At 45.0% G+C, this 144,179-nt stretch overlaps 6 protein-coding genes across 7 annotated transcripts in view; 2 read left to right on the top strand and 4 right to left on the bottom strand.

Moving 5' to 3' along the window:
- The window catches only part of LOC306782875 (solute carrier family 23 member 2), a gene marked incomplete at both ends in the record, with an annotated part of 24,398 nt that extends 19,522 nt beyond the window's left edge, over window positions 1-4,876 (bottom strand). The window contains one exon of the mRNA XM_079276356.1: window positions 4,805-4,876. Within this exon, the coding sequence (XP_079132482.1) occupies window positions 4,805-4,876 (72 nt within the window). The remainder of the gene's footprint in view (window positions 1-4,804) is intronic.
- A 37,882-nt stretch (window positions 4,877-42,758) lies between these two features.
- On the bottom strand, window positions 42,759-47,611 carry dusp6 (dual specificity phosphatase 6). Its single transcript, XM_079268762.1, has 3 exons — window positions 46,884-47,611; window positions 46,135-46,572; window positions 42,759-44,396 (listed from the first exon to the last, which is right to left on the bottom strand). The coding sequence occupies exons 1-3, from the start codon at window positions 47,284-47,286 to the stop codon at window positions 44,083-44,085; spliced, it is 1,155 nt and encodes a 384-aa protein (XP_079124888.1). The 5' UTR covers window positions 47,287-47,611; the 3' UTR covers window positions 42,759-44,082.
- Window positions 47,612-68,719: 21,108 nt separating this feature from the next.
- poc1b (POC1 centriolar protein B) lies at window positions 68,720-106,227 on the bottom strand. The gene is made up of 12 exons (XM_079267663.1): window positions 106,141-106,227; window positions 105,448-105,532; window positions 104,912-105,083; window positions 104,000-104,179; window positions 102,755-102,862; window positions 102,260-102,375; window positions 101,986-102,119; window positions 101,297-101,365; window positions 101,049-101,201; window positions 100,488-100,565; window positions 70,516-70,821; window positions 68,720-69,472 (listed from the first exon to the last, which is right to left on the bottom strand). Exons 1-12 carry the CDS (start codon window positions 106,162-106,164, stop codon window positions 69,308-69,310), a joined length of 1,590 nt encoding a protein of 529 aa, XP_079123789.1. The 5' UTR covers window positions 106,165-106,227; the 3' UTR covers window positions 68,720-69,307.
- Window positions 106,228-106,705: 478 nt separating this feature from the next.
- cep41 (centrosomal protein 41) lies at window positions 106,706-112,653 on the top strand. Of its 2 annotated transcripts, none has more exons than XM_079280892.1 (11): window positions 106,706-106,739; window positions 107,044-107,107; window positions 107,206-107,253; window positions 108,079-108,140; window positions 108,455-108,524; window positions 108,655-108,799; window positions 110,566-110,732; window positions 110,825-110,892; window positions 110,998-111,112; window positions 111,202-111,405; window positions 111,639-112,653. In XM_079280892.1, exons 1-11 carry the CDS (start codon window positions 106,707-106,709, stop codon window positions 111,776-111,778), a joined length of 1,116 nt encoding a protein of 371 aa, XP_079137018.1. In that variant the 5' UTR covers window position 106,706; the 3' UTR covers window positions 111,779-112,653. The 2 variants fall into 2 exon arrangements, with proteins under 2 accessions (XP_079137018.1, XP_079137017.1); XM_079280891.1 differs by having other exon boundaries at window positions 108,652-108,799.
- Window positions 112,654-113,136: 483 nt separating this feature from the next.
- On the bottom strand, window positions 113,137-119,421 carry cpa5 (carboxypeptidase A5). The gene is made up of 12 exons (XM_079269147.1): window positions 119,374-119,421; window positions 117,772-117,856; window positions 116,641-116,722; window positions 116,408-116,542; window positions 116,171-116,275; window positions 115,246-115,347; window positions 114,964-115,065; window positions 114,754-114,864; window positions 114,471-114,561; window positions 114,010-114,209; window positions 113,716-113,800; window positions 113,137-113,429 (listed from the first exon to the last, which is right to left on the bottom strand). Exons 2-12 carry the CDS (start codon window positions 117,834-117,836, stop codon window positions 113,242-113,244), a joined length of 1,266 nt encoding a protein of 421 aa, XP_079125273.1. The 5' UTR covers window positions 117,837-117,856; window positions 119,374-119,421; the 3' UTR covers window positions 113,137-113,241.
- Window positions 119,422-121,752: 2,331 nt separating this feature from the next.
- tes (testis derived transcript (3 LIM domains)) lies at window positions 121,753-129,839 on the top strand. Its single transcript, XM_079267563.1, has 7 exons — window positions 121,753-121,926; window positions 123,833-123,918; window positions 125,368-125,902; window positions 126,468-127,106; window positions 127,984-128,199; window positions 128,411-128,569; window positions 129,108-129,839. The coding sequence occupies exons 1-7, from the start codon at window positions 121,900-121,902 to the stop codon at window positions 129,297-129,299; spliced, it is 1,854 nt and encodes a 617-aa protein (XP_079123689.1). The 5' UTR covers window positions 121,753-121,899; the 3' UTR covers window positions 129,300-129,839.
- The last annotated feature ends 14,340 nt before the right edge of the window (window positions 129,840-144,179 follow it).

Raw genomic sequence — 144,179 nt, 5'->3', positions numbered from 1 at the left:
TGAGCAATGATGTGCGGATTGGAACATCTATCCGTATGCTGATGGGAGGTGAGGTGAACTACATACCTTCTCCCAAATCCTATCAAGATGGGGGTGATGAAGCTGTAGAAAGCTGAATTACAGCCAACTTCATGTTTTTAAAGGTGCTAAATCAAGATGTGAGGATTTGACGAATAAATTGTACGTACTACTATTCACTAGGGCCTTCCTCGCCCAAAGAACCTTTTCTCGATAAGCTGTAGAAAGCTGAATTACAGCCAACTTCTTGTTTTTAAAGGTGCTTAATCAAGATGTGAGGATTTGACGAATAAATCGTACGTACTACTATTCACTAGGGCCGGCCTCGTCCAAAGAACCTTTTCTCGATAAGCTGTAGAAAGCTGAATTACAGCCAACTTCTTGTTTTTTAAACTACTTTAAAAAAGACTTCACCGGTTAAAGATGTTGTTCATCTCAACACCATGTACCCATGGTCTTACATTGGTCAACCTGTCACTACAATAGGATGTTTAATGTATTTCTTATGTTCATCCTTCTCACGGGATGCAGCAATTATTACACTTAAGAGCTGCCACACAAGATAATATCCAACCTAGTGAATGTAAGCATACAACACACCCGGGTCCCACAACCAGAAACAAAGCCCCATGCTGCATGTCTCAGAGGTTAGATCTGACATTCAATGGGCACTAAACTCCTTGTTCTACACATCCGCTGCATCTGTCCCCCCGGAGAGTCACATGACAGATGTGCACCCGTCTGCACTGCTTTTCTTCTCCGTCTTTGATTTACTCGTTCTCAGCAGGTGGTGTATGTTGTCGGTTGCTCCAGTAATTACATGGCGAAGTGCTTCCATCTAGTGGTAACTACTCGTTCATATAAAGTTCATATCACTCTGCATTTATTTGTGCATTGTGTTTTACGAGTTACGTAACTTGACATTTGTTTGTGAAATACAGTTTTAACACCAAAGTAAATATAAAAAACAAACTAATTACTCTGAGGGACTAACAGTTTCAAGTATATTGTAGATTTCTTTTTGGATAGTCTAGCTGGAGGTCTGATTGTTTCAATATACTTCAAGTGAATTATACTGTAGGCGGCTATGGTGGATGGTCAGTGTAAAAAGTGGACTACTTTCCGGGGACCGAGTTTCACGTCCTGAGTCCTGTCTGTGTTTCGGTGTCGACAAACAAAAGCACAACAGAGAACACCTTTGCTTCAGGTCACACTTAACTTTTTCAGGATTAAACCAAGACCACAATCTTCCCCTCACCTTAACCTAAGTGCTGTGACTGACTAAACATGACTACGAAACATTAACAATGCTATAAGCATCTTGTGACATCTTGTGGCAGGCACATTCATAAACAATGACTTATTATCATTGGTAATCATCTCATTTCTCTATTTGCAAAGAAGTCACCACAGCACAACACCAATCACAACACTATTTCCGACTAAAATGAAGCCAAATCAATCCATAAAAGGTACTCAAGTGGAGTACTACTACCTCAGTAGATACATGTGGAGTTAAAAGTGGCAGCAGAGTGATTATTCAGGGCACAACGTCATGTGCTGAGATGTGTGCCCTCCACGACACTGCTGTGACGATATGGATGGATAAATTGAGCGTGGGAGGACCAATCGGTTTGCTGGCTGCATGGATGATCTTCAAGAGCCTCTTAGAGTCAGTGAAGTATACAGAAGGTTACTAAAGACCCGGTTCAATGGCGCTGTGATGCAGCAGGAAGCAGGAAGTGTTTTAGTTTCCGGATCACTGATCGTCTCTGTTGGCAGCATCTGTGAATTGTTATGCTGATTCAAACTGGGATTGCTGTTTAATCGAATGGCGAGATATTTGAAAGCCTTAAACCACCTCAACCCTCTTCATACAGTGTTTTTATGTGTGTTATGTTTTATGAGCCATGAAACATTCGAATGTAATGATTATGCAAAGCAACACAGCAATGTCATGTATATTTGAAATAGAGAGAAAAGGAAAAAGGGGAAACTATACTTATTTACTTCCTATGTTTTCACCCTTTAACCTGGAGGCCAAAGTAGGTGGGTTATTCCACCTCCAGGCCGTTATCTTGTTTTTAAAAATTTTAAGTTTAAACCGGTTATAATACAGTTTCAATTTCATATTGATAATATTGATTATCACCTCCATAAGTAGCGGGTCAGATTCTACGCAAAATCTGACAAAATCATGCAGGTCCACCACGAACTCCTTCAGCTCAGTCTCCAGCGGGGCCTCACCGGGAAGTGGAGAGCTCCTCCTTCCAGCCAGGAGCCTCGCTGGGGGCCAACACCGACACCATACTGCTGGGGACCCAGGCTGTATTGCTGGGCCCACTGAAGGGAAGGGAGGCACGGTAGAACCAGAACCAGGGCTGTGCAAGGCAGAGAGGCAGACCCTGCTGCAGTATAACGAGAGGTTTCCTGAAGGTCCTCGTCGTAACTTATTTACTATAGTTGACACTAGTTGATTATTGATGAATGTGACTGGTTCCTAGCCTGTAACTGAAGTGTTTTTTCTTGAGGCAGGAGGAGCACTTTGTCCAGAACAACAACCAAGTTCACACCCGAACAGCATCTAACCAGCCATCGAGGTCAAGCCTACTCAGGCGCTGATGAAGCCGATCGCAACTAGGTATTTTACCTGTTAAAACAAGCCACCAAACTTCCACACGAACTGTGATGTAGACACCTACAGTACAAGAAATGCTGTTCATTAGCCGAATCTCCATTTAAAACTGTGAACTTTTGATTTTGGCAAAATTCTCTACATCTTTACAAACTGCCTGAGGAGACAAGATCAGCAATCTGAGCAGTTCTGTCCGTGTCCCTGTCTCTGTGAGACGGACAGTCTATAGCAGGTGACTGAGTTTGTGTTGTATTGATTTCCACACTTCCATACAACCATGCATGCAACAAATATGTGTACAGTTCTTGCCATATTCAGTCACACCAACTACTTTCCACTGTAAGACACATTCCCTGAGCTTGTTTTAAATGCTGCTACATATTGGCCATTAGTTTCAGTTCGTGGGGGGCAACATACTTGTGTTTGCACAATGGCGTTGCTGTTTGGTTCCCTCCCCATGAATGCATTCCTTTCTATTAATTAATCTATTTTGCAACAACATTGTTTGAGACTATAAGTGCTACTTCCAGCACGGTTTCTCACAAACATGTCAAATTTTCTCAATTGTGTCAATTATTTGCAGAATCATTCACAATGAGTGAAAAACCAAGGGTCAGAGTTACTGTCCTGTGACAGTGTTCACCAAAAAGAGATGTGAGCCCCGCAGAGACTTTGGGGTTTTGCTTCACCTGAAGCCGGCCATTGTTCTTGGGGTTTAACCTCCATCCTACGTTGATACCTGAAACCGTAAATTAGCTTCCACTGGACTGCACTGGCGAACAAAAGCTCACTTGTGAAAACGGCAAGAAGAATGCCCAAAACACATTTGCTTTCCCGTTCCATTGCTTTGCACTGGTGAGTCCGAAACGTAGTCCTGGTAGAAAGGACATTCTGTACCAGGTTGCTGCATTTGTTGCAATTGTTTGATCTCATCATGCATCCTCATCTGCTTCCATTGTATCATGGTTATCTGCTATATGAGCCTTAAGAAGTGACTGTTGGGATTTCTCACATGCTATATGCGATTGATGTTTTTAGCTCAAACACTGGAAAAAATCTTAAAGGCACTAAATAACGTGTCCTCTACAGAGTGAAGTGACTCCATTACCTCATCACCTTTTGGTTTTGTGCTGTACATTCCTGTAATTCAGTGTACTTTTGTCCCAAATAGCCTAAAAACATCCGGGCAACTTCAAGAAGTAGACTTAGTTTCAATTAATCTTAAGTGTGACTCAAAAAAATGTAAAGAAGGAAGGAAAAGCAGGGCCCAATGTTCTAAAGGGGTTATTGTGAAATATTATTACAAACTCAAAGCCTAGAAATGAATTATAGAAACTTAATCTGGACGTCAAAGTTGGCAAGCTCGATCGATTTATTAAATGTATAAATCCTAGATCAACATCTTTGACTTCATTGTATGGTAGAAGTCTCATGTTGGGCCTTTGTTTGGGACTGTCAGGTAGTACACAATACAAGGATATTAATAATAAATGACGACTCCGTTCCTTTGCCGTCATTATTTTACAGATGTTGACAGACTGACGTGTTCGGCCATCTGCAGACGAAGCTACGCTGTTTGTTTGGTGTTCCCATTTTTACAAATTCTTCAGTTGATTTGGGATTTTGGGAGAAAAACAAGGGGAAACATCAACCCTGGGCTCAGCTGTGTACACTTGCGCGCCCCATGACGCCTGACCTTTTCACCGTACTCGCACACAAACCACACATCCCCGCTTCAACATCCTTTATCCAGTTTCTGTTTCGTGGTTAGCGATTCATAAAAGAACATTTCTAGTTCAAGCTCGGAGCTCTTTGATCCGCCACTCGACTGCACTCAAGACCGATATTTGCCACATACTTTGAAACCACGCAATCGATTCCTCTGAAATATCTCGTCTTTCGTGAAACACATTCACACTTTGGTCGTTTCACATTCCACAGTGGCTTGCATTTAGCTCTTACTGCTGTAATGTAAGTAAGTAAATACCAAAACTGTAGGAATAAAAAAACAGCTTTCATATCATATATAATGATAATAAAGATATTTGCCTGACTGATCTATCTCAAACCCTCAACAAGTGTTTGACACTTTGATTTATTGGGTGTCACAAAGCCGAACTGAGGAGAGAATAAAGATGACACGTCACTTACCCCAAATGCAGGATTGACTGTCCCCTGCTCCTTGAGCCCCAGCTCGATTTTCTCCTCTGTAGCGAGACGCATTCTGATAAAATGAGGCAAAGTGGTGTATAGTTGCTTCTGGGCCCAAGTTGCCTCTGCACAGATCAACAAACGCACACGGTGGGAGTAAAACCCTGAGTGACCGCGGTCCACAACGTGAGCGACCGCCTCACGTCACCAGGGAAACAGAGTATCACGGTCAGAAAGTGAGAGGCTCAGTTATTTTGTAATCTCCTCTCCGGCTCGGAAACATTTCTGCTCTGCCGCTAAGCCACTGTGGGCTGTAGTTCCTCTGAACACGGTCGTGTGCCTACTGTTGTGTGACGGTGAGTCCTGTGAGTGGAGACGAGCACGTTTTGTCACATGAATCTTTCCTTTGTCACGCTCATGAAGAAGCTCCTCTCAAAGGTTTGGTGTGAAGACATTGTGGTCGATGTGTAGCGTTCCACTGCCTCTACCTTCTGTGTTTCATTTGACTGTTGGCTGTTTCACCATTTCTATTAGGACACAGTAGTTCACCTGGAATATGGACATCTTCACGCGTAACGTTACAATACTTGACATTTAGGTAGGATGACATCGTCATTAGTGTCAGTTCATATCTCGAACAGATCATTGCGCTCCACGCCACAACTTAAGACTGCAGCGATGCTGTTTAATATATTCCCCTCCAGCCTACTCCACATTTGATATTGTGTACCCTTTGAGGTGGCACCTTGCATGGTAGCCTCTGTCATCAGTGTATGAACGGGTGCGAATGGCTGAATGATGACACGTAGTGTAAAAGTGCTTTAAGTGTCGCTATACAGTATACAAGTCCATCTATCATAGCCAATAGCTGTTTGTATTAATATTCAGAATGTTAAATACAGCTCCTTCCTAACCTTTAATTCAATCTTTTTGAATTAAAATTGGAACCATTGAAACCTCATCTGACCCGATATGCACTTCAGCTCCCTTGTTATTATTATTTCCACACATCCTGAGGAATTGGACACACTGTGGGTGTGTGAGAAAAAAAGACGATGCACTGTACACACACACGATGAATACCATGTTTAACGCCACTGTCCCGCATGCCAAATGGATACCCGTTTGTTTGCTAAAGGACGGACAAATCAATCCAGTCCTTCGTCAAGCCATATTTAGACTTGTCACGAGAGTCATTGAGAAAAGGTTCTGCTGCGCTCGGAGCAGCTGAGGATTCTTACAAACTTTACCCAGATCAGATGGAACCACGAGTAACGCAAGTCAGCAAGTTACAATGTCAGCCTACCTCCTCATCATTTACTTTTCTTTGAGAAACTGAGCCCGACATTCTGGCTGGAGGACGTTTTATTCCCTCTTCTTTAGCTCAGTCATTCCCAAAGACTGGATTGGGACCCATAGGTGGATCACAGGGGAATTTATTACAGTCCAAATAACTTTGCAGAATTTCTTCCATAGTCTTTTATTTGACATTTGTCTGAATGTTTGTACTGTTATAATAATTGTAGCCTACTTTTAACATTGAGTCTGATATGAAAGGCTACCGTTGTTTTAAGGCTGAGGGGACATTAAAATAATGAGATCGCCGGTTAAATCTACCTGTCATGCATTTATTTGGTATCATTTGTACATCTCTTGTACATATTTCTTGAAATGGTTAGTTTACCTACTCGAGATAATATGAAGTGGTGCGTAAATGGCAGTAGAAATGGTAGGGATGTCATTTACACACAGATTCGCTCTTCTGATGATTTATAGGAAAGGTCTTTTCTGAATTGGGTCGTGATAGTCATTCATAAAAAAACGTTTTAGCTGTTGACTTCCCCAACATGTCTAACATAACCGTTAAAATATTTCAGGTCAAGCATGTTCACAGAAAAAGTCACAGGTGTTGAAAGTAGTTTAGTTGTTAAATTTGCATTTGGACTCTTTTACAGCTGATGTCATCAAAAACACGGAAGCAGAGTTTTTCCCCGAGTCATCCAGACGAGTTAGCAAGCTTCATAATAATATATTCCATATATTCCAACAGCGGACTCGAGTACGAATGAATTCCGACAGCATCACGACCAGTCGAGAGTCACCAGTGAATAAACACTCCCGCTGGAGTGATGAAACGATGGAAAACACTCGTTTGTAGAGTTTATTTTAAAACTCAATCAACTCAAAAGTCGGAGTCTTTGTCTGAGTATTTGCTGTTCTGTTCATGAGGATGAACGTAGTCGTGAGCATCGAGTGACTCGCATACTCGTCATGTCTCACCAGTGCAACGTTAGACACTAGTTTGTCCAAATACCTGTGTATATATATATATATATATATATATATATATATATATATATATATATATATATATATATATATATATATATATAATGTGTCTACAAATTCTTAATTTACTTTACACACCGTGCATTGTCTTAAATGCTGTGCTAGCTCTGATGAGGGCAAATAGTTATATTTTGAAATGTATTATTACCCCTGTTTGCTGTGATGTTTTTATTATAGGCCACAGTAAGTATAGGAATGTCTACGTATGAACTTAGAAAGGTGATATATCACTACACGAGATAAATATCAGACAATACTAAATACATGCAAAATGTTTATACCACTCTTGTCCCTCCATCATTTCGAAGTTCTAAGAAGATTTTAGACAAATGTCAGACAGTGTGTCTTACGCAGAGCCAAGAAGTCTGTGCTTGAAGAAGAAACCGTGCAGCTTTTGGGATTGAAGAGACGCTGAATGAAGAACTGTGTTTGGCTCGATGCACCACTGAGACTTGTGTGTATTGTGTGTCACGGCACCATGTAGAGCTGGAACTGTTGTCAAAGGAGAGACAGCAATTCATGATTGCTGGCTTTTGAAATGCTGCCTCGCTGTGAGCCTGGATCTCTGAGCCAACTTGCCGAAAGTCAAAGCCTTCCGACGTTCGGCCCTGAAGAGTCACCCTTTGATTTTCTTATTTATCACTTTCTTCTCGTAGCTACCTACATCAGCGCCACAAAGAGGCCCCTTTGCAACTGTACATAGTATTTCACAGTACGTTGTCTCTGCTTACATGCGGCATTGTCATTTTGTGTGTGTTTTTAAACGACACTGTAAATATCAGCAGTCACGGACTCTGAGAACTCAAACTGCTTTTGTGTTTTGTAAATGGCTTTTACACACCTCCGTGCTCAGGGTAGTTTACCTCCCTTGATGACTGGTTCCCTCTGGCCTTTAAAGTGCAGCTAACAGACTTCTTTTCCCAATACGTTGCTGCTGAGAGTCTATGCAGCAAGTGTCTGAAGGGATTTGACATGGAACTCCTTGCACTGAAAAGATTCTTTGTACCTTCAGCCTCTCACAGAGAGTCTTCCACGTGATGAAACCAAAGAGGTGGGAATACTTCCAACCTGACAAAGTAAACCTTGGTTTTGTTTTGTAGCTGTGTTGACTGAAAGCACGGTGCCAGATACTTTATATACAGTATATTCAAAATAAAAGATCTTTCTGATACTTCACACCTTTAAAACAAAAAGCATTTAGAGGAGCTGGCACAACTGTTAGCAGCATACAGTGTTACCAACCACTTCAAACAATAGGACAGATATGGTAGACGGTGACTAATAAAACATGTGAGTAGATGTCCGTCCAAAATAATTGATCAGAGCTTCGTGTCCGGGCTCTGATGAACCGTGGACCCTTGTGACGGTGTGACGCTCTGAGTCAGAGCAGCAGCTGTTGACCCGTGTGCAAGCACTTTGTATCCACCCGCCAGGATCAGTCTTGTCTCCAAACCAATTTTCAATTATATGGGTTTAGTTTTCATCAGAATGTGTATTTCCCGTACTACATACAGCGAGCTGAGAACAGGCCCACTGTAAAAGGCTGTAGTGTTTCGTCCACAAGATGGCAGCATATCCAAAGGAGGAGACAGCTCTCTGCTGCACTGCCTGAACACACAAGGAAACACTATGCTGATTAGGAAAAATAAAGGTTCAGCATCGCATCTGAACAAGTTGGGACCACCTGAAGAGAACGGAAGCACCAGGTGGTACTGAACCCCGATAGACAAGATATCACCTGTGGGATCTGTGCAAGTGCAAGGGTCTAAAGAATGTGAAATGAGTCAGAAATCGTATACGTCTTTTAATAATAACTTCGATTCCTGCATAACGTTTATATGGCTGTTAGAGAAGTGGAAACGGACCGTGGTCGTAGAACAAAGAGCTAAACACGGCTCTTGATGTCATGTCTAATGTTAGCTTCACAGGTTTTAACGTAGAAAAGCAACATTTTAGAGCCATTTAGAGAAAACTTGAATTCCGAGACAGTCTAAATGAGAAGCAGTTGAAATTTCAGCGAGCGGTCAAAGGGAGTGGTGGTGGAGCCAAACGCAGACATGACCAGGGATGCAGAGTGAAAACAAAAGGTTTTATTGTGAGGTGAACACAAAGGGAAACTTGACAGGGAACAACAGGGGAATTGTGAAATGTAATGAGGAGCCAGTAGGTCGGCAATTCAAAATATTTATACCGCTTTGATGAGATCAGTCCTTGATTATGGTCGTGTAGTATTTGGATCAGCTGCAAAAACTTCAATACAGAAGCTGGAAGTGTTCCAATCCCAAGCTCTGAGACTGTGTTGTGGTCCCGTGGCTGCTCTTCAGGTGGACGTGGGTGAAATGCCGCTGCATTTGAGACGCAAGCTCTTAGAACTACTGGGCCAATCCGCAAGGACATTCTGGAGATAAGCATCCAACCACTAAGGTGCTTCTGCCATGCTGGGAAAGAGAAAGGGCCAAACAGGAATGTTTTGCATGGAGCAGTGGACAATTAGCAAGAGATACGTCATTGGATCAGATAGCATTCACTCCTACAGCACCTACACCACCGCGGCTATTTCCCTCACTGTCAGTTGATAATTCTTTTTTGGACAAAGCCCAGGCATTTAAAGATATTGATAACATGGCGTGGTGGAGGATAGACTACAGACAACATATCAATCATTTACCCCGGCATACACAGATGGGTCTAAAGATACCAACCTTGCAATATGAAGTTAAAAGGAGAACATCAGATCATCTGTCCGTTTATACAGTTGAGACGTCGGCCATTATAACAGCACTGCAGTGGTTCCAGTTCAGTATTATCCTCATTACAATCATTCACATCTCATAGCAGGCAGGATTTAATGAATGAAATATATGAAACACTGTTCCAACTGAAGAATATGGGTATTTTAGTCTCATTTATGTGGGTACCAGCACACAGAGGGGTGAAAGGAAGCCAAAGAGCAGATACATCAGCAAAACAAGCTTTAGGAAGTCAGCACACGACAGACATTTCACTCAGCAAAGCAGAAGCTAAATCAATAATCAAAATAAATATGATGAAGGTCTGGCAGCACAGTTGGGATGTAGGAGACACAGGAAGACATCGTTATGCTGTTCAGAGAGACGTTTGCAAAGGGAGGCCATCCAGAAGAAACACCACAGAAGAAAACACATGAACCAGACTGAGGATTGGACACAAGGCTGAAACAATGCAACTCATAAATAAACACCCAGCAGGACGATGTGAGCACTGCCAAATACCAGAATCTGTAGACCATATCAGATGTCACTGCCAGAAATTCACACTTGAGCGAGACTGAAGAGGAGGAACTAAATCTAAGAGATGCATTAACCTTGGGGGCAGGAAACATACTGCAATACGTGAAAGACACAGGATTGAGCAAAATAATTTAAGTCTCTGAAATGGAGAACTCCTTTTTTGGTTTTGTTTGTTTTTAATTTTATTAAGTTGAGTTTTTTGGTTTAGGTTTTTTAAGGGGATAGGTTACTCGGGTCCACACTCCACTGTGGTAATGCACCTTTCACTGGATGTCACCCGCCATGAAACTAAAAAGAAGAAGAAGAAGAAGTGAGCAGGTGAGAGTGATAGAGCTGATGAGGAGGGTGTGACTAACAGCTGCACTGAATGAGCTGATGAGTGTGACATTTTTATAAATATGTATATAACATATATATGTATATATATAAATATACATATATATATATATATATACATATATATATATGTATATATATGTATATATATATAAATATACATATATATATATATATATGTATATATATATGTGTGTATATATATATATATATATATATATATATACATATATATATATATATGTATATATATATAAATATACATATATATATATACATATATATATATATATATATATATGTATATATATATTGTGTCCTCAGCTCTCTTATCTTTGAGCAATAATCAACAACACACTATTAGATGAATTGTATGATCTTAGTCCCGTAACAGCGTATGGACTCATGTCCCATGTCAACAAAGAATGTGATGTTTTGCCTGAGGGTGGCACAGAAAGAGAAACAAAGGGCCATATTGGAAAGCAGGTCATTGTTTGTAACATTGTTTTCACATCTCAAAAGGATAAACCCGACATATTGTCTCCGTTATTCTGTTGCTGAGGCTTTGCAACTGCAACACGACACTGTTTCCTCTCGTTTTTCAACCTCTGTCTTCCCATAACAACATCACACCCTGTTCCTTTCATCACGGCACATGTGCAACGCAAGATGTTGCTTTAAAACAGTCTCTCCCTTCTCCTCTCTCTCTCTCTCTCTCTCTCTCTCTCTCTCTCTCTCTCTCTCTCAGCCAGTTTTTCTGAATGGGTTTAATTCCTCCGATGACGGCATGCTTTCCCCTCCCGCTCAGGCTCTCCTCTCTCCCTTCCCCCTCTTTCATCCAGCTGCTGTTTTCCTGAATGAGCACTGAAACCCATGCCATGACCTCATCGTTGGCTCAGCTGTGCTCCCCCCCCCCCCCTCTCCAAACATGAGCGATGATGATACGGATGGCGGTCCTGATGATGATGGAAAGGGGTGTGTGGGATGGAGAGGCGGCCATAAACCGCTGCTGAAACATCCGGTGCTCTGCAGACAATCGTGCGTGCTCGCGGCGCACGCGCTGCATCCCTGCGCTTCAGGATTACAGCACTTAATCTGCACGGCAACAGCCCCGGTGCTGCTACAACGATGAGCTGATGGGTGTGAGAAAAGAGGAGAGAGAAACAGAGGAAATGCAAGACAGAGGGACACAGGGAGACACAGATCACAGAGCGAGAGAGAGAGAGAGACTTGAAGAATGGAGGATGTGAAGGCAGCGGGGAAAGAGAGACACAATGAGGAATGGCTGCTCATTCATTCATAATTTCGTCTTCATTCAGATCGTCCGACGGCCGTGCTCGGCCTGTTACGTAAGCGGGAGAGTGGGAGGGGCAACGGGAGGTGAGGTCAGGTGAAGCAGGGAGGAGATAGATGGAACAAAAACACAAGCAACACGGCCGGCTGCACTAATCCCACTCTGCTACTGCTGGATCTTAGCGTCTATCAGGATGTGATTTGTGAAGTTTGGGGATTTTAATTGATGATGTCACAATGGTAGCAAAGCTGCAGTTTTGTATTTATCGACATTAATCTGACTTTTCCCCCCAAACAGAAAGTGCAAGGACTCCTCAGTGACTACTGTAAATTGCATGAAGTGCACCACACCTTGTTTTAGGTGAGAGGGAGAAAAAAACAAGCAAGAGGTGCAGAAGATCGTGTGCACTCCCATGAGGTGGCTTTCAGTAGACCTGCACACTGTTCCCACACATTCATCAACTGTCTCAGCACCTCCCCAACCGCTACAGACGACTAAGCCAGGACACAATGTGCATCGTCCTGCAGCCTCTGCTTTTAAAAGCCATTGAGGGCAGAGTACTGAAGAAGAAGGACCTAAACCATCGACTGCATGTCAGAAGTGGACGTAGTGATCGTGACATCAGCCATTGGTTTGTTATGAAGCCTCGAGTTCGGAGATTTTGCCATCGCCATCTTGGCTTTTTTGCAACCAATAAACTGAAGTTACCATATTTGCATAAACGGAGGAGTGACGAAGAGACACGGTATACGGCTCTGGTAGCGGCAACGACCTGTCAATCACTGTGTAGCCCCGCCCTAAAGCATCCCCTGCTTTATGGTCTGTGTGACTCTAAATGGACCATAATGTACTAAATGAACATCATGCTGTATTGAAGAAGACTTGAAACTAGAGATTGAGACATAAACTCATGTTTACAATGTTTACTGAGGGAATAAATCAAGAGAGAAGTAGAGTCATTTTCTATAGACTTCTATACAACCAGAGGAGTCGCCCCCTGGTGGACACTAGAGAGAATGCAGGTTGCACTCTGCAGAAGCGGAGGTTGCCGCCTGGTTGGTGCTAACACATCTGTCTTAAGTGTGGTCAGACTGAATATTACGGCAATTTTAGAGGAAGCCCGACTGAATGCAAAGTCATGGAGAGACACGAGCTAACGCGTGTCTACGTGCACATCCCAGGCTGTTTGATGTATGAATCATGAATGTATCAAAGAAAAAAAGAAAAACAATAGGTAAACAACAAAACATTTCATTCATAGTGCTTTTCATATCTGTTTGCGTAACACACAATGGTAAATTCAATCGGCGAATGGCATCCAACCTCAAACCACACTTCTGACTTATTATGTTTTTTCTAACGTAAGAGTTTAGGAGTGGTGAAAGGGATGAGAGAATAAAAGAGAGGACCAAGAGAGTGAGCCAGTAGATGAATCATGCCATGATGACTAACGTCTTGCATAACTCGGTCTGAGAATCCTTCGTATTGCTTAACCATGTTTTGTAGGCCTCCCACTGTGCCCTCCTCTCAATCCAGCGCTAGCAGACACACCAATGCTGCGTTCACACCAAACGTGAACCGGGAGTTTACTCGCTGGATCCTTTGTGGAAACAGCGCCACGCCATTGACGCCGCCCGGCACGAATTTGCGTTTACCCGCGTCTATTCGCGTCTTCGCATTGACTTTGTATGTAATTTACTGGCGTGAATAATTCGTGCCGCGTTTGGTGTGAAAACAGCATAGCACCCTTTGTTACCTCATAGGTAAACATTGGAAGATCTAAAGCTCGCTCACGGTGCTGGATTCTTACGAGGACGGACGCCTGGCCAATCGTAGCGCTTGAATGCTGCACAGGTCTTGCCAAGAAGATCAGTGGGATTCAAAATTACGCGGAAAGTCTGACTGCAAATGCAAAAAGAAATTGTTTAAAAGCTTTTGTCAAATCTGATGAAGTTGCTGAACCGACGTCACTTGAGTGAGTTTCGGCTAGACTTGAAGACTACGTGTCAGCGCTTTTCTTTCTTCTGTGGGAGTTATCACACCTCTGTAGCGGCTCGAAGCTACATTAGCCGCTAATTAGCCGCTAACAACACACCTGGAACTGACGGACCAGTCGGTGGTCGAGTTGCATTGTGTCGAAGACTACATCAGTCAAACTATTCCCTTCAAAATAAACACATTGCATTCAAGTTGAATTGACTAATCCTTTGAAATGAAGTAAACATATACAATTACAGACCCCACTCGGAAATATCCCGCGAGTCTCATAGCCGTCTTTTGTGCCAAACAGATTACGTGAAAGAGGAGACATTTGAGTAATTACAGGAGCTCCCGGCACTGTGTGCTCATATTATCTGACAAAAGCAGGAAGTTTGAGGCCACTAATTGTCCTTAAATTGCTCCTCAAAGACGACATGATGACAGCAGGAAAACACCCGACGCTTGAGGCCGACACGCGCGTCAACACGCAGAACAGATCACCGAGTCGGATGCACTCGATGGGCTGCACAGAAGATGAAGCACATCAGTCTCGCTGTTGACTTTGGGTGCATCAAAGCAGCTCGAGAGATTTCAAGCATTCTTACACACACACACACACACACACACACACACACACACACCAGCATGTTACCTCAGCACCTTGGCTCTGACCAAAGCACCAGATCATTAAAAACCTATGAAACGGGGGAAACGGGGCGTAAACCAAAAAGGGTAATTAATAAGAAAAATATGGTTTCACAAAAAGTTTTCCTGGAATAGATCTTGGCTGACTGTGGCTCCAGACGGGGTGCACGGTGGTCATTCCACTGGAAATCATGTCTCATCACTCTGAAGAGCTCATCCATGTGTGTGTGTGTGTGTGTGTGTGTGTGTGTGTGTGTCTGCAGTGCATCAAGGCGTACGTGTAATTAAAACCTTTACAACTATCTGTACACTCCCCCGAGATCGCGAGCAGCTTCCAGTTTTCCCAAAGTTGTTAAAGAGAAAAATGAAAACTCCTAAAACTTAACGCTGCATCGCCTCATGGTTTATGGATTCTACTGCAACATATCTCCATGTGTGGTGTTCGATTCACCGCACATGTCAAAACAGCTTCAATGACAAAATCGAACATTTGATGAATAAATATCTTCTGATTTCATGTTTATTTTTTGGTCCATCTTTGACCCGTAATGTTTCTGAGTAAATTGACAATGACATTGCAATGATTTGGCCTCTGAAAGGTCTATTAAATTAAATGAAAACACTCCACATTTGTTGGGGGGGGGGGGGACTCAGTCTATGGTAGTTGGTGTGCATGTAGGAGCTCATTTGTGCCCGTGTGAAAGGTGTTGTGTCAGTACTCACTGGTCCTTGGAGAATCAGAACATCCTGTTCAATGGCTGCTGTGGAGAAACGCTCCTGAAGCTCTGTCCACGTGCATGTAGCCGGCTGACTGTTCCGTGTCATGTTAAGGCAGCATCCGAAAGCACACTATCCAAATACACACACACACACACACACACCAATAAATTCTCCACTCGCACTTTGTGCTTCTAACTTCATCAACAGTAATTTAACAGACGGTGCTTTTAAGTTCGGTAGTTTGTGGATTAGCTTCTCTCGCTCGTCCCCGATGAACTCATGCCGGCACTCTCTTGCTCACTTTGACCTCAGCGACCCACAAAGCTGCTGCGCAGAAGATTGATTAACGAGTGAACCATGAGAGGATCAAAGGCCTCTCTAAACTATTTCAGTTGCTTCAGAATCAGCTTCATTGACCAAGCCCATATAAGGACCTGGACCCCCCCCCCCCCCCCCTTTTGCATTGCTCACAATGTACTTACACATAAATGGATACTGTAACAACTGAGTACAAGTACAGGAAAGTTGGACGAGAATCAAACATTATTGAGCCAGTCCATATTTAGAAATATTCACAACTGAGATGCATGCCAAATGAAAATGCAAGGCAATAAACATTAGAGCAAGGTACTAAATGTACTTGTAGTTTTGAGTCATACCGTGTGTTATTGTCTCATCGGGCTCCTCAGCTGCCAAGTGCTCCACTACATACACAAGCAGGAATTAGTTTCTCTACAGTTATTCTCAGTGCTTTTCATCAGTGTCATCATGTCTGATTCCACACAAAATCAAACAAAATCATGCAGGGTCCAGAAATGCCTGGTAAATCCTCATTTGAAATCACGTTTTCAAGATATTGATCATATAAGGCTGCGTGTTTCCCTCCTTGCTGCTAGAGAGCAGGTATACTGTATGCTGTGCACTGACTCACAGCAGAGTCCATTCGAGTGGTGTTGGCGGGTGTAACTTCTCCACCGTGACTCACCAGATTGAGCAATGTCACAACCTGCAGGCCACAGAAGGTGTTTGCACAACAGACCTTTGTAATGATGGTGGTCACGGGCACGTTGTAAAGGAAGTGACTCACCTGACATGTTTACAGCTGCGCGTGCAGTGATTCACAGGTTTCCCATCGTTAAATTGTGTTTTTTTCCATCATGCTGCTTTATAAATCCGATATGATTCATTGTCCCAAAGCTCCCTAAGATCACAGTCAAATCCACATTTACATGCACTGTTGTTAGAGGAGTGCAGGAGACTGCTGGGTGCGGTGGGTGGACTCTGGCAGGAAGACCCATCGCAGCCGATGTACAGTGGGTTGGTTGTTGTCAACATTTGTGCTCGCTACTCAAGATGTTTCAGTTTTCTGTCATCTAGACGTTACAGTCTGTGTCCTACACAAATACCAGAGCTGATAGAAAAGGCACGAGGAATGAATTATGTTTTTAAAGTCATGATGATTCACCTTCATCGGATGCAACTACATCCCAAACATTCCGTGTACGTCTCCAGCTCTCTGCTGCTGATATTGCTGTTTTTTTGAATGTTGCAGAACTCGCTGCCACAGCTTCAGGTTCCATTTGATCCGACTGACAACGTGTATCCTTGGCTGCAGGTTGCTGCTATCCTCTGCTGCTATCCTCTGCTGCTGGCTTCTTCTTCTTTCTTCTTCTTCTTCTTCTTCTCATCCATCTTCGTCCTTCTTCGTCGCATCGCAGATTCAAACAGCATCTTGAAATAGAGAGGCCTCGGCCGTTTGGTTGGAGCTACCTGTTGCAAAATGCGAAGACCTCTGCGGCAGTGAGAACACGGATGGACAGAGGCAACATGTATGTGACAGCTGAAGGAGGCGGGGCTTTGCATTAGTTATGAACCATGAAGTAACTGCGTGGAAGCTGCGTGAGAGGACACGAGACTTGCTGCCTCTCATGAGCCAATTTTCCATCCATATTCTCTCTGTTTCACATACTTGCACAACTCACTCCAACCCATACATCCAACTGTGTGTATGTGTGTGTGTGTGTGTGTGTGTGTGTGTGTGTGTGTGTGTGTGTGTGTGTGTGTGTGTGTGTGTGTGTGTGTGTGTGTGTGCAAGCTGTTTATCAACCCTTTCTCCAAAGCCACTCTGACTCATCCGGTGTATTACGCAACTTCCCATCAGTGAATGATCTCCTAGAAAGGCTTAAATATAATTGTATTCCAGCCCTGTGTGAACGGATCTACTTGTTTTTTTCATTCGTTCCTCGAGAACAAAAAGCACACGTTAAACTGCCGACGTATGTCTGTAGAACAGTTGCAGACTGCAGCCACATGGTGTCATGAGTCGAGTGGTCGGTTTCCTCAGCCCAGTCAGGCATCGAGCACTCGCTTTACCGGACTCAGGGTGCAATGGACTGAACAAGTTCTCAGAATGATCCTGGTCCACTACCAAAGGGTTTTTGCAGTATTACGAACTGGGACTGTGGAGATGTTCTCAGGATAAAAAAAGCTCTATTACAGTGTTTCTCCGTCGTGTACACAACAATTCTGTAAAATAGCATGAGTATTCAACCAAAATCAAAATTCTAATCCAACCAGGACCGACTTCTGAGGGATTGGCACTTCAGGCTGAAGTTGGTCATCTTAAAACACAATGTTTTTGTTATATTTAATGACATCACATCCCGACAGCGATCAATAAATTAAAAAAGAAAAATATTCCTGAATCTGCGTTTGTCGCAGGATTGCGATGTGCCTGTCTTGTCATTTCGTTTGGTCCGACTAAAACGATCATCTAACCCCAAAAAATAAAAAAATAAAGTTTTAGATTTGAACCCCATCTACTGAATCGCCAAGTCTCACCGAGCCGGATTGTAGGAAATGCATCGCGTCCCTGAGCTCACGCCTCCTTTCACAGCATCAATATTTGAGTCCCACTCAAGCCTCTGCTTCCGCTCAGTGGCGATGCTACGTTGAGTCAGACGTTTGACTTTGCTTGTCTTAGATCATTTTGCAAGAGGTGGGTTAAAATAGGTCAGTGAAGGCAGCACAGAAATAGGTCACATGGGCCTACTCATGTTCACAAGGTTATTTTTCTCACCACGTTCTTTGCAAAAAATGTGTGAGTGTGAAGGTTCAGCGTGGCTCGAGGGTCAAACCTTTAGTCAGCCAAGCGACAAAATCCCTCCTGTGATTTACGACGGTCCTATTTACAGGAAGCAGTTTAGCGTTACGGCCTCGAAGGACAGTTTTCCACTGTGACCATTCATCGCCCAGGTGTTCAGAGCGAGCCTGTTTTACGATCAGTCACCGTATTCATGGCGCCGTGGCAGCCAGTTCCATTTACCACGGGGGAAAGTCGTGATCATTTGCATGCAAGAATCAATAATTTACACCCTCAAATTACTTAACATGATTAACTGAATGACTTAAATTATTAATTCAGGGGGCCGAATGATTCATTTGTGCACATGAGTGAACAGCATCATTATCTTCCATTCTTTTCTTGCTGTGTGGTCGCTGATCTGTCTCAAAAGAGTTCACAGGTCACTGAGGACATTCCCAGTGGGTCGGCCTGTAATCTGCTGTTTATCAGGTGTGTGTGAGAAGCCCCCCCCCCCCCACTCCACGGTGACCTTTTCAACTTCCTGTTAGGACGAGGTCACGCTCCTCGTTTACCGGGATACACTGGAGTTTCTACAACATGAAAGGTCTGCTGGGAACTCCCACAAGTGGCCCACTTCAACCGAGAGCAGCTCTGCCTTCAAAAGGGCCAAGCATGTGACCCGCCGGCTCAGAGGTCAAGTAAATAAAGCTGAAGAAGAAGAACGTCGGCTTCAAGGCACTTTGTGAAACGCAGTTTAGCAGACGGACTTTGTTATTTTGCAGCATTTGTTTGTTTTTCTCTCTTTGGTGGCAAACGTCTGCAAGGTGCTGATTTCTCTGTTCTCTGCTTTCATTGATATTGTCTGTGGGGAAAGTGATCATGTCAAAAATAAGTGCAGCGCTTCACATGAAGAGGTTTGTGATCGAGGGCAAACTGAGAACAACATCATGCGTGGTGCTGGGCTGAAGGCAGGGATCACACATCCGGAGGCGGATCCATATATTGACACCCGTGAGTGTCAGGATGTGGCGGCTGCCTGCTCACGATCCTCTGAGTCAACATGCAAAGTGCTCTCGTAGCACCGCGAACGCTCAGCCGCTCAGCCCGGCTCAGCTGTGAGGGGCTCTACTTTCTTCTAATTTCTCAATTGTGTGCCACCTCACTCATCTGACCCGGCAATCAATCCAAGCGCTCCATCTCGAAAGATGTCCCAATTCCTAAAGGCAAATGTGTCTCATTTTGTGAAATCCCAGTTGAACCACCAACTATCCATTCACAAACTCTCTCCACCCCCCCGTGAGCTAAATCCTCCTCTTCACTTTTCTCAGCTTGCTGATCGTAATCACAGCACAATTTCAAACGCTCCATTGTTGCCGTGCTGCCGGTGTCGGGTCCCCGGTGGGGTTACGCAACCCGCGTACGGCCCGACTCCGGTGACCCGGCGGCGAGGCGGATGTGGCAGCTCCTCTTAGCCGGCCCTTGGCATTCTCGGGTTACTGAGTGTGCAGGCGGACAGGTCCTTGTGTGGATCCCTTACACTTGCTCGGGCAGGAAGTTCCTGTTGACATGAATGAGCTGGCCTTTCAATAATGCAGGAGCAGCTCAGGGGAGAACGGCTGCCTCTCCCCGAGGAACATTACTTCAGTAACTGTCCTGCTTAGGCTGGAGGCCCTCTGTGTGTGTGTGTGTGTGTGTGTGCGTGTGTGTGTGTGTGTGTGTGTGTGTGTGTGTGTGTCAGGAAGAAAGAGTAAGAAGAGAAGGAAGCAGAGTGTTTGTTTTATGTTAAGTGGATGCATTAGAGTGTGGCTTCCTGCCTGCCTGCCTGTGTGTGTGTGTGTGTGTGTGTGTGTGTGTGTGTGTGTGTGTGTGTGTGTGTGTGTGTGTGTGTGTGTGTGTGTGTGTGCGTGTGTGTGCGTGCGCTCATTCTTACTCACTATGCTCCAGCGGACCACATAAACTTGGGAAGAGGGAAATATAAAAGGAGTTATCCACTGCTTCTCCGAGGTAATACTTCAGGTTGGGGTTCAAATTAAGATTAATATTATGAATAATAATTGATTTGAGTTTAATGTTACGTTTTTAACAAAACAGCTGCGTACTGCAGCTGAAGAGACGGATATGTAACTCATGTCTGCGCACTGTAACTCGATTCGAGTCAATTCGAGTCAATTCGAGTCATTATTTGAAGGATTTCAAACTGAACGCTATGACGTCATGTGGTCTATTGTGACTGTGTTCATGTCCCAAAGTGTTGTTGAGTTATTTTGAAGTGAGGTTGGTGATGTTTGTGACGACGTTTTCCGTACGCATTGTTTACGTTTACGTACTTTTGTTCAGCCCGACGACAGAGTTTTTTCTGAACCTAACTCGGGGATTGTGTGGTCATTGCACGGTTCATCCTCATCATGACACGTGTGATGTTTGATTGTACTCTTCCTCACACTATCCAGCCATTGGGCGATAGTTCGATTGGTGTCTACATTCCAAGCGTCCTTGAACAAGACAATAAACACGTAAATTGCTTCTGCTTTCGACGGTGATTTGTAAATCTCCTCTTCGTAAACCGCATCACAACGACGACACGTATGAGTTTTCAAAGCTCCGGCGCAATCCACGGCTTTCACCTGAGATTGGGGTCGATGTTATTGTGGGTTGGAGAATGAATGGAAGGTTCTCCGAACACAGAAACAATCCTTGTCCTGCTACATTTTGGAGCGACTTAAACCATCAACACGCATGTTTTTATCTCCCTAAAATATGGCCTTCATCCAACAGACCTCTTCCCAACAGCGACATCAATGTGACAGAAGCAAAAACATCAAAATACTTTGACGATTAGAAAAACAACTTTTTGTATTTGGAGTTATGCGTCACGTGAATGTACCTTCTGTATGTCTTTCTATGTGATTTATTTCTTCCCCATGACCTTTATGAATCGTCTTATCATATATATATGTAGAACAAAAGATGCCCAAAACATTCGACTGAAGTTACAGAAGATGCCTCTGCGTGTTTAGCCATCAACCTCCTGAACATCTGTGCAAAAGCTGACATGTTTGTTGTTCATTAACACTTTTGTTCGAACAAGAATCAGCATGTTTCTACCAGTGGGGGCTCTTTCTCAAAAAGTCAGACTTTGTAGCGTGTGACCCCCGCTGCAGTCATGTAGTTTGAAAACCACAGACCACAAGACAGCAAGCTGCGTCAACGGATCAGCAATCTGACCATTTTTGATGATCTTCGAATTCGAATTGAATTGATGTATGTTTGATGTCGTTGAACTGCGCGTTAAAACCTCTGACGCTTGTGTTAACCACAGACCTTGTTGAAAGCATCAAACCAAAAACACATTCAAAAAACCCGTTGACTTCTAGACAAGGAAACCAGAAGTGCAAAAGATGTGTGTCGCATGTGATTTTGGCTGAACAGAAAAATATTTGTCTCGACTCCTTTAAGTGTCCAGTTACAGACACTGACATACATGTTACATACATGTACCCTTGCTGATAGGTTTGTTGTGCCGTCGTGGAATTTTACCCCAACGTGACCAAAGACCAGCGTTTCTTTGAGGCTTTGCAGTCTGGCAGTAAAAAGAGCTTTTTCCCTCATTATTCCTCTGGCTGGTTGGAGCTCCAGACAGCGGGATCAAGTTGAGGTCAGCAGGTTGTTGTGTGCACGTGAGAGTGGGGTTATTGTGTACCGGTGTCTGCTGCCGCTGCTCCAGACCTCTTCACATTTGACACAGATGTCGGCTGATTAGAGAGATCTGTGATGTTTGGTTTGATCACCCAACCAAAAAAAACCAGTGTTGGCAATGATAATTCCTAAATACACCCTGAAATGAATTAAAGTAAATATGAAAAAGACAGTGGAGTAGTCACAAAATATCGGTAAAATGAGGAGTCTTTTCAACACACACATGCATACCCAGGTTGACTCTTCCTCACCTGTCACGTGTGCCACGTCCCACCTCAGTGCTGAGCATGTGGTTCATTTGTGACGCCATTCCAGCGTCCCCTAAATCCACTAAGTAGTGTTTTTAAATCGCATTTATTCAACAGTTTGCAGTAAAGACAAGACAGAACTTGATCTTTTCTTGGCCGTACATCAACTGACAAGTGTACTCATCTCAAAGACAGGAGGACACTGTTGACACCTGAGTCGAATTCTTGTTTTGTCCTTGACAAAGGCATTCGGAATGAAGCATGAAAAGACCAGAGGAGGCGTGAAGAGAAGCCTCACACGTGACGAAGTGGGAGTGCACGCCAAGTGTTCATCAGCGCCAGCCACCGTCCAGACCCTCTCGCTCGGGCCTGGATCCAGAGACCTTCAGTATCCTGTTTCACAGTGTGTGTGTGTGTGTGTGTGTGTGTGTTTCATTGTGTTCACTTTGTTTCACAGTGTGGGGTTTTTTGGAGCCATTCTGCAGAGGATGGAGCTATGATGAAGAGCTGCTGTACATGTCTACTTGACTTTGAACCGGTTTAGGTGTGGGAGTTTTTTTGTTTTCAAAAGTGAATGTGAACAAAAGTTCATATTCCTGCAAAAAGTCAAACAATGGATCTGCTGTTTTAGCTAATTGGAATGGGAGGTGTGATCAAGTATGTGGATATAAGAGAGAGAGAGAGCGAGCGAGAGAGCGAGCGAGAGCGCAACGGGGGATTGATCTACTTTTTGGGTGCAGAAAAATCCTGGTTTGGTTGTTTTTCTCCCGACTAGCTTTGGTAAGAGATAGATTGACAGATGGTTCATCCAATCACCTGCCAGGTATTGTTTTGGTTTTCCAATGACGTCTTCTCAGATGGTTTAGATCTGGCGGGTTAGGTTTAGTGTTGATGGAGGGCTTAACTTGAGGGGGGGAAAAAGCTACATTTTCAGCTGTAGTTGCTTAGCGTGGACGCGAGGGAGCAGGCGTGCGTGCTGCTCTCCCCTCACTGCCCGTGAACCTCTCGAAGACGTGTGAAATGGCAGCTGGCAGGCCTCTCAGCGGCACGTCACCAACCCATCCACCTGCACTCCACACATCCCTCCTCCCAGAACCTCCCTGTCCTCCTCAACCCTGCGCCTCCTCCTCTAAGCCCGGACTCTGCTGACGTGACCTGTGCATGTTTGTTGTTATTCTGACAGGTACATCTTGTACCCGCCGTCTTTGTAATTCACCAGCTCACCTGGACGACCTGTTCTGTCCTCAATCTTAAGTGAAAGCAGATGAAAGAGCTGCTGACTTGTGTCGGCTCTCTGACGTCGGCATTCAGTCTTTCGCGGTGAGAAGCAGAAAATTATTAATTTATTCATTCAACTTTGAACAAGCCTCATTTTAGCCTTCGAGATTTCATGTATTTTATTCGAACAATAAAAAAAATATCTATGCATGTCAATACAGAAAAGCACTATTATTGATGATGGAAACTTCTCTTCCCGACTGAGAACAAATTGTTCTTGCTTTGTGACGGTGCAAAGAAGTACATGGAGTACAACCTTTCTCCACTGCAGGCCAGTTGTCTGTGTTGACACTCTTTTACTCGTCTTTCTCCTCCATGTTACACAACGGGGAGGCTGTGGCCTGCGGCTAATCTGGGAAAGGATGCAGACAGATGTATTATCGGCAGCAGGGAATGTACTTGCTGTCATGATATACAAGCTTTAAGAACAGAGGTTGTGCCGGCTTTATTCAGTCACGGCGGCCTTCGAGCACCGCAGTTGAACCGAGTCAAACCGACGGTCGGGCGTGACCAGGCCTGACTGATAAATGCACAAATTGCTCAGATAGAAAGACAGATTATGAAATCTGTAGTTGTTTTGATTAAAAAAAAGATGGGTTAGGGTTTATAGTTAGGGCTGGTTTAGGTTTATAGTTAGGGCTGGTTTATGTTTATAGTTAGGGCTGGTTTAGGTTTATAGTTAGGGCTGGTTTATGTTCATAGTTAGGGCTGGTTTATGTTTATAGTTAGGGCTGGTTTATGTTTATAGTTAGGGCTGGTTTAGGTTTATAGTTAGGGCTGGTTTATGTTTATAGTTAGGGCTGGTTTATGTTTATAGTTAGGGCTGGTTTAGGTTCATAGTTAGGGCTGGTTTATGTTCATAGTTAGGGCTGGTTTATGTTCATAGTTAGGGCTGGTTTAGGTTCATAGTTAGGGCTGGTTTATGTTCATAGTTAGGGCTGGTTTATGTTTATAGTTAGGGCTGGTTTATGTTTATAGTTAGGGCTGGTTTATGTTTATAGTTAGGGCTGGTTTAGGTTCATAGTTAGGGCTGGTTTATGTTCATAGTTAGGGCTGGTTTATGTTTATAGTTAGGGCTGGTTTATGTTTATAGTTAGGGCTGGTTTAGGTTTATAGTTAGGGCTGGTTTATGTTTATAGTTAGGGCTGGTTTATGTTTATAGTTAGGGCTGGTTTATGTTTATAGTTAGGGCTGGTTCAGGTTCATAGTTAGAGCTGGTTTATGTTTATAGTTAGGGCTGGTTTATGTTCATAGTTAGGGCTGGTTTATGTTTATAGTTAGGGCTGGTTTATGTTTATAGTTAGGGCTGGTTTAGGTTTATAGTTAGGGCTGGTTTAGGTTTATAGTTAGGGCTGGTTCAGGTTCATAGTTAGAGCTGGTTTATGTTTATAGTTAGGGCTGGTTTATGTTTATAGTTAGGGCTGGTTCAGGTTCATAGTTAGAGCTGGTTTATGTTTATAGTTAGGGCTGGTTTATGTTTATAGTTAGGGCTGGTTCAGGTTCATAGTTAGAGCTGGTTTATGTTTATAGTTAGGGCTGGTTTATGTTTATAGTTAGGGCTGGTTTATGTTTATAGTTAGGGCTGGTTTATGTTTATAGTTAGGGCTGGTTCAGGTTCATAGTTAGAGCTGGTTTATGTTTATAGTTAGGGCTGGTTTATGTTTATAGTTAGGGCTGGTTTATGTTTATAGTTAGGGCTGGTTTATGTTCATAGTTAGGGCTGGTTTAGGTTTATAGTTAGGGCTGGTTTATGTTTATAGTTAGGGCTGGTTTATGTTCATAGTTAGGGCTGGTTTAGGTTTATAGTTAGGGCTGGTTTATGTTCATAGTTAGGGCTGGTTCATAATTATAATTAGTTTATAATTAGACATCAACATGTATTTTTATCTTACATGCATTTTGCAGAGTTCAAGTTAAATATGAGATGGTTTCTTTTGCAGTGATTTTAAAAATGTGTCCACTTGCGTTGATCTGAACAGAACCCAGCTGTCTTATGTACTGGCGGCTAGCATGCTATAGCTTACAAGATAAAGCTTGTAAATCACAACATGTTGCAGCAGTTGGAAGCCATATTTCTTGAATGGAGGGCAGCAGTCTCCATCTGCTTCCAGCCTTACTCCGAGCTCAGCCAAAACGCCTCTTTAAATAAATCCTGCACTGAATTCACAGTCGAAATTTATATATATATTTTTTGAACCGATGTTTCTTTAAGAATAAGCTCACGATCAATGAGCATTCTTGCATGTGCCGATTAGATTCTATTTACTTAAATCCTTATAAGCGGGAGAGCATTTATAACCCTGTCACATAAACTAAAGCAGCCCAGACTCCATTCAGCTCCTCAGCCTTGACAAAGCAGCCACCACCTTTATCTTTTCATGTCCCGGTCTGATTCTTTTCTCTCTGTCAACTCAAACGCCGATCTCTTGACCCCTGCCACCCCCCACCAGCAGCACACTGAATGGACCACAGGGGAAGGAAAACGCCGCCTCACAGCCTGCAGGCCCCTGACCTTTAACCACAAACACCCCCATCTTAGGTTATCTGTTTTTTCACACTGTGAGGTGATGCTTTTTCCACACCATTTGCTCCGGTGCGCTCATCAACACGCTGCGTTATCTTTCTGCTAACACAAGACCACCTCAACTGCTTCACCGCCCGTTTCACCAGGGTGTAACTTCCCTTATTCTTATCCTAAAATAAACATTTTTACTGTGAATGTTTATATCATAAATTAGCTGAATGTGTTTACAGTGACTCCCCGCCTTGCATGAGTAAGTGAGTTTTGGTTCGGTTGACCACATAATCCCAAGGGTTTGCAGTGAAATTCCAAGTGAGGCCGTTCGTCACAATGCAACACTGAACCCCAACTGTTCCAGGGTCAGCCTTCATCAAATCAGTGTCAAATTGCCCCCAAGACCTGAAAGAAAAGCCCCAAAAATAGTGAGATGTCCAGGCGTCTTTGAATTGTTTTCTTTTGGGGCAGGGGGGGGGGGGGTTCTGTCCAATCAATGACACAAAACCTAAAGGTCTTAAATTTGAAATCAAGCCAACTTTTTGGATTGTCTGCAGTCTTGTTTTCTCAAAGCTTAAAACTTGTAATTTGGTAATTATTTTTTTCAATTAATATTCTTTATTTCATTGATTTCATAATTAATGTTAGGATGCATATTATTTTTTTTAACACATCTCACTGCCCAATGTTTTGTTGTGTTTAAAGAACAAAAAAAATAGACAACGATAAAGGCAACAAAATTCTCACATTTGAGAACGGTGTGGCTATTTCAAAAGAATCTGAATCAAATAAAAGTTGCATGGTCGGTCTGTTGTCTCCGCCATCAGTGGGTTAAATTATGGATGTGGTAGATTAAATAACTAGTTGTTTTTCTTTGACTGTGTGCTTCTGATTGATCATAAACGAACGTCTTAACGGACACCGACTGGTATCAATGGTGCCAAGTGAGAGTGGTTCCAGTCGGTCCATATAATGGCCGAGCATCTTGTCGTCTTTTCATATTCACAAATGCCCCTTGTACTCTCCGATAACCCTCCTTCAATCGAGGTCAGTTTTCTCCCTCATTGTGATTCAACTTTCTCTCACAGTTGAAAATCCAAAAGCAACCGCGGAAAGCAAAAGGAGCCTCAGGAGGAGGAGGAGGAGGAGGAGGAGGAGGAGGAAGGAATGGGGAAAACAAGGATTACTGCCCTGCATTGTCCTGCAGCTAATCCCTCCTCTACATCACACACACACACACACACACACACACACACAGAAAAAAACAACATTTGACACCTTTCAGTGGCTCAGCTCAACACTTCCAGTCCCTCCCACACACTCAGGGTTACACAAACTCTCTCACACACACACACACACACACACACACACACACACACACACACACACATTCAGAGTGTTTCCTCGCTCTGTCCACTTCTGCTTCTCAGACAGCATGAAATCCTCCCTGCATTGGTGGTTGGGGCTCTTGTCCCCCCCCCCCCCCTTGCTTTCATCCATTTTCCATGGCTCCGCCTTCCTTCGGGGGCCCCATAAGGCCTTTGTGCAGATCGATGGCCCGTGGCTAGCCTGGAAGAAGGGGTTATACAGAGTGCAACGTACTCACTGATGCAGGAGTTTCGGGATTTTATGAAAGGGGGGATATTTAAATCTCTCATCCAGGACTTTTCATCTTCTGTGTGGCTTCCTGTTTGGCTAAGCAGCCAATAACCCTCGAGTCATTTCTGATTTATAAAAAACAGATAATCCCCGTCTTGGATGAAAGATTCAGATCGTTTACTGAAGTAAAAGGTTAAATTCTTCTTAAGTCATGTAAAAACACCTTCAAAATGTTACTTTAGTAGAAGTATTCGCAGCAGTGTGGACTAAAAAGGTAAGCGTTGGTATAAATCCAGTAAAATGACAAAAAAATGAACTGATCCAACAAACAAGCCACGTGTGTCTCCGGGCCTGATATGTCTCCTTCCTCCGTGCCAAAGAGCTCCACTGTTGTCCAACAACGAATAAAAACACATAAATGAGCCACATTGTTGCACACTCATTACCGCCAACAAGAGCGCTGGCGTGTCTTTTGAGTGACAGTTATTTTGAATTGGTTTATTTCTTCCTGTTTGAGTAACATTCTGATAGAAAAACAATGCTCAGCTGTTGGAACTCACAGAACGTAAGAAAAGGAGAAGAAAGAAAGTAGTTTGTGAAAATGAATGTTTCCAGTGTGGAGCGAATGGCGCTTGGGGCTGAGTGCCACAGACAAGGTTCTGTTGAGAGACGGACGATAAGGAAACGATGGAAGAACAGGAACCTCCTTTAAAGCAAGACACAAACAAAAAACATGTCTTTCAGAAAAAAATACACATTTAGGAGTTTATTTTACTACTTTGTCTCTTTGCATCTGTAGATTTCTCTTAAATTCACCTGAAGTTACACTGAGATAATGCCTCATTTGCATATTTAAACATAACATGAAAGAAAACTTATCTCAAGTAATCAATTGGGGAAGTTTCAAGGTGATATCTATTAGTTAAGTTAAAGTACTCATCATGCAGTACTTTACTTTAGTGAAGGTACAGTACTGCATGTTGTATTTCATATTTAGTAAAGTTGTTCTTACACGTTACTGCTGACATTACAGTTGTGGTTTCACAATGAGAATGTTAAAAGTTATCTCGGAGACAAACATTTTGCCAACGGATGTCAAAGGAAGAAAACAGAAAAGCAATGAACTTGCCAAACAAGAAGCGGCTATATTTCACAACCACAATACTAATGTAAGACATTTTTATCGGCTGATGTAAATGTTTCCCAAAAAGCCCCCGTGTGGTTAACGCCACCCGGCTCCTCTCACGCCGTCCTCTTTGGGCCGGGTGACTTCGCAGGTGAGGTGCAAGCTCGGTGACCTTTTGACCTTTTGGCTTTCCCCTCCTTTTCATTTGGAAAGCATTTGTTCTCAGTTCCTTATTCCCTTTTCATTGCCTCCTTCTTTTCTAGAGGTCCTGCCCCCCCCCCCCCCCTCTCCTGGGGCAGTTAAAGTGCAGCTGTCGCTCTCAGCTCTCTATTATCCAGCATCAGGGGCAAAGGACGAGGGGAGTGGAAAAGAGGAGAGTACGGGATGATATTTTAGCATTTCTGGGAAGCCGTGGGTGTAGATTGCTCAAACAGGTGTTACTCCAGTTTCTTTTCTGCCGGAGTCCTAAACTTTTACTGTGAAAAAAACCCAAAACCAGGCACTGCGCTCACAGGGTTAGACACAACATCAGTGGAGCTTTCATGACGTTTTAATTGTAAATCCTCCACAAAGACGTGACAAGACTTCCTTGACCACTTAAAACAGGTATTGGTGAAATACTTTGTGTTTCTTAAATGACCAATTTTAAAAATCTTTTCTTCTTCTCTGAGCTTCCACGATGGTCTGCAGGATCACGACCCTCTGACTTAAGAGTCAGTGGGATCACATTAACGAAGGAAGGAATATTACTCTGGATTCGGGAATGAGTGCATTTTACAACTTTTAATGATTTGATTCAGAGCTATGAATGTGATCGCTCTGGGTACGAACACCGGTTACAGTCTAGTTTCCCGTTTCTCTTCTTGAGTGAGAAATACAGACTACCGCCACCTGCTGGTACGGAGAGTTATTTCTCTCACGTAGAAGCAGGACATCTCTGCTCATTGGCCGTCGTCTGTTGGTGCGTTCAAGTGCAACTTTTTGGCCAAGACAAAGGCAACGTGAGCCGGCCTTCGTTACCGCAAGTTCATCAATGTTGCTTTTTGTGTGTCTGGGCCTTAGTGGTCTCTCACTGTCTAACGACATAAATAAAGTCACATTGTGGAAGTGATGCTCCCATTTCATGCACTCTCTAAGCTCAAAGAAGTAGCATATCTTTTACCCTATTTTAAGCACATGTGACTATGTGGAACAAAGTGGTCATTTAGGTGAACTAATGGAGAAGTGGTTATGTTGATTATGGATGTTTTGATGCTTCTTTAATACTCAACATGAACTTCCTGTGAAGAAGAGAAAACTAAGCAGCCACCTGTTTGCCTGTTTGATACTGCAAAGATCAACTGTGGGTGGAGTGTCACTTCAAAGACATAAAACAGCCGTTCGCTTTCTGGTCTTTTATTTTCCTCTGCTATAAAACAAAAAGGTGGTGACAGCCGGCTAGCGTGGCCGATATTCACTCCTCTAACCGTTTCTTTCCCCCCCCCCCCCCCCCCTCGACCAGAAGGAAAGCACACTGTTCGCTGAACTCTGCTCGGCCGTCAGCCTGCCACCCTATCCATCTCACTCCTCGGGATCAATTTGGCCGAGTTGAACAAGGGGTCAATGCAATTTAACGCTCGTCCTGCATTGTAAAACAGGAGAGGAAGGGTCAGGGGTCAGGGCCAGGCAGGTGGCGCTCAATTTTGTGGGGGCCGTCTGCATTCCTGTGTGTGTGTGTGTGGGGGGGGGGGGGGGGGTTGACAGGAGACTGCCACTGGTAAACATCATCATTAAAAGGATTGTTTTGGTGTGCGTGTGTGTGTGTGTGTGTGTGTGTGGTGCTGTTGAAGCTGTTGAATAAGCATAAATATGGTGCCGTTCTATATTTCTTCTTATTGCCAACAGACCTACTGATATAAAGTATGCTTTGTTGTTTGGCACAGAGCTAATTAAGGATAAACCACACCTAAGAGACATGTTCGTTGCCGTGAAAAGACACTTTCATCTTTTTGTATTTTCTAACAATCTCACATTCACCTTCCTGCTGCCAAAACACTGAACACTGAGTACCACAGCTGCAAACAGTCTCCAATAAAAGCATATTTACTTCTCTTTTTAACGGAAATTGCCTTTACAAAAAACAACAACAATATATTTTTGACAATGTTTTTAAAGGCTTTGGTCTTCATGAAGGAACAAATGGGTTTGGGGCTGAGAGACACTGACAGGGAACAGCAGCCTCGTCCTGCAGGACTCGCTTTAACATTTGAGGTTAGAGGCCAGAGAAGCGTTGCGCCATCGAGTCCTCACACGATTGGAAGTATCAATATCAACCCAGTCGTCGGGAAAATGGTTGGCATCGTTGGTTTCTGCAAACAGGATGCGTTGAAGGTCGACCTTTCCAAACCAAAAACACGTTCCATAAACACGTTTCATCGCCAGGCTGACAGAAATGACACTACATTGTGAAACGCTGCGATTTAGGCAACAAAACTACTTTGTCAGAAAAACGTTCATGGTTTGTGTTTTAATAATAATGTAACAAGCGTAAAGAAATAACTGCCCTGAGCAGACTTTGTCACGACGTATCTTCACACGATGCTTCTTATATCTTACAAAAGGTTACTTCTCGTTTTTTGTGCGTTTTCCTACGAAAGCCTGCAACGCGTTCAAATTCTGCTCTTTCCGTGCAAACAGTCTTCTCTAAATAAACTTCCGTTTTCACAGTCAACAACTCCGCTGCCTTTTTGCAGTCTTCATACTTCCTCGTTCATGATTACAAGCTCAGCATACTGATACAATCACAGATTTCGTGGGATGCACTATTTTTCACATGTACAGCTTGGAATCCTGGATGAGACCAGCCTGGGTTGCGTAACGTTCCATTAAAAGGCCGCTAAGTCGAGGCAACGTTGGAGTCCTGTATTTGTTTGACCCCCCTATCCCACCCGAGTGGACTTCTTTACTTGTTATACTCATCATTATACCACGTAACTTTCAATAACTATTACCATACTACACTTGTTCTGACCGGATGAAAGAACGTCCACATCCAACGTATCCATTTGTTCTGGTCTTTTCATTTGAAACCTTCACAGGTTTACAAAGTGTGCATTCCTGTGTGTGCACAATTTGCATGTCCACAAAAGAGTGTGTGTGTTTGCGTAATTGAGTCAGTAAATGCTGGTGTTGGTCTCCAGGAACAGAGAAGGAAGAAAGTATAGTGCAGCAACCAGCCTCTGGAGGGTTTCGTGGTAATCACCAGGGCGATTATGAGCAAGTATGAACACACACAAGCACACCCGACCAGCATCGAGCCCAATTATGGCTCATTACCTCGTCTGTTGTCATGGCGCTTCCTTTCTGTGTTTGCAGTTTTCCTCCCACGGTGTCACCGGATGAAGCGTTTCATCGAGGAAACTGCAGACAGAGCTCACCTGGGTGCTGTACGCATACTTTGATGCCACTTTATTAGTTTGCCTCGAGGGACGCTGGTAATGTGGATGACTTTGAGGAGAGACGGGCAGAGCAATAGATGGCCGTCACTTCCCCATGCATCTCGGTCGCATTCCCACCTGTGCCTAAGAGCTGTCCTCTTGTGCTCCGATCACCCAAGACTCACTTAATCACAGGTGTGAACCAATGGCTTTATGCGTGGTTTAAATCATTCATTAACAGCTTAAAAGTCCGTTAGAATCCATTTGAAATGGGTCTAAAATTGAAAAATGAAAAATGAAGTTGGCTTGGCTCTCGGATCTGAAAGGTTTAACATCCATACAGCCTGTTACAATTCATGAATGCCGGCTGAAGCATGAGAATGGTCGTGACGATAACCACTGATAACGCACATTCAATCGGCTAACATGTAAACAGGTCACGTATAAACTACATATATCCTACAAGCCTGAACTATCAGGACACACTGAGCTATCCTGTGGCTCAAGGAAGCAGAAATTCATGTTTCATGCTTTTGAGACGCATGTTACCAGAAGCCTCTTCCCGTCAGCATCATATAGCATCAGCTCGCTGAATCCGCTGAAGTCGCTCTTTTCTCGAAGGTCTAACACGTCTGGATTCCGGAGGAAGAGGCGAGCCGTTGACACAAAGGCGATATTGATTTCAGGACGCTTCCTCTTCTTACCTTTCACCCGAGTGTCAGGCCGGGCTCGGTGTCGGAGCTCGGCGTCAGACGTCGCCGCGGTTACAAAGAGAACCGGTGGGTCAGAGGTTTCTTTCCCACTGAAACCCTGGAGCCTGCATGTCTGGCTGATGTGGACTCAGCTCAGGGATTTCTTTAACAAGGTGCGCTGTGGAAAGAAAAGCATGCGTGTGTCGGTCTGTAACTACTTCAAAGTCCAGCATCTTTTCACATCCTTGCAGTCGTCTTCTCCGCTGCGTGTGTTGGCACATTGCAGCATATCTTGACTTTTTACCGCCCGTAGCAACGCAGACACAAGGCCTTCTTGGTTCGGAGTCTCCATGTTGCTGTTTCACGAATAAATGTTCTGCATTTTATGAATGAATATTGTGCCATCGTCCACTAAGAAGTAAATATTTTCAGTTACAACACTAAATATATCTATGTCTACATTATTTAATGTGGATGACCCTGAAAAAAAGAGCTTTTCATTGACTGAACATAAACTTTCTCCATGTGTTGGTCGGTGCTTTCAAGCTACAAGTAGTTGTCTTCCCTTCTGCTCGAGTATCTCTCTCTTACAGTCCAGAGAAAAGATGAGGTCGAGCAGGGAAGCGAAGGAGGAGGAAAGGAGCTGGAGCATCGAGCGAGGATCATCCCTCAAACCGGTCGACGTCTGGTGTTTAAAGTCCAGCCAAGTACATTAGAGGCTTTCCTGCCATAAATAAGGACGTGTCTTATCTTCAGTATGTGGATGCGTTAATGAATGTAATGGTTACACAGGAAAGTACCTGCCATTTTTCCTACATCCTAAAAGCCAGCGGCTGACCTTCCGGAGTCAATCGTCAGACATTATGTCATGAGGAAGGAGTAACGCTGAGTGTCGAGCGTCTCTTGAGAGGAAAAAAAACATCACATTAGACACACTGAAATATTTACAAGCCTCCAGCCTTGAACGGGTGCCAGGGCTCTGCCGTCCGGTGCGGCCCCCGCTGTTGCGTTAATGGACTTCCTCCGCTGTACGCTAGCAGAGGGGTGGCTGCTGTGTTTACGAGCGAGAGGCCTTTCTTAAGAGAGAGAGTGTACGGGGAGGAGTAACAGGTCGGAGGTGCTTCATTGAAGGCCGGTTTAGGAAAATAAAGGAAGAAGTGCCTCTTTGTTTCATTAAATCACAATCTTCTTGTGTGCAGACTTGTTTGCAACAACTGGAAGAATTCTCTGAAGTCGAGTCGCGTTGTCACCCATTGGTTTGTGAAGTGCCGTTTTGAAGTTTGGCATTTTGGCCGTCGCCATCTTGGGTTTCTAAAGGCACATGAGAGGGTGGAGCTAAGTACAACCGAAAGCTGAATAAGACATTTAAAAAGGCGACAAAAATATTCCAATTCACTTTCATGAAGTGAAAACAAACGATGAAAAGGTTGAATTTCGTCTTTTTGCAACCGGAGGAGTCGCCCCCTGATGGCCATGAGATAGAATGCACGTTTAATACATTTGCGCATTGGCTATTCTTTAGAATCGGAGTTTTATATTTGATTTGCAGATGTTTGCAAAACAAAAGCACATTGAAAACAAATAAACCACATTGGGGGGGAAAGGAGAAGCGGGTGAAGTCACTTCTGTGATGAAGCCGTGTGGCCAAACATGATTGGAGGAATAAACATGGTGTATTTTCATGTTTCTCGTACATCTCAAAAGGTTTTGCAGAGGAGGAGGAGTCGGCAGCTCTGTATTTAGAGCAATAAAAACTTGCACATCGTTGCCTCGAGATGCAGCGGACTTCATGCAGCTCCTCAAGCATGTTTCTGAAAAGGACGATCTGCTAACAGCTCATTCACCTCCTCCCTCCACTCACAGGCAGCAGCGAGGGTTCATTCAGACCAGGGACCTCTGTCTGCTGGTGAATACGATGAGTGTTTACTTATCTCGCTGCCGTTGGCCTGACAACAGAGATGTGATTGAAAGGCAATACACAAGGCTGTCTATATTTACCCATTCGTCCTCTGAACGAGGATAATGAGGAGGAGAAGATGTTACAGAAGTTGAAGAACCGGTCTGGAGTTCTCCCGAAAATCCAGTTTTTGCAAGTTTTATTTGAGATAATGATTTTGTTATTTCCCTGAATGCCTCGTGGTCGTCCTCCTCAGAGAATAAACAGTTGTATATTGGGAGGATAGGACCACTGACAGAGGTACCCAGGACTACACAATTGAGAGTTTTTTTCATTTGAGAAAAGATTAAATATGCGGAAAAGTCGGAAAGTCACAATGGCTTGTAGCAGAATTGCATTCTGGTCTACTACGGATGCTTTTTCTCCGGTGGATTTCTTCCGTTATAATTTTTGGATACCACTGATGTGAGGGGAGACACAATCGATGAATGGAGTAAAAATAAACAATGTACATACCACAGTTGAGCTTCCCAAGCTGATTCAAAGTTCAAATGGTCTTCATGATGAAATCGATCAAAGTTCATCACTTGAAAATTCACTGCGCGATGTTATGAATTAAACCTTCCTGTATTTGTGAGCGTTGGAAATTAGAAAATCAAACCCTGAAGATACACAATTCAACGACCAAATCAACTGAACTTTGTTCTAATAATCTCCTGAAGAAGAATCTGTTAAAAGTATTTGTTGTTCAGCAGCCTTCAGTCTCAGGAGCTTCCAGCAGACACCTGTCTGCAGCAGCTTGCATCAGTTACTCCGTGACAAAGAGAAGACCAATAAAAGCTGCCTGGATGTTTTATTGTGATCAATTATCATCTTATGCTAAAGGTCAGTCTGCATACCCTCCTGACAATAACGACCCAAGTTGTGATGAACCAGAAATAGTGCAGTTAGCGCCGCAGTATGACATGCACAGCAGCATCGTGTGTGAGTTACATATTGTGTCTATTTGTGTCTGTGAAGTATTCTGTTGATCATCCAATAGTCGGTGAAGTGTTCTGGGGGATGATGAAGTGCCATTTCCTCCCACTGTCTCCCTTATTAGCTCTCTCCCCCCCCCCCCCCCCCCCCCCCATGCTCTGTCGCTGAAGTGGCTGAGTTGTGTCAGCAGCATTACTCATACCTGGGCTGGACTCACGCTGGGCAGGCAGGCAGGCCTGGGTCCGCCTTAATCACCCACTTCCACTTCCTGTTCCTCGACGTGCCAACAGCCCACCGTGGGCGGACACTGATGACGGGAAACGGCACAGCCGCACCGGCGAGAGAGGCAGGAGGGAGCGCTCGACTGGGATGTTGTTGTAGTTTCACTGATACAAGGCAGACTGGGAAGAAGCCGACACACATTCAAAAAGGAATAAAGTTTTACTGATTCACAGAAAACATCTTTTGCACCTCTTGAATGAAAGCTTTCGGGGACTAGAGCATCGGAAAGGACAAGCAGACAAGACAGCATCCAATGTTCCAACAAGTTGTTTCTTTAGTTTGGTAATAAAGCCTTAATCCACTGAGATGTGAAATGAAAGCCATTATGTGCGCTTCTCAAAGCCACCAGACTATTGACAGAAACCGCTGATCGTAATATATCTTTCCACGGTTCCAACAGCACCCACCGTTTGAACAGTTTGAAAGAGACACTAAATAAGTAACATTTATATCATTTTCACTGTTGACAAACCATGTTTTCCGGTGAGTTCTTTATGTCGAACGTGACAAGCCAGGAAAGAAAAGGCATCGTGGGAAAGAAGTCGAATCGGCTGGTTTTAGCGTGTTTTCACGTGTTTAAAAAAAACTCGCAGTACTTTTGGTGGAAACGGGGAACAATGAGGGTTGTAGTCAACTACAAGATTATTCTTGATATATTCGCATCACAGTAAGAGTCCAGACAGGTGTCGGACACTACCGACGCTTTGCTGAAAGTGTTAATGAGAAATGGAGGCCAAGAGACAACAATGTGAAAAAAAATAGAAAAATAAATCAGCATCAGTGAAGAGGGCTTGACAGCAGGTCTGTCTGTGTGGGCGGGATGTGAGGTTTTTAAATGACAACGACTATTTATACTCATCTTGAGTTTGCTGCGTGGGCTCCAAGGATGATTCACAGCCTTTTGTCAACCACAGCGTCTCTTTCCCGTGGCGCTCCCTCTCTTTCGGGCTTCGTCTCCCTCTCGGTATCTCTCTCGCTCCGTCCATCTCGGTTCTCCGGCAGAGCAACGATAGAGAGGTCGCTGTCGTCACTTCTGTGTGGGCGGAAGGACGCGTTGATTCGAGGCTCACCAAGGAGCCAACGATAGCTTCTGAAGGGAAGGTTTCACGAGTCTCCGGTTTGATTCAGAATCAATTGAAAAAGGAAAGCGGGTGAAGTTGCAGCATTCAGGTCGCAGAATTCATTCAAAACGATGTCGAAAAACTTATTCTCAAATGTATTTTCAGGCTTTTTAGAATTGAAAAGGCGGATGAAAGATCATCTTAAGACCTCAGTTAAAATGACATTAACCTATGAAAAGCATTTTCATTTTCACATTGTACAACTAACCTATCATAACCTATCATATATTTGATATGATCATCATTTTTGTAGTTTTTCTTTTAAGAATATGTAACCATGGAAGAAATGCCGGAGAAACTTTGTGGGAAACACGTTTGTCTGAAACACGTTGCAGCTTTACCGCGAGTGAAAATGTCATTCCTTGGTGTCAGATTCAAACTTATATTGCAAAAGGTTAAATATTGAGCAGAAATGTCAGACTGTTCCGGAGCAAAGTCGGGTTGTGATCACGCTGGGAACATTGCTGTGGAAATTGCGTGGGCAGCAATAGAGAACACTGTATTACAATGGATGTGCACACACACACACACACACACAGGGAGAGCAAAACACTGCCAAAACAAAGCTCTTCTTTCTGACTTCACCCCCCCCCCCCCCAGACATTCCTTCCCAGCATTCCGGAGGGCGTGGGTGGTGTCAGAGGTCTCACCGACACAAGTGGTGATCTTCACAGTGGGAAAGCACGTTAATGAAACCTTCATGCATGTTTGTCCTCCGTCTATACTCGTGAGGACCTGACAGCTCCTGACCCTGAACTGAATCCAACCTTCACGTGTGAGGTAGTGAAGGTAACAAAGAGCACGACGGACAGAAAAGTCATGTCAAGCAACTAATTAGAGCTGGAACGGTAACTGAAATATATGTTGTACATCTGAAATGATTAATAATTGAAGCATTATGTCTTCTGGGTTACGAGATTTATGCTGATAGCATGAATTTAATTAGAACTTTGGCCGCTACTGTCACCAGTAGCAGCTGTGGTAACATCTGGAGTGCTGCAGGGACGACGTATGTTTGCGGGCCAACTCGGAAGTGAGCATCGCAATGGTTCCCTCCACAAAATGCCAAGAGGACATTTCCATTGGATTTTGGATTATTGTAGAAAATAAACTCAGTGGCAAACAGACATTTATGATACTTTATGATACAGCAAGATGATCTTCACAGATGAACCACTTTCATGATTTGTGAAGCTTGAATGCAATCGGCAGATGTGAAAAGCTAACGTTGGTCTACGTTGGCGTGATGGGGTTTTGTAGTCTCATTAACCCTTTAAAGACGTGTAAAAGCTTCAAAAGTGGGGTATTTACTGGCGTATTTGATATCGTAGAGCAAAAGTAAATATTTCGTAAGCTTGAGACTTTATTTCAGCCATCTAACGGAAAACCGGTTTTGGACTCAAAATCACATTTCCCTTCCACACACATTTGTTTTTATTTATTATAAAAAGCCAAATACAAGCAGGATCCAGACATCAGCATGCTGCACATTGGAACAATAACAGCTCAACTGCTATTTTGGCTGGAGAGTTGTTTGGTAGCAGAAATGGCTCAGGACTCGGTGATCACGCCGTCCTCCAGTCGGAGCAGCGAAGTTGCCGGTGCGTGGGGAGTTTTTTGTTCCAGAACAGGAGCCAAGAAAAAGCCAAAGAAAAAGAGAGTAACTTTTAAAAGTCTGACAACAGCACCTGGACAAAGTCGTTCCTGAAGTTTCTGGCAACTTCTGTTCCTTTGTGTTCCGGAGCTTCAACAAAAAGCCTGCGTGCTCATTTCTCCGAACACGTGCTGCAAAGTCACACTTTGCGGTGTTGAAAATGCCACATCCGCTCTGTGATTGAGTTCGGACACGACGTCCAGCTGTGGGCTCGCTGTGGAGCGTGGCTGCCCCCCCCCCCCCCCTCATACCGGCGTTCTTGGCCATGAAAATAAAGGCAAGAGGTCGCCTGGCTAAACTTGGTGCGCCTGCTAATCCTCTGCTAACGGTTCCTGTCCCTCTTACCCTCCAGCGACAGCGTGTTGACAGCAGCCTCCACCCCCCCAAATGTCTCCCTCCTCCATCCATCCCTCCATCAGCCCCCCCTCCCCCCGCCCACCTGTCTCATGTCACATTGCATCCCCCTCATCCACTCCAGCAATTTCCTGTTGCTCTCGCAGATCGTGTTACAAGTTCCAAAATTGCAAAGGCACACGCGCACACACACACACACACACACACACCTACACACACACACACACACCTACACACACACATACACCTACACACACACCTACACACACACACACTCTTGCATGCCAGCCGTGCTATCATTTTCACTGCCAACCCTCACAATCTCCTCGCTACACCATCACACTTTCCAACACTCTCTCTCTCTCTCTCACTCACACTCACACACACACACCTACACACACACACACATACCTACACATACACACACACACACACACACACACACACACACTCCAACCAGATTATTAATCCCGTTCAGGGAACAGGCTGTGACCAGAATCTCTTCGGAAGCAACAGATGGACCAGCTCCCAAAAAACAAACCCCAAAACACTTCCTGTGGGAGGATTTGCACACAGACACGTTCATGTTTACTTGTAAGTCACTTTTATGGACATTACATTCATTTCCTGGAGACGTCCTTTGACCTGAAACATGAATAAAGCTCTCCTCACCCTAACCCTCAACCAACAATGTGTTCAGGTGTTTGGAGAAAATCATTGAGAGAAATACACTTTTATTCTTAAATTCTAATTTTAATTTAGTATTTTGCAACACTGTTATTGATATGGTGTTTCTTCCATACAGTTATAATTCGTGCTTTTTTTCTTTCCAGAATCTCAAAGACAGTTTCTGTGTGAGAGTGTGAACACAGTGATCGGTGGGAGAATTGTCAGCGATACAAGGAACAATCTCGCCTCCTTTTCTCCCCCCAACCATCGACACAGCTGCTGCTGCTTCCCTGCGTGGCCTCTTCCTCCCCCCACCTCTTCACCTGCATCTCATCAGCTCATCAGCCTCTCACTACATCAACCAGCTCCATTCCTTCCCGACCACACACCGTCAGAGCTGCGATGTGGTTTTCTGTCGGTGCTCTCGAGCGTCTGCACGTCTCGTTTGTCCCACACGAGCCTCAAAACTCACCAAGAAATCCAGTTCTGTATTTCTCCTCTGACTGTTATGAAGCTTTGAATAAGTTTGAATAAGTTTTCTCCAGTTGAAACATTTTCATCACTTGTTTTGCATTCTGTCTGAATTGAACATCAGCTGGGACACTTTAGACCAACATGACCAACTCCTCAGGAAGCCGGTTTATTTGCTTGAACACAGCTGATGTAAATGTCTACTTTGGGTTTTCTTTTCTGCTTTTGTACCAGTCATCACAGCGGACGTTTTGATTCGTAGTAGCAGGACAAACGCAGGTGCTATGAGTAACATGAAGCCTCACCTATACCTGTAGCAGCCCACCAAAGCAGACCCTCGCCTTTTTATTTTTAATGCAGAGCTGTTTCAGTCTGAACGCACGCCCATCTCCTCACCACTGTACATTCTGTCTTCTGACCATATGTCCGCATGCCAATCCTCTTGACAGCCCTCGCCGTGACCCGGACATCCGTGTTTCCAGGTCCCTGTACGGCCTGTCCTGTCGATGGGGGGGGTCTAAAATTAGCGCCGGTAGTTTTCTGTGGCCTTTTTAATCCTGAGCTTTAAAAACCAGGAAAGGCCAAGCCGCAGACAGGAAGAATGGCCCCGGGGCCCTCGGCGTGCCACGCATACCCCCCCGACCCTTCCCGTCAGTCACCGGTCCTGCCATGACATCACGGCCGCCCACGCTAAGAATAAGAGCTCGGCCACAGTCGGGTTCAGGTTTGATGGACGACACCCGTCCACACCAGAGACCTGTCCCTTCACCTGTTTCACAGCTTTGATCCCCTGCAGCAGCCAGAGGGTCCAAACCTGCCGTAGTGCCCTTGAGCAAGACATTGAATTCACCCGGCTGGCTGAACCTCTCAAACACCATTATGTGGTCTGACTGGGTGCAGTGAATGCCACTGTACACAGTAGAATTTGCAAATGTATACAGGGTGTACACACATTTTTCACAATCAATTTCCACGTCTTTTCATACCTGTGAGGCAAATGTGTCTGTATACACGACTAACAACACAATATATTGTTACTAAAATGCTTACGAACTGAAAAAGCTGGCTTGTGTTTGCATACTACTTGTAGGCATGAACTTTTCCGCTCCGGTCGATTCCCAAAATGACCAGCCACTCAGCATGTTCACCAGCCACAAGTTGGTTGTTGGGAAATGATGTTTTATTTGATTAAAGTTGTCCAGTGTACTAAAATGACCTTCAAGAACTGGATTTACAACCGTTTGAATGGAAATGATCACTGTACACCCAAACATAAAATATATATATTTTATAATGTTATATGATCTAATATTCCGCTTTGATGAGGTTGCATGTGCAAAGCTTTCCCAGTATGAACCCTGTATGTATAAATCGGGGAAACTACTGTTGGATTTCTGTATTTTGCATTTTGTTGTGCAAACTCTTGCAAAACTCTCCATAAATCCACAACAAGAAGTTGTGTGTATTTTGCGGTTCCAGCTCGTTTGTAGCTGTCACATTATGATGACATGATGATCCAGGAATCGGAGAATGTTTCAACTGGACAGTGGGCAAAAGGAGGAGCGCTGACGCGTCGCCGATGATTGACTGGCTTTGTTCAGCAGCGTGCCCGGTTGCATTTCCAGTTTAAACCTAAAAAAGAGACTTTTACAATTTAGGTTGTCTTATCTGTCACATTTCACTGCCAATTAATGTCATTTTTTTAATCTTGCTTTGAGCTTTAAAAGAAGTACAAGACTTCCTACCTATTTCTCTCCAAATAGATATGATCTCTTTATATGTTCTGTATTCTGATGTGCATATTTAGGACACAGCGCTCCTCCTCCCTCTCGTGGTGCGGATGCTTTTCTCCTGGGCCTCCGGGTCTTTGCAGGTACACGCCACCGCACTTGCTATGAGATGACACCACATCTGGGTGCTTTTCAGCTCCCTCTGATGGCTGCAGGCAGAGGCCCTGCCCTCAGGAGTGTTTGTGTGAACCCGACGGCCTCGCCGCAAGAGCAGCACCTGGAAAAAGCAGTCGGGCTGTTGTTTTGTTTCCGGTGCGACTGGAATCACTTTGTTCGTGAACGATTGCCACAGAGGACAGAGTGTGCGCGGCACTTTGCTACACAAGCGTCGAGTGCTGCTGTAGTTAATGAGCAGCCGCACGATTCACGGCGACTGTGTTTGCGCTCGTGACTCCGGCCGGCTGGTTTCAACACTCGACTGTGTCACCGAGGAAACAGACAAACAACAATCAATGGAAAAACAGGCATGGAAAGGTTGAAGTGTAGACAAAATAGCAATTTATTAATAATAACTTATCTTTTCTTTACATTCGTAAGAGAGGAAAGTGGGGGGGGGGGGCAAGGATGGCTTCCTCTGGAGAAATGTCCTTCTCTGTAGAGGGGCGTTACTTTTTCTCTCTTCTTGACGAGTAAAAACTGCATTTCCCTGAAGAGGCGATGGCGAGCAAAGCCTCCGAACTGTCCACATGTCCGAGACTTTTACCGCTTGTGCACAGATCAGGATGACTCACATCAGCCTTCAGAGATCCAGACAACCCGTGTGTGCTGTGTGGTGCCAGCTTTTAGAAAAAATTTAATTAAAAAAAAGACGGTTTGGTTGACTTTTTTTGTGTGAAAATAATAAGAAATTTGAAAATCTCTCTGAAGGCTGATGCGGAAATAAAAACCACCCATCTGAGCGCAAAAGTAAGGCAACCCACCACGGTGATTCGTGAGAGGGTGCAAAGACAAGGCCCGGCGGCGGAATTCACACGTAAAGCGATCATCAAATATATTACACCTGTACACATTATTCTTGGAAAATCCTACTTGATTTTTTTCCTTTTTTGGCATAATCAACTTAAAACATACGGATCAAAATGCAGTTTGTTTGCTGACATAAAAGTAGAATATGAAACAAAGAGTACCCACGTGTTGCAACGGGTATATACTAGAGCAAGGCTTTTTACGATGTATTGTTTTTTATATTATATAAGATATATATACACAACGTAGAAATGTTTGAAAAGACTCCACAAATGCAAAATCGAGTCCAGTATATCTTGTGCCGGCCGAAGCCGGGGTGCTTCTACCCCACACAGGCAAGTCTTCACGGAAGACGAAGGAGACAACGCACCCTGGTGTCTTGGGAACCAGTGCTGGATCCCAAAACTAACATTTAGAAAAAGAGTGTCATCGTTAGATCTGTCCAGTTTGAACAGTCCGTCTCTTTGGCACACCAGCCCAGGAGCTTTGAAGCATGAGCTGTCCAACAAATCACTTTAAGTTTCCTCAAGATACAATGACAAAAAGAGATAGAAGACCTCAGGAGTCCTGACAGTGCTGGAAGATTGAAGAAGGTATCTGCACTCTTCCTCGTTTTCTTTGTCTCTTTTACCGTCGCTCCTCATCTAGTCAGCAAGCGGCTGCGTGTCGGCCAGACGGCTTCGGCCCTCCGGTCACCACGCTCGGCAGCGGTCGCCCCGCATCAATAAGGTCAGGGCGCCCGGTCCCCCGGCAGACGGCGGAAACAAGAGAAAACTTTTTGCAGCTTTTTCAAAAAGGGGAGGCCCACGAAACCTCCGGCGAGGAGCGGTGGTCGCGATGGGCCGGCCTCACGTGGACTCCAGGGGGTCCAGCTGGAAGACGTTGTGGTTGGTCGGCGTGGTGAAGTAGAGCTGCTGGCTTGCCGCCGCGATGCGGTTGTCGCACGGGCTCTTGAGGCCCAGCGTGCGCTCAAAGTCCAAGAGCTGGCCCATGAAGTTGAAGTTGGGCGAGATGTTGGACTTCTTCATCTTGACGATGTCGTAGGCGTCGTTCATGGACAGGTTGTTCTTCTGCATCAGGTAGGCCACCGTCACCGTCACGGATCGGCTGATGCCCGCCAGGCAGTGGACCAGGACGCCGCACTTCTGCCCTCGAGCTTCATCTGGTCGGAAGAGAAGAAGAAAAAAGGGTGGAAATGTTATCGACCTCTTCCAGAGCAGCACAGCAGATTTAGAGCAACACGCGGTTCAAAACTGGTTTTAGTCAATAAAAGGTTCCCGGTGGCATCTTCCATTTGTTTGCTTTGTTTTAAAAAAAAGGAGCAGCGTGTAGGATCCGGTGCCATCCAGCGGTGAGGTTGCAGATTGCAACCAACTGAAAACAGCTCAACTCTCCCCCCACAAGTGTGTTGGAGAACTACGGTGGCCTACAGGGAATGTAGAAACACTTGTGGGCCCAATCTAGTGTCTAGAGCCTGTGTTTGTTTTGACCGCTCTGGGCTACTGTAGAAACATGGCGGACTCCGTGAGGACAAGCCGCTCCCTGTGCGCATATGAAAGGCTCATTCCAAGCCGATGGAAACACAACAATTTCTAATTTCAAGCGATGAAACACCAATGAAAACTATAAATTATAGAATCAGTTTCTGCCAAAAGATCCCTCTAAGGCCACACTGGCCCTTTAAGTTGGGATCTGTTTCGGGCACACTGGCCCTTTAAGTTGGGATCTGTTTCGGGGGGCATTACTGAGACGCACTAGTCCTCCTCAGTGATGAAAAGTGCTGCCCCCTTTCCACACAGACAGAACAAAGCTTGTGATAAACATCTGTGACATTTAAGTCAAGCTGTGCTGGAAGCTGGAGGGAGAGCAGCGGAAGTTATTATCCTCGCTATCTCCCAGGCGTGTCAGTCAACAAACAAGGGGGGGGGGGGGCACACAAAACACAGAGGACATTCTTTTGTTTTCGGTTTTTGGGGGAAATTGACTATTACGGTCCATTAAGCCATTCTTCTGCTGGCCGGGGCCACTCTGACAATGGGGCCATTTGGGCGTGTAAACGTAGGAGTCATGAGGGCCCCTGTCAGGGCGAACAGGATGTCAACAGGGTCTGTAAATGGCTCCTTTTGTAATGTGGAGGGGGGAGGAGGGAGGGCAATGCCATGTCCTAGATTACTTTCAATGCCACTTCCTTCCTGTTGCGCTCGAATTACCGCCCTCCCCTCGTTCGCTCTCCCCCCTCCCTCCCGTTCTCCTCTTTCAATGCTGCCCTTTGTGCCTGCAATTACACAAGCGCCCCGGGGACGAGAGACGGGCCCAGGACGTCTCCCGTCGAAGTCAAACCGCTTGTGCAACGGTGCGTTTCGGGCCTGCGCGCCATTAGAGGCCGACTCGCGCTCCTCCGCACAATGGCCTCGATCTGCCCGCTCTGCGTGTCGCTGATTGATAAGATCACAGCCGGGGACACCTCATCTAATCTCTGCTGCACAATGGGGACCTCGAGAACTTCCTGCCGGTTATAAAACCGGGTCCCATGAATGAGATTATGACTATCTGCTGCCCATTTCACTTTGTCTGCACTCATTCAAAACAATCACACGTTGTCTTCCCGGTTGAGGGATTAAGCGATGGAATGATTAGTTGAATAAATCGCTTCCTGCTCCTCAAATGTGAGGATTGTGCGTCCTGGTTGTGTCACTGTAATCACATGACTTTTTAACTGCTGGTCAGACAAAACAAGCAAACTGACTTCTTTTTTTTTTTACACACTTTTCTGGCATCTCACAACTTAAAAACATGCTTTTTTCAGTTCAATCAGTAATGGAGATAGTCGAGCATGTGGTCTAAACAGCCCAGAGACCTGGGGGGGGGGGGGGGTGTTCCAGCTCTGCTGGATTACTCACCAATGAAGCTGATGGCCTCGGGGAAGAACTGCGAGAGATTCTGGCTCCAGTGGTCCGAGATGGGGATCTGCTTGTACTTGAACTCCCCGGCGTTCTCGAAGAGGTTGGGCAGGTTGGGGGTCACGTTGAGGATGTACTTGATGCCGTACTCCTCCAGCACGTCCAGGTTGGTGGAGTCCTTGGCGCAGCCCAGGTAGAGGTACGGAAGGATCTCCACCGGGAAGGAGGGCAGCGGGTTGGACAGCGGGCTTCCGTCCGAGTCCGTGGCGCTGCTCGGCTCGCGGTCGATGTCCGACTCGATGTCGGAGGAGGAGTCGGAGCTGATCCGCAGCCCGCCGAGGCCCAGCACCTGCGCGGTGGGGGAGCTGGTGTTGGAGGTGCCGTCCAGGTTGGTTTCACACAGACCCGGATACTCGCCCTGGAATTTGCTGAAGCCACCTAGAAAAAAATGCAAAACAGAAAATCCGATTAATACAAGGCTGCTGCGGGAGCGCGTGTTCTGCAAAAATAATATGCATTCAACTTATAATTCAAAAGCATTCAGCTGCATGATGAATGTCTGCAAAGAGTTTACATCATTATGTTTAAATACACATTCACTCTTCTTAAGATGTAAACAAGGTGAAACTCAAATGACAACAAATTAAGATTCCACATTGAAGCGCGCGCCTCCGTCTCTGCGCAGTAATCTGCGGCTGTGAATGAACAGCCCGCTTATGAAACAGAGAACGTGAATGAACCGCACTCACCCTCCAGATAATAGGCCTTGTAGCCCTCGTCCTTCATCCTCCTCAGCAGCAGACCCAGCACCGAGCCCCCGTCCACGTTCTCGTTCCACTCCCGGCTGTACTCGTCGTACAGTACGATGGTGTCCGTCTTGCAGCGGCGCACGAACTTCTCCCGGTCCTCGCCGTCAGAGAGCAGCGAGCGCACGGGCAGGTTGCCCTTCTTGAGCCGGCGGAGCATGAGGCTCGGAATGGCCACGTTGATGGCCGTGTCGACGTGCGACGACTCGTACAGCTCCTGGGCCCGGCAGTCCATCACCAGCAGGCCGTCCCTGCGCGTCTCCAGCAGCTCCCGCAGCCAGCCCACCGTCTTGCTGATCGCCATTACGGAGTCGAGCTGGATGACGGGTCTGAGCTTGTCGAGCATTTATAAGCAGGAGTTGGTAGGGACAAGATTTGAAGAAGCGAGGGTTACTGGCTGCAGAAAAAATATCAAAGTGCAGAATGAAATCTCAGTCCAGATCCTTCTATGCGCTCCGTGCGCTTTTGGGTAGGACGCGGGGTTTCCTTCACAGATTCCTGCCTCGCTGGCAATCATTCATGCGTCTGTCCGGAGAGAGCGTGTTATTTATCAATGAGTCGCACCGGTCCTCGCGACGACGCGTCCTCTGCTCTTATATAACTCCACGGCTCAGCGCGCGACTGCTCCTCTTTCCTGTTTTGGGAAAAATCCGCAGTAGAACGTCGGAGTGAGCTGGTGCCTCTGGATGTGAACCGTGCGGGTTAAGCTCGGCTTTATTAGTGCGTGCAGGACAAGTTTCTCCTCCCCTCTCTCTCCTGAATCGGTGCTCTCTCTCTCTCTCTCTCGCTCTCTCGCTCTCTCTCTCTCTCTCTCTCTCTCTCTCTCTCTCTCTCTCTCTCTATCTCTCTCTGTCTCTCTGTCTCTCTGTCTCTCTCTCTCTGTCTCTCTGTCTCTCTCTCTCTCTCTCTCTCTCTCTCTCTGCGGCTGCAAACTGGGGAGGCGTTACCATCGGATACATTATGTCGGCCCCGACCAATCAGAGGAGCTCCCAGCGGCGGTCGTCTTGGAAACGGGGGCCGGATGGAGAGGCCCCCGTGTCGATGAATTGTTAATGAGTTTGTCATTCACAAAAACGGAGAGGAATTTCCGCTCCGGATCAAGTGAGTGCAAACAAACAGAAGAGCTGCGGGGAGAAGGAAGGAGGAGGGGGGGGGGGGGGGGAACCTTTACTCAGATTGAGAGAGAGAGGAGGTATCACATAAGAGTGCTATGACTGTGTAATCATATACTTTACATTATTTAGTTTGACTGAACTAAATAATGCAACTTTTAGAAACATTTCAGTTCACAGTTCAGTTACAGTGTTAAACAAGTATACATGCGTATATTCTAATATTTTATTTTATTCTTGTTGTGTTAAAGAGTTTACTGCTCGTTCTCTTATTTTATCAAACAGTATCTGAAGCTTCTTTGAGAACTCTGAAAAACCACAACAACTTTATAAATCTGCTGTGTTATTATATCATAATTATTATTAGTATTATAATTATTAGTTATAAGATATGATAATCCTTTATTAAAATGTGTAGTGATACAGCAGCAATAAACAAAACAATATATTATAAATAAGTGAACAAAATATGAAATATAGTTATTGTATGTGACTGATTTCCTGCTGAAAAACAAGGCCAAAGAACAACAGGTGCCTGATCAGTGCCTTGCTCAGAGGAAAGTTCAGCTTCAACCAGAATCAATCCGTGCGAGTATTATGATAAAACAATAAATACCAGAAGTGTCAAGACGCTAATCAAGTTTGATTTCATATCCCTGTGTGCAGAGCAGACCTCAGTGGGCGGCATGTGAAATAAACACGGTGGAATAATAACACTGCTCTGTGACATTGTGAGCACACAACAGCGCTGGAGCTATTTCTGTCCGCGCAGCCTTCAGCGGACTGAAGAAGCTCGGCTGTGTGGCTGCTGGTGCATCAACGACGCTAACTAGACTCATACACTCACCAGAGTCACTCTGATCCCTGGCTGTAAGAAAGCCGTTGTGGAATATACATTCATCCATGTGGAATTACTGTTGCAATGACGTCACTATAAACTTTTCGTATTTATGTATTCTTTTTTCCGGTTCGGACTTGAAGCAACAGTCAGTGTCGGTGGTGTTCACATCAATCAAATGACGTCTCCACGTCCTTCACGCCTGGTCCATCCAGAGCCATCGGCCCGCTGACGGCCTTCACTCCAAACTAAATGCATCTTTGCACAGGAAACAAAAGAAGCATTTCTACCGTTTGAGTTTTTTAAAGTATTGGCTGTGAACTGTGAACCCATAACAATTGTTTTTTGTTTTTTTATTGATGACCTGTCACCTGTCCAGACTCAAGAGGTCTGCTTGCGACTCTGAGTCCTTGAGCGTGCAGCCATGACTGACCACCCAAAAAGTGTTGTGAAGTTTGGTGCAGCAGACACACAGGTGCACTCTCACTCATGCGACGGAGCTCATTATCTCCTGGCGGAGGAATAAAGAAAGAGTGGATTAATGAATACGGCACCAACACATTCACGAGACAAAACAAAGGGAATACGTTTCCTACCTCAGGTACCAACATATGAAGTTTGCATTACAATGTGAAACGTGACGGCAAAGTTGATTCTTCCTGGAAACAATAACCCACAGACCGGCATGACTGCGTGTGGATTTCTCTCAAAAAGCCTCTTTTGTGATAGTTTCTGTCCAAATATGGACGTGTTGGTTTTGACTGCGGCCTTATCTCTCCACACCTCTGACACCAGACAGCTCTGTGACGGGACAGCATCGGAGTTCATCAATCAACTGACAACGCCCTCTGAACGGTACGGTGCAGACTCATCATGGAGCAGTAGGAGCACCGGGGGTGCCCTGGAACAACGTGGTGTTCAGGGACAGAACCGCGGTTGGCGGTTTATTGACACTCCGCACCAGTCGGATGTGTTGGACGACAGGCCGAGCTAATGCAACCAAAAATACAACAGACAGACAGCAGCCTGTCTCTTCACCTATAGCCTGCATGTCTGCGTGTGTGTGTGTGTGTGTGTGTGTGTGTGTGTGTGTGTGTGTGCATGTCTGCGTGTGTGTGTGTGTGTGTGTGTGTGTGCGTGTGTGTGTGCGTGCGTGTGTGTTGTTGCATCCCTGCCAGTGTCTCCGTGGTGTGTTAGCATATGAAGTGTGTTGCGGGCCCCGGCGTTAACACTGGCCCTTCGGCCGCTGCAGCACCCTCCCCTCTCTCCCTCTCTCTCCCCTCTCTCTCTCCCCTCTCCCCTCTCCCCTCTCTCCCCCCTCTCTCCCCTCTCCCCCCTCTCTCCCCCCTCACCTCCTCCCAGCGTGACAGGAGTCCCTCTGAATGGAGGCAAGCTGTTTCTATTCACCTTCAAATGAATTCTGCTCTCTTTCACCAGCAAACTCCCTCCCTCACTACCTCCTCCTCCCTGCTGCTCGCCCTATTATTCTGCCTCTGCCCCCCTCTCTCCCCCTTTTTTCCCCCTTCTTCCCCTTCCTCTCTCACCCGTTGTTTCAATGTCGCCCCCTCTCTTTGTCCCTGTCATCTGCCATCGCCCTCTGTACACGTACCACACTAAATGTCAGAAAAGCCTTTATTTTTGATCATTTCCTAGACATACTGGATTGCGTGTCCAATTTGTTGTCTTTATTTCTTTTCTGTATTCTTGTGTGTCTCTCCCCTGAACATGTGACAGGTGTGTCAGAGGACAGCACAGAGTGTCTGTCCTTTAAAGCCTCTGTTTCTTAAGAGTTTCTCTCCCTTCTTTCCAGACATTTACACATCTTCCCTCGGCTCACATTTCCATACTGACTGACTCACTGATTGAAGATGAGTGAGTGGAATGAGCCTCTATCACCAGGTGAATGAAGAAACAAAGCAGGGAGCTTAGAGGTCAGTGACACTCCTCCATTATCTCTGATTAATACCTGCTGGGTAACAGACTGCAGTCTGTAAGTGTGGCTTCATTGGGCCACAAAACAATTGACTTCCAGTTTAAACTACACAGGTAGTCAAACAGTCCAAACAGAAAGGCTTTTTCTCCAAATCTTCGGATCAGAGTGGTTTCATACCATTAACTTCCATCTTTTCCAAACTGCCCTCGTACCCTTTCCACCCCACCCTCCCTTCAGCAGATAATCTTTGTCCTCCTCGTTCCTTTGCCACCGGCTGCTCGTCTCAGACGGGGAAATCCTTTGTCCTCAAACAAAGACTCGCCACGTGCTCCAATCGGGTCCGGAGCTCGACCTGTCTGCGTGTTTGTGACACATACTCAGGAAGTGAGCGCGGCCTGTCGGGGACATGATGGCGTGAGAGCGACAGAAAGACACCGCTGTGTTGCACAACATCGGAAAGTTAGCGAACGACGCACAGCACGGCGGTTTGTGCTAGAAAGAGGAACTGGGTGTGAGAAGTGACAGATACCACGACGACACAAACAAAGAGGAAAAACAAACAGTTGGGAACAACCAAGTACCTCAACAACAACTTATTTTATCGCCCATTCACACCTCAACCTGTGATCTCTATTCGCTGTCAATGCAGGTGGAGGTGAACGCAAAAAAGATCTGGCATGCGATGTGATTGGATCTCCGCCCGGTGTGATTGGCATCTGTAGACCACGTTCTTAAGAAAACATCAGGCCAACAAGTTAACTCTGCCTCTCTCTGCAGACAATGGGCATGTGTGCGTCTGATCACCAGGCTATCATCCAGATGAGACCCGACCGACACATTGGCAAGCCAAATATTATCAACCGACTTTGACAAATATCTTTGAGACAGTTTAGGCAGTGTTTCCACTCCGTAGTTTGTCTAAATAGGTTGCAAACTCAATAACCAAATTTCTGGGATCTTTAACAAAAATATTTGCTTAAACTATGTGTTTGTATGAAAAAAGGAAAAACTTTGCTCATATATTGTTGTCTCAAAAGTCAGCATGCAGTCTCAGTCAGGCTCCAATGCAGAGGCAGATCGTAAGCTGTTATTGGGTGTAACTGGGCTCTAAGTGCACCACAATCAACATCATGGGGAGGTGAGAGGAAGTTGCATCTAGAGACCCATTCACACTTGTATTTATTTCCAGGACAACTTACTCTGCAGTAGTCTCGGGTATTTATCGGCTCCAGCTCCGATCAGCAGTCATGGAAACATGACACGCGGGTGGACACACATTATTTCCCCTGTTCCTATGTGACGAAGTAAATATACAGCATAAAATCAACAGGGGTTCAGACTATTATTATAATTGATCAACGTACAAAACATACAATTAATACGCTCTCCTCAAAGCCACAAGACTCCAAAGACCTCAATGATCAACACACTTCATTCAAACTCCACAGAAACAAAATCATCAAAACAAACTTATTTGGTCTTTCAAAGTTCGACCAATCACCAACTCTGGTTTGAGAGTTTGGAAGAGAGACTGAAAAAACGCTCTTTTGGTAGTTACAAAGTGTGTCAGGGTGAAAAGTGTGCGTCAGTCATCGAGACTTCAGAGGCGTTCACTGGTGTGTGACGCAGAACGCAACACAGCAAAGACAGATTTGTTGGAAGAGCTCTCGGCTGCAGCAGAGTTCCAGATGAACAGAGTAGAAACAGGAGGAGCTGCAAGGCTCCTGCTCGCAGATAACAACCACATGCTTCCTTCTCTTATCTGCACAGGGGCACGCCAGAGCGGAGCGCAAACACACGCACACGCACTCGCAGCACGCCATGCCTTTGACAACTCGGTCACTACACGCTGTACCCTGGTTTGTACCGGCACACGGATGACGGCGGTGGCTTATCGGGGCTGACTCGCTTTCAGGAAGCTTTGGCTTCGTGTTGACCTTTAGAAAACCTCTCATTTTACTCCAGCAGGGTCTGACAGTCTGCTTCTGCTTGTCCCGTGCCGCCCTTCCCTCCCGCTGGTCTGTCCGTGGTGGACCGGTCTCTGCTGGAGGCCCTGCTGGAGTCTGACCTGAAGGTGTTTCTGGTCAACCTGCAGGATTTTATCTGGTTTCACCAGAAGCCGACTCAGTGGCACCGATGACAAGTGTTTCGATGATTTCTATAGAAATAGCCTCTCGTTTCCTTCTGTGGGTCATATAGAGCTACAAAATTGAAACAAAACAACGAAACAAAAGCACTGAAAGCACCTGGTTCACATGTGACTCAAACCACAGTATCCGGGGTGAAGGCCTTTGTGTTCGGACCCATGTGCCACCACAGCGTCCGCCCACGCAGACATCCGCACTTCTATTTGAAACTTGTTCTGTGATACAAAAGCAAACGTAATCCACAAGAAAATACGTTTCCCTCTGAACGTTATCCACGATGCAGTTCTGTTCTGTGTGAACTCACGCTCACCCATAACTGTCTGTTATTAGTTCTATTCATTTCTTCATTGTCAGAGTCATACAGAAACTGATCAGCAGGGAGGTTCCCTCCAGCTGCTGCGTGACAGCCCAGACACGCACACAGACACACACCCTGGTCTGAGCTGGGAAGAGACAATGGCGGCTCCAGTGTTATCAACAGCTCCATCACTCTGTCTCTGCTCTGCAGCGACCTCACTGCTGTCCTGCTGCTGTGCCTGTCTGCGTGTGTGTGTGTGTGTGCGTGTGTTACAGCAGACATGAGGGGATTGTGGAGAGGGGCTCGGTCAGCTTCAATGAAGACTCCCGATCACATGCTGTGTGTGTGTGTGACGCCCACAGAGAGGATTTCCCTTCACTGGGAGCACACTTCCTTCTTCTGCCTTTGGCCCATTTCTGCCTGTCACTCTGCATTCACACGGATACAAACAGGCCTCTTTCCCTTCACTCTGCAGCTGTCGGGAGTGTTGAGCACTCAGCATGTTTACACAGCAGCTCGGATTGAGCCGTTGTTTTCTGAAGCTGCCTCCGTGAGGAAGTGACAGTCGGCCCATCATTTAGTTTGCTGGCATTGACGCCTTCACCGGTGCTTTCTTTGTCTTCTCTGGATTTAAATGTGCACGCAGCTCCAGCCTCAGGCAGCCAACCCTAAGAAGAGGCAAAGCATCAAGGGAGACACAAATGTAACAAACGTTAGCCTATCGTAGTATTACAATGTTTTTCCATATGTTCTCATCTATGAACAGACCCAAAATGACTTGATTACCAGAAGTAAATGATTTATGTCCTTATGAACGGTAACTGTGAGGTCTTTGTTCAAATGCAATAGAAAAGGTTTTTGAATGAATGTCTTTTGTGTAGATCTTTTGCTGATGAGGTGAGATTTATTTTCAACGTGTGTTTATAACACAGTATCACACATATTACAGGTGAATGCCAATTTCGAGCCACAACACAAGCTGTTGTCCAAACGTGCAGACTGGCACCGTTCCGTCTTATTTTGGAAACAAAAGCCGATCTACTGTTGTTATTGAAAAACAGAGGCCGATGTGTACAATGTGAAAAATGATCCTTCTGAATTACGAAACATCATCGGGAGGAATGAAATTTCACACTTTCATTGCAGCCAATAATCTTGATTTACAGCAGCAAAAATCTTGCAATGTCACGTGTGCACTGTTGTGTTTTCCACGAGCGGGTGACGGAAAAGTCAGCAAGATGTCCTGCCGCCGCCGTGCACTTTTGACTTCTGTGGTCGAGTGAAAACAGGAAGCGGCGCGCTGAAGGGCGTCCTTCGAGAGCGGGTTTGCAAACAAACAGACGAGGACAAGCATGAAGAAAACAGGAAACCCGGAGGGGGAGGGGGAGGTTCTTCAGTGGTGACCTGTGAATGCGTGTTGTGTCGTATGTTGTGCCTTTGGTGCCATTTCTAATCACACAGACAGAAGAAGACGAAGAGGGAAAAGGTTGTCAGAGAGTAACAATTTGTCCAAAAAAGTCTCTCGCTCTCTCTCTCTCTCTCTCTCTCTCTCTCTCACACTCTCTCTCTCTCGCTCTCTCTAAGCTAACTACATTTAATTCCTTTGGTTTTCTGATCAGCTCTCAGTTTGATTGGCTGCTAATTTAAACTTGGCACGCCCTCCTTGTGTCTTGATACATTCGGGATGATTTGCATTCATTTGCATCAGTCCACCAGCATTATCTTATCCCGCTCACCAACGTGTTCTCTTTGTAACTGTCCTCACTTTGTCCTTTTCCTCGGAGGCTTTCAGTGTGAAACGTCTTCAGGAAGTATTCAGTCCCATTAGCCGTGTGTCCATCGCCCTCAGGCACAGCTCAGAAAGGACACGGCCCACTGAGAGTCACTTCCTTGTATCTGTGTCATGTCGGGTTCACCGCCCCATCAGGAAATATACAGTATTTGCAAAAAAACATTTTTGCATACCAGCCTTTATTTGATACTTTATTTGGTAAATGTCATCAGCATGAGCACGAGGCAGAAAGTTCGAGGGAAACATAGACACACGACATCCACACAACCCACTTTTCTATCATATCCGTCTGCTATCTTGCGTCTGTGAGTGTTTATCTACAACAGTGTCCTTCGATTCCTGTGGTAACGCTAGCATTAGCAGGCTGTCTTGATATGACTTAATCAGACAACAGCTGCTACTGAGACAACAAGTGCAGATGTGCAGATGTTGATGCTTAGCAGCCCGACAACAGGGTGCGTCCACTCCTCGAGTCCTCAGCCGACACAAAGGGTCATTGTGTCGCTGCAACCCAACCTGCAGCATGAACAAGGCAGACGAAGCCACGCTCGGCGTCTAAACACAGGAATGTTGGCGTTTAATGGCATGTCGCTGATGCACCGCGCCATCCTGTTCTTTTCAATTACTGCATATCGTGTTTTTATGACTTCCTGTTTATATTTTATGACTTTGTTTCAGGGGACAAGACAATGAATCCAAAACAAAAGGTCCAAACGTCCAATTACACCCGTTGTTGTTGTTTTTCTGTGTCAGAGATTCCTCTTTCTAACTTTGTGTGTGACAGGAGCACTGCCAAAGCCTTATGGGGGATGTAGCTGTGTCATGCTAACAACACAAAGGCTCTTTTATCTGTTCAAATGATGACGCGTCCAGTACAGAAGCCCACAGTTAAGCTCAGAATGTAGACACAGAAACACCGTGTCTTTGAAAATACATGAAGGAATGAAAGCTGGTGAGACAGAAGCTAAAGTGGAACGACACACGTTTGAAATGAGCTCCCGTTTACTTGTAAACCAGCAGCTTAAGTACGTCGAGCTCAAACTATTGTCAAGAGGTAACTCTGAGGATAAACCCGGAGCTTGTATTGAGAGACAAAACAAAAGACAACAAACGTCCCCGTGACAGCAGATGATGAGGTCTGAGCTTGTTGCATTCCAGCGACGCATGGCCTCCGTCAGACCTCCTTCACATCCCACAAAAAAAACCAGCAACCACACGTCAGGAAATGAGTCGAGACGAACAAGTTAAGACGAGGATCCCTCGCTCCTCGACAGCTGTTTCCGTTCCACGCACACACGTTGACGCACATACATCCTCGCATGGTCTCCAGCTTCCCATTCCAGCACGGCTAAAGTATGGGAGGAATGCGGTAACATTCGGTAACAACGGCACATTGTTTTAGGCGACCAAAATGTTTCAATTAACTTTCATGTCGCGAAAACTCCCAGAACAACGCTGTGGCAGCAACCTGTCAATCACACTAAACCCGCCCTGAAGCATACTCCACTTTATGGTCTATTTTACTCGAACTGGACCATAGTTTACTAAATGAACATCATGCTGTGTTGAAGAAGACTTGAAACTAGAGATTGAGACATAAACTCATGTTTACAATGTTTACTGAGGGAATAAATCAAGAGAGAAGTAGAGTCATTTTCTCACAGACATTAAAAACACGACATTCAGAGCGTTAATGTAGCAGCAAACAACGATTCACGATGTAAAGATAGAGCGCAGTAATGTCTACCTGAGCAGAGAATGAACTCTGTGTGTCGAGCTTCTCCTTGTTTTGTTAGCCAGGCCAGCTGCGCATGCTTTTAGTGCATGTTCATGCACGTAAACAGGCAAATCCTATTTTAATCCTACGATTTAGTTTTCCAAGACATTCACAGCAAGGTGGAAATAAGATAGTCTGCAGCTTGTTAAGTCAAACTTTGCACATAAACTACATCGCCAAAAGTGTGTGGACACAGACTTTGTCCACAGCAACCAGATGTCGCTTCGTGATTATATTGCTCGTAGATGTGATCTCTGGAAAGCTGATCAAAGCTTCCATAAAGAAAAACACTGTTGACGTCTCCAGTCTAGAAGGTTCCACATTCTATGTCCAGGAAAGGTAGGGGGTCTGCTCTCGACAGCAAAACCACAACAGACTCTGCTTGACTTCACCACCACCACCACCACCACCCCAATGTAGCGTAGCTGTGGGCCACCCAGGCTGTCACTCACACACACACACACACACACACACACACACACACACACACACACACACACACACACACACACACACACACACAGAGGGTCACCATTGTTCAGCTGTCTGCAGTCGGTCCAGGGGAACCGGCCTCGCTGCACTCCATCCCCTTCGAAACAATTAGCACAAGGGACGACCTTTGACCCACTGAGCGTCTGGGACGAAATGAGCTCCGGGGAACTCCAGAGGACACAAAGCCAGGAGTCGTACACGCTCCTGAAGATAAACAATAACTGGTTTTTTTGCGGTGGTTCATTTGCGTCAGCTAAGAGGATGTGCTCTCTCCGTTTAACTGCTCCAAAGACACAAAGGTAATCCAACATCTTCAGTCGGGAGCCGCTGAACTCTGGAACAACGTGCTCGAGGAATTCCTTTCACAAAGATCGCAAGTCCGCTGAACACTCGTGTTTGATGAACTGTCAGTTGAAGCGTGGCCTTCTGTTCCGCGTCACTTTGCTGGGGGAGCGTTGTTACTGTGCTCGCTGGGAGTTCATTACTGGTGGCTCAAGTAACTGGAACACATATCGTACCGATGGAGTTGTGGAACTCGAAGATTTGTTTATACTCGCGCGTGACATTCGTTGCATTATTCTCCGAAACGCCAGAGGGTTCACAAACAAAATGAACTGTGAAGAAGCAAGAAGACGACGAGTGTAACCGGAACAAACGGCATAAACTAACCGAGGAGGAACTGTAATTCAATGTAAACTCATATCTCATATTCATGGACTACTTTCTTTCCTTTATACAAGTCAAGTATTAAATGCATCATAAAGAAACAAAGGTTGAATGTCCTGTAAAAAATAGATTTGACTGCAAAATAGAATGTAGATGTAAAAACAAATTGAATTGCGTTGAAATCCACCAACATCGGATCTTCTTCCAGCGCTCCAGCAGCTGTGACAGTGACACACAGCGGCACCGAGCAGACGGACGCCGCGCACTGACACCCGACAGCCGTCAGCCAAACGAGGCGAGATGCAGCGATTACCGCCGTCCCCGCTCGGCAACCTGGGCCAACACCTGCCAGCGCACTGAGCCGGCACGTGCAATCCAACAACATAAAGCCGCCGTCATTATCATGACGTGGATTTAGTTCATAGTGCTCCGAAGCGTTCATTCCACTCCACAAACAGTCGTCGTTATAGTCAGTCAGACTACATATTCACTAATCCCCCCCCAACACGTCTTCCAACACATATATTTCTGTTCCCGCTGCGACTTAAAAGCCACAAACACACCCCCCCCCCCCCCCTGCACCGGTTGTATGAGATTTGAACAAGGCCAGAGTTGGCGGCGCTCCCATATCAAGTCTTGCCAGCCACCCCCCACCCCCCTCATACGTCCTTCCATGCCTCCCTCTCCCCTTTTCCTTATCCCCCTTCGACCTGACTCCCAGCGTAACCGGCACTCCGTGGCCCCTTCAATCCCATCAGCCCCAGCGGCGGGCCAGCTGTCCGCAGGTCTCGTGCGCGGCTGCGGCGTCTTACAGGATCGCCGTGCCGCTAATGCCACTTAAGCACAAAGCGCTTCAGCCGAGGAAGGGCCCCCCCCCCCGAAGATCAAACGTCACTGTCCCACGGCCGGCTGCTCGCTGGCTGGCGCTTCGCCCGCTCGGCACACTACGGCGAGCTGCCAGGACAGGAGGGGTAGAGGGTTACTGTACCACAGCCAGAGAAGACTGTGCGCTATAGGCTGCCAGGAGGGGAGAGAGAAGAGAGAGAGAGAGCAAAGCAAGACTGAGGGCTGATGGGATGTGATGCTGAGGAGATCAGAGGTCCTGCTGCGTGTGCTTTTGTTTATTTTTACCTGACCTAGGTCGGCTTCTTAGTAAAGGTCAAAAGTTGTTGATTCGTTCTTGGATTACTGGTGTATCTCTAAGGGAAACAGTGATGCATCACTGACTTTTCTCTCCAAAGATGTAATTGAGATTGGCTGTACCTTAACATGTGTGCAAACACAGATAGTACAATCCAAACACGGCGCTGCCAGGGACCGAACCCTGGCCTCAACTCCTCAAAGACTTGGTCTCGTCTCGCCCCTGACCTGGTCTCAGTTGAGACCAGGAGAACACTGTGAGAGAGAACACTGTGTCACTCTCACTGGAACCCTTGGGAAGAACAGCGCCATCGTTCGTGTTATGAGTAACACCTTAGAGAAAGGCCCGTTGGTGAGAGGGAGGTTCATTCAGTGGACCTCGGAGTTTCCTCAGAGACTCTCTGTGTGCTGCCTTTTGGTTTCTTTACATCACCACTGAATGACTGACGCAACTTTCAAGATAATGCTTGCTTAGGGAACTCCCAGTGCTGATGTGTTTGTCACTGTTACATGCTTATCGTTATTATTTTGTCTGTTTATGTGCTTCATGCAAACAAACAGTTCTGTGTCCCGCTTAAAAGTGCTGAATCTTCAGTGTTTATGTGAACAAATCCACTTCCTGCTTTGCTGGCACCTGATCGTGAGTTAGCCACAACACGGGCCTCCATTGCCATTTCCACCCTCTGTTCAGGAAGACCGTGCGCGAGGTCATGAGGTCACAGCCTGTTGAGCATGGTGAGACATGGCCTGGCTCTCAGGGTATGAAAATAGCAGGTCTTTCATTCGACACAGGGTGGACGGTGGTTCTGTACTAAAAGCTCACCAAACTAATCCTCCTGGACACAACAACAACAATCTGTCTCTGAGCTGTATGCTTTTGCTGGTTGTATAACTTTGAAAAGGTTTTGTATGACGGCACAGAAAATCTCCTGCTGCTTCACAACACATAGAGACAGATGTTCATGGAACAAGTTACCGAAGACAAAATACGTTCCTGGCAAACCAGAACAATGTGGAAACATCCGTGGTTTCACGAAGGATGAATACAAATGAGACATCCTGGTAAGGAAATCTCGGCGTGGATGACCAGTGAAAGAATTCGGTTGTCTTGGGAGACACCTAATCAATCACTCAGTTCTCTGAAGAGGGATTCCCCTCCTTTGGTCACGGTATTGATGGCTTTCCAAATGGGTGGAATCCGCTTTGCGCTATCAATCGCTGATTGATGTCTGGTCCGGTGGGACCTCTTTGATGTAAAGAACAAAGGGCTCTCATTGGGTTACACAGGTCAGGATTGATGATGCGTGAAATCAAGGCCTCGGAGGGGGAAACAGGGGAAGACACTCTCCTCTCCCGATGGGGAGATCACTGTTTCACCAAAAACATGCTTTCATTCAAAAGCTCGTTGGAAAACCGTTTACCTCGACAAAGGCTGGCCAACCATCAGATACAAAGTGAACTTCAAAGCAGGACTTAAGGTTCAGCGTAGTCTGTTGTTGGCAAAGCAGGGGCCGAGGTGCTTGGGTCATTTCCTTCAATAAAGTCACCTGACATGGGGCGTTCACATCGACAGCGAATAAAAATGAATGTTTATCATTTCAGGGGGAAGATAGGAGCCACTTATGAGAGATAATCTGAGGCCTTTGGCTGCTCCTCTCGCTTTCTCTCATCTGTCGGCTCCTTGTCATCCCTCCCCTCCCTTTCGCCAGTCTGGAGATAGACGCGCTGACAGATGGACCGAGGACATCCGGGAGAGAAGAGAGAGAAGAGGGGGAGGAGGGTGGACCTGGATAAGAAGGAAGCCAGAAGAGACGGAACAACAACAGCAGTTGCCAGATACAAAGTGTTTCTCATTGCGAGCGAAGCCGAGGTGTTTGATTCCAGAAACGGAGGGATGATGAGGTGGCCGAAGTAGGACAGGGCTGAGAGGTGGAGGGTGGAGGGTGGAGGGTGGGGGGGACAGTGTGTGGGCTGGAGCACACCTGGTGCGGATTATAGGGAGTAGGATGGGTGGGAGTTTGGGGGGGATCTCTGTTGTGTTCTGGAGGAAAGATTTTATTTTTTGGATTTTAGATTAGAGGCTTGGAGTGGATGTTGAGGAAGCGGGGCTTAAAGGTGATTTAGTGCCGTAAAAGGCTATTGTTGTCGTTGCCTTGAGGGATTTAATTATAAGTATAAAGAATGAGAATTCTAAAATCCCACGAAAAGCCAAAAAGCAACAATTAGTGAGCACCGATCCGTTCTGTGCCACTCAGCAGCAAAACCGCCATGTTCTAGATTATTTAAAAAACAGGTGCCAACAAAGAAATCGTTTTTTTAAAAGGTCACCATTTGCTGGCTACACCATTTTAGGAAAGCTATTAATCAAAAATGATCTTAATTCTCAACTGAAGAGAAACATTTTCCTTCAGTGTCTTTGGCACTTGAGAGTGAAATTGTCTCCATCTTACTGCCCTTAAACCTTTGACGTCATGGAGTTTGTATGACGAGGTAAAATTGCCAGTATGTCTCATTTTCTGCACATTTGTTGCACTTGAGCCCACATTGTTTCCAGCAATGCTGATCCTTCAACATGCAGCATAGAGCCAAGGAGACATATTTCAAGATGTGTGATGCCGTGCCACCTCACCTCAGAGGAGGACCACCCAGGGACAGGCTGTGACAGCAGGCTTTAAAATAAAAGATAAAACCCATGAACCAGGAGAGTCTGGAGCCGAACACAAGACGGAACAGACACATGGAGGCCTGATGAGAGAGGGAGGAGGGGAGGGAGGGAGGAGGTGAGGGAGGGAGGGAAGAGACAGAGGGACGGAGATGATTCAAGTGACACAGTTACTCACAGGAAGAAGAGAGAGTGTCTCACGCTCTCAGGATCTATCAGGCCGGCTGTCAATCACACGGCTGAAGACGACGTGTGAGAGGTTCGGATACAGCTGAGACAAACTGCTTGAGATCAGATCATGTTAACTTAGACATGGTTATCTGTGTAGTTTATCAAAACGATGACCCTTTCAGTGAATACGTCTGCATTCTCTTCTGCTGCTGGCACAGGGCCTACATGTACCAGCATGCATTGTGTTTAGTATTAGCATGTTTACCCGACAGGTTAAGCTTCTTGTCATCTGTCAGCGGAAGGAAAGTCTGACCTTCTGTGAGTCACTCGTCTAGAGCTGCAGCTCTGTTGTTTTTACGATCGCTACGTCCACGTTGATTCATTATCTCAGGCAAGCGTATATAAGCCTGGTTTACATGTTTGCAATATTTTACCATATGAATGTCTGAATATCTGATGTTGTTGATTATTGGCTCAATATATTTGGGATTGCACAGATGAACTTATCAACTGACATTTGCCTACGCAAGTGTAAGTAAAGCAAGACAGACTGTAAAATAAAAGAGACCCAACAAAGTGAATAACATGGTCAGAAAAGAGAAGGAAGGGATGAGTATGATGTTGAGTGTGTGTGTGTGTGAGTGTGTGTGTGTGTGTGTGAGTGGGTGTGTGTGGGTGTGTGTGTGTGAGTGGGTGGGTGGGTGAATTAGGGATGGTGAGTGAGTGTGTGTGAAGGGTAAATAGGATATGCCCATCAGAGCTGCCACACACATCCCAGAGGGCACTTCCCGTAAAACACACACACACACACACACACACACACACACACGCGCGCACACACACACACACACACACACGCACGTTAGGGGAAGTAGGTTGATGTCAGCTGGTCCAACTTTCTTAAGCTGCAGTTCCTCTAATGGCCACTAGATGTTGCCTCCAAAAAAAACATGTTTACACGATTGAAGAAATTTCTCTCCAGAAATACAAAGTATACACACTTACGACATACAAAAGTCTAATTATTAATAGATAGTGGCTATAAAAAGTCTGATGAATATATATATATGTACACATTGGAGGCCATGATAATAGTCCGCCTCACCAAACAGGTCGTGGACGGCCAGGAAGGAAGGATGTGTGATACACTGGAGTGACCTGTGACCCACATGGCTCCGGACCAAAGCCATGCCAAGATGCCGGGAAGTCCGCCACTTCCTTATCTGAGGGACGGAGACGGGCTGTTCCCACGTTCCCCTTGTTCCAGAGAGAAAAATAACCAGATAAAACAACTGAAAACCGAGCCATGGCGGAAGCCCGGCAGCGTTTGTGGGACTGGGACAGATTTGCGTTGTTTTTTTTCTCTTTCCTTGAAACAAGTCAAAGCGAGCAGAGCCCGAGCTCTGTAGTCGTCTTTGGTGTCGTCTTTTGTACTGCTACCAGTTCCTAAAATGCATATGCTCATAACAAGTGTGCAGCTTTGCAAGCTTTTATTGTTGCAGTTGTGGTATCAAGCCAAGTTTTTCATCTGAAGTGTTCGGGTGTAACTTAAGTCTGACTCAGGTCCCAGTCTCGAGTCTAACATTCTGACTCAGGTCCCAGTCTGGAGTCTAACATTCTGACTCAGGTCCCAGTCTGGAGTCTAACATTGTGATTCTGGTAGTTTGTGTCCTCTCACCATCGTGATGTTAATGTGTGTACTACGCCTCCCCCTCCAAGTGGTTGTGGTTGATTTGAAACGAGTGTTTGGTATTTTATTTTGAAGTTTTTATGGTGTAGAGTTAAAGCTTCAAACAGAGTGAGCATGCACCTATTTCCAAATCTCTCCAGTTCTTCACAATAAAACCAGTGAAACTGTAAATATAAACATCTTGTGAGCTTTAAATAAAGTGTGTGTGTTTAATCCAGGCTAGTTTTGTCAGTGACACAAAGATGAAAACAAATTCAGCCAATTCACATACAAGTCTTTGACCGATGCAAATGAAACGCTCTGAGGAAATGTAGATCGCTGTTTGCTCCCTGTGGTGGCACAAACTGCTGACTGGGCAGACTGCAAACAGTGCACAGGAAACTGGACCTGTTATGTCAATAACTTAAACAAAGGTATGCACGTACACGTCCAGTGCTTAACACAGTTAATTCGTTTTTCCGAGAAAAATGATTGGTATTCCTGGTGTTACTAAAACGCACCCTATCGCCTTTTTGTGGCTTATTGGTAAGGCGGTTATGAACTCGAGCTGCTTTTATGTCGTGGAAGTAGAACTATTTAGGGTTCAGTACACTGTGTGTCCAGGATGCAGGAAGTTTGAGGAGAAACAAATAACATTTTATTGGCCCCCAAAGGAAGGGAACAGGGTGAACCTGTTGTCAGAGGCCTTGTGTACATGCATCCCCGTTTCCTGTGAGTGAAAGAGAGGAACAGGAAGCCAGAAAAAGAGAGAGAGAGAGAGAGAGAGAGAGAGAGAGAGAGAGAGAGATAGAGAGAGAGAGAGAGAAAGAATCAACTCAGGGATCAAATGACAACAAACAGATCACACAGGAGCGGAGGTCGCTTTGAACCTTCTCCCCGTGTGGAAGTCAGCTTTTTATTTTTTCGTCCTGTGCTCTCTCTCTCTCTCTCTCTCTCTCTCTTTCCCTCACTTTTTTTAAATATCCACCGCTCCCCCCCTTTTCACCGGAGATAAGCTTTCAACACGCTAAGCCTTGTAAAAACAGCCCACGAGTGTTTAAGCGGAGACCAGTCGGCAAAGATGTCCCAGCATGCTTCACTGCTTCACTGCTTCACTGCTGACTTTCAGTTTTTAAAATGATCTACCGGGACAATAGGTTGCTGTAGCCAAACAATGACCTACACATTAAAATAGCATAATATTATTTCCTCCCCAGCATAAAATGACAGAGATGACATCATTCCAGCAATAACGCTTCTCCCAGGGGAACATATTCTGACTCTTATAGACATTTATGCTTCACATAATTGTGAATTAACTGAATTATTTAGAGGCCTCTAAAATATTTGATCTAACATGGAATCACTCTGTGGTTGAACTGGCATCAACCTAGCATAACAAATGTTGGCATATGATTTCTTCAATCCACGAGTACGATGAATGTCAACGTTTCTGAACCAATAGTACAGATATGTTTCATATCAGCCTCGTATCAGACTCGCAGAAATGCACAATGAAACGAGGTCAACGCGGAACGAGTGGCCAGGCAACAAAACGACTTGGTTAAGGTGAAAAAAAGAGAATAATACCGTGACAATGTAATCGTGTAAATAAATAGCGACCGCCCTCAGCAGACTTTCTATCGTAACACTCGATAACAAGCGTAACGTTTACTTTTGGTCTCACACGGGACGAGAACACTGGTCTCCTGGGTGAAAGTCATGTGTTGTTATTTGACCCGCCCAGCATAATTAGTACCCTTACTGGACTTCACTGCTTGCTGTACACATTAATATACTGTGTCACGTTGAATGACGTTCAAATGATAGACTACATCACCTGCTCTGACCGAATGCAAAAACGTGAACATTCAACAAATCTGTTTGTAAAAAACCTACAATGTCAACAACTTGTCCTGCTGGCTCGGAGGAAACACATTTCTTTGAATGCAGGAAGTAGAACATAGACGATAGCTGAATGTCTTACTGTTGCACGAGCTATTTTGCAGTGTAATTGACCCTTTTAGAGTCCATCCTGTACTGTGTTGTTCCTACATTTTCCAGAATACTTAATCTGAATCAAGCAACAGTCCATGAAATTGAGCTTTAAAGCTGCCAAGAAGATCTTTTATGTACGACAAAAGCTCTCATGTTACTGCAGCAGGTCCGACAGTCTGCCCGACGCAGCCCTGCTTCTCCCGACCCTCCCTTCCTGCGTCTCGTGTGTCTTCTGTTAGGAAAACAGGGATTTTATTTCAACCACATCAGCAGCAAGAACTTTAACTGCCAATCATGTAAAAACAAAATCCTGTTTGTTTTTCTGTTTTTTTTTAACGAGAGAGGCAACGGAAGCAGGTCGTTCAACCCTTCTGGCAAACAGGCGGCATTTTTCCGGCCGAGGAAAAGTCAAACACAAAAAACAAACAGGGGAGCCATTAGTTGGGCAGTGTGCAGGTTTCACTGTTTACCTTTCCCCTTCTGCAACCTATTTGAACAGGTGTCACTGTGTGTGTGTGTGTGTGTACATTACATAAACTACAATCAATTATTGTTAAGGCCATATCCTGAGTTGAGAGTGAGACTGAGTGTAACTCAATAAGCGTGGGTCTTCCTCTCCTCCGCTCTCCTGGCTCTTTCCACTCCCTCCTCCTTTTGTCCCTGGCCTCCGTTTATCGTCCCCTGAAGGAGGTTGAGGGGGAATTTTCTGAAACGATGATCCTGCTGTTTTTTCAGAGACGGGCAGGAAGCGGCACAGAAGGGAAGAGGAGGAGAAAAATGCGGTCTGTTGATTGAGTTGGGTAGCTAAAGATGATGTTTGGCTTCCATCTCGTGCCGGCAATGAGACAACAACTTTACCATTTGGGGTGAAACGATTGCACACGCAGAAAGGTTGTGTTGTATTTTTGTAAAGAAGCAATCAGGAACCAGAATTGTTTACTTGTCAGGATGAGAAAAAAACTGTGAAAAAAGCATCTAGGACCCTTGAGGACATGTTCAATGCTGTGAACACCACAAACCAATTTCCAATCACCTCCATCGTGTTGGGTCAAGGCTGACTGCTCAAATCCTGAACAAATAGAACTAAAAATAGATATCAGCATCAACTCAAGAGATTTATTTTGTGATTTGGGTGAACTGATCATTTAATGAACAAACAATCTGAAGGAGATTCGAGCTCATTGTGAGTTTCATGTTTACACATCGATCGCATCAGCAGCAGACAAAGGCATCGATATCTGATGAACTGATATCGGATTAAAAGTCAATACCATAGCCTGACAAATCAATATATTTCTGTGGAAACCGATCAGAGTTGCTCTCACAAATACTTCCACGAACAGACAAACACAAACACACGCAGTTCAGCAGTAAACTGGGAGCGTGCGCTCGTCTGGTGGCAAGTCAACAGCCCCGGAGCTCCTTCCTCAATATCAACAGGAAGCTCCTCCCCCAGGAAGCTATTAACAAGTTATTGGATCATGTTCACAAAGCACTGAAGACACACACACACACACACACACACACACACACTACGCTGGTGTGTGTGTGTGAACTGTAAAACAAGGCCTGTGTGCACTAAATGAGATCGAAGTGGAAGTGGAGGTGGAGAGTGGTTGTGAGCCGTGTGGAGAAAATAGAATTTCAAATTTAGCACCTTTAAGGACTTTTCATCCATTTTGGTTCAAACGTTAAGCTTGTAAGTCGGGGCTTGAGCTTCTAAAAGGTTGGCAAAACCATCTCAGCTCAAGGTCCACTTAGTGGCTCTTTCTGGAGCTTTTCAAGACCATGCGATCTGGTCAAAAGCTCCAGAAGAAATGAGTAAGTGGACCTTGAGTCACGGTCAATTCCAAAGTGTATTTTGTCATATCAATAGCTGCCCGTTCGTCAGCTTTAACGTAAGATATTAGTGGAAACGTGGGTCCGTACTTCACACATTTCTTGTCTTTTTAATGGTGCATGAAACCCCAGGCCTTCCACTGTTCCACGGTCTCCTCTCTGATGTGGGGAACTGGATTTGGTCCCGCATCTCTGCAGGCCGCACCACTTTATGTAACCAGGAGAGAGCAAAGGATGCAGGAGGAGGATGAGAAGCCGTGAAGCCAGAGAGGAAGCGAAGGATGTGGTGGCGAGAGCCAACAGCAGCCAGCGGAGAGAGAGAGAGCTCTCCCTTTGTGCGGCTTCTTTTTTTTCTTTTACTGCTTCCTCTCGACCCGGTCGCATCGCTCGCCACATCTCCGCCGCAGGAAAAACCATAAACAGCTAAAGTCTCCACGTTGGGCGAGGGCAAGCCGAAACATTTCACAGGCGCTGGTGGAGGCAAGAGGCAGTGTGACACCAATCACGTGGACAAGCTGCACCAGACAGCAAGAGTTACACGGCGGCATGGAAGCCCGCTACCGCAGCTAAACCAAATGATTATGAGTTTGTTTTGATGAAAATCTTCATATTTAGGGTAAATTGCAAGTCAAGAGAACCTTTAGATAGCGAGTTACAATGTCGTTTTTGACTTTCTGTGTCAATTATTATTTACTTATATATTAATTATAAGTAAAAACATTTCCAATTATTATTCACAACTTTTCACATTATTTCTAATTTCGCTGGGATTCCATATGGGACCTTTTTTCTTGTATGAACTGTCAGAACAAAAGTCTGTTGCAGCAGCAACTTCTCAATCAAATTCAGAGCACAAAAACTATTTCTGACCCATGAAGATAAGATGGCATTGAAATGATTTAGAAGTGTTTCATTTCACTTTCCTCAAACTTGAAATGGCCGAAATTCAGATTCATATTCAAGTCTTGCAGACGCGTGCGAACGTCAGCTCCTATCAAATAAAATAAGTGTAAAGCAGGTTTTTATCAGCTTTTGTCTCGACTTATACACAGACGATACGAATAACATTAGTGCAATATAGTTTATCATTTATTCATATAAGTTATATTTTGAGGCAATTGAGACGTTTTAAAATTACAAAAACAATATGCAAAAAAGATTACAATCAAAGATGTAATTGCAGACGCTACCAACTGCTAAAATGTGCGAATGCACAAATATACACGTGTAAACACACACACACACACACACACACACACAAAGAGAGGTCATACAACCGTCTGTTCTTATAGCTGCAGCTGTCCCGATTGGACGTAACATCCATATCAACACACAAACACACACATAACCTTGTACTTCTATCTTTGTGAGGACACTTGACATTGCGTTCCCTTGCCCCTTACCCGAACCATCACAACTAAATGCCTGAGCCCATCCAAGTGTGAACCCTCAAACAGGCCTTTTGCAGGTCCGTCCCAAAGTGAAGACCGACCAAAATGTCGTCACTCTCAAGGTCTACAACGCACATTGGTCCTCACAAAGATAGCTGTACAAGTACATTCACACACACACACACACACACACACACACAAATGGAATGTCCCAGCCAGACTGTGATTGGCTGTAGAGCTCGATGTCCTTAAGAGGTGAAGGACATTGAGAACGTATCACACACACACACACACACACACACCCTGATAAACCCACTGACCCGAGAGAGACCACCAAGGTGGACGTTTTTAATGAAACGCAGACACACATATGTATATAGACACACACACACACCCATGTCCAGCAGTCTTGGGGTCAAGCATCAGCCTGTGTGTTTGTGCTTCAGTCGGTGTGTTGGTCCTCAGGGGAAGTGGACGTCTCCTCGCTTGCCGTCCTCCTCCGTCCTCCCGACGATCGCACTCCCTTGAGGATCTGGGATTGGTTGAGGAGACACTCTTTCAGCTTGTCCTCAGTCAGGGTGAGACGCTCCTCCAGCACTGAAACAGTCTGTTTGAGGAGGTGGGAGGAGGAGGAGGAGGAGGAGAGGGAGGAGGAGGAGGACGAGGAGGAGAGGGAGGGTACAATAATTATAAAGCAGTCATATAATTATAGAACTTGAAAATATGAAAATCGGAGATCAGAGCTTTAAAATCAACCCTGTTACAGTTATGGAAAAACAACATGAGAGCTAAAGAGAGACAGAAGAGGGTTTTTAGTTCTTGTGACACATCAGTGTCTCGGCTTTTGGACTTGATGCTGAAAGTTAATACCAAAAGTTTAAAAGCCTCTTTTTTCAATAAAATATGTACGATGACTAGAATGTTCTACAGTTCCTTACGCTTCATTTTTCATGAATTATCACTTCATTTTTAAAGACGGGAAGCAGAAGACGGACCGCATCTTATTCTGGAGGTGATCTTCTGGTAACAAATGCAGCGCAAACCTTAAAATGTGGACATACTCGTCTGATGGGTTTCATTTGCATGCATGCATTTTATGTTTCCTGTTGATTAGTACATGAGATGTGCAATTGGAAAACATTACGACGCATCAGGACTTCTTTTTTGGATACATGTCAAACTCACTGCCAGGATAGCTGCTCTTCAATGTGTAAACAAGATAGTTTGCATTGTTCATTCATTTCCCCCCAAATCATGATTTGTGTTGCACCTTTCAAACTTGTTGTGTATGGATATTCAAAGCCACGATGAGGAATGTTCATTTTGTGTTGATTTTGGCGGTCCCTGTGGACAACAGCGGTAGTATTTCAGGAGCACTAGAGTCCCTTTAAAAGGACAAATAAAAACTTCTGTTTCATTTTATGCCTTTTTTATTCGACTTGGCCTCAGATGGATGCTGTGAGTTTTTAACGGAGGGGATTAAAAACCTTTCTTATTAAGAAAAACATATCAGATTGCGATCTAGATCTTGCACCAAAGACATTTGGAAAGATTTTAAATTTCAACATTCGCCCGTTAGCCTGCCTCCCACACTTTCACATTCATTTCGCTGTCTTGATTTGACAGTTTGGACCTTTACTAACAACTGACCTGCGTGAGAATATCCAACTGTTGAACAATGTGTCGCAGGATAGAGTCCAGACTCGATGGATGACCGGAGAGAACTTCTAATGGCTGCGTCTGCCCTCTCTCCTCCTCCTCCTCTTGTCTCCTTCCTCTTCCTCCCCCGCCGTCCCCAGTCTGGCTCCAAACAGGCGCATCTGCCCTGCTGGTACTTTCGTCTCCCATCCATCCTCCCACTCTTGAACCGGTCACGTGACGCGCCGCCAATCGGTTGGAGTGGTGACTGTTGGCGGCGGCCTGCGAGGGCGTCAAGTGTGTTCGCCCGTTGAAGAGCTGGAGATGAAAACGAGAGAGAAAGAAAGACTTTGACTTTCGGCGCATTGTGCCGTTCTCAGGTCCGCCATGAATGTTTTCTCACATCAAATGCATTGCAGCCCAGAAGAAACCCGCATTATATCAAATCATTGTTGTAACACCTTGACATTTAATTGAGGACATGCCACTAAAAACCATGATCGATGAATCGCACGAGAAATGGACATGACCTCAATCATTTTAAGTTCATTGACGTATTGCATGATAAATGGATATAACCATGAGCAACGTTATTGACTCATCGTACGATATATGGACAGGACCGCCATCATTTTTACGTTATCGCCCAATCGTACGATATTATGGCTATAACCTCAATTTTCCCGTTATTGACTCATCGTACGACATATGGAGATGAGCTCAATCATTTTTGCTGAACTCGATACCGTTGTGTTAACGTGCCTGTTTGTTTACAGAAGAATGTCACCAACATTGAAACCAACATGACGGCAGAATAAACAGCGAGGTTAACCATGACTAGACTTCGGCATTGCAAAGACATTACGCAGAGCCCGAGAGTCCATTTTATTCATTTTTTGATTTTATATCTTTAACAATGAAAACCTATTATTAGAATTTATCGCAATTATTTCTGGGGCAATATATCGTCCAACTAAAGGAGTTATCGTGACGGAACTAAGTGTGAGCAGTTAAAGCAGTTAAAGCGAAGGTAAGAATGTAATCGCTCAGACAAATTGAAAGCTCAGTCAAAGTGTGAGCACAATATCAACTTAAAATTGAATAAGACTGTCTGAAATGTGCAGCAACCAGACGACCAATTCACCTGGCTAACGTGTGTCGTGATACATAATGCTGTGCAGGTTCAGCCAACATCCTTCCTGCTTCTTCGTTCCGTCAGTGGAGCAGACCTTGAGCTTGTTGTAACTTGGCAGACTGAAGGAGGTGGATGACTCACACTGCTGGAGTACTGACGGAACGACAGACGGTGACCGACTGACTAACTTGCTGGCAAAAGACAAGTCCACGAGGTTATTAGCACTCTAAAGCAGGAAGAGAATATCTCGTGTTTTATTTGACCTCCACTTTTATTGAGAGAGGACAAAATGAGATTTCTTTTCATGAGTGAAGAAAAACACATGGTGGGAGAAGGAACAAAGAGAGAGAACATTATGTTAAGTTTAAGCTCATCACTTCTCTGGGCAGAGACGACTGAGAATGACTTCACATTTAAACGGTTTCACACAGAAGCTGCACAGGACAGGCACTTTGTTCTGCTGGTGGTTTGCAATTCAAACCAGTATCGTTCGAGTCATTTTGACCGGGCAAGAGAAAAAAGAACTCAGAGGAGGACGTGGTCTTTTTTTTGCATTTTGAGAAGGAAGATGAAACACCATTTCTAGATAGTAGTTGTAATAGTTGTTGAACTTTTCGCAATTTCGAGCTCTCTGCATTCAGATCAGCACTCACACACTCTGTCAAAAACAGCACAAACTGTGACACTTTGAGCCGCTGTCCTCAGATCAGTGTCTGGTCTCAAACAGCCACCAAGGGAAGAAAGGTCAGGCCGAAGTGATAGTAGGGTCTTGTGTGAAAGGTGGAGGTGGGGGGGGGGCAGGTTGTGTCTGGACTGCATGAAGACGAGCAGAGGGGGGATAATTGAGGGATGTGTCGGGAGGACGGAGGAGGAAGGAAGAGGAGCGTGAAGAGGAGGAGGGTGTCACACATTCCTGGCCCGATGCACGGGGCAATCGATTCCGGCTCGCTTCCTGCGCACTGTCCTCACTTCAAAGAGAGCGTGGAGGGAGGCAGGAGGAGAGGAGGGAGGAGAGGAGGGAGGAGAGGAGCAGTGTGAGTGTGTGAGGAAAGGAGGAGGGAGAGTTACTCTTAACTCCGGAGTGAACAAAGCTGTCAGTGTGCGGATGGTGAGTCTCTCTTTCTATCTCCGTTCATTTCTCTTTATCCCTCCCCTCTTCCCTCTTCCCTGGCCACATCTGGCCAACATCTGCTCAGCTCAGTTGCGCTCGGCAGACGCAGACCTCCATGTGCACCGTCCCCCTCCCCTCCGCCAGGAAGTTTGGGTGCAATCAAACATTTAACAGGCAGGGTACCCTGGCTGGCCTGAGTATCAAATCAGTGCACACACACACACACACACACACACACACACACACACACACACACACACACACACACACACACACACACACACACACACACACACACACACACACACACACACACACACACACACACACACACACACACACACACACACACACGATTTTATGAAACTAATGATCCCTACAGGAGCAACAGCAGAGAACTCGTCAAATAAAAAGTTTTCAGAAGAAGGGTAACATGTGATCATGTAACAAATATATAAAAAAAAAACATTTTGCAAGATACTCAAAAGTTAGAGGCGCGTAAACGTGTTAATTGGTGGCTATTTACACGATCAGATAGACAGGAGAGTGTGCGAAATGATGTGAACAAGCAGATCTACAGTCACACTACTTCACTTCATCCAATGTACTGACTGACGGCCCATTACGTCCAGACAGAATCTCCATCAGGACACGGTGCTAGAAATGCATAGATACGATTGACTATAGTGCTTATAAGGCACAGAGTGCTAAAACAAGACATATAGAACAATAAACTTCATCATTTTAACGGTCATCTTTCTTCTCTGATCTCTACTAAGCTCTGTGGAATGTCAGGGGTCATGGCTCACCGTGACCGCGGCCAGCAGTGGCGGGAATATGGTGATGGCGTGACGCCAGCCAGGGTTTTTTTCGTGCGATGGGAGATGAGTGGGTGTTTGGGGCAGAGCAGAGAACTAGCTGCTGTGATAATAAGGGGGGGGGGGGGGGGTCAGTGGTGACAGTGAGGCAACAATGTCCACGTTGTCTCTACGTGGCGTCGCGAATGGAGGGACGATTGCGCAACACTGGACTCTGTGGGGATAAAGGGGCTCGGTGCAGAACGTTTGGTGAAAGACTCATAGTTCAGTGATAACGCTGGCGACGCTTTGGGTCAGATGTAACAAACACGGCAGCGTTGTCAGAAGAGGAGCCCGCATTTAAAATGTCAACATTACCGGCCATTGTTTTACGAACAAAAGGGATCCTCAAGAGGAAAACCCTCCCTGATCACTGATGTCTGATCAAAAACACAATGAGCAGCAGAAGTAGCTGCGCTCTCTTTGTGCGGGCAGGAAACCTCAGACACCGTGACCTCTTACATTTAGAAAAGCTGTTTGATCTTAATTGAAGGGCCTCTCTGATGTTGTGGCGCCTCCCCCGCTCTACCCGAAGCCACATACTCGTCTTCAAAAAAAGTGAAGTGAGCAAAAATTATAATAACTTGACCCACATTGTTTATCAACAATTATTCTGTCAGATGACATTGACATAACTTTGTGACATAATTGACTTTGTGGGTGAATCTAAATGAGCAGGGTGAGCGTGCCTCGTGAAGTGGTCCACTGGAGAGGACACAGATGGGCCCTCGAGCCTCGTGATGTTAGTGTTCACACTGAGCTGCCAGCCCGAGCGCTGGCTGGGTTTACACGCTGACCACAAACAAATATCGTAAGCACGACTTAAGGTGCGATAAGCAACGTGATATAAGGGGTTATCGAACAAAACACATAAACAGTATTCTGTATGAGAGAGGTAGATACACCACTGCCTGGGCCTTTTCATCCAGTACGTCGTGATGACACAACAGCCCGGCTGGATGGGAGGCTATGAGCGGTGAGAGAGGAAGAACTTTTATTCCATTCTAAAAGATGCAAAAAGAGATGTGTTCTCAACCAGCATGTTGGCGAGTCAGCGCTGTGACTGAGCACTATTTTGATAAAAGAAATCTGAAATTGGCCGCTCTGCGTCACTGACATTTGATATGACGGAGTTTGATTGATTGCATACTCATTGTATTGTATTATGTCTTGAATTAATCAAAATGGAACAATTTTATGACAAGAAATACTTATAAAACCATTTAGGAGAGACGCCTTTCCAGCCTACGCAAAAAAAAAGGAAGAAGCAGAAATAATTTTAGGAATATTTTGACAAACTGGAACATGATGGTCAAAGGATATATTGACACTTTCATCTGTTTAAGGCTACATGTACACTACTACGCTTTCATTTTAAAACATTTACGCTTCCTGATTGGTTCTCATCAGTCATCACCTGTCCCTCCCCGATTCTTCACTTGATACGACATCAGCCTCGACTACTGTTGGTGCATTTCAACATTGATCACGAATTACAAGTTTTGCCGATTTCGTTGTCTATGTTAGCAACTGTTGCGCAGTTAAATGATGTAGCCCAAGTCTAGCGCGTACCCATCAAGTGACCTCGCCACTCCTTTCCTGTATTAGACGGTTGGTGTGGAGCTGAAATTGGTCCTGTGATGGTGAGAGCAGCGCTTCCTGGTCACAGGACGCCATGTAATGCCGCAAATGAAGCAGGCTCCATGGAGGCAGGAAGTCCTTGTTTTAAAAAAAAGAAGAATCAAAAGGAGGCATTAGCCGGCCCTGACCCTCCGCCCTGGTTTCACTTTTCTATTTCTGCAGACCAACACACTCGCACATGGTTGCCCTCTGGACACAAATGCATTCCAAGCAAACATCAATGGTGTTGGTACACACAACTACTGTTGGCTGCCATCCGGACCAAACGGTGGACACACGCGTACATACACAAACACACACATACACGCACACACAATTACTCGCTCAACAACTAGCACCGCACACCCAAACACAACCGCACACAGCTGGAGTCACTCTGCAGAATTCTTCCCTTGATTACTAACAGCGTTCTGGGCCCTGCTCTCCTCGACGCTCTTTTAGTGCCTTTTAGTGTTCAATACAAATTGATGTAACGTTTTAAACACTACAAACATTACAGATGTGGAACAAAAAACTAAAATGGCAGCAACTCCTTTGATGCCAAGACAGTCCCTGCTTAAAGAAACGCAGGGTTGTCTGCTAAAAGGAAAAGTGGACCCACGCTCAAATTTCCTGCAAGTCAATGATTGTATCAATGATCACTGTGTCAATGATTACTTGCATCTGATAAGCTTCAAACTCATGGATTTAATGGCCAAACCGGACTTCCTGGATCATATTTCATTGCCTCACCGGTACGTGAAACAACACACCGTTAAAACAATAGTTTTTGGTCTGAATGCCCATTTAATCATAGTATAAATATTAGTAAAAGAACCACTGGATGTAACAGTTTTAGTTGCAGTACTAGAAAGAGAAGAAGTGTTAAGGCACAACTGTATACTGGAAGCGATAAACAAAATGCCTCCTTTAATGCTCGTCCATTGATGCTCCTATCCTGTAGGGAGACATTCTTAGCTTTTTATTCCTTTCAACTCGCTCCAATCAAACCGCTTTGGTCGCTGGGTCCTCATTTGACGCTCTAATATCAGAACACGGTCGGAGTAGAGGCAGTTTGACGTGTGTCATAACAGTTTTGGTGCATAGACTGTATAAGAAGTGGACGTAGTTGTCAAGACGCCGCCCATTGGTTTGTTTACGATTGGTTTTCAACCTCACGTTTGCCATTTTGGCCGTCGCCATCTTGGATTGTTATAGCCAGTGAACAGAAGTGACCATATTTGGACTGAGGAGGAGTGACATGACCTGTCAATCACAAGGTAGCCCCGCCCTAAAGCATACCCTGCTTTATCGTCTATTTTAATCTAAGTGGGACAATAACTTACCAAATGCTGCTGTATTGAAGAAGACTTGAAACTAGCAATTAAGACCATAAACTCAAACAAACAGGAGTACTTAAAAAACGTGTGTCAAAACCTTCAGTGGGTTTGGGCATTTAGTAGCAGAAGGAGCAGAAACAACGGTACGTGCAGTACTAGCAGAAGAGGGAACATTGGCGTTTGTACTCGTGGTACTAATAGTAGCAGCAGCATCAGTACAGACTGAATCAACCTGCCTCCTGTGTGGTAATATCTTCTGCCGACCTTTAACCTTTAACAGGAAGTCAGCCGGCAGGTAAAACTGGCAAGAGATCTGAAGCCACTGACGGCTCCGCTTCCTGTCTGTATTGCCAAAACGCCACATCAGAGGATTCATTTTCCTTAATTGTCATGTACCCCGGTGCTCCATCAACACCTGCATTGTAGCGCTTCAAACAAAACACACGCACACAGCACAGGTAAGGATGTTTCTCACTCACACGTGGACACGCAAAGCAACACACCAAAACATGTGCAGACAAGGCAACTGTCACATGTAACTATAACTTAGCTGGAACCACTAATTGGATCTTTTGTCGGAGGTTTTCAAAACGCTGAGAGACGAGCTGATGGTTCATGTGGATTTGAGGAAGTGGATACATCCTCTCTACTCCTGTTATTTCAGTGCATTAAATAGATTTAATGAAGATTTAGGTAACCCTCCAATATTAAATGACTCAAAAAGACTGGGTCGGGACATCCCTGGTGGAAAGTAATGCAAACAGATACTTAGCCACTCGAGGAGGTTTTGCAGCAGCACATGTGTCTTGCTTTATAAAAGTCCAAGTAACTTTGTACGAATAAATCTCATGGATCAGCTGTGGTTAACGTGCTGCTGATCAATGTCCAATCACCGCGGCCCTTTCTAATGCACCTGAGATGCAGAATTGAACTGCAATCCATCTCCAGTTTGTTTTATTGGTGATTTATTGGGATGTAAGATAGTGAGACATACAGAGAGAGAGAGGAAAGCTGTATATTGGCGAGAAGACAAACTCGGCACTCTGACCCACTTCTGCAGGATAAATGAGCGAGAAACTGTTGCTGAATCCCACCGAGAACAAAGATGACTCATCGTCAGGCACTGAGAGAACGAGGTGGAGAGAGAGGGGGGTGCAACATCTACCCAAGAGCAAGATGTTCATTGTTTTATCAGAGGAAATGATCATCTCAATCCTGACAAAACACCCACCAGAACCAGTATGTTGTCATTAGAACAGCGTGGATCACTGACCCACAGAGCTCGACAGATTTCAAGGTTGAAGGTAAAATGTATTGCCATAATCAAACACAGGGTTACATATCAAAATGCAGTAAACATGACAAAACAAAGAAAAACAGGAGTTGGTGCACCAAACCAGAGCCAAAGGGAGAATATGAATTACAGAATCTGTTTGTAGAGATTAGTTCGATGATAACTTCCTGTTCGGCCGGCAAAAATATGTCATTCCTGCAGCACTTTATGTAACATAAGGTAGCACTGGGAAAAAACAAACCAAAATGAGATGCTCACGGTGTTGTAGAAAGAACTGCTCACACAACAGGAGGAGAGAGTATTTGTGAGGGTTTATGCGGACATGTAGAAAGACCACATTGTGGCTTTTCTTATCGCTAGTTTAGTGACAGGATGAGGTCTATCAGGAACAAAACCTCACACCACAAAAACAGTTTCTTCCCGACTGCAGTCGGCCTCATCAACAAGGACGCCCAACACACCGCTGCACAACTGTAACTTATTATAGTGTACAGACACTACAAACAAAGTCTAATTATATGTGCAAATATACTTGGCAAAAGACTTTCTGGTTCTGAGTGTACCTGAAGCCAAAGCCTTGAAAGAAGCAAGCTCGTGAGCTCACCTGCTCAAATAATGAAACATTATTAATAATAAATACTGCAAACCTCCTGCCATTTAGAAGTTGTAGATAATGAATCCACAGCTTTATATAATGTGTAAGGATGAAATATTTCGGTGTTCTCAATCCGGTGTGCCAATGGATGTAGAACACAGCACTTCTGTTGATGGGGTTACAGGTCCCCATGCTAAAAATGGAGCCAGTGGAGGACTTTGGTTGAAAGCATCCTCCAAAAGGTTGCTCAGTGTTCATTCGATTTGGACGAGCACTCGCAGCGTTGGTGTGGAAACCGGCTCTGTTGGCTGTGAAATGGATTGTTTTGGGACCACGCGGCAGCGACAGATATCTCACCCTCTCTTCATTTCCCCGCCACGGGTCTGAAGACGCCCTCAATTTACCTCCTTCCTGTTAAGAGTGAGTCACACCGGAGAGCGAGTCGTGATCTGGACCGTTGCCGGGTGAAAAAGCACTCATTATCACCAGTGTGTCTCGAAAAAACAACAGACTATTGCTCATGATGAATGGACTACAAACCCTTATTAGTTCGATTCAAGACACAAACTAAAGGAAAAGGTTTAGTTTCACAGATGGAGAGCAGACTTTTGAAAATGTGTGCAAATCATAAACTCATGGGAGTCAAAGGCACGATGTAAAACAACAACTGTAATCGTAATAGTTTGTAGTGCAGATTGCAACTGCTATAAGATCCACTCCAAACACGTGCAGGTGGTGTAGGTAATCTGTACAGCCAGCCATGTGTTAATACAGGTAGTCCAGTTCGCCTGCCTTCGTAACAAAAAGCCTCTGCCTGTGATCCGGTATCCCTGTGCCCGGTTTTAAGAGGACACGCCAACCCGCTTATATAATAGCATCATGCCAAAGATGAGTCATCGTCATGGGACACAGAGTTAAGCTTCCTGCAGCTCCCTTGAACGCAGCAATGCTTTCATGTTTCGGGATGTAACAGAGAACATACACAGGTACAAGAACACAGAACCACCTACAGACACACCAGCACAGACGAGCACGTAAACAGAGAAAAGAAACGCCAACAAGTCAGATGAGAAGCAGCGGTAACGTCAAACACACATTTTCATTTTCTCATAGACTTCTATACAATCTGAGGAGTCGCATTTGCAAAATGCTCTTTGATTGATAACTTAATGTTCAGCTTTATTTTTACCTAAATTCACCCAAAGGCTGGATAAGTGTGAACCCCACAAGCGTTTGAGCAGTTTAGCGTGATGTCGTCAATTATTATAACCGAATCATATTAATTGTGCGTGCTTGTGTCCATTTCGGCGCTGAGAACGTGCGACAGTGAGCTTAGGCAGGCAGGCTGTGGCGGAAATCGACAAGCACGTGTGGCTGTAATGCATGAGGGCAGGAAGCTATTAACATGGCATTACCAGACCAACAAGGGGCAGGAAATTAAATTTGGCTGCCTCTGAGAAGTGTATGTCCCAGCCCTCGCTCGTGGTGGGTAATTGATTATTATGGCTTTCCACAGCTCCTGTGCTTCTAGATATATACTTTTCACTCATATTCCATGTGTTCTACATTTCTAGAGAGCACAGACTCATCATCAGCTTTGAGGGCTGGTTGTTTTTGTCTTAGCATGCTTGACTGACCAGGACAAACACTGCGACCAGAGCATTTTGTTGTTTGCCCACAAGAACAGTTTGGAAACACGGTGACCATTGGTATGAAATGTAATCTAAGTTGGAGCGTTTGACACGTGTGGCTTTAACCCTTGGACCTCATGCAAGAACAGTTTCTTATCTTGACTTACTTTTCTTTGTTCAGTGGGCTCGTACTAGTCGGCCTTGTCCGATTCAGCAAACTCTGGTAACATCAGAAAACTGTGTATTTTTGGCAAAACTTAACCTAATCGCACGTAATATAGAAAGCCTTCCTTCTTAAAGAGTCTTACGGTCTTAAAAAGGGTCAGAATTCCAGCAACACATTCCTCTTTCTATCAGTTTGTCACTTTTTCGCTCTTATTGAAAGCCAAAGGTTGAAACTTATGACTTTATACTTAATGCTACAAGTGTTGCTGGAGTTTTGACCCTATAAGTCAAAATGACGGCGGTGGTAACATGCAGAGAAACGCTGCAATGTGCCAGCAAAAGTAAAGAAAGAAGTTAGCCAATGTTATACAGCCGCTGCTTTCATGAGAATTGTAAATTACCATCAACAACACTCCAATAACACCTGAAACACAGGAGAGATGGTTCCATGGACCAACGTCTCGCTAGGACTGCAACGGAATCATTTAAGATGTCCATATTGGTATTGTAGTGTTATCCAAACGCCTCTATATCCAATTTAAATCAATGCTGAGATCATTAAGCTATATGAATACATTTAAAATTATAACTGCCTATAATTTGAATTGCATAGTTGAACGAGATAATATGAACTTAATTACGAAGTGTAATTATGAATCAGACTAATTGAACTCGTACGACAAGTCTGGACGTCTCGTAAAGTTCTCCTGAATCACTCACACACGCCACTTAAGAAGGAATCTGTTTGTTCGAGCGGTTCGTGCACGAGGCCCATTGTTTCCTGCTTCAGATAACTGCACGAGATCATTTTTATGACTCAACTACCTTTTAAAATACAGGTATATCAGCAATATTGGACACTTGTGTTTTACTTTGCATATTTTGTGAAAACAGAACATGCTGAAGACATAATACATATCTGAGACCAGTAAAATAACTTTGCTCCCAAAATCATAAAGATATACATGATAATGATCACTTTGAAGATGTGTTAAGCCACAATTACGTAGCTCCAGCAAAGGTGAGACGTACTTCACAGAAGTTCTCCTGACATTCAACACTTCCTGACACAAATCTCGTTGATCATTGACGTTAAACACCACTCGGGTCCTGTCGTGACTTTCTTTACACCACAGATAAGAGCACAAAGCAAACATGGCCTACATTCACCGGAATTATGATAACTAAAGGGCACTCCAATGTCTTCACCAAACAAGGTGTTGAGTTTACATAAGATTAAATGTACCGAGTCGAGGTCGAAGCGGGACAAGATATGGCAGGTCAGTTCTGGCTCTGCAGTTCTTTACTTTGATCTGGCATCCAGATGATAAGTTCACGACAAGTCAGTAAGTGCCCCCTCCACCACCAGAGACAGATGGATGGAAGATAGAGACAAAAAAGCAAAAGGCGAGGGAGAGAGACAGAGAAAAAGAAAGACAGACATTTAACACGAGCATGGCTGAGGTGGCAGGAAGATGTTTGTCCTGACTCGGCCATATTTCACTCAGCAAACACCCACAGAGCAAATAAGCTCATCTGAACGTGAACGTGTGCTTTGGAGGCCTTAACCCATACACTGTCACACACATTCACATCTGGGACAACACAAGTACACACTCATACATGATCACACCAAAGCAAATACACCCACAATACTCCCCTTTGTCCCAATGCGGCTAATTGTGTTTCCCGCGAGGTACAGAGCTACTGTTTAATGTGTTTAACCGAAGCCAGGTTGTTTTTTTACCTTTGGGCTGTTGCTATAGCCAAGAGGAATCGTGGCTGTCCTCAAAATCTCTTTATTTCCGAGTCTGGAGTCCTGTTTAGACTCTGGTAGTCTGGATACTCCGTCAAACCAGCTAATTTAATCTCAGCTGTAGATTTAGTACCAGGCAACCTGAATTATAACCCATATCCTCTTGTAATAGGGCACTGACATACCAAACTAACCTCAAAGAAGTAGCGCTGCAAAGGCAGACCCATCACGTCACGTCCCATCTTTACCTAAAAGTTGCATGTGAACTACAAAGATACCGCCAGCATCCAGCTGACAAGCACATACTGAACGCCGTGTCCCTGAATGACCAGTTGATAGTCTGTGTTTGTGAGCTACACATGACACCTGAAGGGCCACCGGCGCGAAGAAGAACCTACAATTTGAATGCACAGTTGCAACTGAAAAAAAATAGTTCCGGGTTCCAGTTTAGGGGCCACAGGAACTAAACTCAGGACCTTAATCAAGAACTTGATTACACATTACCGTTTGTGTTTCCACTGTATCTGAAGCAGTCTCGTAAATACACGAGGGCAAAGGGCAAAAATGCCGCTAAGATATATCATTTTGCCCCCGATATCACTAGGAGAGGGGCAAACAATGCCCCCGAACTTTCTAAACAAATAAAAAAACGGAGCGCTTCTTAATCAGACCTACTGCGACTGTAATCAAGGCATCGTTGACTTAATAATTGTTAACAGTTGTTTAAAAAAAATTTAATAATAACAATAAATAACCACAAAGAAATAAGAATAAAATTGAATATGATTGTCTGAGTTATGTTTGTTTTTTGTTCAAAAATCTAAGAAAACACTTTGAATCTGTAGACTACTGCCTAATAGTCTTATTGCCATTTGATGACAATTGCTCATATACTGTAAGCCTAAATAAGTACATTTATTATTTTGAACAAAGGTTAAATGTTATTTCACAAGTTTCAAAAAGTGCTCCCAATTTTTTGAAAATGCCCCTGGATTTCAGTCAGTGGGGGCAAAGATTCTCTCAGCCAGACTTTATAACGTCAACAAACATTACATGATATATTTGGCACCCAGTGCTTACTTAAGGTGTGAATGAAGCACCACCCAAGTAGTAAAAGCCTGAAGCTTGTGTTTGACCAGTCAAAGATGTTCTGCACGATAAAGCCCGAGTGCAGGGACTTTGTGGGGACCAGGAAATGTAGCGGAAAAACTAAAGTTAGATTCTGATTCGTCCACTGGCAATGCAGGTGAGATTCCAGACAGAGGTCGCGGAATATTTTCTGTTATTGACTCAATTCGTTTTTTAACAATGACTGAAATAATTGCAGGCTGTTCCTCCCGGTGAAGTTAGTGCTTGCTGGATTGGGAAATCCCACGTTCAGAGAGTCTGCTTAGTCCAGTCTGCAGTGCGGTTGCAGAGCCCGGGTTCAGCCTTCAGAACCAAATAAAAACGGCCATAAGAAGTTATCTGCTTTGTGTGTCTTGACATGTAAAGTGGACATACGGACCGGACAGCTAGCGTACTGTCAGGAGCTTTTTGCTTAATTTGACGAAAAGTGTATTGGATAGAATCACAAGCTAATGCGGAAGTATCTTAAACTTGCATTCTTTCTAATGGCCATTCAGGGGGCGACTCCACTGGTCGATAAAATAAGTCTGATAAAGACAACAGCTGATGGTCAGCCACAGATGATCAAAGACAGCAAAACATCCATCAATGGCCTTGGTGTGTCAGGGCCTTAACGTCCTCCAGTCTCTTAAAAGGTCAGTCAATAATAAGTAAATCATTTCTATTCAGCTCGTTCCTATTGGTGTATTATTCACTAGTTACGTTATGATTTTAAAAGAGAAAATCCTCTTTCTTGTTCCCGCTTCCCAGGGAGGTCAGAGGTCAGCAGCAGAGCAGTCCCCCTGTAATCAGTGTTTTTCTCAAGGGCACATCTGCAGGATGTTTCCTGTCATGGGGGCTCGAACGTGAAACCGGGCTGTGCAAGTTCGCTTGTTGGTGGATAGTAGGGCTGGGCGATAAATCGATTTAATCGATTAATTCGAATGTGTGCTTTAAGGCGATGTGTTTTATTGAAAATCGAGAAAATCGCCCCCACCCCTCCCCCCCGTTGGGTTCCCGTAGTAGAGTGCGCGCGCATTGTTTACAAACTAAAACAATGGCGGCCAGCAGCTTCACTGCTGGCCGCCGCCGCCGCCACCTCACAACGACAACCCAGCATTTTGGAGACATTCACCAACTGTACTCCGCATGAGAAGAAGAGTGCCCGGTGGAAAGCCATCACGGATGCAGTCGCGATGTATATCGCAAAAGATATGGTGCCCATATACACCGTGGAAAAGCCGGGGTTTATTCACCGTCTCAAAGCTTTGGACCCCAGGTACGTGCTACCAAGCCGTAAACATTTTTCTGACGTTGCCTTGCCTCGGCTGTACAATAGTACACGCCAAAGGATCTCTGCGGAGCTGGAGGGGATGTCATTCTACTCCGCAACAACTGACCTGTGGTCCAGCAGGTTGACCCAGACACCGATCCACTTGACTGGTGGAAGCGTCACCAACTTAACTTTCCAAGGCTAAGTACTTTAGCAAAGAAATACCTCTCTGTGCCAGCTACAAGTGCCCCCTCTGAGAGGCTTTTCAGTGTGTGGGGGGGGCATTGTTACATGCCACCGTGCATGCCTGAAGCCAGAGGTAGTAGACAGGCTTGTCTTCCTGGCAAAAAATATTTAGAAAAAACATGCACTACTGTTTAATACTGTTGGTTATGTTGTGAATGCACTTGATTTTGTTTACATGCACTTATTTACTGTGCAAAATATGTTATGTTGATGTTAGATCAGATGTTGCACTTTTGAAAATGTGAATGTTAAAGGGTCATATACATTTTATTTCATGCTGTGTTTGTATCAGTGTATTCAGTTAGAAAAGCTTACTGTAAAAAGTTACATTTGCACAGTTGTTTACAATGGAAGGCTACTATTTAATGCCATTTAATGTTATGTTTAATTAAATTTTATATTTAAATGATTCAGGCAAACAAAAGAGTGACCAAATACTTTTTGTATACTACAGGCACCTTTCTACAATGTTCAGGTTTTGTTTGCACTTTATTTTTATCAACCTACTTGGGAAAATCATCACAAAATAAAAGAAAAAATTGTTTTCAACAGCTTCTGTCATCTGCAAAAAATTTTGGGGGAAAAAAATCGATTTAAATCGTGAATCGGATTTTTTGTAAAAAAATCGGAGATTTTTTTTTTAGGCCATATCGCCCAGCCCTAGTGGATAGGTTTAATCAATGTTGCACATGTGGATAAGATTTAACCAACAACCTTACACAGAGCAAGGGATTGGCCTCGGGCGCACACTTGAAACAAAAAGTAAATGCAGACCACCAATTTAGGTCGTCAACCCAGACACGCACCGGAGAACAGGGTTATTTTGTTTCCCTTAGCTGGAACTTTCGGTTCTTTCTTTCTTTGGCTCCGTCTTCTGTTGTTTTTACATCCTATGAGTCAGTCAGCAACTCTGGTTCCTCTTGTTTCATCACTCCCTCATGTTTACTCCCTCTCCGTTCTACTACACTTCCACTTTTCACTCCGTTACGTGCCAAGTGGCAGTGCCTCCTCGTGTTATCCGATTCCCTGTGTCTTTGGGTTCACCCGACAGTAACCGTCTGCTAATCATCCACATAGGACGTCTGACTGAACCCAGACACAAATAGGGAAGACGGTGTTTGTGATTAATGTCTCCTGTTTGGTCATTGCCAAGGCAACAAAGACAAACAGATTTAGAAAGTTGCAAAATCCTTGTGTGCTATGATTCATTTTGCTGAAGTTAAAGTTTTGAGTCGTGTTAAGATCCTTGCCACTGCAAACATTTTCTCTTCCTCATGTTGGGTTAACAAGTCAGGATTACTCAAATTCTACACGAGGCATGAGCCAACAGTAAAGGACAGACACGAGAAAACCACTATGTATTTAACCAACCTGAACAGTTGGTGATTTACGCTTTACAGCTTTAGGATAACATTCTAAATGAGCTTTGAATGGATTGGCATCACACAGCAGAGGTTCCTGAGAAAAGTCTCTTGTTAGCGAGGAAATGAGGCTTTCGCTGAGAAGTTCAGGAACTCATATTCCAACCAGAGGTTTGTTTCTTCGGTTTCTTTCCCACCAAAGTCTCAAGTGGAGGCGAATCCTTTCACAGCGAGGAAGTGAATGAGCGTCATTGTGGCTTTGCATGGGATTAGCCCATTTTAAAGCCCCTGAGTAAGATTTACCCACATTATTCACATTTTAATGGACTTCCCACCCACACATGCTGGCTAAAATCGAAATCCGTGGCAATGTAATAAGGCTGCAGCAGGCTTAATGCCACGGAAGAAATTTCAAGGTTCATTGACCTCACTCAAATGTGAGTATTGTGCGAATACAATGAGGAGTATTGACATTATTGAAATCGGGATTTGTACCTGTTTGGATGAGTGAGCATGGACACATACGGACAAGTATATGACAAGCAAATGTGACTGTTAAAGGCCAACACAATCACTCAGGGGAAGCAGGTTCATAGAAGGGACCAGCCAAAACACACAGGTGTCTAAGAACGGCTCTTCATGGTCATATTGATGGCTTTCAACAATAATAGACATACTGTAATATTGTTAATAATAACAATGCAGCAACATTCTCTTAAATGTCTGCTCTGTTTCTGTTAAAGAAAAGCGAAGTCAACTCCAGATGCACCACATGTTCTTAACCATGCAAATCTGCTCATACCCATGGTGTGCTTGATGATGAATTCCCTCTTGATCATAAACTGGAGGCATGTGGCCGATTGTTTATTATTAGCATATGTCACGCCACCTAAACACAATATCGGGGCAGGTGTTGTGCCGTGTGCAAATACTCTGGTACATGCCCAAGAAATAGGGAGATGCCACCAAATAAAGGCTGTAAGAAGAACAACTTAAGCAGCAGTGGAATTGAGGTGCTGTTGAACAAACTTAAGGTCGACATGTGATTTTCCAGAGCATCAGTGCAGGCTTTCCAGGAAAATCAAAAAGAACAGTATGTAAACCATTTAGAAGCTGAACGCACGCAACAAGGGTTTCTATAGTTTCTATAGTACCCACAAATTGTGGGTATGAACAAAATTAAGAGTTCTTATATGGCTTCCTGTATGCTATATGCAATCCTGACGGGTTATTTCTGTGCTGTATTAAACCCATAACTGTATGCCAAAATCATCAGAGCACACACGTAACGTAGCATTTAAAAGGTTGGGTTTTTTTAAACGGAGTCCGGCGCAGTGCTCTCTCCACATCACTTCCAGCAAACGTCAAGGAGAACAATGAGGGCAAAACCATGCGAGCGATCTCTTTTAACCAACTGCCGAGCCTGTTTGTAGGTTCATGGGGAGTTCGAAAAGCAGCTGGTAAATATTGAAGTAGACTTCAAAGTGTTAAAATTGAGAACGGACTTTGGTGTGGTGTAATTGTGTTCGCCCGGCCAAAGCAGTCAACCTCTGCTCTGCAATCATTTCGACAAATTACGTTAGCCACCCTGCCCACACAAGCATTTGTGTAAACGCTATGTAGAGGAAGTATCCTGATTTAATTAGCGGCCAGATCCACTTCACTAAATCAGAAGCAGCACTGGATGAGAGAATAATAAACAAATGGCAATTAACTGAAAGCTATCTGTATCTATCATGGCTGAGGATGACATATCGGGCTGGCGAACAGAAATGTCAACAACGATCCACAGACAACACGAACGCTCTCCAGCCCCACTCCAAAATGCCAACCTGTGGGAGACGCTCACACTGTGGCAGGTGGCTAAATGAATGACGAGGAAGGCCAGCTGATCGGGCCGGAGAGGAAGCAGCGAGCCCGGCCACCATTGAGTAGCATCACAGGGAGGGAGCCCTGGAAGGAGGGGGGGGGGGGCTTTGGGGACTGCTTGATTGGCAGCTGGCGCAGCGGGGGGGGTTAGAGGTCATGCTGCGTCTCTGCCCTTCACAGTACAGGCAGGAGGGAGCAGACCGAGCTGCCCAGGGCCCCGACAGCCACAGGTGGGCTTTGTGGTCTGTCATCATGGGTCCTGTAGCACCAAGCCTCCTCTCACTCTTCTATCAGAGAGACAAACAACAAGCAGGCTTATCTGTCCATGTGGGTGTCTGCATATTTCCATATCGGTGTGCACCTTCACAGCTCTGCTCCTGTTAATATTTTACTTTGTTAGGGCTGAAACGATTGCTCGAGAAGTTTGAGGAACTCAATTACGGTACAAAGTTTGTTAGAATAGTACAAAGAATAGTACAAAGAATCAAAGAAACAGCACTTGTACAAGTGTGTTCATAATTTAGATAGTTTGAGATATTTTTATAGAGAATAGCAATTATTCAGTCCATGAGAAAAACCTTGAACGCATTATTCTGGTAATAGATTAAGACATTGGGGGCTAAAACTTTGCGATTCAGGGAAAACCAGAAAACAGCTGATTTTACAGAAAGCTGGTGGTGTTCGTGTCATATCTCACCTGTTCTCAGTCTGTTTTTGAAGGCGTTATGTTAACATGTGAAATCAGACACAACGTGACCCACAATCAATTCCTGCAAACCTTTAGGCTGCAGATCTTGCTTTGAACAAATTTCCTCTGATGTTTAAAACATTTAAGGAATTGTTCCTGATTATTTTGTCTGCAGTTTTAACGGAAGCTGCAAACTGGTAAGCCTGCATACTATGTGCTTTTGCCAAAAACAAAGAGATTAACAATGGAGTGTTGTGCCCAAAACTGATTCATCCAAATGGCAAAAGCCATGTTCAGCCCACTTTTCTGAGCAGAACATTGTCACCACCCAGACTGGGACACAGGAATTGACAATACACTGTAAATATGAGTTCTGTACGAATCAGTCAGAAGTAGAGGCAGTGTCAGGGTTGTGTAGACGATTGTAAAGGTGAGCTCAGAGTCGAGCAGAGCTGGAAGTGGGTGGTGTAGGTGGGTGCTTCTGAGAAAGAGAATCTACATTTTATATTCCTGGGGATGTGATGAGATAAGCTGGCAGAGGAGATGCTTTCTTGTTTTGTTTTTTTGTTAACCCCTGCACTCACCCACCTCGACCATCAAAACCAGGTCTTTATGTAGGCGTTCAATCTAAATACCACAAGGGATGGTTACATCAGATTCTGTGTGTATTGCTAAAATATCTTGTTGAACAGGTTGTCCAGGTTCCTGCCCGGGCTCTGTCTGGTTTTGTCCATACCTCAGCCTTGGCGGTTGTAAAATGACCCTTTGTCGGCTAAATTGCTCCTGTGAAGAGTCCTAAGAATGAAAATAGTTCTCAGCAGGTCCAAAAATGTGATTTGTGTTCAAACAAACATGATGCAGCATTTGACCTATACTACTGGGTCCATACAGTCTTAATTTACAATCATCAGTTATATAAAAAAACATCAGCTAATTATTAACTCACGGTGAAAATAAAACTTCTTTCTTATAATCTCCACGCATGGCTTCGACAATAGTTTACGTTACTCATCTTTGTGTTTACAGTGCTGCTACACAGTCCGTCTATGCTTTAATTGTTGTTTTTTGGAATAAATCCAAAGAGTCAGGAACAAGAAAAAGAGTTGAAGTCATTTTTGTTTTGACATCTCTACCACCAGAAAGACTACTTCCCCGAGAGGAAAACGTGCAGTAGCTTCAGGAGACGGGCCTTCAGCCAGCAAAGAGCTAGCTGTAGCAACTGGATTTAGCCGGCGAAAAACTACAGTGCCGAAGACTCTGATCCCAGGGGACTGGCCATATCATACACATTGCCCTTCCAACTGTCACTGCAGGACTACAACGGGATCAAGTTCATTTCTCGTTGTCTTTCCGGTCCATTTCTGAATACTGGAGCCACGCTGAGTTACTTTACAGGCTGAAAAAACAATGTCAGCCGCGTTGGAGTATTTGTGATGGCGGTTGCAGAGCGGTATTCTATGGCATATTGTATTCATGTGTTGTTTTAAGGAGGGAGAAATGCATACCGCAGCGTTAAAGAAGACTTTGCAGAGGAGGGAAAATACTCCAGAGGTAGGAGAGGTCCTACTGGGGAAACTTCTCAGAACCAGAGGACAACTTTGAGAGACGAGGAAAACATTTCAAACAGTGGAGCCCTTCTTGTCATTTTCATGGTACCACCTCCACAAGGTCCAGGGACCAAACAGGCCAAGCCTACAAGCCCACTCTGTCCTGAAACAGGTGGATCAACAGACTGTCAAGTGTTTCCTCCTGGGCACTTCCAAACACCAAGGCTTTTGTGTTCGACAATAAGTGGTGGGGGAAAAAAGGAAATGTGGTCTATCATCAAGTAGAACTGCTTCAGAACATAGACACCGGGAGAGAGTTTGGGAGGTGTGACTGGAAGCAAAGAATAAATGGAGTAGAAGTGGCAGCAGGAAGATTACTGGATTGGGAAATCATATTGTAACCGGAAGGTCACTTGTATTCAGGTGGTTCTGTCAAAGTTTTCCTGAGCAAGACATCAGAATCCTTACCTGCTGGTTGTACATTTTGGATCAAGGCCTCCAATAAAGTGCTCAAGAAATGTTTGTGGAAAGCAGGAAGGTATCTCTTGTATCAGCAATAGTTCCTGACCCAACCCAAGCTCTTGAAAGGTGCATTCACCCTGTATGCAAAATCTATTATTTCACTACCAGTCATACAAATTCTACTGCTGATAAGAATATCCAGTAAGACGTCATTTGAATTGAAGTGGAACAATTGGAGTAATTGGATTCCTGAGACCTAATCCAATCGATCCATGAGGGACATGGGTTGAGGGACATCAATGTGTCCGACCATCCCTCTTCTCAATTGCCCTCACATGAGCCATTCCAAACATAGCTCCTGGTGTGTGACACAAGATTACCGGATGTTTCTTGACAAGGGCCATGGCTGTTGGTTCAGACTGAGGCCTCGGATTCATCAGAGCACCAAAGGGACTTTCTAAGAATAACTAATTGTACAGAGGGAAATGAAAAGGGTGACTTCCTTTCATTCGGCTCACTTAAGTGCTTAAATATAGCCGGTCACAAGGGGACCTGCTGCACAAAAAGGTGGCATGTGGACATATACAGGAAATGAACTATGGTGGGTCAGCGGGAGGGCATTTATGCTCAGTTTGATCCATTTACACAGTTAAATCTCCATCCAATATGCTCTTAAATACAACATTCTGTCAATGTATTCATAGTTCAATGTTAATGATGAGAAACTAAATTAATTAATTTAAGGATGTCCGAGATCAGGGGTATTCAACTAAAATTCCAAAAGGTCCAGATCGAGAAAATCTCCTCGGGCAAAGGTCCGAAACATTACAATAATATCTAGCTCGCGCTATTTACTGCCATATATAGGAATAAAAGGAATATAAAAGGAAACCAAATGAAACCAAAATGCGTTGAAATAAAAAAGAAAAAGATTTACTGATTCAAACTGCAGCGGCCCCTTATTCTTTGGTACTTGCAGTCAGTTCTCTGTTCCCAACTCTTTTAGCTGACCGTCACAATTCCCCTGAGTTAATTGGAGGGTTATTCAGATCACCTGTTGTGCAGGGTGTGAGGACCAGTTCCTAATTAAGAATTGAGGGCAGCTTGGTGCACTTCCCCTCTTGGCCAATCAGTGTCAGGCGACGCCCTTTCTTTAGACGCCTTTTCTTGAAGACTTCACACCCAAAGCATTCTGATTCTTCCTCCACTTAAAGCAAACAGCTGAAAAACCAGATATGTTCAGGCAGGAACTCTGGTATTTAGCCCCTTTGGAGATTTCTTTGCTATCCTAACTTTTTTGATTGAGGGTGATTTTGAGCCCATAGGCTTTACTTAGTTAATTTATTCCAGTTTAAACCCAGTATATACATACATTTCCTTTCCGCAAAGGCATTTCCATGATTAAATACGGAGATATTTTTTACTTGTGAGATTTTTTCCTCGAAATAAACATTTCGGTACTATGTGGTTGGAAACTGGTTTCAGGCTTGTTCCTAATCAGCTGAAATCAGTGCTACCACAAACAGTAATTTGTTGTTAATAAAAAGTGATTTAGAGCTTTTTGGTTATGCTAACATGAATATTCTCCAGCTTGCCTTGCACAAGCATGATGGGTGTTTTACACTACAACCTCAAACAATGCTGTATTATCCCATGCTGCAGGAAATGCATTGACAAATTTCCTCCCACAGTAAGACCAAACTTTAACTTTCATTAATCAATACAATGAATCGAATGGCCAACCCCAGCATTGATGCCCTCTAGTTCTGGTGAATTAAATTCCACTCAGATGGGACAAAACAAAAATCATTCAATCATTGTACAAAGTCTGCTAACTGACACCTTACGCATCTTTCTGTCCCAGAAACATCAGTCATGTGTGAACTTTCGAGCAATACTGTAGTCACAAGCAGCCTACTGTGACACGGACCATTCACGAGTTGTTCTGGATGGCAGTTACATAATGCTGTGCAGCTCGACAGACAGTTAATACTTAAGCTACTGTGTCACCAAGAACAATAAACATGGCTGGAAGACGAAAGAGGTCTGGTGCTCTGAAACATATGTTTCTTTTTTTCATTGACATTAAAGCTGAACTCAAAGACACTCGAGATTTGTATTGGAGAAAGGAATGTGTCGCCATATGGAGGGCTGAGGTGTATGTAGGACAGCAGGAGGCTAATCTCTCTGTGTAATCTTTACACACCAGAAGCATGACTCTCATCCTTTTATCCCTGAGAAAGCCAACCTGGAGATTAGTGGACAGGTAAACAACTCGCAGAGAAGACGTAAACAGAGAGGATGGACAAACAGCAGACGTGGTGACTTGAAAGAGGCACGGGGAATCCTGTGCAGTACTTTGGAGCTCATCTGATGCCAATTCAGAGTGTGACGGATACAAAAAGAGTGCACAAAAACATCAGAAACTCTAAATGCAATAAAGCCAGCGACGTCTTCACACACGTACTACACCTACCGTTTCAAAGGCGGTGGCTCTCACAGGAATACTGCCAGAACAGGCGGGTGTCCACAGGGGAAATTGGATTGAGCTGCATTGCCACACAAATGCCTGCTAATCTGCTTTAGCAATTAAGCTAATACCAAAAGGACTGCAAAGCACCTGTGGGAAACTCATTTGCCATTGAGAATAACCCCACTGCTAATTTCTAATTGTCCCACTGTAAGACAATGCGAGCTGAAGGCTAATCCCCCTCTCAGACTATGCCAGCGACCTAACGCTTTCCCATGTTCCCACACATACCGGGCTCACGGCCAACGCAAAACACTTAAGCGTCTTTAAACAAGGAGCTTACGTCCGAACCTTGACAAACAATCAAACGGAAAACAATATCAATGCAACAAAATGCTGTTCGGACTTTGAATCAACATAATATATTATGGAGACCACAATGCACTCTTTTTGCATTTCAAAAAAATGCATTTCTTTGGTCTACAAGTCTACATTGGATATTTAAGACGGGGCCGTCTTAAAACATCAAAAATGTATCAGTGCAGCCCAGAAACAAAGAGGCAAGCTGTGTGCACAGTGACTCAGTGTAGAATCCTCAGCAATGTTATGAAAAATAACTGATGCATAAGCTGAACTTCTTGTTGTAAATTCAAAGGTTTAGAGGGTCAATTAATGGAAATAGGTGGTTATTGTAGAGCTGGTGTGTACGATCTAGCGGTGAGGTTGCAGATTGCAGCTGGCTGTAAATGATGAATTCAACCTGTTTGTGCGTCGGGTTATCGTTGCAGCTGAGCGGCTTGTTAGACAGTAAACTTGTCGGTAAGCGATGGTTGGCTACTGGTGAGAAAAAAAAAAAAAAAAACTAAATTTGCAAACCTAGATCTCCAAACTCAGATTCTCCTCCGAGAATCAGTCACTGGTAAAGTCATTGTTATTCACTTCCCATTGGTTCATTCTGTACTCTCTGGATTGCAGCACTTCTTAGTTTCGTGCCTGTATTACGGGGTGATCAAATCATTTTTGCTCTTTGAGTTTTGGGGATTGGATAGCAGTCAGAAAAATGGAAATTTATGCGTGGAAGGGACATAAAACTTTAGAATACGTTGTTGATTGGCCTACAGGTCAGAGGCCATCATTGATGCAACAGTCACATTGTAAAGCTGCATACGCCAAGAGGAAATGGAAGAAACACAAAAGAGAAAATGAAGTAAAAGGCTCAGTCATGAGCAGTAAAGAGATATAAAGAAGAGCTGATTAGATTTAAGAAAGAGGGAGAGGATACATCATACAATAAAAGCCCATTAAAGCCATCCATCAGTGCAGCTGTGGTCAGAGGTGGGGGATCCAGTTATCCCTTTCCGGGGATCGGAGAGATGAACGACTTCCTAACAGGTGGACTATGAGTTTAACAGGAGGGGGGGGGGGGGTTAACCTGGGACCGAGGCAGTGTTGAGTTACAGCTGCACCTCCGGAGAGAGACCATGACCTCATGGCTTTCTCAGCACGCAGGAAATGGATTTGTTTTCCGAGCCCTTTCCCAGTAATCCTCCCTTCACCGACACACGTATGAGATGTATATATATGCACGCGCACGCACACCAATTAAAATGCTCAAACATTCATATTAGCAGCTCTGGCAGTATAATCTAGAAGCTCTTTTCCACAGACAGAGATGAGCCAGTGCTTCTACCTCGAGCAAAAAGACGAGACGGACACGAATATTCTCAACCCACCACCCAACTAAAAATAGCATTCAAGAAAATCCATTCCTAAACGAACTGATAGTCAACCAAAAGTATAGATCTGCCTTCGCTATTCTTCCCCTTTAATCTCTAAAGATTTGCAGGAAGATGCTTTCTAAAAAGAGGAATAAAATAGTTCAGGAAAATCAACAACTCAAGATGCTCAGAAATAAGCCTGGCCGGCAACAGAGCCGCGAGGCGTCTGATCTGCCTACGCGGTTCACAGGGCGACATCCTCTCTGCCTCCACTCGGGGAGGAAATAGCATCAGCGAGCAACACTGCCAGATATTTAGGTAGCTTGTTATTTCACTGGTGTTATATACCGGCTGCAGTCGTCCGCCACAGTTAGACAAACGTGAAACAGTGAATACCATTATTTGTCCTGTCGGCAGATCCACAGCTATGTATGAAGTCTGGCTATAAGGCATCGGAATATACATCATCAGTACACGGCGCACCGACTGGAGCTGCGACTCAAAAGATATTCTCAAACTAAACAGCCGTGGATGGATTTTGATGCACACGTTGGGAAAGGCGATCAACAAGCAAAACACGGGTATCATCCACAGGACAGAGCGGTAACAAAAAATGCCAAACATCTTTTAATATAAGGTTGCCTAACTGGCAGATATAGAGATCCCAGAAAATAATGCAAGGTGGTTTTTATTTCCTGTTTTGGCACATTTGAAGACTTAATAGTGAGCAAAGTCAATTCAGCATAAACGACGTGTTTTTACCTGAGCAGAGAAAGAAGAAGTCTCTCCCTCTGCGTATCGTACAAGTAAAATAATGATGATGATAAATGTAAAATGATATTCTATACAATTCTTTCCAGGGTCTTTCAGGCAAGATGACATCTTAATCAAATCTGGTGTCTGCTCTTTTATTTATTTATTTTTCTCCCATCCAGTTCTATTTTCATCTCTTGTCCCAGCCTCCTGTCATTCCTCCAGGCAGGGATAACACCACATCATCGTTTGCCTTGCAGGTGTCCCCGGTACCTATTTTTAGCCTCGTGCACAGAGCGACTGTCGGCACGTTCCCCGAGGATATGAGCTGTACCACTGAGCTCCTCCTGTATTTTTGATGAGGAAGCTCTACCTTTTGGACACTTTGCATGCCAGCGGCAGGGAGACCGGAGACGCCACGGGGAGTCTCGCAGCATTACGGAGGCCTGCGCGGCGTCACGATGACGGGCTTCCGCTCTGGCTGGTCAGGAGGCGTCGTGTAATATTCCACAAGGCCTCATCAAACACTTCCAGCTGCAGTAACGGGGCTTTCTGCCCACGAGAAGAATATCCCCGAGGTCAATTGCAATACAAAGTAGGTCTAAAATAACAATAGGGTGCAAATCCAAAATACATACAACGCCAAAATCAGGTTCACAGTTTGGATCATAGAAATATAAAACGGGCGAACGTAGAAATCAGTCAGATCTGGAAATAAGTTAAAGTTTCTTTTGCTGGCTCAACTTTTGCAACAATGCAATATCATGTGGCGATACAGCATGAATACTTATATGAATGATCGTGTTGGATTGGGCTTTGACTAAAGTAAAACAGTGTGTGTGAGTGTGTTATGCAGCCTCTGAAGGCCCCCCCCGGAGCAGTGCTACTATCTTTAGCTCATTTCCGTCATGTCTTGTCACTCGTGTTCTCCTCTGCAGCACTTAAACCTGGTATCTAAACCTCCGGGCCATCCAATATCCTGTACTTCCACTGCACAGGAAGCTAGAGGGGGGAGAGGGGAGGGGGGTGTAACTGTAGACACACAGTAAACACTGCAACTACACAAACATACTCGGCCTTTTTATTTTTTTATCTATATATATATATATATATATATATATATCCCTACAACTGATGGAAGAGCTCGCTAAAATGACTTCACACGTGATAAGGATTACATCTCAATGGAAGGTTGGCGGGACGGGGACACACACACACCGGAGCCCCGTCACCGTAGAGGACACCATGTCTGGTCAGACTGGCGTCACAGCGAACGTCCGGAGGGACACGCGAGACGACTCAAGTAACCAAAGCTAACCTCCTGCTATCTAATCGCCTCTTCAAACACACATCTGGTCCTCTCAAGCTTCGACCGCTCATCAGCAGCGTCATTGAAAACATTCAGCGTCGACACGGTGACGCTCACTTTAAATAACCGGACGCTTCACCTCAACCCGATCCTAACTTCCAACGGAACCAACCCAAACTGATGCAACCGGCTCTCCTTTTTGGAGAACTTACCCATGTGGACATTTCAGTCCTTATGAAACACACACACACACACACACACCCGCACGCACGCACGCACGCACACACACGACTTGGGCGCAAACTTGCACACGTACACACTGCATTAACACACACACACGTACATGCGCTAGGCTCGTTCCCTCACATGCCCAACTGCACACACACACGTGTGTGTGTGTGTGTGTGTGTGTGTGTGTGTGACTACAGGGTGCAGCGAGTTAAACAGGCAGCCGGAACTCCAGCTAGTCTATTATTAGGGAGGCTGCTGCGGCCCCCGCGTGCCGGATTCCTGCTCTCTCCCCATGTCTCTGATCTCTACTTCACCCGCTCTCTCTCTGTGTGATCTCTCTGATCTCTACTTCACCCGCTCTCTCTCTGTGTGATCTCTCTGATCTCTACTTCACCCGCTCTCTCTCTGTGTGATCTCTCTGATCTCTACTTCACCCGCTCTCTCTCTGTGTGATCTCTCTGATCTCTACTTCACCCGCTCTCTCTCTGTGTGATCTCTCTGATCTCTACTTCACCCGCTCTCTCTCTGTGTGATCTCTCTGATCTCTACTTCACCCGCTCTCTCTCTGTGTGATCTCTCTGATCTCTACTTCACCCGCTCTCTCTCTGTGTGATCTCTCTGATCTCTACTTCACCCGCTCTCTCTCTGTGTGATCTCTCTGATCTCTACTTCACCCGCTCTCTCTCTGTGTGATCTCTCTGATCTCTACTTCACCCGCTCTCTCTCTGTGTGATCTCTCTGATCTCTACTTCACCCGCTCTCTCTCTATGTGATCTCTCTGATCTCTACTTCACCCGCTCTCTCTCTATGTGATCTCTCTGATCTCTACTTCACCCGCTCTCTCTCTATGTGATCTCTCTGATCTCTACTTCACCCGCTCTCTCTCTATGTGATCTCTCTGATCTCTACTTCACCCGCTCTCTCTCTATGTGATCTCTCTGATCTCTACTTCACCCGCTCTCTCTCTGTGTGATCTCTCTGATCTCTACTTCACCCGCTCTCTCTCTATGTGATCTCTCTGATCTCTACTTCACCCGCTCTCTCTCTGTGTGATCTCTCTGATCTCTACTTCACCCGCTCTCTCTCTGTGTGATCTCTCTGATCTCTACTTCACCCGCTCTCTCTCAGTGTGATCTCTCTGATCTCTACTTCACCCGCTCTCTCTGTGTGATCTCTCTGATCTCTACTTCACCCGCTCTCTCTCTGTGTGATCTCTCTGATCTCTACTTCACCCGCTCTCTCTCTGTGTGATCTCTCTGATCTCTACTTCACCCGCTCTCTCTCTGTGTGATCTCTCTGATCTCTACTTCACCCGCTCTCTCTCTGTGTGATCTCTCTGATCTCTACTTCACCCGCTCTCTCTCTGTGTGATCTCTCTGATCTCTACTTCACCCGCTCTCTCTCTGTGTGATCTCTCTGATCTCTACTTCACCCGCTCTCTCTCTGTGTGATCTCTCTGATCTCTACTTCACCCGCTCTCTCTCTATGTGATCTCTCTGATCTCTACTTCACCCGCTCTCTCTCTATGTGATCTCTCTGATCTCTACTTCACCCGCTCTCTCTCTATGTGATCTCTCTGATCTCTACTTCACCCGCTCTCTCTCTATGTGATCTCTCTGATCTCTACTTCACCCGCTCTCTCTCTGTGTGATCTCTCTGATCTCTACTTCACCCGCTCTCTCTCTGTGTGATCTCTCTGATCTCTACTTCACCCGCTCTCTCTCTGTGTGATCTCTCTGATCTCTACTTCACCCGCTCTCTCTCTGTGTGATCTCTCTGATCTCTACTTCACCCGCTCTCTCTCTGTGTGATCTCTCTGATCTCTACTTCACCCGCTCTCTCTCTGTGTGATCTCTCTGATCTCTACTTCACCCGCTCTCTCTCAGTGTGATCTCTCTGATCTCTGCTTCACCCGCTCTCTCTCCGTGTGATCTCTCTGATCTCTCTGATCTCTCTCTGGTATTTTCATTCAGGCACGTTTGGGCGATTCATGCAGGGAGCGAAGCTTCTTCAGGCTATCCAGAGAGGGAAGAGGAAGAGGAGGCAAGGAGACAAATCTGATGTCGGGCTGCACAGCAGTCTTTGGTCACTGTTGAGGTTCTCAATGAATGATTAATGCACGCAAGATAAGAACAATGAACGGCTGCTGCAAGTTATAAAACGTGTCTTTTGTAGGAACATAGCAAGAGATCAGGGGATTATTAAAAGCTAATGTTTTCATAGAATAAAGTGGCCTTTTTTTTCTAAGAGCATAACATGACATCAATAGAAGCGACATCTTCCCGTATTAACTGTGCACACAAAGGCCGTCACGCTACTTTACTTTAGTCACAGCTCTGAAGGAGAACTCTGCACCATTTCACTTTCGAGACCACATCCTTATCCAAATGCATTAAACAAACTCAAACCAATGAATGATGTCCGGTCTGTCACATTAAACCAGCCATCCTCACCTCTGAGAGCGTGTTCTCATTCAAGCTGTGCATGAACACCCACCTCCATCAATCTCAGGTTTCTGCCCGTTTATCCAGGATCAGCGTTTGTGGAGTAAGCGGATAGCAAAAAAAATTATACAAAAGGAGAGCTGAAAAGTTTAAGCTCACATTTTTATCCATAAATCCAACATGTCATCAATGGAATCACTGATTTGTGGTTGTGCAAAGGTGCGGCATTTTATAATTGGAGTAGTTTTTTTTTTTTTAAAGACAAAATTAAAGAGCAAAGACGGACGGCAACGTGTCTCTCTCTGCTGAAATCACCTGGTGTCTGTCGAGTGAATGAACAGTTTGAACTGAATGAAAAGGCCTCAGTGCTGCAGCAGGACCGCAGAACTATAGACTGGTCTGCACTGCCCCCTGGTGGCCATGGGGGGAAACACCCCCCTCTCAAATGCACACAACCTCAAATCTGTTGATCTGTCCCGTTATCGATCATGATGACGAGGTCAATCTTTCAGACTCGCACTTTAAATTTCAACCTGTAAAAAGAAAACTGTCATTATTTTTGACATGACGAGTAGCTGCTGGATATTTCTGCTTCTGTGTAAGTTAATTATTTTACGTTTTAAGTGGTGTCTATATTTTGAAATGTCTAAAGGGAAATATACAAGTCGATGGGCATCGCTCGCTAGTCTCTCAAAAACAGATCCAATTTCATCAGATACTGAACAACTTCTTTGCACCATCATCCATTTTCCCACTAGTTTTATTAGTTATTCTTTCATTTGTCGATTTTCTTACGGTTTTATGTTGCTGTGTTGTTTTACGGTGTTGTTTTTTGATTGTACAGTCGGTCAACTGTTTTTAAAATGTTCTCTATGAATACATTTGAACTGGATTTCTTGTGCCGTTGCTCAAGAAACTGAGTAATGTTCTTTTTATTCCAGTTAAGTAACACGCTGTGTGATTTGCGATGCGTCTGTGTGTGGCGTTGCTACGCCGGCTTACCGTGGTGCTGTGAACGGACTGGCCCAACTCCACCACGTGCGGATGAGTGGACTGAGTGTCTGCCAGCGTGGGACTGATCTGTGTGCAGAGAGAGAGCGAGTCACATGAAGCTGCTCCCCTTTCTCTTGATTTCCCACCTGTAGCAGTTACTGAACACAAACATGTTATGTGTGGAACGTGGACCTGGCCGCTGTCACTACATACGTCTTTGTCTGTGGCGGAAAGGACGTGAACAGTAAAATGCGTGAACACTGGTCCGTTATGATAAAACAGGATGCTGATGGTTTGTAGCCCACGGAGCTGCTATCTGGCCCTCTGACCTCTGACCTCGGCCTAATGTGGTGACACTGCTTTTGTTTTCTATGATTTTGTGATTTCATTCCTGGTCTTGTGGAGTCGTACCTTCTTCATGTTGGTTTGTATGGTAGATGGTAGTAGAAGTACACCAGTTATTTATGTTACTCTGATTTCAGAGAAGTTGAACGAGCACCTAATCATTTGAAGTAGAAGTCAGAATTTGCAGAACTTGATATATGACGTTCAGGGTGAAGCTGAACTGACCTGAATGGCTGTGGGCTTTGGGAGGTGGAGGTGGGGTCCTCTGGGGTGGATGTCAGTGAGGTGGGGTGGGGGGTCCGGGGTGGACCTCCGGCTGTGTTTTTGCAGGACGTCCTGGTAGGATTTGGTGTCAAAGTTTGTCCTCCACATCAGCACCTGGGGGATCGAGGGGACCAGCACAACTTCCCTGAACAGAGTTCAGCAGATTTTCGAGTTCCTAGAAGTACTGGTAAACGTCATAAAACACCAACCTGACCATCAGCTCCCCCCGATGCAAAGAGGTCTCCGGCCCTGGAAAACGCGACTGTGATTACAGCACCCTGGAAAAAATAGTAATCAAGCTTAGTGACAAAAACCCTGAGCAAACAAACACCTCAAGGACTAATCCAGGGAACTATAAACCCTTTCACAGCCAGCGTCATCAAAAAAAAGTAGCGTTTTGTTCCAGCCATCCAGACGAGATAGAAACATTGAATGAAAACTGTTCGCGGCGTCAGAATTTGTTACGTGTTCAATTGTCAGAATCGTTATTCCAACAGCAGACTCAAGTTCTACAGTATTCAGACAGCAACAGGTGTTCCAGATTAAGGTGTGACCGCGTTAACTGGTGACTTTCAGCCGAATGCGGCCGTGGTTTGTCCTAGTAACTTATGGAAATGGCTGGCGCAGATAATATACACAGATGAGTGTATTTAAAAGGACACCTAAATGTTCTGTTGGTGTTTTCAACAGCTGCCATCACTTTCGGCGTGGAGTCACCAGTTAACACGTTCACTCGTTAAACCGAAACACCGGTGGCATCGGTCTGCAAGCTATGAACACACTTCCGTACGTCATCATTGTTTACAGACTGTAAAAGAGTCCATCAGTCCGAGAATAACGCTGCTCAGAGCGCTCGGAGCGTCTGATGTCTGATGGGTGAACTGAGCCGTTGCCTCACCTTGTGCCCATGCAGGGTGTAGATGAGGCGGCCCTCCACCAGGTCCAGGATCTTAACAGTGCCGTCACTGGAGCCACTGATCAGGTAGTCGTCGGACGGGTGGAAGGAAAAGCTGTTGATTCCTGCACGGTGGACTGATCCAAGAAATAAGCCACACACAGAGACAAAAAAACACATTTACAGCGGTCTTGGTACACAGATATGAGCAAGGATGTTTCAGGTGGTTCCTTTATTTTCCAAACTGTATATGCTGCATTGTTTCATGAGGACAGACCTTGATAATGCTGAATCAGCTTGTTGGTCCGTAGATCCCACATTTTCAGGGAACTGTCGGCTCCCGAGGACGCGATGCAGGTGCCGCTTGAGTTGAAACCGACAAACGTTTCTGATCTGGAAGATCAAAAGAAACACTCTGACCGGCTGCAGTTTATGTGTGTTCATAACAGACAACAACGCCATCTATGGGACAGAAAAAGTGATGACTCCACTAAATCAATTCAGATTCATTTTTTAACGCATCTTTTCATTATATTCAGCGATGATTTGGCCTTCTGAAATCAGAAAATACATTATCTACCTCCTCCTTGTAAATGTATTGGTTGTTTAAATACAAAAAGGGTAAAAAATATAATCTCCAGAGGCTGTGCCGAGTACAATAACTTGCATAGAAATATACAATTTGAAGAGACCAAATCTAACTAACTACAATTAACAAAAACCAGCGTGATAACCAAAGCTGAGGAGAATGACGGAGACTTTGAGGACGTACGCTCCGTAGTCAGTGAAACAGTTGATGCAGTGTTTGGTGGACGTGTCCCACAGCCGGACCGTGCGGTCGTCTCCACAGGACGCGATCAGACGGCCATCTGGAGAAAACCTGCAGCGACCAAAAGACAAACCATTACACCCACAGCAGCAAATCTAGACCACTGAAGTTGATCTACGTGTCTCATTCAGATGTTTCACAGAGTGCCTCAATCAAAATATTTAAAAAAGGACTGTGCTTGCCTGATAGACAGGATTTTCAATTTAAACTCAGTGGAGTGGGCGGATTCAAAGGCAAGTAAGGCAAGGCAAGTTTATTTGTGTAGCACATTTCAACAACAAGGTAATTCAAAGTGCTTCACATGAAACCATTAAAAGCATAAAGGCAAAAGTAAAGGAGATTTAAAACATACATTGAAACAATAATCGACGTCTCCCTGAGACATTACGCTGCACGCAATCAACCATACACTGCCGCAATTCTGCAATTACTCGCACACAAACCACGTCTGGAAAAGATCTCTGCCGATCTGCGTTTTATAGTGTACGCCTTGCACGAACTCTGTCCCGGAGGAAATGGCGATATATTGTGCAGTCCTTTTAAAAGCATCAAAACATAAGGCAAAAGAAAAGGAGATTTAACAGCAATTAAGAACAGTGTAAGAAATAAAATGCAGTAGTGAAATGCAGGAAATTGATGAATATATGAATTGAATGTGGTTCAATTAAAGGCAGCAGCAAACAGAAAAGTCTTCAATCTTGATTTAAATGAGCTGAGGGTCTCAGCAGACCTGCAGCTTTCTGGGACTTTGTTCCAGATATGTGGAGCAGAAAAACTGAACGCTGCTTCTCCATGTTTAGTTCTGACTCTGGGAACAGAAAGTAGACCGGTCCCAGACGACCTGAGGGGTCGGGATGGTTCATAAGGTAGCAGCAGATCAGAGATGTATTTTGGCCCTAAACCATTCAGTGCTTTGTAAACCAACAGCAGGATTTTAAAGTCAATTCTTTGTTGGACAGGAAGCCAGTGCAAAGACCTCAGAACTGGAGTGATGTGATCCACCCTCCTGGTCTAGTAGAGTGCCAAATACTTAGAAAAGAGTGTATAACTATTGGTTTGTAAAGCGTATTCCTGTTGTTTATCCTCGGACCAATCCTTGGCTCATGGGACCAAAAGGTCATTTCAGAAAGCAGCTGAAGGATAAAGATATCCTCCGTTGCACTGGAGGTTACTGGTGCTGCTGGGTACCTGGCACAGCGCACCCAGTTGGTGTGCTGGTTGAGGGAGTAGACGAAGCACTGCCGGTGAACGCTCCACACTTTGACGGACTTGTCGTCGGACGCCGTCACTAGTCTCTGGCCGTCGTGGGAGAAGGCGACGCTGCGCACGGCGGCCGTGTGGGCTTTGAACACCGTGGACTCTCCTTTCCTGTGACACAGAATAACACATAGAACGCCACGGGACGTCTCTTCTACCAGTGGCTATCAAACTATACAACTCCTCCCCCTATCTATCTATCTATCTATCTATCTATCTATCTATCTATCTATCTATCTATCTATCTATCTATCTATCTATCTATCTATATATATATATATATATATATATATATATATATATATATATATATATTAGAGCTTCTTTTTTAACATCGTGGAATATTATTTTCAACATATTATGTGCAATGTAACGCTTTATTTTCAATATCGCCAATATTACTCAAATCATGCACATCAGTATAAGTTTTCTATTTGGCAATGGTGTCAGTATTACGTCTTTTAAACCGTATATTGTTACTCTTTGTTTATAATCTTATGTTATTTACTTTTTTTTAGCTCACTGTAATTGTTCTATTTTGCACTGGCGTTAGAATAATAATTATAAAGTGTAAAAGATGTAACACTATTGTTCATATGTTTTTATTTGTATTATATTGTTTTTTCTTATTCTTCAGTTGTAATCTTTGATCAAAGACTTTGCTTTATGATTAATACAGTTCTGTTTTTCTTATCTTATCTTAAATACAACTGATTGAATATCCAGCTTCTTCCTGTAAAACATCCCGTGCAGCCTCAGCTTGTAGGGTTTGTGTTATTACGGCCCACTGATCTTAGTCAGAGAGGCCCTGATCTAAAGCAGAAAGAAGAGACTTGAGCCTACATGGAAGGGGTCCACAGTCGGACCGTTCTGTCCTTGGAGGAAGTGGCCACCAGGGTACCGGAGGGGGAGAACTGCGCCCCAGTGATGACGTCTTGGTGGCCAACGTAGCGGAAAGCCCTCGCCTTCGGAGCCAGATTCCAGATCATCAGGCTCTTATCCACTGACCCCGAGGCTAGAGGGACACAAGAGAAAGATACATGATGAAGACTTACACAAAAAAACTGTATTACTGGTATTTAAAGAGGCTATTACAGGGAACAAAGTGGGCTAAGTTTATACTGTTAACCTTTTTAATGTCTCATACGACAGAAGAACTGTCAAAAACGAACAAAAAGTGACCTGACCTGACACAACATTTAAGAGTCACTTACATGTCACTGAAGATGTGACAGTGATTGTTTTAATACAACGGTCCTGATTACTGTGATGTTCACAGGTGTGGTAAACAAATACGTTGATCTTTGGGAGCCAAAAGGGTGACATATGATGACAGGCAGCTATCGACTGCCAAACAGCATCTGTAGCAAAAACATTACCCAGTTGTTTGCAGTTTGGATTGAAGTCTGCACAGGTGACAGCATCTTTGTGGCCCTTGAAGTGTCTCTCCAGGGCCGGGTCCTCCTGCAACGACAATGCAGTCAGTGAGGGGAAACTCTGCCTTCCCTCTGCAGTTTCAGATAAGGAATGGTTTGCGAAGAGACATTTATTTCACGAGAAGTTTGGGGAAAAAGGTGTGGTGAAGGGCACTGTTAAGACTAGGGGTGTGTGTGTGTGTGTGTGTGTGTGTGTGTGTGTGTGTGTGTGTGTGTTTAATGTAAACTCATGCACCATGTTCATTTCACTTCACTCTGTCTCAAAATCACTTGCATTATGTTCGGGAAAGAGCTGTAAACACGTGCTGCTAGTGTTGCTTAGTGGTGGAGGGCTGTGCAGGAAACTCTCTATGGGATGACGTCACTGCTTGGTTTGCGTTTAGGCAAAAGCATTAAAGAGACATAACAACTTCAAGCACTAAAACAAACTGTTACAAAAAGCGAGTTTACTATGTTTGTAACGATGTAATAGCGAAGAAGACCAGAGGTGTGTTTCACAGCCCCACTCAGCAAATCCTCTTAGTAGCTTTGGAAAGTCGCCGACTAAGCTACTTATTAGCACAAGTGTAACGTTGTCAGAGTAAAACGCACTTTTGCTTCTTAAACATTTCAGAAAGTATTGGCAAATCCACTTACCATAACAGACGCCATAGCGGGCATTTGAGAGCTAATGTTGTCAGAGGGAAACTTCCATGGCTGTCAAACAGGGCGCCTTTAGCAACCGCCTCAGACCTGACCTGTCAAACTCAGATAACGCCGATGTTCTGCTCGATCTTGCAGCAACCGAAGAGAGTGATGCTGCATTCCCTAAAACTACTGAATAGGTCAAGACACGACAATCCTATATAAAAGAAAATCCATTCACAAATTAAAAAAATACCATTCAGGCTGTAAGCACAGTAACCTAACTTAATTGTGAAACTCTGAGTTTGGCTGTACATCTATTTAATTTAACTCTGTTTTGTGAACTTAAAAATATATATCATCCTAATTCGTTTTGGTTATTCCTATGTGACTTTGAACGCGGCATGTCGTGAAAGCTGGAGCGTCTATCGCTGCTAAGCAACTAGCCATCTCATATCATATGATGCTCCAGAGTATCAGCCCCTCTGATTGGTCGGTGGGAACAGCACCGACCAATCAGCAGCGAGATTGTTATTAACCTGTTGGAAGTTGATGTTTGGGTATTTCGGTGTGAAAAGATGTCGCTCAATCGGGGCATCGGTAGTGTACAGGTAATGTTTTTTAGCATTACTTATTTTATTTACCCGCTATCTGGTAGTATTGCACTATCGACATATTAGCATGTACTGTCAGTAAAGCGCGGGCCAACAAATGTAACTATCATAGCAAGCTAACGTTAGCTGGTTAGCTGCGGTCAGTGTTGAGTTACCATATCAACGCAAGTGGACCTGCACAACTCACGTCGTGGGCTAAATTAGCTCTTTCTGGGAGCTTACCGCTACATGCTAACGTAACTAGCGTCTTTGGTTTTGGTCATACAGCTAACATGAACCCATGGTTGTCTTTTCCTTCCAGTACATGACAAAAAAGACACCGAAAAACGTAAAGTTTCAACATGTCAAAAGCCGGCTGGACACAGGTAACCTGTACATTTACAGTTGTAACTAATTTACTACTGTGTGATAAGCTAATAAATGATTTATAATGATTTTTTTTACTGTCATTTTTGTATAATAGGATGCAGCCTTTCAAAATATCTGGAAAAACTGGAGGAGGTTAACAAAAGTGAGTAACTCATTTGAAGAGGAATCATCATTGGCAAGTGTTAATATCATGTTTTATTTATCTACCCAACTACATGTAGTTACTTTGTTTGGTGCACTCATACATCTCAGATGTTTGTATGTGTTATATTGGGAAATCCAGCTTGGCCCTTCGTTTCCCCAAAGATGTGTGGTTTCCTCTTCTCTGTCTGCCCGTGTGCTTCAAGAGGTAAACTGGAGAAGCCCTAACCCGCTGATATTTGCCAGTTAAAGAGCTTCTTTGTTGACGGTGGTCGTTTTGTGTCGACCCGTCCTCTGATCTTTCAGGGATAAGTGAAACTAATTCCATCATGAATGGAGGATTTGCACTGCTGTCCACAAGTGTTCCTCTGTGTGACTGTGTGGAGGACATGCTTGTCAGGTGCCAGCAGTGGTATGTGAGCCAGTGAGGTCACACCGTGGATAATAACAGCGCAGATAAATTTGTCTGAGCAGCGTGATTTGGGTGCAGTAGTAGGGAGGTTTGGCTGGAAGGTAGCATGGGAACAAACAGGGCGGAGCCGAGCTTTAGTGAAGCTTTAGAGGGGGATGAGGAGAAGGAGGACCTGCAAGACCCGGGTGAGTTGTCCGTAGCACGGCTACATGGGATAGATGGAGTAATCATCACGGTTGTTTTACTAGATTATGTAATTGTCGAACACAACGATTTTTCCAGGGTGCAAAGCTGGTATCTTCAGCTACAGCGGCCATTCTCAATGAGATATGTCACGACTGTCATCGGGGCTTTGTGGTCCCCTTCCTCCTATAACCCTACTCAAATGTAACCACATTTCCCACTTTCTTTCAGATTACCGGTATCGAAAAGATGAAATCTTCAAGCGGTTAAAGGTGACAACGTTTGCACAATTGGTGAGCATTAATGCATTTATTTCCTTGCGGTCCTGTTTCCTCCTGTGAGATTTCTGTGTCGTACTCGGTGGATAACTCCAGCCAGCAGTTATTTCTGTGGCCTGTATTTAGGAGGTGATGGAAAGAATGCAGTGAGAAACGCAGTGATTAATAATTAATGTACTACTTGTGTGAATACTTATGGACAGACTGCTCTGAATTAATTTACAGACTCCAGGGTATCATGCTCTTGGCACTCTTACTTCCAATTTCTTTGCATTTTTTCTTCCAAAGTACATGCATCTTAGGTTTCTGAACTTGCCTTTTCACACCAGGTACTTCAGGTAGCCTCCGTATCAGACCTGAATGAAAGTGAGATTGATGGTGAATTGCGCGGCCCAGAAGGTAACTAGCAGAATAAGAACTTTATTCATGTCCTGCTTGATACCAAATGGGTCATTCACATGATAAAACACATTTAACTTGGGTCACTAACGTTATTATTACGTATTTCCTACTCCCCGTTGCTTAGCAGACAGTCTGTCCGTGGTGTCTGATGTCGACCTGGAGTGCCTGTCTGAACACGCCAACGGCTCCCCGCAGGCGTCGCCTCATTCACATCGGCAGGATGCAGGAGACACCGGGGACATCTGCTACTCCTCCAGGTCCACACTGCTGAGGTACTGAACAGCGCTGCACCCTTTAAAGCCTTACTGAGTACCTCACACTGTACATGGCACACCATATCGCTCCGAGTTTGGTGGTCAACCTTTATGCGAATTGTGCCGCTGCGCCTGGCGTTGGTGCCGTGTTCTGCCCTCTCAGGATGTGCAGCTGCAACTCTCTCTGGTTAACTTTTGTGTGCTAGAGTTTCAGGAGTAGTGGGCTCCTACTACATTCAATAGAATGTTAAATGTTGTGAGAACCGCAAACTGAACTCCATTTACATCCATTTTGTTCGCGTTGAGGCCGAATCGGGCCGAATAAAACCAAAACGATCTGCATGGCTAAGAGCTACGAAGAGATAAGTGAGAAGATGTTTTTATCATTTTCTGTGAACTGGCCCTTTAACTTCTTGTTCTGTGTCTTAACTGTGTTCCATACATTCACACTGTCATACTAAGTCACACCCAGCATCCAACAATCACAGCCCTGAACCACAAGCACACCTGTTTATCACATAATCACCTCGCTCAAGATGTTCTCAGCCCCCCAGGGTGTAACTCTATCTGTGGCCTCTGTAATGGCAGAGCTGTTAGGTCACCTGCAGCTTGTGGGGAGGACAGATGGAGAGAGAGTAGGGCAGCGCTGGGGTGAACCTACACAAGGGGAAAGTGGTGTTCTGGTGTTCTCCTACAGTGTTTGGCTGCGCTCCACGCTCACGTCTTCCTCCTCGAGGCTCCGGTTTCACGTTCACTGGTTTCCACACTTGGAGAACAACCCCTCCGTTACTGTCCTGTACTGACTTATCACCGACTGTTACAGACAGTAGAACGGTACCAGAGGGTAGAGAAGGGGTGTGTCCACCATTGGTGCCATGGAAAATATGTGTCTACTAGCCAACAGAGTGGACTCGTTAAAGAGTTCAATCAACACTCTAAATCCGTGCATATGGTTGTCTGACCTGCCTTAGAGTAAAAGTAAAGCTACGTTAAGTATACTTATATTTAACGCTATATTAATGGTTCAACACACCAGCAACAGTTGCATAAAACTGAAATATAAGGAACATGAAATGATTTAAATAAATAAATGACTTTCTTTCAGTTTCTTTGCCAAGTTGCCACTGCATATAGTGAGTCACTCTGGCGTCATAAACAAAGACTGACCTCATCTCGTCCGTTGTTTTCTTATGTTGGATACCTAACTGTGCATTATTGCTTCCTTATTAACATACAGAGTGCCAGAACACAATAAATGTCTTTAAAAGCCAAACCTGTACAAACAAGGAATGCAAAGAAATAAGAATGAAAAACACAAGTCGATATCAATTTATCAATTAATTGAATGGTATACATGAAACTTTAAAAAGGTGATGAAACAGTCTCAATCTCATACTTATGCCTCTTTATGACCTACATAAGTAGACCATCAGAGAGAATATTGTTTATTTCTTGATAGTTATTATTAATGCTTGTCGTCAGATCCGATTCCCTGTAAAATCAGACATGGTGATGGTTCAATGGTTCACCAGAAACAGACATATTGCTGGGCCCGCTGGAGGGAAGGGAGGCACGGGAGAACCAGAACCAGGACTGAGCGTGGCGGACTGTCAGACCCTGCTGCAGTAAAACTAACGGGACTCTGGTGCTCTGGAACACCACTGGTTGTGTCCACAAGGAACCGCCAAAATCAACTCTGAATGAAAGCTCCTCGTGGCTTTAATCAACACATTTCTGTGTTTGTGACACAAGTGTTGCAGCCTCTAACGTTGTGCCTGTTGCAGTGTTATTGGTGGCGTGGGGGAGCTGAACGTGGACAGCAACCATCAAGAGATGGAGAAGGAGTCGGTGTCGCGCCTCGAGCTCGCTGACAGGCTCTACCCCGACTGCCCCTACCTGCTGCTGGACGTGCGGGACCGCGACCAATACGACTGCTGCCACATTATCAGCGGTAGGTGATTAACAAAGCAAAAACATGAAGCCAGATCATCAGACTTCTCATGCAAAACAATCTGTCTTGTTGTTTCTCTCTCTCTCCAACAGCACACAGTTTCCCCATCGCCACGCTGTCTCGAACAATGAACCCCTACACCAAAGGCGTGCTGGAATACGTATCCTGCAACACGAAACATTGACCTGTCCGGCTTTTTATGTCGCAAAATCAGTGTGGGGGCTCTTTGAAACTCAGTGAACTGAACTTAACCCACACACTGTAGAAAAATACAGCAGGGAAGATCATCATCATGTACGATGAGGATGAGAGGATGGCCAGCCAGGCAGCCACCGTCATGTGTCAACGAGGGTTTGAGAATCTGTTCCTGCTGTCTGGAGGTAAAGTATTGTTGTTGCTTCCTTTAAAAGTCATAGATTTCATCTCAAGTGTCGTATTTGGAGGACAGATGGATGTTGTCGTCTCCCAGGTTTAAAGGTAATCGCTCAGAGGTTTCCAGAAGGGATGACGACGGGCTCCATCCCGACCTCGTGCCTGTCCTCCCCCACCTCGCTGAGGGCGAAGAGGAGCTCTGTGTCGCTACCGGCAGAGAAGAGGTGGCGGTTCACGCCAGACGAGCTCACCAAGATCCAGGAGCAGCTGGAGGAGATACTGATCCCCAGTAACTCCAACAGTAAGAACACCGTTTGTTTTTTACAGCTGCCAAGACACAAAAACTGGTGCTTGTGGCACAATTATTGAAACCACTCACTCAAGTATCCATTGACCCGGTACAATGGCCCTTCCCTCCTGATTGCTTTGCTCCATGAAGTCATGAATCAGAATTCATGAGCACCAGAACTCTCAAAAGCTACGTCTACCACTTCCCGTTCAGTGTGTGTGTGTGTGTGTGTGTGTTCACCGCAGGCTGCATGTCCAGCCGCGCATCAAGCAGCAGCAGCAGCAGCAGCTCCACGTCTAAAGCCTCCAGCGCCCGGAGTCGACAGAGTTCCTCTGCATCTGGGACGGACAGCGCCAGGGTTCAGAGCAGCAGACCCTGGAAATAACCCCCCCCCCCCCTACACAAACAAACATACCTCCAACACAAAGTCCATAACGAACATAACTACATCTAGTTTCATTGTCATACTGCGTTCTCTTCCACCTCTGGAGATGTTACGTCAGACTGAAGTATTTTCCCCTTGAAGCTTGTTTTTTTCTCTTATATTTAATAAATGCTGATATGTGAATGTTTGCACAGAGCCTCGTCTGTGAACCTGACAACCGATGGAGTTTTTTTGCACTCAAATGCATTTTTCATGTCTCACTATTACAGATAATCACTTCATTCTGTTCAAATCTGCTCATTTTTCTGTTCTTAAACATTGTTTTGTCCAGAGAGGTCCAGCTTAACTCCATCAGTGTGACAGCCAACAAAAACAAAATGGCATCGGTGAAATGAAGGACATGCTGGGAAACTATGTATTACATGAGATGCAATTAATATGTCAAAGAGCTTGATCCATTTTGTAAATTTAAGAAAAGCTCTTCTGTATTTTTGTAATTTTCCTCCACATTGTCACATGTGAGTCCTAAACCGACGGCCTTCTTATGCAGTGACGTGACTGGTTGTGTGTGTGTGTGTGTGTGTGTGTGTGTGTGTGTGTGTGTGTGTGGATTAAAGTAACTGATGAGCCGACGCCTTCAGACCGACGGACGGGTCGTGATCGCAGCGTCACCGAAGGAAGGAAACGGGCTGTGACCGAAGCACCAGCAGCGCTTCAGTGACGGCCGCATTGACGAACAGTACTGCTGACGTGTGGCCTTTGGATTCGTTGGCATGTTCGTGACTTGTTGATCGGTTTCCTCTGGATTCACTCACACAGTCTATCAGTGCATTTATTTAAGGTATGGACGACAGTCAGTCTTAACTCACATGAACAATCGGATCACATGACCTTTGTAAATTAATGTCAAATAAAGTGTATAATTGTTTGCTGTGTCGTTTCCTCGTCTTAATGAGTCTGAAATGTTGACAGCAAGTCGCAAAAGCAGCTCAATGATTGATATTCAATGGCTTATAATTAGATCTTCTGTTGAGAGAGAGGCTGATGTAATTCAGTCGTTTACTGGATGACGAATGTAACATCCTCTGATCACATCTGGGTAAAAACAAATGTAAAAACGAAAATCTATAAGAATGAGATAAGATTGGCACAGAAAGTGCCAGGATGAGGATGAGATGGGGAGAGATTTATACTCTGTATTTAGTTATTGATGTTCTTTGACCAGCTCTGAGTAGAGAGAGGTTTAAAGGATGTGGAAATAACACGAAGGCGTGAAAGAGGACGTGTCTTATGTGCACAAACAACGTGCACCCAATTAAAAAGATTTGAAATCATGAAGTTTTCAAGTGTGCTTATTTATTCGTCTGTGATTTTCAGTGTCTGAAGAGTCATGACGTATGCGGAGGTATTTACAGATGACGTTTGCAACAATATCCTCTTCCAACTGCACACACACACACAGATTAGTAGGTGTTCTTGGAGGTGTGGTCCATGATCGCCATCAGAGCCAGCCAAGTCTCCTGGGCAGTCGGGATGATCTGATTGGCCGGCAGGATGAAGCCGTAACGGCCAGTGTCCCTCAGCTCGAAGGTGTAGGAGTACTTGATGCCCTGGTTGTAGGTCCAGTCGATGGTGTTGCCGCTGGCTTGGTCTACGATTGAAACAGGTACTGTTAGAGTATTTCTGGATAGAGATGGCAGCCATAATAGAGTGCTGCAGGGAGGACTTTGTTTTTGTAGGCCAACCAGGAGGTTAGCATCGCACTGGTGCAAAGAGACATTGGGATTTTCCAATGGATTTTGGATTATTGCAAAAAAAATGAAGTCTTTGGCTTTCTTAGAAAAACGAATGCGCTAACTTTTGGTAAGATATCGTAAGAACAGTTGCGTGAAGAAACATTAGAACCAGTTTGTGGAGTTGAAATACTTCCGACTTACAGATGGTGTTGATGATGCTGCCGTATCTGTAGCTGGTACCGTACAGAGAAGCCAGGTCAGTGATGGCCTTCTTAGCCAGATTGTGCTGTGGGAAGAGATCACCACAATCACAGAGGAACCTTTAGTTATCGCTTCTCATATTGCTGCATATTCTTACATTCCTGACATAACAGTAAAAAGTGCAACAAACTAATGAGCCCAGAGGAATCGCTTTTCCCAGTTTGATCGTAAAACATAATCGAAGTTCTGGGTAAAAAAAAAAGAGTCATAAAAGGCAAAGAGTGTGATTTCTACCAGCTCGGTCTGGTGCTTGACTGGAGTCGTGGTGTAGCCGTAGGGGTACAGGAGCATCTGAGAGTAGGAATGGATGGAGACGAAGGCCTTTAAGTTACCGTGGGACTTCACAAAGTCCACAATGGACTTGACCTCAGACTCGGAGTGAGCCCTGCTTCCTCGGTAGGTCTCTGAGCAGGGGTTGCCGCTGGCACCGGCTCCTACACACAGAGACAACAACAGAGTCAGAAAAACCTCCGTCTGTCTCTAAATACCCTCTGACCACTCGGTGCCTTCGATACTCATGATACAAGCGTCTCCGTCAAATACAAAGGGGCAAAAACATGACATGTTGTGATCATCAAAGTATTTATAATCATTACAGAGCCAGAGGAAGAGGCTAATATTCAGAGGAAACAGTTGAAGTTTCAAAAATAAGTATTGAGGATGACATGGAAGCCGTCGTCGATTTCAGACTTTACCTCCAAAACCAGCATCCCAGTTCCTGTTGGGGTCGACTCCCACACAGCTCGTGCCGGGGTTGGGCTTCCTGGTCTTACGCCACATACGGTTCTGGAATCATCAGAGTAGCTCATCACAATTTGTCACTTTTAAATCACCGCGTGTGTTTTACGTGTACTTTGGGACCTCGACAGGGTCGAGAAACCCTATCGGAGCATGAATGGATATTGTCAATGGAAAAGGTGAAAGTGGCAGGAAATCATTCTTGAATCAGTGAAAACAATCTGTCACTGAGACACTCACTGAGGTGTGAGTGTAGTAGAAGCCATCGGGGTTGGTCACAATCTCCACGAAGATGTCCATCTTGTTGAGGATGGCGGTGATGGCGGACTCACGTCCATAATCAGTCACAATCTACTCACACAAATGTCAAGAACACGGCAGTCAGTGTGACGCCGGTCAGTGGCGAAAAGCTGCGGAGACAGTGAACAATGGGAGAATTGTCAAAAGCACCTTTTTGGCGAACCACGTGCCGCTGGCCTGAGTGACCCACTCCCTGGAGTGGATTCCAGTGTCGATCCAGATGGCGGGACGGTTGGTTCCACCGGTGCTGAACTACAGCAGAGGAAAGTAGCAGTCAAACTACAAGTCAACTTCTAAAAGTGTTATTATTTAACATCTCATGATGGAGCAAGTGCTCAACTGATCCACGACCCTCTATGGAGAACAATGGCTTGTTCTATTTGTGGTCGTTCATTGTTTTTGTTGATTGAATAAATCGATTTCTCTGTTTACCTTGAGCACATTCAGGGGACGACCCTGGTAGCTCTGACCGATCACGATCTTGCTGACCAGGTTGGGATTCTCAGCCACCAGCATGTCCTGGAAACTGTAGATCTAAACCGAAGACAAAGACGGTTTCGGGTTGTGACATCATTCTGTATTGCGCTGGTTGCTCCTGATTGAGTTTAAATCTGTTGTTGAAACACTTTGGGATGCAACATAGAAATCTAGTTGCGGTGCTGCACTGAGGAGCCTTTGTTACGAGCGTGGACCGATGAATGAACGGGCATACAGGGCACAGGCCCAGGGGCCCCCAGGGGCCCCCCCGGCTTCACCGACAAACTGTCACTCAAAGAGACATGTACCAACCAGGAGGAGATTACTGACCACAAAGAACAACAAAAAGACTGCAAAGAGACCAAAACAACTGCAAAAAGATGCAAAACAGATGCAAAGAGACAACAGATGACCACAAAGAGACACAAAACAACGACATAAAGACATAAATGACCACAAAACAACGACAAAGAGACGTAAAATACTACAAAGAGACCATAACATCTACAAAGAGATGCAAAAGAAATGCCAAAAGATTAGAAAGAAACTCACGACGACGATGAAAAGGGGAAAACAACCACAAAGAGACACAAAGCACAGAGAGACCCTTAATGACCACACGTCGTGTTGTTGGTCTCTCTCGTGATATGTGACCGAAAAAGAGTTTTCCAGTTTCTCAAAAATCAATCAACAATGAACATACAATGAATGTAATTGTTAAAATCAGACACTAGATAGCAAAGTATCATGATCTGATGTATGACTGCTACAAACACCATCCTGATTTGTTTTCATTTGAATCGTTAGAACCAGGAATTGAGTGTAAATGTGTTGAATGACAGGTGTCTGTGGTATTAGTACGTTCAGTGGGCGTGCGTACCTCGTTGATGGGGTGGTACCTGGAGAAGTCGAAGCTGTCCGTGTTTCTGGGCTCAGCGACACGAGCAGCAGACTCCATCTCCTCCCGCTCCTCATTCAGCATCGCCTGCAGGATGAGGACATTTCAGGACAGCACGTATAACATGTATTCATAGCTTTGGCCCGAAATCTGCTTCAGACTCCCGAAGCACTCAAACTCTAAGCACAGTGGGTTTCGTTCTGTTGGCGGGCCTCGTACCTGAAGGTCTTGGATCATGATGGAGTACTCGATTTGCAGACTCTCCAGGTGGATTTTGACGGACTGCAGGCTGTGGAAGGGAACTCTGATATCCACGGGAGTCGCCACATCGGTCACCCCCCTCCAGAAGTCCAGCTGGAAGGAAACACAGATATCAAGTCCTCGGAACAACGGTTTAACCGCACTCATTTGTGTTTTTATTTTAGAATTCGTGTAAGTGGAGGATAACTGACCTCGAACTCGACCATGTCCTCCAGGTCCTTGATAAGAGCCAGCTGGACTTCATCCTGTGCAGTGATGCGAAGCACCTGATGACTGAAAGGAGAAGCACAATGTTTTACATCCTTAGACTCAACTCAGACCGCCCAGACCAGGGGTGTCAAACATACGGCCCGCGGGCCGCATCCGGCCCGCCACGTCATTTTATGTGGCCCGCGAATCCGCCAGCAAAAAAAATAAAAAAAAATAAAAAAAATATTTTTATTATTATTTTTTTTTTTACAAAAATTAAAAGTTAGATGTGAAAATAAAAATATCCCCATGGTCGAAATTATGAGATAGAAAGTCGAAGTGATGAGATAGCATGTTGTCTGTGTGCCGACATTAAAACGATCACAACAGGTGGACAGGAGATGCAACAACCCATAAAGAGGATTTACAACAAGTGATCGTGTCTTTCTCAACATGCGTACTTCTCTGTACTTGTAAACTCGTGGACTTGTGAAACGTCATCAGTCTCAGCCCAAGTACTGTTCCAATTCAAAGTTCACATCGAGCGGAGATGTTTGAGTATAAAAAAAACTTTGAGTTGAGCCATTCGCGCCGCCGGTCTCACCGGGGGCTATTTGTGTTCATTCGCACTGGACGCGTCGGAGAGGGGGCGGGGCTTATCGCCCTGAAAGCCGTTCAACTGTCCGCCATTAACCATGGAAACAATAACCTCTATTTCTGCTTAGTACGTGTTGTGGAAGTCACAGATATCCCGGGAAACTCAACTAAATATGTTAGGAGTGGTTACATTTACAACCGGCCCTTTGAGGGCGACCGTGATGCTGATGTGGCCCCAGAGTGAAAATGAGTTTGACACCCCTGGCCCAGACGCAGAGAGACGTTGGCTCACATGGGGTGACGTAAGACTGACACGGCTCTGCTGAAACTTCCTCAGAAAAACAAAAGCCGCTGCATTTATTATAAAACTGGAGTTATCACTTTAGGTATCTGAAGCAAGTTTACATTGGCAGCTATCGACTGTTGCCTTCAGTTTAGAATAATAAATATTATAGGTGCTACATATTGAGTCATTATTCTTTCACATTTCTGTACACGTACAGGTCACTCACAGCGTCTCTGGCAGACCCACTTACCCCTCAAACGTCTCCTTGCCAAGAACGGCCACGAACAGCGCGGCGAGTGCGAGCAGCCCCCTCATCCTGACCCAGTGGTGTGAACCTGGCGGGGCCCAAACACAGGCTTTTATGGCCGAGCGCAGCGGGGTCACGTGTTCAAACCCACAACCTTGCTTAAGTTGACCGAGGTGTGTTTCAACGGCTGCTCCGTTTCCCACGCCAGCGTGGAGATAGCAGAACACAACGTGCATGTTTATGACATGCAAACTTGTGTTCAGTTTACAAAGTCTGCCCGGTTTTGTTTTTTGGTTCTGTCTGTCTGTAGAGTCCATTAAGTTAATTATGTTTGTGATGAGCTGTTTGATCCTTTCATTTATAATATGTTAGAAAATGCACAAGATGACAGACCAAAGGGTTTGCTTTGTCTAAAACTATAAATGTATTCAGTTTATGATTATACAAAACAGAGAAAAGCGGCAAAGCCTCACATTTAAGAAGCTGGAACCAGAGAATATTTCATGTATTTTATATATAAATCATGTATTTATTCTTTGTTTCTTTATTGGCAGCCAGAGGATTTACAATTGCCAATGCTTTACCTCACACATGTTTTACCAGTTATACATCACAACACACTCTTGCTGTAATATTAGATAATATTAGATTCATATTAGATTTTCCCTCCTCAATAAATGTGGCTCTATTTTTTGTTGTCAGACTTTAAGAGCTTTTACTTTCCTATTACCCAATATGGTAAAGTTGTATTGATGCTTTCTTTGTTTTATTTTTTTTTTAAAGAAGACGAAAGAAGAAGAAGAAGAAGAAGAAGAAAGAAGAAGAAGAAACCATTTTTATTATCATATACATTTTTTTAGACAGATATTTATGCCATCTGACCTTTCATTCTGTGTCTTTATTTCATCATTAGATTTTGTCACTTTGTCACTTTTTTCCTGTAAATGTTGTGAGGATATCTACAGAGTGAAGATATGAAAAGAAAACACAACGAAATGAGTTCTAAATTGACAGCTCAAGATGGAGTCTCGCTGCTCAACAGGAAGCCGCCGGCGTCCACCGGGTGTTCCAGCTTCCTCTTTGTATTTGTTTGAAACCAGCTTTTTACTGTGAACTCAACATGTTGGCAGTACAAGACAGATATGAGACAACTTGAGTGGAAAAATTCACATCTGGTGCGTTCGCATGGTTTTGTTTCAAAATACGACACCCAGCCAAAAAATATGTGCCTTCGACATCTAAAAGAGCCACACCTCAGAAAGCATGAGACCGTTTAATCATTGAGCAACGGACTTCAGATAACATTTTAAAATGACTGAAGAATCAAATGCTTTCCTCACATCGATTCCTTCTTCTGTCCTTATCACAAAATATTCATCGCACACCTGAGCATGAACTCATTTAAAGCCAGTGGACATGGCAGCGGCGTAAAGGAGCCTTGACGTTACGCACTCATTCGACGTCCCTCCACTGTACACGGCCAGGCTGTGTTATGCAACCCAGCTGATAAGGACACTGCAGAGGAAAAGTAAAGAGACAGAAGCCGAGACAAGAGTCAGGTGTGGAAAGCACCTGCGGGAGAGTTTGTGATTCACAGAGACTTACAGTAAAGCCGACGGCGTGTCCGTCCACGTCCATGTGTCCTTGAGCGGGACAGCGAGCTCCTACCTGCCCGGTGTAGGCATCAGTGAAGGAACCGGCCAAGGCCACGAAACACAGACGTGTCTCAACTCTGTTTTGGTCACAATGAAACAGCATTTTGAAAATATTTAACTTCCTTATTTTGATGTAATCTTTTCTGCTGAAACATGTAATCAAGAAATATCTGTGACATGGAGGGGCGGGACAGTTTAGTATTCATGCTACACAAAGCTGGAACTGGAAGCTCCACTGATTTGATGTGTCTGGACAATTGTCACTTCAGTGTAATTTGTTTGATTTAAATATGCAGATAACCCCCTGACCACCTCATGACCTCCCGCACTGTCTCTTTATTTCTTCACAGTTTAGGTACCACAAGATGGATCCCACCGTCATCCCACCCAGTCAGCAACATTTGGGTCTGGAAAGTGAAGCCAATGCTGAACCGCCTTAAAGCTGCATTCTCTCTAGTGTCCACCAGGGGGCGACTCCTCTGGTTGTATAGAAGTCTATGAGAAAATGACTCTACTTCTCTCTTGATTTATTCCCTCAGTAAACATTGTAAACATGAGTTTATGTCTCAATCTCTAGTTTCAAGTCTTCTTCAATACAGCATGATGTTCATTTAGTACATTATGGTCCATTTAGAGTCACACAGACCATAAAGCAGGGGATGCTTTAGGGCGGGGCTACACGGTGATTGACAGGTCGCTACCACACTCTTGTCCCGTCTAAGAATTGTCTGTGTTTTCGTCTTACAACTTTAACCCTTTCACAGTGTGTTTTCACTTCATGAATGTTCACTTTTTTGGCCGCCTAAAAGTGTCTTTTTCGGCGTTGGGTTGTCCTTAGCTCCGCCCTCTCTTGTCACTTCTGGTTCCAAAACACCAAGATGGCGACGGACAAGATTACAAACTCGAGGCTTCAAAAACATAGTTGACAAAACCAACGGGAGACGTCACGGTGACGACAGAAGAAATGCTGCAGAAGAAATGACGACATCCCTGGAGACGAGTTTATAGATGCTGAAACATAAAAAAGAAATCTGTATTACAGATGTTGATACCAGATTGCATGGATCACAGCATACACACTCATCAAACCCGGTGCTTCTGACAGAATCCACCATCTGACCTGTCAGGGTGTGACAGCGTTGTTTCCTTTGGAGAAGGCCAGCAGCAGTTCACAGGGGAAGTTGCAAACCACAGTTTCCTGTCAGCTAGGCAACAGCTGTTTGAGAGGAGTTTCAAACAGCTGTTGTTGTGTCATTTAGGTCTCTCTGTGTGTGTCCAATTCAAATTAAAATGTGCATACTGCATTCAAAAATGTATGTTTTTAAAACACACACATATCACCACATTTGCTGACATCTTTCTCTCCCCCTCTCTTTATTTTTTAATTGTTTTATACAATATGTCATGACAACATCATGACACGGACAATAAAAAGAAAACACTTCGGTCGATAAAGCAGCATATCTTGATTCAGTAGCCCACTCGGTTGAATCTGTCAAAACGGTCAAAACAGCATCACATCCTTTGTGTGACAAGAACACGCCCCTTCTGCTCTCCGATTGGTCGTCTTGCGCTCTATTGCCCACTTTCTCTATTCCTATTGGTCAATATGAAGATATATCACAGCGGAAGTCCCCCCCCTTTGAAATCAATGAAAACTGAACCCAAAGTGAGAGCAGCATCAAGCTCGAGAGAAGACGTAAACGTGTTTCCGGAAGTAAGGAATCTGTATTTTCAAAGTAAAAGAAAGAAAAATGCCTGACTCACAACTGTTAAGTCTGCTTTACCATACGTGCAGTTTTCACAATATGTAAGTTAAAAATGATGTGAAGTGACCGTGTGGTGGTAGTCAAATTAAATTAAATTTGTAGAAGTGTTTAGATGGCAGTTTTGTGTCAATTGTATCTTTATTAGTGGTATTGTGTGTTTTTATTTGGACCTGATATGAAATATTTTCTTCAATCTATTTTCAATCGTTTTTATGGGTTTAACAAAGCTATTTATCTGTGGATCAAATGTATTCAATGTGCAACTATTAGACCATAAAAATAGCTTTTTATACACTGATTATATGCTGATTTAAAATGTCATCATACATTTAATATGATCTTTCTGTCTTTTATACATTTTACTTTTGTCCCACATACAATTTTCATCCCTTGATTCTTGCTTTTCATAATGGTATTAGTCAAATAGTTTTTAAGGTAATACAGTTTGTATAACGATATTCCAAAAGGTAAACGTGGCGAACAAGCGCTTTATTTTGAAACCGTTTGAAAGTGCTCACCGGAAACCATTTTGGTAATTCTGTTCAACTTGAGGAATTTTCTCCGAGGAAAAGAACCGGAGAGTGAACCGGGCTGTAGTAGTATTTCTCCGGTCCGTTGTCTGTCACTTTGGGGTTTTTGACAGTTTGTTTTTAGCAGCGGTTCATCTCTTCGCTTTGTTTTTGACCGCCGACGGACCAAAATAAAAAATGGAGATAGAGAAGGAAGTAAAGAAGGTAAGCGGCATCCCCCTCCCTCCTTTCCTTGTGTCCTCGGTCCCTCCGACTGGGGGAACGCCCTGAGAAGGTGTGCAGGAACACGGGGCAGGTGGCGAGAAAAGTAGCGTTAGCGCCGACTTTGATGTTTTGTTTTTCGGCTTTTATTTCGAAAGAGTCACGTTCATTGAGAAAAACAAGAATTAAACGCTCATAAAAAAAGTTGTTCACATGTTAACACTTATTTAGCAAAACAACACACGCCGATGCAAAGTTCTGCATGGATATCATGCAGCAAAGCCTTCTAGTTATTACAATATTGATGTTTTGGTTCACCGACCACAAAATCATGCAAACTGATTCACCAAAGAGTTGTTTAAAATGAATCAGCTGCCGAATTGTAGAGCTGCTCTCAGCAGTGCTTATTCGACATGAAGTTATGTATTCATATTCATGTCTCAAGGGCGTTTGTAATGGAATTTGGTCATGCAAGAAAGAAAAGTCTCTGTGACTTAAAATGTTCTGCAGGTTCTCAGAAAGTGTGTTTTTCTACACAGACAGGGATTATATTTAGACTATAATCTAAAATGCGTCCATTGTATGTTTATTTAGGATCATATAGTTCATTTAAAATCCCCTCATATGATTCTTGCAGACATTTTCTTCTGCTCAGTTGACTTATGACCCCTGGGTCAGCGCAGTGTAACCAGTTAGAAATGTGCTTTCTTTAAAGTCTCCCTGTTCATTATTTGAACTGAAATACCATTTTTTTAAAGTTGTCAAAGGCTTCTTATTGGTGCTGCAGAAACAGGAAGTGTGATTGCAGGCGGCTGGAACTAAACGGCTCCATAGCCGGTGACTACCGAGGTTCTCATTGGTTCTCAGTGACTCATGAACGTGACTCAGACCGGACTGATCATTGATGTCCAAACAACGTCTTTGCAAAGCGTTTCCATTGAACTCATTCACCCTGCGGGCTGAGTCACAATACAAAGTCATCAACTTTGTGTAACCGTGTTCCAAGGAAAGACGCACGCACACAAGTTTAACTTACTTCATTTTAAGATAGTTTTAAAGTTTGGTGCGACTTGATTTCGAGTTAAAGAATCATTTAGCTGGTGTAAAATGAATCCCAAGACTCTCAAAGCTCTATTAAAGGGACATGATCCATTTAATCCTGAAGAGACGCTTCACTGGGATCCACCGACGTGTTCTTAAAACAAACCTCGCCGCTGAGCTCCAGAGGAGAGGGTCCGAGGTGTAGAAGAAGCTAGAGGCGCTCCTCTCTGAGGGTTGCAGAAGCTGAACCACTGACATCATGTTGAACCAGGAGTCTGCCTGCATTCCTCAGCTGTGAGCGTCTTTTGGGTCAAAACGTCTCTCGGACGAGAGGAGGTTCCTGCTGAGACTCAACCAGGCTGCTCAACAGCGTGAGCAGTTGACCATATAAGGTCATCAGCAGCGGTAATGGCTTACGGTGGACGTGAGCGTTGTTTGACACTGAAGAGGATGCAGATGTGAGAGAGGAGGAGCAGTGCAGATGTGAGAGAGAGGAGGAGCAGCGCAGAGGTTCGAGGATCAGTTATTCCGTTTATTTTCCTGACTTTTGTTGTTGCTCGTCGTCCGTTCAGAGGAATTATTTCCTACCTTGAGCATCAAAAATGTTCTGAGTCTGTGTCGTCGGAGAATGTTTTATCTGGGGTGGCCAAACATTGCCTGTTTATAAATGACTTGCAGTACATTTTTAAGATGAACTAGAATAAGACTTGAGCACATTTCTTATAAATTACACTTTATGTACTTTGCACATCCTCGTTTAAACAATACACGTAGATTAGATTTAGTGAAGTTGTTTTCTTAACCTCTGGGCACAGAAACGTGCGTGCGTGCGTCCCTCATACTCCCCCTCATGTGCTCTGTTTCACAGATGACCCTCGGACACGAGTTCGGAGCCGGAGCGGCCTGTTTGAAGTGCAAGGACAAGTGTGACGGCTTCGAGCTTCATTTCTGGAGGTTTGTACAGCTTCTGTCAGGCAGCACGGAAGCGTCAGAAACATGTTCTCCACCTCTCAGTGCCGAGTCCCAGCAGGCTGAGCAGCGTATTCCAGGCGTCCCTCTCTCCAACAGACTCTCAACAGTCACAGTATGGGCCTTTTGTCTGCTGCTTCTGCTGCGTGTTTGGAATAATGGCTTCTCAACGGTTGTTTTTTACCGTCAGCTGTGCTGAAATAAAAGACACGCCTTCATGTCATCAAAGACGGGAGTTGTTCGTCTCTACTCTCCTGGAACTTCTCCAATATTTGTATTTATTCACGTTAAAAAAACAACTCTGAACATAAAATAAACTACAAAACCCAGACGGCTGACTCCACCACCATGTTGCACTTCCCTATTTGAGTTTATGAGGTTTTTTTCATGGATTTTAGATTTCTTTTCTCGTAAACGAGCCACTTTAATCTCAGGGTATATCAGAGTTTTCTTGTCCTGTGTAACTGTTGTTCCTTTTACCTACGATGGCCCCAGCAGCACCCCGTCGTAGTTTAACAGAACGACAACATGGGACCGTTTAGGAGCAGCCGGACTTCCCGCGGTTCTCCTGAAACACTGCTCTGTCCGGACAATCATCCACACTCGGCTAGTTTTCCTGAAGACGGCAACGGGTGCCCTGAAGCCCGTCGCAGCACAAAGGCCCACCGCGGTCTGTGGGGGTTTAGTGTGTCTGACCTCCAGCCAGGAATGTGGTACCGTTACACTCAGACACTTGTTTTCTAGAGTTCAAGGCTTTCCTCAACTCCTAAAACATAAAACATGTGAGAACTGTGCTGCATGTCCATAATTTGATCGCACTTCTTTACCGTTAAAGTCCTCTAGCAGCGCTACGGAACAACTGGTAAACGTGCACGGGGTGAGCTAATGCAGAGGGTCGCACTCTTCCACTGATCCTCAGGTGGAGGTAACATGCCGAGATGTGACGGGGAAGAAGAAGCCTGCAAGCTTGTTAACGTGCATGGAGATCATTCTGGATGTAAAATACCTGTAATGTAGTTCATGTCAGCCTTAATGTCAGCCTAGGTTTCCTGATTCTGTTCCCGAGTATAAATGTTGCCATTATTGTTGTTTCTTCTCACCGATGTGAGTATAAACTGGGCTTATGAAGCTCGACACTGCTGAGTGAAGTCTGCGGGCCCGGTCATGCTGAAGCATGCAGCATAGCGGCCATAAATTATGTCATAGTTCCTCTGCAAATATGAAGGCAGCTGTGTCGAGGCATGTGAGAAGAGCAGATATTTGAATATGAATTGAACGCTGGGCTTCATATAACAAGAAAATAAGGCCATTGTTCCACACTGAAGCAAGCATCGATGTGTTGTATAAATCGCTTTAGGAAGTCACATACATAACACATGCATGTGTCTGATATCTGTAACTCTGAAATGTTTCCGTCTTCTTCTCCTCGGACAGAAAGATCTGCCGAAACTGTAAATGTGGCCTCGCGGAGCACAACGTGCAGATGAACTCGGAGGAGAACAAGAAGGTGGGCAAGCTGTTCGAGGACACCAAGTACACGGGCCTCATCGCCAAGCTGAAGACCGACGGCATCCCCAGCTACAAGGGCAACATGGTGACCATCGCGCTGCCCAGCACCGGCACCGCCTACATCGTGCCGCCGAGCGCTTCCTGCACTGTGGTGCCTCCGTCGGCCACCGCTGGTTCTGTGCAGCCTGCTGGAGCCGCTGCAGGCTGGGCACCCAGCGGCGCTCAGGCCCAGGCTCAGGCCCAGGCTCAGGCCCAGGCTCAGGCCCAGGCTCAGGCCCAGGCTCAGGCCCAGGCTCAGGCCCAGTCTCAGGCCTTACCAGCCGGCCTCACACCTTCCAAGGTTAACAAAGTGCCGGTTGCTGCCGGCGCCACGTCAGCCAATCTGGTGCCAGTCCCCAAAGATGTGCCGATGACGTCTGTCACCTATGAGTGGGCGCCACCGGTGGCCAATAAGTATCTGGTAAGAGTTCAAACGAATGCTACAATCGAGGCTTTAATTCCATTTGTTTTGATAGTTGATTCATCATTTACAGTATTGTATATGAAATGAAAGGTTGGTAATCTTCTTCAAAATATTTTTGATAATTTAGTTGAAATTCTCATTGCATCCTGACAGCTATGAACCAATCTAATGCTCTGAAAAAAAACTAAATATCCAGTATTAGTGAGTCACAGGACTGTAGTCAGACGTGTAATGGTTGGACTTGTGAGATCCTGAAACAGGATTTAAGATTCTTCAGCCGGCATATTTTGAGATATTTGATCACAATAATGAATTATGATTAAAAAGAGGATATAGTCACCAGCTCTCAGCGTTTCTCTGATCTGGTGCTTGGAGTTGCTACCAGGACGTCTTGTGTGTTTAGTCTAGCGCTGTACCAGTAGGAACCTTGTTCTTCCCCTCTCTCTCTTCCTGATTGGTCCTTAACGTCTCTCCGTGCGCTCTTCTCGTCTCTGTCCTTCATGCAATCTTTCCTTCGTTCCGTCTGAACCGTCTCTTCTTTCTTCTCCCCTCTGACCTCCAGGCGGTGCGTTACATCGAGCTGCTCCCACCAGAGAAGCGCCCGGTGGCCGGGACGGAGGGAGCCGCTTACCGCCGGCAGCAGATGGCCCGCCAGCTGCCCGAGCACGACCAGGACCCGTCCATGTGCCACGAGCTGAGCCCCGCCGAGGTCAAGCAGATGCAGCAGTTCGTCCGCAAGTACAAGGATGAGGCCCTGGGGGTCGGAGACGTCGTGCTGCCTGAGGAGATGGCGCTGGCTCAGGCTGGAGGGCAGGGAGGAGCCGGGGCCGGAGGGGCACCCGGGGCCGGAGGGGCACCCGGGGCCGGAGGGGCACCCGGTGCCGGAGGGGCACACGGGGCCGGAGGGGCTGGGTTTGGGCCGGGAGCTGGGGGCGCCGTGGCTGGAGCAGGTGCTGGTTCCGGCCCAGGGGCTGCAGGCGCCCGTTTTGGGCCTATGGCTGGGGCCGGAGGTGGTGCTGGCTTCGGACCCGGAGCAGCGGGTAGAGGAGACGGAGCCGGTGGTGCTGGACCACTTTCGGGGCCTGGGACCGGACCGTCTGCTGGCTTCGGGCCAGCTGGAGGAGCCATGGGTACCACTGCCACTGCTGGAGCCATCGGCGTCCCTGCAGCGCAGCAGGCTGGACTACCACAGCGGGCCTTTGTAAGCAGCCTCTCTCCTGTACATCCACACCAGAATACGTTTGAATTATGATCTCAGCGTTAACACTGAAGTAGATGTATCCTCGTGTTCCCACAGTGCATTGCTGTCGGTCATGATTAAACAGGACACTAGGTGGAGCCATGAGACCGACTCTCAGGACGATTTCATTCTAATTCAGTGGGTCGTGAGTCACATCCCCACCGTGTGCAGCCACTTCTTCTCTCTGTGTGGAGTCTTGTGATTGAAGACGCCTTCTCTCTCTCTTCACCATGTTCTCACGTTCTCCTTCTCCTCCTCTCTCAGCCTCATGCTCCGTCTTTATTCCTCACGGTACGCTCTCCTCTCCCGGCAGGGAGCGTCTTTAACAACTGTGCGTTCACTCATCGCTACCTTCCCCGTACCTCCACCATCTTGATTCCTAACATCGGTGTTTATAAAGGGGATTCTTCACCTTCAGTGAGTCCAGGGCAGAAGGTTCAGATGTTCCCTGATAGAAGATCAAAGGAGGCCCTCTTGACTTTGAGATGGAGTCAAAGAGAAGGATGTTGGCCTTTGTGTAGACCGACTGGAAGTACATCATAATTCTTTGTTATTATTAAAGGACATGAAAGAAATATTTTGGGGACAGGATGCATCTCACTGTTCTAACACAGTATTCTATTTGTGTACAGTTAGATATCCATACATTGTACTCCATCTAATACATGCATTGTGTGTCGTAATCAGGAAAACTTACAATTTAATGACAATAAATCAATCAACAAAAAGTAATTTATCAAACAAACATTCACTGGTGATTGGCTGAGAAGCGCTCCTAAATAAAGCGAGGAATCCAACCCTCCACCGTACTGACCGTCTCTTCTCCGCTCCCTCCCAGTCGTGCCATCACTGCCAGCAGCCGATGCGTGTGGGCGAGCCGGCCGTCTACGCCGAGCGGGCCGGCTACGAAAAGATGTGGCACCCGGCGTGCTTCGTGTGCTGCACCTGCCAGGAGCTGCTGGTGGACATGATCTACTTCTGGAAGAAGGGAAAGCTGTACTGCGGACGCCACTACGGAGACAGCGAGAAGCCGCGCTGCGGAGGCTGCGACGAGGTGAGGGAGGGTTAGCATCGGGAACGCCTCCGATACAGCGTAACATGCTGGATCGGGTGTCGGCAGTTCAGGTGCCAGAATCGTTATCGGGAAGGAAGAAATGGTTTCAGAACGTCTCTATCAATAGATATGATCGTTTCAATTCCTTGAAAAGTATTAGTAGGTCATCAGTAGCACCAGATGACCTACATTTGGGTTTGTGTGTCCACAGCTGATCTTCTGTAACGAGTACACTCAGGCGGAGGGCCAGAACTGGCATCTGAAGCACTTCTGCTGTTTTGACTGCGACTGCATCCTCGCCGGAGAGACGTACGTGATGGAGAACGACAAGCCGGTCTGCCAGCCGTGCTACATGAAGAGCTACGCCGTGGTGAGACTTTCCTCCTGTCTCTCTTTGTTCATTGGAAGCTCTTATCCAAACCTCAATTTAGGACTCTTAGTCTGTAGGTTTAGGTTGACGAGAGTCCTGTCTCACCTACAAATATGTAGAATTCTCTTGGAAATAGAAGTCGGATCTAGATTAACGTCAGTAATGTCCCAGTGGCAAAATCAAAAAAATGAACGGAGGCCATTATAATGAAGATTTTTATATAGTTGTCCAGTGAAGTATTGTTAATATTTGAAACAATGCAATACATCAAATGTTTTCATTTGGTGTGAAAGCGTTTCACACACGTCGAGCAGCAGAGCTCACAGTGACACCGATATCAGAGAAGGATTGTAAATCAATATTTGATTTATCTTTCTCTGTACATGTTCATGTTCGCACCTCTAGTGCGGCTACAGTGGAGTTTGATTGGAGTTTTTTGTTCGTTGAAAAGACGAAATGTCTGAAGCCTAAATGGAAAGCTTGAATAAGAAAGTGAAACGCCGACTGTTTGCCTTGACATCATCGTGTCCTCCGTCAGAAATGTGCCGCCTGCCAGAAGTCGGTGGAGCCCGAGGCCCAGAGGGTTTCCTACGGCGAGTACCACTGGCACGCCGAGCCGCACTGCTTCAAGTGCTCCGGCTGCTCCAAGGGCCTGGTGGGCCAGCGCTTCATGGCGGTGCAGGGCTTCCTGTTCTGCTCCGTGGAGTGCAAGAAGAAAAGCGTGGCGTAAGAGGGGCCCAAGCATCTCCTCCACAGCCACTCGTGAAACCAGGATGGGGTTCGGCTGAGACGAGGACCGGAGCGGGAAAAGCAAAGACAACACTGGTGCAGCTGCACATGGGGAGGGGTGGCTTTGGTTGCGTTGACGTAGCGTGCCTGACATCTCTAATACATTTGGCTGCTCTTTTTTTGTCCGTAGCAGAACCAGATCACAGTGTTGATAAATCCGTCGCATCACTTTATCTGCCTTTAAATCAGTCCTCTTCCTTCAACAAGTCTTCTTACTGATGAGATTAATTTTGTGTTGTCAGATTTCCTGATATCAGTCTGGTGTGTTTCATGGTATTGGTGCGGTTCTACTCCTCTAGAAGCTGCCGTTGATTTAATGTGACAGCTTTTACTGAGACTACTGAGACTCTCCTCTGTGCAGCAATATCAGGGTACTCCGGACCAAACCGAATGGAAATCATAACTTTTTGTTCAAGAAACTCAACTTTCTTAATTTCATTGAGAGATTTTGAAATAAATGGCCAACACTTTGATAACAATGCATTGGGCTGCTGGAGTTTTGTTGCACATCATCCAATGAGGTGTATGAGGTCGTATTTTCAAAGTGTTTTAAGGCAAAAAACGATGTGAAAACCGTCCAGTGTACACCATCAGTGACCAGTTCATGTGGATTATTGCACGACAGCGAATGAACTGGTAACACGGTAATAATACTGCCAATGTTGAATCAGAGAATGCTGTAGAATTGATCTTCACAGAAGATTCAGCCTCTGTATTAGATTATGTTTGACTGTACAGGTGTTTGGATCTCCATTAGCCTCCACAAAGCGGTATCGCATGTTGGATTATAGATTTAGAAATAAAGTAAAATTCTGTATAAATAAAAAGGGAAAACGTTAAACGAACCAATCACAGAGTGCTGAAGACAGTTATTGTTTTTCATCCAAAGGGGCCCTGATGGATGTAAACTGTCAGGTTGTTGTGTGGGAATGAAGGCATGGTCCCCGAGGACTTGATGACTTCAGGAGAAACGGCTTCACGTGAAACCGTCGTGTGCCATGTACCTCCATTTCATCCAATAAACTGCACGTTAACATCTTTTTCTTTTGTAAATGTATAATTTGACGAATATCCACTCTTTGCATGAGATGAATACCTGATCAACCACGCAGCGACTTTGTTCCACTTCCACAGCTGTGGTCCTCCCACACAGGTGTTTTCACTTCTGCTTGATTAGCCCTGTTCTCCAGACAGCTTGATTTAAACATCCCTCACACGTCCGTTTGCACCGCTGTCAGCATCAGAGCAGACCCGCAGGTGCGGCGGCTTAAGTGCTCCACGACAGCCGGGTAGTGCAGGAAAGTCATGGAAAAGTGTGTTCACACCTGATTTATAGAGAAACTTGGTGATGACATCTAGCCCATGACACAAAGTCACAGTAAGCATCAAACGGGCGCCTCCTTGCATTTCACCTCATGTTGGTAAACCACTTTCTCATCCAAAGACACCTTTGAAGGTGCGTGATTACGATTGTGAGCATTTCTATTGCTTTTCAACGGCTCTCAACACGCCGGCAACTGAGCCGGTGCATGCAGCTAACGTGCATTCTCTCTAGTGTCCACCAGGGGGCGACTCCTCTGGTTGTATAGAAGTTATTTTGTTTTTTTTTTAAATGCCAAACTAAAACTAAACTAAAATGCCAAACTCAAGGACTTTAAAACTGGTGAACGTCACGATGACGACGTCCACCTCTTATATACGGTCTATGATTACAACACACAAGGAGGGAGTGTATCTATATCTTTAAAAAGCAAATAGTTGTCTGCTGCCATTACTGCTCTGAATCTCGTCTCGTGCACCTTTGAAACATCAGTTCAGCTCAAGGTGAGCGCTCTCTGACGTAGCAGCTGTTACACTCTGATGGGAACGATGCAGCGGGCCGGCCGTGATGGAAAAACCGCCTCCGAGGGGCTCGTATTTTCATTCACTGCGTGGAAACAGTGCACAATTCAAGGAAGCTCCGTCCCCGAGAAGCCCCATTGTCTGAAATGGCAGCCGGCCCAAAGCTGTGCTGCTGTTTCCCTTCTGTCAACCACAACTCTGCCAGACCTGATGTGACCTCATCGCCTGGCCAGCTCCAGGATCACCCAGTCGTCTCCTGTGTGCTTTCTCTAAATGTCTAGTGTCGGACATTCCATCGCAGGAAGTCGGAGCATTTCTAGCATCCTACTTCTACCGTTGATCTAAAAACCAGAGCTTTTGTTTTCTGCAGACGTTTGTGCAAACTAGTGAAAGAGTTTACAACACGGCAGAGGAGAGTGAGGTCTTCTTCCTTTGGTGTGCTTGTTGGAATTTGCATGTGATTTGTTTCATGCTTGAATTTGCATTGTGCTGCAGTTGAATGCGGGACATTTGCTTCGATTCATTCCTCACCAATTTGCATCGTGTTGTACGTGGAACCACCCCGTCGACTCCAGCACACACGCCACCGTCTCCATCGGGGGAGCGGACCTTGTTTTGCTCTTCGGCTGCTGGTGGCTCACTTCACCGACGCCAGACGATGTTTGTGCTTCTCCCGGGGCAGCTGGAGGACGCTGATGAGCAGAGGAGAATTCTAATGAGCCTGCATGTGACGTACGAAGGGGAGCCAAATCTGATTGGCTTGTTGAATCACATGTTTCCTGATCGCAAAGAATTGACTGAGTCGTCTTATTTCACAGTTTGTGGGCCCATTTGGACCTTTTTATCAAATAAGCGTTGCAACTGTGAAACATTTCAGTCACTATTGAGAATAGTTCTGATGCAAAATATTTCAGGCAAGTATTTAGATTCTTTTTATTTGTGTGTGAAGGCCCTTTGTGTGTAGTTTAAATACGGTATGAAGTCGTTCTTACAGTCGAGGCTGCGGGGCCACGATCACAGTTACATCTGACTTGCTTGCACAAGGCTGCTGCTGGAGGCAGCGTGGAGAAAAGCAGCGACGCCTCCCTGTTTCCAGGAGCTACCATTCGGGACATGGTGCAAACACCTGCAGATCGTCTCGGCTCACATTCTTCAGCTCCTGCCTCGGCTGCAAGATCAAAACCGGTCATTAAACTTAAGAATATGCGTCGGCTGCTTGAAGGAACACAAAGTACACGAGTCAGAGCATCCCGATTGCATTCCTGTAACACTAGAAACGCAAGAGAGCAGTTGAGGCATGCAAAGAGAACATTGGACAGGATTGTTGTGTTATTAACACTCTGTCAACAGACCAGATCAGAGATGTTGAGGAAGATATCAGGAAGAAGAGACTTTAGGAACATGTACACAATGCCGCACTTTGAGTGTTTCTTCCTCGTCTTCAAATAAAGCAAAGCAAATATTCATTATCCCCGAAGAAAGTTCTCACTAAAATTGAATCAAAATGGTTTCCAGAGTTCACAAGTGGCAGGATGAGATGAGGGATTCGTACTCTCCGTACATCCAGTTCTGGCTGTTCAGGCTCCATCGTCCCGGGTTAAACGCAGACGTACCGTGCGATGGAATCTGAAAAGCTTTCCCCGACTACGGCCGAGGAGGAGCACCAGCCGCGGCATCTTAAGAAAACTGGTATGAATGCCAGCGCTCCGACAATCCCATAACTCACCGTCCACATTCCTGCAGAGAGGGAGCGAGCAGGAGCGATTCATTTTTAATGGAATGTCATTCTAGAGCGAGGCCGGGCATTACAGGCAGCCATCCAGCCGACAGGAGCGATCATGTCTCATGATAGGCAGATATGTGTGCGCGTGCGGCTCACCCACACAATGTCCTTTTGTTTATCCATGAATCACCTCCTGTTACCTTGAATTCTTGAAGGAAACTTTGTTTTTCTGGCATGCCTCCACGGCGAACAGAGAATCACAAAACGGAGACAAACCGAGATGACTTGAAGTAAATGGAGTCTGTGTTTAACGGCAGAATGATATCAAAACATCTGTTCATAAACTCTCACACAAACTCCGACAGCACAATCCCATTCATGTCGTCGTACACTCGCTACTTCCCAAACACGTGCATCATCGCTGAAACGTATTTTAGAACTTGCAAGGGTCCGCACGGCACAAGGGACAGCGCAGCATCAGACGGGCCTTCGTGGAGGTTCCGTGCAACGGGCTGGTCCAGTCTACGCGGCTGCAGAGGCAATGGGAGAACTTTCAGGATCAAAGATCGGAGATAATGTGTTGGTGAAGATGTCTGGGGTGAGTTATTGATACACAAATAGTCATTACAGTTATGTGCTCCAGATGGATTTGGTTTGAGATGTTTGTTATTGTCCTGAATAATCTGGATAGTTCAGACTTCACCGTGAGCAGTTTTCATCAGAAACACTTTCTATCCAACTGAACTGATGGAATCCTGAAAATAAAATATAAACGTTTCAACGTCAAATAACTTCCATTGTTGTCGACAGCAAAAATCTCAAGACACAAATATCTCAAACCAGAGAGCATCTTGCGAAAGGAGGCGCTTGTTAGAACTTCACCAGCTCTGCTTCATACTGATCAACTCCACACGGGGTTCAGGGTTCTGTTTCCTTCTCCAGTTCCTCAGTCTTTCTTGGGAAAGTTCCCCTCCACTCATCTTCATCCAACCTTCAGATCTCCTTTCGCCTCTTCATCATCCCTCCCTCTATTTTCCTCCCTCTTTGTCCCCCATTTATATCACGAGGTCGACTCCTCCTCTGCATCCTTTATCTGCTCTTCGCTCTCCACATTCTACCCTTCTAGATCCTTCATCATTTCACTTTGTTGTTCTGCTTTCTCGTCTTCCATGTCTCTCTCTCTCTCTCTCTCTCTCTCTCTCTCTCTCTCTCTCTCTCTCGCCCAAAGGCTTGACAGGTACTTGGAGATAAGAGCTTGATATATCTGCTGATGTGTGGATTTTTACTTTCTTCTTCATGCTGAGATCATCCAGATCAGAGGCCAACAGAAGATGATCTGTGTCTGTTCACCAGGCTAGCAATACGTTGGTACTGTATAAAGGCAGAGATGGCAGATATAATTACATACTAATATGCTGCTATTACTAAGTATGATGTCAAAAATAATGCCTTCACACTGCATAGTGTGTGGATTATGTGTATGCAAGAATTGGCCCCACAATGCATTGCATCTGGGTGCCTTTTTTGATGTATCCAGAAGGACACGTTGTGTGTTGGACTCAATGGGCTTCATATGTCTGTCGGCCGGCTCTGAGAGGTTTGTAAACGTCTGTCGGACAGCGTGGAAGCACCTGTTGAGCAAAAGTCGATCAGATCTCAATCTTTACAGCTCTGACTGTAAACCTTCCTGTTCAGCCGAAGTCGTTTCCCCAAAGGCGACTGCAGGCTTTCATCGTGTCCACTTTGAGAATTAGAAAACAAATGTCCAGAGCTCACATATCAAAAAGATGTCAACAACATGAAAATAACTCACAAAATAGGCACGTTAGCTCGTTTCTCCTTTTCAGTTTGGCGAACGTTTCACACAATGTGGACATGGAGGTGGCTCCGCTGTTTTTTCAGTCCAGAACAAACTGGTCAGTATTTGTTAGCGTTCATCAATTAGTCAGCACCCTTGATTGAGGAATCCAAACCGGTCGCCAGGAAGCTGATGTTGCCATAGCAGCCCAGACGGGCCCAGACATCTTGATTGTGTTTCCTTGTGGAAGCGCAGGTTAGTGGCGAGAGAACACTCAGTCGCTGATGGGTCTTGTGTTAGCCCGGCAACAAACACAATGTCTGTCTGGGCCTCACGGGATCATGTCAACAACTCTTCTGAGGGCACCTCTCGAGTTTTGTTTGTTTTACCCCAAAGAATAGCAACGCTGTCTCTCCATTGGTCCTCCTCGGTTTAATGATGCAGCGGTTATTGTAAAAAGTCCGTGCAGGTCCTCCAGCGTCTCAGTGGTTTGTCTGTGAGCTCCATGGCAGCCGTGAGAGGACCTTGAGACATAAGTAATGATTCTCGTCGAGGCATATTTACGTAGAGCTTCACGTCGACAATAACAGATGCTCGCCGGGCTCAGCAGTATTTTATATGCTTGATATTGACTTTGGGTCTCCTGGTTACTGTTTGCATTGCATGATGGAAATATTTGTTTCAGTTAAACATGCTGGCGGTGCGACACGCCGTGTTTAGAGTCATCTGAATTATGAACGCTGAGCTCTTTTCATTGACCACTCGGTCCTCGCTTTGCTCATCACACAGAAGGATGTTGACACAGCTGACCTTGCATGTACGTAAACAGAAAGTAGTGCATGAGACAGATTCATGAGGATTTTATCTCAGAAAACAGAACGTTATTGTGTCCTCACTGCTGTCTCAACAGCATGACGGACACTTAAAACCTCTGGCATTGTGATCGACTCACATTAGTTCAACTAAATACAAAACACCTGCAGAAACGGCATAATTGCAGTCTGGTTTATAATCAGACGTACCACTAAAAGTGTTACTACTAAAACTGAGTCCAACAGCATCCATAAGAAAACTGTATTTACAGTATATCTGCATGCCATCCAAACGTTTGATGTTGTCTTACTCATGTCTCTGCCTCCTGTGAGTCCTCTCAGCCAAACGTCTCTGTGCACGTTTCCCTGAAACTAAATGATGGTTTAAAAGCTTTAATTGTGGAGCAATATATGTATTATTTTTCCACAGCAACAGTAAATATTCATCCGTGTGGGTTTGACTTCATCTTCGTAACCACTTTGTAAATAATACATATCGACAACAGCAGCATTCTGAGAGCAAAGGGGGAAGTATCCGGCCCAGAATGCATCATTACCTTATGACTCATTCCAACCGTTTACACATTCAGTATCCGTTTTACCCTCAACACCGAATTCAGTTCAAAGTGAACTCAGTTGACCTTAAAATATGTGGTAAAAAACACACATTGCTTTTTAGGTTACTTCTCAAGTGTGATTCTATCGATTCAACCTTTACGACTGCATGTTTATTGTGGCACCGCGTACCATAAGGCAGTGGCAGGCCGTGCATACCTGGGCCTTCTGTGCTGTCCTACTGAGCTACGTTGTTTGTATAATAATACACGTATTCGTATTAAACCGTTCGGTACGAGGCTTACGAAGCGAACGATACCTTTGAATAATACTCGTGCATTTGGAAAATGCAGAAGCTTAAATTGTGGGAAATGTAATGTTTTCGGTGGATTGAGCTCACGTAACAGATGTGTGTGACCTTTTGAACCACAAAAAAAAAAAACACCACTGCATTCAGGTCACCTATAGGATTGGAAGAAAAAAAACAAAGTCAAATCAGACATTACATTACTCATTCATTTGCAAAGAACTTCAAGCATTGACAAAATGTACTTATATTCACGACAATGCAACAATTAGGTTTTTGTGAGCTTGTTTTTATTGACTTCAGTTATTAAAGCAGCAGAAGTTAAGTTTAGAATCTCGACTTTTTCCACAAATGCTTAGACGGCTCGTAACAAGACTTGAAAGGAGAGCTTGAGACCATAAACTCATGTGATGCAGAAGCGGAGGCTGCCGCCTGGTACCGATCAAGCGTCGTGATTTGACGAGGTGCAACGGGAGAGTAAACGAGGTGTCAATCAAGCGCAGGCAGTGCAAACCCACACACTCCTGTTAACGAGGTGCAATCAGGCATTGATGGTCAGTAGTGAGAGTGGCTGTGTGTGCTTGTATGGCGCGTGTGTGACTTTCATCAAACATACTGAAGCTGCTTACTTGCATGCCAGTAGCACAAATAGATGTGTGTGTGTGTGTGTGTGTCAGTATGAATGCCTGTTGGGTTTGTCTTTTTTCTGAAAATAACATCTGGTTTTAATGAGGGGATTCAACTGCTGTGCCAGGCAGAGCAGAACAGAGCAGTGGAAAAACCATCCACACAGAGGAGACTCTGAACTCATGACATGGAACAGCACTCTGATACTGAAGGCGTGTGTGTGTGTGTGTGTGTGTGTGTGTGTGTGTGTGTGTGTGTGTGCGCGTGTGTGAGTGTGTGTGTGTGTGCGTGTGTGCGTGTGTGTGTGTGTGGGGGTTTGAGTTGACATACCGATGTCTCTCTCTCAACTAACATGGATTAACCTACTGACCTGCATATATGAAATCGAGACATCATTATAATAAACTGTCAAGTGCGTGAGCCCAGAACAATGTGGAACCTGTCAATTAAAAGCAAAAGTTATTTAAATGGGAAAGTGTGGAAATATGCAATCACATTTTTTTAACATGAAATGAAGATGCTGTGATCGGGGAGGTGCAAGTAGAATCTGAAGTGGACGATATCAAAGTGTTTAGGATTTGGGAATTACCCAGAAAGTACTTCAATATCTCATTGAACTCCTACTGTAATGCCAATTTCATCACTTATCTGTTAAAATCCAGATCCGGATCCAAATTCCCACAATTTAACAGTTTCTATGGCTACACATCATCATCATCACATGCAGCGCGCTTCCACTGAATGCGTCGTTGGAGTCAGTGGGCCTTCAGCAGGAAACTTCTCATTCCAGACTTACACTCCCATACATCTCTTTGACCTCATTTTCTTTCCCCCCGTATCTGTTCCTATTAGCCTTTTACACACACTAATCCCTCCTTCCACCTCTCGCCGTGCTCCCATCACTCCCTCCACAGAGTACAAACAGATAAATAAATACGCCTGCACGATAAGAATCCCTCCCCAGAGCTTTGGCGAGCACCAGGAACCGAGTTTAAGAGCCTGTTAATGTCGGAGGCAGGAATGTGAGGCGGCCTTGTATGGTCATGATAAGAATTGACTGCTGCGTCTTTTTTTATACACACTTGTTCTTTTTTTTCCCCTGTGAGGATCCAGGCTGCTTTTGATACACTTCCACAGAGAACAGACTCCCTTCAAATACCGACGCTTTGGTGACTCTACCCTTCAAACAATGACGCTCTAAGTTCCACTCTAGCGTCAAAGACGGTCTGTCAAGTGTCTGCTCGTTACATGAATCGTGTCTTTTCAAAATAAACTTCTGAGTTCACACCAAGCGTACAGTGTCAGCGCGTTACATGCATGCAGTGTTCTTTCACAGTAAACGTCCATGGTTCAATCAGCAAAGCACCTCTAAGGTACACCTGAAGTGTCTGCAGTCAGAACACATTTCAAACTCCCACAGGAAGAAACATCGTCACACGTTCACGTCATGAAGAAGCAGCATTCTGGTATCGCTCAAACGCATCACAGATGTGTGAGCAGAAGATGACAGTGAACTAGATCCAACATGACATTGTTTTTTTTCCAGAGAGGTTCGTGGAAGAGGGTTGCGGCACCCACCAGGCTCCACCAATGGGCACCGCAACTGTTTCCTGGCAACGGCAGTAAACACGTTGATAAGGAAGCAAACGCAAATGGAAAACTGTAGTAAACACACGTGAAAGCAGACAAATGCAGAAGCGAACACACGAGACACACAAACACTATTTCTGTCTGTCTCTATGTAACAAACGTGACTCATGAAACCTTCCACAGATCAGTGAGTATCAGCATCTAGTCCAAGCTGTTAAACCCAGAAGTGTGTGTGTGTGTGTGTGTGTGTGTGTGTGTGTGTGTGTGTGTGTGTGTGTGTGTGTGTGTGTGTGTGTGTGTGTGTGTGTGTGTGTGTGTGTGTGTGTGTGTGTGTGTGTGTGTGTGTGTGTGTGTGTGTGTCCCCTGCAGGTCTGGGTGGTAAAGGAGAGTGTGATGTTTACAGATCTGTCCAAGATCCTCGCTCTGTAACTCTCCTCCTTCTCTGCTTTCTCTCTTTCTGTCTCTCCTCCCTGCACCACACAGGAGAACAGACTGGCGTCTTGTTACTCATGTAGTGGCCCCTTACCTTAACCTTTGACCCTTAACCATGAATCAAGAGCTACGTACTGAGGCGTAGGCCTTCTGGGAGTCGCTCTATATATATATATATATATATATATATATACGTAGGTTTATTTATTTCGTGTTCAGTGCATGAACATTGTTTTAATGCTAAAGTAAACTACTGACGTGTGGAAGCATCCTGTTCACTCTCCTTGCTGTCATAACTCACAGATCCCTCCCTCCCTCTTCCTAAGTCATCTTCTCACCGCATAGATGGAGCAAAAAACAGAAGACACTCTCATGAATTCCACGATGTAGCGGCAAGGTCTTGGTGTCTCACCTTGCGACCTCTGACCTTTGACCACACCCACCTCCCAGCCGCCGCTCGGTGCCAAAATCCACACTTGTCCCGTTTAAAGGGAACATTTCCACCGGCAGCCCCGGCGTTGCTGCCTGTGATGGATAGCAGCAGGAAACTCACATTCACATACAGCGAGTCAAAAGAAAACAACGCTTCATTCTTTCATCATTCGTTAGCATGTGGAGAGAAATACAGACACAGATAAGAAGACGTGGTTTAACTTTCTCACTCTTAGAGCTGTAATTACTTTGCGGATCCCTGTGGGCCGGCTCGTTTTCTTGGCATGAGCTCAGGGGTCTAAATGAATGTCTGTAGAAGAGATTCATTTTTCATAATTACACGACTGCTCCCTGAACATCTTTGGGACGTCGTCCTCAGACATTACTCCATCAAGATGATCGACTTGTTTCAACACTGCTTATCTCCGTGCCGTCCCGCGTCGGGGTCTGACTTGCTCTGTGTGTTCTTTGGTGTGCCGGTCGATACTTGTTGAAAGAATGTGTTGATGGGAATGTTGTTATTGCACACTCTGGCCCTTCCTTTCACAGAGACGATCAGAAAAACAAAGACCTGAAGCAGCAGAAAATGAACGAGGATCCTTGAACTGTGACGTTCAATGAGCACCGTAGAAGTGGATGTACCGGTAGTATAGCTCATCTTTTCTTGGCAAGATGAAAAGTCAGCATGACTTTTCATGGATGCTCGTATGTACCCTACTGTGTTGTCTGTGAGGAAAAATCAGGATGGTAAACCTGTGAGAATGCAATCTGACGCTCCTTTAATACCCGAGTAATGCAAAGCGTGAGCCTTCGAGATATAAACTACAGCAAACAGTGAAATCGTCACAGTCACTCCAAGCTATTTCAATTAGATGTCTTCTCTCCCTCGTCTATCTCAATCAGGTTGTAACCTCCGGCTCTGAAAAGTCTTCTTCAATGTTCATTTCGTAAATGATGGTCCATTTAGAGTCAAACAGACTATAAAGCAGGGTATGCGTTAGGGCGGGGCTACGCGGTGATTGACAGGTCGCTGCTGCTACCAGAGCCGTCTCTGCGTCACTCCTCCGCAGCCCAAATATGGTCACTTCTGTTCACTGGTTGCAAAAAGCCAAGATGGCGACGGCCAAAATGCCGAACTGGAGGCATCAAAGCGGCCTGAATGTGCAGCTCCCATTCTATGCCTCTCATGTTTACAAGATGTCTCGATGTGATGAGTTCTGTCTGATCTGGACCAACCTGCTCTGCCTCATCTGTCAGTGCGGTGATGCTGACTTCCTCTCTCATAGCTGTCGCTGAAGGGAAGTGTGCTCGAGCTCTCTGGGGTGAGCTGAGCCTGAACTCTGACCTTTCCCACAAAAAGATGGCCAGACACATTCGGAAAGTATGTTTTAGTTTCAGTACGTCAGAAAACCCTGATGTCAGAGAATGGAAGCCGGAAGCCAGATCTCTGACACGAGAGGGTTAATCCTGGAGGATCTGCTGAGACTTGGCCAGCTTTGATCTGAGAGTTGAGTCTTGAGAGTTGTTATTTGTCTGATAGCGCTGAGGCTCTCTGTATCAAAAGCTTTCTCCTGCCACTGATTTGTATCTACCTCAAGGTGTGAGTCATCGTCAGGACGCATTCAGGCTTGATGGGCAGAACTGAGCTTGTCTCTTCTCTACAACATCCTCAAGGCATCGAGAGCGCAGACAACAACTATTACTATTCATACTAGACATGCTGATCATACTGACTCAGCCGTTTGGTGTCGTGTCATTTTCTCTTGTGAAATCCCTGAGCAGAGAACGTAAAGGGCCACAAATAACTCGTTAAAGGAACCTAATTCTCCTTAATAATGTGTTTGCACTCCTTTTGAAATGATGTCCTTGATTGCAAAACCACTGCAAAATAAAAAAAAAAAGTTTCCTCTTTCTAAATACATCTCACTCAACTTGACAAATTGACGGCGCTTCGTTACAGCCCCCCAGCGTCTATCGAGTCCGCCGACACGCTTTCCACAATGTCACGGACTGATTCACGTCGACGTGGGGCTCTGCCTCCACGATTGGACTCGATGAAAGCCACTGAGGCGTGACAGGAGCATGGACATCACACACCTAGTGTCATGTGTTGAGCCATTGCACACAGCACAAACACAGACTTGTAGAATTCCCACTCTTTGCCGGTTGCTTGGTGAATTACTGCCCCACTTCGGCTCCATCCCCAAGAGATATCGTTTGGAAAAATAACTTTTTTCTTTCTGTGATCGTACAACACACACAGTGACGTGGCTACCGGTGAGTCAGAGATAACTTTTTTATGAAAGGTATTCCCCAGATGTACAACGCCAAACATAATCCCTACACATACAGAATATCACAAGGAATTTAACGCCCCCCCCCCTGCTTCCGTGGTAGGCCTACTGTATGTTGACTTCCTGGTTGAGGGATGGTCTGGGCAGATTAGGAACATCCTAACATGTCAGTATCAGTCGGTGGACAGCTGTGGCGGCGACGGGATGCAGCTGTTGTGGACTATTGAGCAGGTCGCTCTGGTCCTTTTGGTGTTCTGGGGTCATCAACAGGATGGATTGTCAATTACATGAGTAACAACACGAGTCTGTGGCCAAGACGGCAGCATAAAAACGTTTACATGAAAGAACAGACTTAAAACAGACAATCATAAAACAATAAATACATTTGGTGAAATACATCATGACACATATTTAGTGTGAAATTCTGTACATGGTTTGTAATGTTTATTGTGTTTAGAATTTTGACCTCGATAAATAACCGGACAAATTTTCCATTTAACGGCCGTGGCTTCCTATCATCTTTTAGAAATGATCACAACCAGCAGCTCTCTGTGTGACGGGGCCCCTCACCCCGAGCGTTTCCCACGATGTGTGCTTGTGTGTGAGACGGGAGTGTAACTGTAACGCCTCCTACCATTCCTCTTCCAACAGGACAACAGGAGCCTCACTGTTTACGTGGCTGTTGGAGCCCCCGACGCCGTAATGAATCGTATCTGCTCACAATGCCCAGCGCCATGGAGCCGTGGAAGGAATTAGCGCTCGTAGCTCTTCTGCGGTCGCTGAGGCCCCGCATGCTTCTGACTGTGGTGCTCCGACTGTGAACGCTCAACCTGTGTTTGAGTAGAGAACGGTGTGTGTTTGGTCTTTCTTCACGTTTCTGTATGCATGCGTGCACAAATGTGCGTGTAAATGCTTGTTTGTGCATTTTTGTGTGTGTATGACTGAGTGTTTGTGCCACACCCACCGCGCCAACAGTGTCATATGTCAGAGGTGAATGAGGAAGATCAGTCGCAGGATGATTATTATTGATATGATTTTGCCCTCCAGCAGGTGTCTACAGCAGACCTTCTAGTGCAGCTCTTTCAGCACAGCCCTGCACACTTTGTTGGCGCTCTTCACATCCGGGCAGAAGACCTCAGTGATAGTGAGTCCTACCATCTGGTTTATCAGTCAGGTCCCAAATGAAGTCCTGAGTCAACACCGTAAAGTCCCAGTCAAGTCCCAGCAGTACCAGAAGAACTACCGACTTGTTTTTACACTCTCCCTCAATGTCAGACTGCAACAACTACACAACGCTTTATGTGTTTGGTTGGCTCCAACTCAAAAGCCCCGACTGAATTCTCAGAGGCTGTTTAGCCATAATTGTGAGTAAGAATTCCACATATCCTGGTCTGGACCAGCAATGACACGTCCTCGCTTCTGGTAGCAGAAAGGCAATGCTTTTAGTTTCCTATGCCCTGCACTTACGCAAAAGAAAAGCAGACTTCGTGCAGCAATGGAAACTTCCAAATTAACTCCAGAGGTTTGGTCGTTAACTGTGGAGGAACATTTGGTGAATGAGGAAGTCAACTGGGGACAGTGGGCCACACGTTTGATCAGAAGCAGAACAAGATGAACCCAGTATGTGAATTCACTGGGTCCAGCTGCCCCACTAACAAGACCTAGACCACATGAACCCACATCTGATGCCGCCATATCACGGTAGTGCCCAACGCTTACTTTTTACCTTTGCCTGTCCAGGGAAGATGCAATCTACCAAAATCTCTTATCGCGTCATCCATGACAGTCATTTATTCACTCTGTGGCTGTAGATATGTTTTCCCTCTTATTTTATAGTTCTTGGATATTATTCCCATCAATCATTTGACTCAGTAATTTCATGGTCGAGATCTGTGGTGACACGGCAAAAAACATGAGCACACTTTTATTGAGGAGGAAACGATGGAAAACATCAAACATCTTATTGCAGATTGACCTCCTGGTTCAACTTCTACCTGCTTCATTCTATAATACAGTTTTTTATCATGCAATGAGGAACCAACATTTCAGGTGCGCTCACTGTTCCAGAGTGGTCAAGAGGTTTAGAGATCTCTTCTCAGTGTAGGAGGAACCTTGCAGTGTCAGTGTATTCCAACAGAGGTTGGGTAAAAGGTCGGCCGGCCTATAGATATATAGATATAGTTTGGCATGAATACTTTCACACAGTGTGCAAATATTACGAGGCTAAAAAGTGTCGTTTTTTTCTGAGCTTCCGCACTGTAAATAAAAGGCATCAGCCGATCAAGTTGTGCGTAACGCGTTGAGTTACGTTTATGTTGAACACGGAGGCGCCGTAATCACAGCCAAGACAGCAAACGTTATTACTCCTTTCACCCTTTCACATTCCAGATCCACTCCTTCCGCCCTTTC

The sequence above is a fragment of the Melanostigma gelatinosum genome, assembly GCF_949748355.1.
Source record: "Melanostigma gelatinosum genome assembly, chromosome: 1".
Lineage (NCBI taxonomy): Eukaryota > Metazoa > Chordata > Actinopteri > Perciformes > Zoarcidae > Melanostigma > Melanostigma gelatinosum.
Note: the sequence above shows the minus strand (reverse complement) of the source record. Positions and strands in the feature narration are given on the sequence as shown.

Bases quoted from the DNA above. Each gene is read 5' to 3' on its own strand.
- cep41 (XM_079280891.1), top strand. From the start codon at position 106,707: ATGTCGCTCAATCGGGGCATCGGTAGTGTACAG. The intron at 108,800-110,565 runs GTACTGAACAGC...TGCCTGTTGCAG, and splicing joins TCCAGGTCCACACTGCTGAG to TGTTATTGGTGGCGTGGGGG. The intron at 110,893-110,997 runs GTATCCTGCAAC...CACACACTGTAG, and splicing joins CCAAAGGCGTGCTGGAATAC to AAAAATACAGCAGGGAAGAT.
- cpa5 (XM_079269147.1), bottom strand. From the start codon at position 117,836: ATGAGGGGGCTGCTCGCACTCGCCGCGCTGTTCGTGGCCGTTCTTGGC. The intron at 115,348-116,170 runs GTACGCACGCCC...TCTTCGGTTTAG, and splicing joins GGTACCACCCCATCAACGAG to ATCTACAGTTTCCAGGACAT. The intron at 114,562-114,753 runs GTGAGTGTCTCA...TGATGATTCCAG, and splicing joins TCTACTACACTCACACCTCA to AACCGTATGTGGCGTAAGAC.
- poc1b (XM_079267663.1), bottom strand. From the start codon at position 106,164: ATGCCCGCTATGGCGTCTGTTATG. The intron at 105,533-106,140 runs GTAAGTGGATTT...TTGTCGTTGCAG, and splicing joins CCGCTATGGCGTCTGTTATG to GAGGACCCGGCCCTGGAGAG. The intron at 102,120-102,259 runs GTCTGTCCTCAT...TTCTTGGATCAG, and splicing joins GCTGATTCAGCATTATCAAG to TCCACCGTGCAGGAATCAAC.
- dusp6 (XM_079268762.1), bottom strand. From the start codon at position 47,286: ATGCTCGACAAGCTCAGACCCGTCATCCAGCTCGACTCCGTAATGGCG. The intron at 46,573-46,883 runs GTGAGTGCGGTT...ATTTTTTTCTAG, and splicing joins CAAGGCCTATTATCTGGAGG to GTGGCTTCAGCAAATTCCAG. The intron at 44,397-46,134 runs GTGAGTAATCCA...TCTTCCGACCAG, and splicing joins CGAGGCCATCAGCTTCATTG to ATGAAGCTCGAGGGCAGAAG.
- tes (XM_079267563.1), top strand. From the start codon at position 121,900: ATGGAGATAGAGAAGGAAGTAAAGAAG. The intron at 123,919-125,367 runs GTTTGTACAGCT...CTCCTCGGACAG, and splicing joins TTCGAGCTTCATTTCTGGAG to AAAGATCTGCCGAAACTGTA. The intron at 128,200-128,410 runs GTGAGGGAGGGT...GTGTGTCCACAG, and splicing joins GCTGCGGAGGCTGCGACGAG to CTGATCTTCTGTAACGAGTA.